At 48.0% G+C, this 133696-nt stretch overlaps 3 protein-coding genes across 8 annotated transcripts; 1 reads left to right on the top strand and 2 right to left on the bottom strand.

Annotated features, from left to right (window-relative positions):
* Window positions 1–15508: 15508 nt before the first annotated feature.
* LOC309873633 (uncharacterized protein) lies at window positions 15509–95153 on the bottom strand. Of its 6 annotated transcripts, none has more exons than XR_014316439.1 (5): window positions 31180–31306; window positions 28348–28490; window positions 28144–28249; window positions 24565–24675; window positions 15509–16023 (listed from the first exon to the last, which is right to left on the bottom strand). XR_014316439.1 is itself a non-coding variant. In XM_082749639.1 (5 exons), exons 2-5 carry the CDS (start codon window positions 90133–90135, stop codon window positions 15846–15848), a joined length of 480 nt encoding a protein of 159 aa, XP_082605765.1. In that variant the 5' UTR covers window positions 90136–90254; window positions 95062–95153; the 3' UTR covers window positions 15509–15845. The 6 variants fall into 6 exon arrangements, 4 of the variants coding, with proteins under 4 accessions (XP_082605765.1, XP_082605766.1, XP_082605763.1 ...); XR_014316440.1 differs by having other exon boundaries at window positions 24565–24660; XM_082749639.1 differs by lacking the exons at window positions 24565–24675; window positions 31180–31306 and adding exons at window positions 90104–90254; window positions 95062–95153 and having other exon boundaries at window positions 28144–28270.
* A 523-nt stretch (window positions 95154–95676) lies between these two features.
* THAP12 (THAP domain containing 12) lies at window positions 95677–118485 on the bottom strand. Its single transcript, XM_082749635.1, has 5 exons — window positions 118118–118485; window positions 108390–108510; window positions 104921–105028; window positions 100794–100830; window positions 95677–98600 (listed from the first exon to the last, which is right to left on the bottom strand). The coding sequence occupies exons 1-5, from the start codon at window positions 118204–118206 to the stop codon at window positions 96667–96669; spliced, it is 2289 nt and encodes a 762-aa protein (XP_082605761.1). The 5' UTR covers window positions 118207–118485; the 3' UTR covers window positions 95677–96666.
* Window positions 118486–118618: 133 nt separating this feature from the next.
* GVQW3 (GVQW motif containing 3) lies at window positions 118619–119844 on the top strand (the record flags this gene model as incomplete). The annotated part of the gene is given in 2 exon segments (XM_082749636.1): window positions 118619–119828; window positions 119831–119844. Coding segments are annotated over 2 exon segments (633 nt in total). The 5' UTR covers window positions 118619–119209.
* Window positions 119845–133696: the final 13852 nt, after the last annotated feature.

The following is a 133696-nucleotide window of genomic DNA, read 5'->3' as shown; positions in this document are numbered from 1 at the left end:
GGAAGTAGGGCAAACCCAGGCAGGAGGTCTCAGACACACAGGCCCCTGCTGAGGGGTTGAGGACAGAACTCTGACTTGCCTCAGGACCCTGCTTGCACACTTCTGACTTGCTGCTAGGTGACCTCAGCTTCTCTCCTCTGCGGAATACCTGCCATTGGGAGATGTGACAAAGGTCACCCCCTGGACCACTGCCCAGCTCGGGCCACACCGTCTCTGCCCAGAATCGTGTCAATGGCCATCTTACCAGCCTCTCGACTTTCAGATAACGTCTTTGGGTACGTGCGGCTAAGTAGCCACCAGTGCCCTTCACTTCAGGTGAAGACAGAGCCTTGAGGCCTGACCTTCGGGTCGCCAGAGCCGGAAGCAGGTTGGGTTTGCACTGTTGCTCACAAGTGAGTTCCAGACAACTGTGCACAAGGCCTGGGCATCAGAGGGTTGTGTGGCCACCAGCCACCCTTCCCTGCCCCCTACTTTCCCCATCCCTCTTGCTGGGAGGAGGAGAGGAAGGGGAAAGGGCAGAGGAGGGTAGGTCCTGCGGCTCTAGGGACTGAGGTCATCTTTCCATGGTCCCTTCCCCCCACCCCAAGATTGTCCCCATGGCAGAGGCTCAGGGATGAAGACACCCAATCTGGGCATCTGGCAGGCTGCACATAGAACCACACATCTGCCCCTCCTTTCAGGACACAGACCGGCAAACAAAAAGCCATAAGTCCTTCCAAGCGGCCAGTTCCTCTGCCGGCTTCTTGCCCCAAGGTGTATATAGGGCTCACCTCCAAAACCCCACTCCCCCCACCATGAACATCCAAGGTTGTTTACTCCTGTGTTTGGGGTGACCTCAGGTAGGACTTGAACACTGGCTGACTTTGAGCTGGGTTCTCAGATTGGGAATGGCTTCCCAAACCTCTGTTGTCAGCTGGGTGACCTTGAGAAGGTTCCCAAGCTCTCCAAGCCACACTTCCCTCCTCCATAAAATGATTCTGAGAGTAGCCGTCCCATGGGGAAGTTTTGGGGCTTGGGTCGGGGGAGGAAACGAAGGAGAAACTGTTTTTGAGGTGTCGGGTAAACCCTGACCATCTTTCCCCAGGCAGCTGGGGCACAGACTTGCTGTCATCAGTTGGTCTTGGTGATCTGGACCTTCCTCTCTCCTCCACCCTTCCTGATACCCAGGAAGGGCACCTGAGCCTGAGGGTCAGTGCTCCACCACCTGCTGGCAGAAGGGCTGCCCTCCAGGGGCTGCCAGGTTGGGGGTTGGTGGGAAAGGCTGAAAACATGCTTGGAAGCTGTCAATCATTGTTAGGGGCTGGGCGGGGTTCATCTGCCCCCCCTCCCCCAGTTTCCCCGTTGTGGGTGTCTACCCAAGTCCTGGCTTCTCCAGGAAGCTTCCTAGACACCCCACACTCCCACACCTCACCTGGACTTATTTCTTAATATTCCAGTAGCCACCTGATGAGACTTTCCTTGCACTATTTATTGTTAATGCTTTTTATTATGTTAATGACATTTGTCTAATTCTCAGGGGCGATCAGGACATCTAATGCACATTATCTCCATCAGCCCTCCCCATGACCTGGGAGGGGAGGATTCTCATCATCCCCAATTCACAGATAAGGAAACGAGGCTCAAGAAACAGAGCTGCTGTCCCCACCCACTGTGTGCTCCATCGCCCCCTTCTATGGTGACCGTGGCCTGGCAGGCAAAGGCATTTACTGAGCCCCTGCTAGGTGCCAACACCCGTCCAGGGACACCCATGCAGCCAGGGATCTCCTCCCGTCCTCCCCTCCGTCCACCCTGTAGGCCTGAGAGGAGACGCTGTCTGAAGAGGCAGAGCTGAGGAGGCGAAGGTGGGGACTGCTCGGAGCTGGTTCTCACGCTCATTTGGGAGGCCAGTCGATCATCCTGCAGCATCCTGCGAAGCCCCACTGAGGCTGAATAGAAGGGCAGGTGCAGAAGAAGAGCAAGGGAGGAGCAGAGCGAGGAGGAGAGGGAAGAAGCAGACTTCCCCAAGGCCTTGGGATGGCCCTTGTTCCCAGGAAGCTCGGGGAGGTCCTTGGGGCCACAGGACAGTCCCTTAGGGCCTCCTCTGCCTGCGGCCCCCCTTGTTCCCCAAGGAGCTCAGGGAGGGGCTTGGGCTCTTAGATGTGGCACCTCTCAGAGAAGTCGAGGTGCCCATGCCAGGACTCCCGGTGTCCTCTGTACATTCCCACCCTTCGGAGTGTCCAATTCCCAGAGTTAGTGGGTTGTATGACAAGAGGGAGAATTTTTGGAAAATTAGCCCTTTATTAAAGCTGCCTTCAGGGTAGGATATAAAGGGTTCTGGGTAGACTTCTTTATCCCCAAATACCACGGCCTTATCATTCTCACACTGCCTGTGTTCCCCCTATTATGTCATTTCTTGTGCTGAAGGCATTCAAGGCTTCTGTTACAACGAAAATGCGCTCTTCTCTAGACTGCCATGAAACATCCGTCAAGGGATGTCTCCATCTGTTAAGGGTTAGGATGGAGGGATCTAGTTGTTCTGAGCTTTTTTTTTTTTTTAAAGCTGTGAACCCTTGTATCAATATATTGAATGGAGCCATGGAGCAGGGCTGGTCAAAAAGGGAGGGAGGCATTTGCTGAAGTCACCAGCATAGGTAGGTGATGGGCTTAGAGGGGCTCCAGAGACATGTGGCCCCTGAGAAGGCTTTAATATTTGGGATTTTGCCAGGGGGAAATGTGGAAACATGGAAAGCACATTCCAGGTAGAGAGACATCCTGGCCAAGAGCATGGGGGGTGGCGGGGGCAGGTGAGCAGATGGGGGAGGCAGGGCAGGAGAGGGGACCTACCAGGAGAGGGAATGGGGCAAGCCTCAGTGGCTCCGACTTCTCACCAGGCTGGCGAGGGTGGGGGTGGGTCAAGTCCCAGACCCTGGGTGGGGCGGGGGTCTCCACTGCCAAAGCATGTCCAGTCTAGCGTGGGGAATAGACTTGTATTTACAAAGCCTGTCAGGGCTCTGATGGGAAGCAGGGTGAAGTATAGGGATTGGAGGACACGGAGCCTTGTGAGGGGGATCCCAACTGGCTGGGGAATCAGGGAAGGCTTCCTGGCTTCCTGGAGGAGTTCTGTCATGCCGTTTGGCACCCTAATGTGGCATCTTGAGGAGGGCCTTCAGCTGGGAGGGGCTAGCATGGGCAGAGACTCTGTGCCCTCCTCAGAGAGGGGTTTGAAGCAGAAAACCACGGCTCCCTACCTGCCCTGTCCTGTCCCAGCTGGGGCTCTGAATGTGGCCAAGCTCCCTCCCTCCACTGCTTCTTCCCTTCCCTGCCTCCAGCCTCACCATTTCCAGTTCATCCTTGACTCCCCTGTGACACTTTTCTGAAACCCAGTTGAGACCCCGGCCCTCCAGGGTTCTGTCCTCCACGGTGCCCCCTGGCCTTCCGGCAAGATCCAGGCTTCTTATGGTTGTCAGGGGCCTGGGAAAGACAGAGGGAAACCTGCAGGATCCCAGCCCTGCCAAGCTCTCCAGCTTCCAAGAGGCGAAAAGGTGAGGCTGGGGGCATGGGGGCCCAGCCACCTTCTCCGGATGGGGCAGGCGGAACTTCCCGAGATAAGGGGAGCAGACAATGGGGGGCTGTGTGGTGCAGCCTGTCTCCCGGCCAGAGGAAATGAGTGGACTCCGCACCATTAACCCGCTGCCGCCCACAGCACCCTCTGGAAGGGTGACCGGGACCGGGGCCGGGGGTGAGGGAGAGATGTTCCCAGCCCCCACCTGCTGTCCCAGCCTGAGGGGCCGTGCCTGCCACTCCAGGCCCATTTTCTTCCAGAACCCATATGTATGAGAAGGAGGCTGGGGACAGGGGCAGACAAAGGGGCCACTCAGGTTGGGAAAGCAGGCCCTGGCTTGGCTCCCCGACAGAGCCCAATGTTCTGTAGGACCCAGGCAAGTGCTTCACCCCTCTGAACCCCTGGACTCTCCCTGATGCCCATGCTCCTTCCTTCCTTCTTGGCTGTTCCAGGAGTCTGAAGATACCACATGCCTATAATTCTTTTTTGTTTTTTAAGATTTTATTTATTTCATTTTTTAAAAGATTTTATTTCTTTATTTGAGAGAGAAAAAGAGAAATTGAGAGAATGAGTGGGAAGAAGGGCAGAGGGAGAAGTAGATTCCCTATGGAGCAGGGAGCTGGACACAGGACTTGATCCTAAGACCCTGGGATCACAACCTGAGCCAAAAGAAGATACTTCACCAAATGAGCCACTTGGGTTCCCCTTGCCTATAATTCTTATCATTCTTCCCTCCTCTGCACACAGACCATAGGACACATGCTTTACCCAAATATGGGGTTTCTGATGGTAGAATTTAAGATGGCAAACAAGGCTGCTAGTAGACATGTTTTGGGTCTTGTGGATTGTCACAGCTAAAGTCAGTGGGGAGAATAGACGAACTTGCGCTGTCTTGGCCCTCAGTTTCCCCCTTCTACATCGTGAGAGGAGGAACTCCATGACTGCCCTGTGAGGGGTGAGCTGCTATGGTCAATGACAAGGGATATGAAGCCATGGAGTTCCCATAGGTCTCCTCCCTTCCCGAGTTCAACCTTAGCCACTGACCAGCTATATGATTGTGCAAATCCTTTCTCATCCAAAAACGGGCTGCCTGGCCAGCTAGTTGGCCAGAATTCTGACAATGGGCATAAATGGGACCTTGTGTGCTACACAGGAAGAAGTAACTGTGTCTGAAGTGGCCTGGGCTGGGGATGCACATCCAGGACCCAATCTCTGGCCTGGGAGTCCAGCCTTCTCTGTCCCTCCCCCTCCCCATTTCCCCGCCTCACTCTTTTTTTTTTTTTTTTTCTTAAAGATTTCATTTATTTATTTGACACAGAGAGATCACAAGTAGGCAGAGAGGCAAACAGAGAGAGAGGGAAGTAGGCTCCCTGCTGAGCAGAGAGCCCGATGCGGGGCTCGATGCAGGGCTCAATCCCAGGACCCCGAGATCATGACCCAAGCTGAAGGCAGAGGCTTTAACCCACTGAGCCACCCAGGCACCCCATCCCCCCTCTAACTCTTACCTCCAAACTCTCAGAGAGTCACCCTCATGGAAAAAGGTAAAGATTCCCAATGCAGGAGACATTCAAAACAATGGACAGGACTATCGAGGCCTTAGATCACCAGGGCCAGCCTACTTGCTGTGCAGCTAGGGAAACTGAGGAAACAGAGGCTGAGAGTCTCCCAAAGCCACATAGCCAGTAGGTGGCAGAGAAAAGCCTAGAACACAGTCTGATTCTCACATGCCCCTAGGCTCTGGAATGTTGGGGCTGGAAGGGCCTTTGAGGCTCAGGTTGTTCAAATTCTCTCACTAGTCAGAGGGGGTAATAAGAAACCAGGAAAGCCTAGCCCAAGGTCACCCCCAAGAGCACTCCGAAACACTGACCCTTCAACTGCAGAACCCCGTGTGGTCTTAGCGCTCCAATAACCCATCTGGGTTGGGGGAGCCCTTCCTGTTGCCCTCACCCCCACCACTGGGCATTATCCAAGCACAGAGCAGCTTGGAGGGAAGAGTATCTTATAGAGGACAAAACAGGAAAGAAAAACCACCAAAACATACTGGTGTGAGCCCTTTCCACACCATCAGGAGGGTTCTGCTCAGGCCAGTGCGCCCCACAGGGCCCCCTTCTCCACCACCCACAGCTCCTGCCGCTCCCTGCCAAGAGTCCTTCCAGAAAGGAAAAATGTTGGCATGAGGAGGAGGAAGGGTGGCTTGCCTCAGTCCTGGCGTCCATGAAACAGACCAGTGTCTCCCCAACAGGTCATTGAGGGTGCCACTGCTCCTCAGGGCAGGGGGTCCTGGGCGTGGCCCCTCTCTCTAAGAGGAAAGAAAGAAAAATGACATTTGCTGAATCCCACACTGTGCATAGTGCTGTTCCCGTGCGTCCCGAAGCATGGTTTCTGTCAATCCTTCGCCCATCCCTAGAGGTGGGAATTACTACTCCTGTTTTACAGAAGAAAACGCTGTTATCCAGAGAGAGATCGTGACTTCCCCAGGGTCACACAGACAGTACATGGCAGAGTCGAGGCTAAGCCTGGCTCCGTGCACTGTACCCCTCGGCCCACTCCCCACCCCACTTTTAGAAGATCAGCCTTATGTGCATGGAGATACTATACTATGCCAGCTCTGCAATCCTCTCTGGTCTGTTAAGAGGGTCGCTGATGAGATGTGTGTGGCCTGGCCACCACTGCTCTTTCCTTTGTTTCTCTCTGTCCGTCCGCATCCCTTCCCTTGCTTGCTGGGTAGGATGAATAAGCTGCGACTCTGGCAGGACAGATGGGTTTCCAGGTGTCAGCCGTGGATCCCCCTGCGCCCTGCTGATCCCCATCAGTGGTAACACCCCACTGTCTCTTCCTGGTACTCAGAAAGCTTCACATATTTTGGATCTGGGTTCATACGGAAGTTTCTTATGTCTTAGGATCTGTGAGTCCGCTCTGGCTTCTCTAGAACCTCCTAGACTGGGCATCCTCTCCCCCAGGCTTCCTGTCCCAGCTGTGACCACCTTGAAGGCTTTTTTTCCGTTTATTTATTTTTTTATTTTAAAGATTTTATTCATTTACAGAGAGAGAGAAAGCACGAGCTGGGGAGAGGGGCAGAGAGAGAAGCAGGATCCCAGCTAAGCAGGAAGTCGGATACAGGGCTCAATCCCAAGACCCCGGGACCATGACCAGAGCTAAAGGCAGACGCTTAACCAACTGAGCCACACAGGTGCCCCCTTTTTTTTCTGTTTGGATGTACTTCTCCACACCTAGCCGTGAGTGATCTTCAGGGACAGTGGGTCTGACAGATCTCTGCGTCCATAGCGCTCAGCATATTGCCAGGCACATAGTCTATCATAGGAAAGTTTGTTGAATGAATGACCGTGATTCCTTGATTTTTATCTTTTACTTTCTCTCTGCTGTTAGCATGAAAAGGGCTTTAAAGTTGGCCCATGAGACTAAGATTTTGCAGTGAGGTGGCACACCTAACCAGAGTAGCAGCCCCGGAACATGCACGTGGCCGGGGACAGCTCACGGCCCTGGCTCTAGCTGCAACTGCCTTTCGGTCAGCTGTTTTGAAATCCTGCCACCCGGCCCACAGTTGAGTTCCTACTCTGATCCTGGCCCCAGGTCAAATGCGTCCCCACAGTGAAGTAAGTGGTGTCCACATTAGACAGGTAAGGAAACCGAGTTCAGAGAGTGGAAGGAACTTTCTCAAGGCCTCTCAGCTCAGAAGAGGTGAAGCAGCATTTCAAACCCATCCCATCCCAGTGTGGCCCTTTGCCTCTGTCTGGGCCTTGGATGGCCTAGAGGACAGCCACAGAGGAGGACTTTCTTCAAGACAGAGATGGGGATTCTCTTGGCATGAGGAAGTGAGCCCCGATCCCATGAAGGAGGCAGGATGGGCAAGATGGATGTCTGGAGAAGACGTAGCAGGGAGAATGGCACACTTCATGAAGGATTTATGGAGCCTTGGGTGTTCATTGGTCTGTCCCAGGCTTCAAACCCTTTGTGAACAGATCTCCCCAGATGCAGGTGAATGGAGCCCAGAGAGTGGGCCTGGCTCAGATGGTCACGTGTGGGTGGGTGCCTGCCTGCTGGACTATAAGGGAAAGTAGGCTAGAGGGGGGACACTCACAGTCTAGGCAGAAGAGGTGGCTCCTGTGGCCCAAGAGGTGGGGGGGAAGACAGGGACAGTGGTGCCTGGGGAGGAACAGCCATGTTCCTCAGGTCATCAGGGTCCATGAGGCAGAGCAGGGATGGTGAGCTAGGCCTGAGGGGAAGGAGCTGGAGTATGTGGGGGGCGGGGCAATGTGAATGTGTCCCCTGAGGAGAGAAACAGCCAGGACAAAGTGGAGAGGTGCGGAATAGAGAAGGGGCCTGCAGGAGGAAAGTGTGGGAACCCAGGGACGGGACACAGGAAGTCTCTTCCTAGGGAAGGCCAGGAGGAGGATGGCAGTGAGAACAGGAAGTTGGGTGACAGGAAATTGGGGCACCTTCCCTGTGAAACCAAGAGGGTCCTGTCTGATGAGGGCCAAGTGCCTTGAAGGGTTGATGGTGATGGACAGGGAGCTGACCAGAGCACACAGAAATGTCACCACCAAGTACCAAGCAGCCCACGATGCTGGTCATAGTTGTGGCGGAGGCAATGGCCCCACAGGGTGGACTTTCTTAAGTGCTACTGATATTTATGGAGAACTCTGGAAGCACAGGGCACGGCACCAAACCCTCTCCAAACGTTAACTTGTTTAAACCTCCTAGTGGCCCCACAAGGCCAGATCGGTGGATGCCACACACAGACACACTCGGAAGCATGAGGACATGCAGATACGCGTAGATGTGCAGACACACACTGGTTCTCACCCAGCCTGCAAAGGAGCATGCGGGGAGGGCTGGGAGCGCGGGTCGGGAGGCCTCTCCTGCCTTCTAGCTGTCTGTCATTCTTTACCTCCCCACCCTCATTCTCCAACAGGCACCACACCCCTCTGGTCTGTGTCTCCCTCAGACTGAAGATCCTTTGTTAATGGTTTTCAGAAGATCCTCCCTTGCCCCCCCAGAGCCCAGACTCATCCTGCTGGGGGAGTTGGGAGAACTGAAAAATCTAAGCCCCAGGCCCATGTGATGGAGGGTACAAGGCCCTCACCTCCAGTGTAGGCTGCTCATTGACGGCACGCCCCCATCTCTCATCTGTGCCCCAAGCACTTCTGGGAGAGACCCCCAGAGTTGGGGTGACTGGTGGAGCAGAGCAAGACCCCTCCCCCATTTGACTGCTATGTAGCTGCCAAGTTCATTGTCCCTGGGCAGTGCCCGACTAGCCAGGAGGGAAAGGGGACTTCTGCAGCAGCTGCCTGACCCCCAGCACCCTCTGCTACCTCAGCCCCCAGAAATCACTGGCTGTCCCCTTCCCTGCCTCCAGTCCACCCAATCACACAGGCTAGAACACTTTCCAGGGGACCCCCGCCCTGGGCTGCAGATCCAACCACATTTCAAATTCTTCCTGCCTGTGTCTGGATCCAGTTGCTTGCCACCCACCCATGCACCCACGTAGCCGTCAGACCACCCTCCCTTCACCCAGTGTTTAGAAGAGGGTGCCCGACGAGATACAACAATGAGTGACAGAGACACGAAATCTCCACCTGGCTGGGGTGAGGTTTGAACAGGCAAACCGTTGTGGATTCCATGCAAATAGTCATGAACACAGAATGGTCTCTGCTTTGGGACAGGCCTATCGCACATCTCTAGGGCAGGGCGGAGCAGGGGGGCCAGTACTCCGCAGACTTGAAGCCACTCGGTGCCTTCTGGGAAGGGAAGGATTCAGTCTGTCTGGAACCCAGAGGTGAATTGAGGCTGGAGGTGAAGACGGGGCCAGGCAGGCAGGGCCTTGCGGATGGGATACAGAGCTCTGACTTTGTCCTGTGGGTGATGGGGAGCAGAGGAAGGGTTTCTAGTGGGGATCTATAGGACCTGATCTACATGACAACTGGTGGGGACAAAGAAGGAGATGTTGTTGGAAGTGAGGACTGAGTCCTATCAGTGGGTGCAGAGGGAATTCTGGTGGCCCTTCAGTGTTGGCATCTGAAGCCATAAGCCAGGAGTTAAGCTGGAAAATTTTAGAAGATCCATAAACTTGGGCATTGTTCTTCCCCCTGCCCATATCCCAGGGAGCATCCTGACACAGGAGGAAAGCCTGGGTTGGTCCTAGAGAGGAAAAAAAGGAGATTGGAGAGAGGGTGTCCCTGCCGGCCACTCTGGGGGAGCCCCAAAGATAGAGTGGGATCCAGCTGGGTGGGGAGTGGAGAGGGGGGCTGGGCAGGTCCCAGCTGTGCAGGGTGTTCAATGCACAAGGTCACCTGGCTGAGGGGGTGCTTAGGAGGTGAAATACTGGCATGGGGCTGCATCTGTGCAAACAGGGCACCTTTTTTTTTTTTTTTTTATAACTTTCACAAAAGCACCATAGAGATTTGGTGGGGCCTTGAGGCCATGGGAGAGCAGAAGGAGCCCTGGAGGGGCGCCTGGGAGCTCAGTCAGTTAAGCGACTGCCTTCGGCTCGGGTCATGATTGCAGAGTACTGGGATCAAGCCCTGCATTGGGCTCTGCTCAGTAGTGAGTCTGCTTCTCCCTCTCCCTCTGCCTCTCCCCTATGACCTCCCCTGCTCATGCTCTCTTTCTCTCAAATAAATAAAATCTTTCAAAAAAAAAAAAAAAAAAAGTGGGGGGTGGGCCGGAACAAATTCAGAAGTTAAGAAAGCAGAAGCTTAGTTTTACCCATCACCATCTCTCTCGACCTCTCAAAACACAACCTGAGGTTCCACTGGGCAAGGAGGGGAGATGATCCTTCGCTGAGAGCCCAGTGTGAGGATATGGGGCTGTGACAGAGGCCCTGGCTCCTTCTGGAGTTCCCAGCTGACACAGGCACAGGGTGGTCCCATGCAGAGCTGTGTGGCTTGGCCAGGAGAGGGGAGGTCTGGCGGCCCTGCCCTCCCACCCCCCGAGTTCTGCCGCCCCCATACTGGGCACTGGCAGGCAGTTCCTAGATGATTCATTCGAAAGGGGAGACATCTGATGAGGCAATGGCCCCCCTCGTGTTTGTCTCCTAGAGGCGGTGTGGGGTGAGGAAGGCCTGCAGGGGGTAGAGCTCAGTGTCTGGCCTGGCCTCAGCTGTCTTTCCAGCAGGGGCTCATCACTGTTCTCCTTTGTAGCTCAGTGTCCCTCGTCTACAATGGAGATGGTGTCTGAGGCTTGGCCCAGGTCTACTCTCAGACCAGAATCCTTAACCTTTTACCCCCATCACCTCATCTGCTTTCATTCCCATCCGAATTAGGCAGAGGGCATTAGCCCTGTTTGACAGGGAGAGAAACTGAGGCCCCAAAACAGAGCCCCAAGACCACACAGTGGGCAGACAATGAATCTGGAATCTGCTCCTGGAGCCTGAGGCTGTTCCCTTGCCCCTTGGTGCCCGGTGGCTGCTGTGAGCAGGACCAGATATCCTCCTTCCCCAGCTGGAAGGATTTGGTAGGAAAGCTTAGCTGGACCAGGACCTGGAACAGGGAAGGGTTCAGGAGGCAAGAAATCCCTCAGAGCTAGTGGGGGCACCTTCTCCCCTGACTTCTGGGGAGCCCTGCCCCCTCCAGGAATCCCCTCAGCACCTCCTGGTTCCCAGCCACCCACCTTCTCCACTCCCCAGATTCCAGAGGCCCAGTCTGGGTGCGGGAGCCAGGCTGCCGTTTTGAGAGCACAGACCACACCAGGGCCGCTACTAAGCACAATATATGCATCATCTCATTTAAGACTTGTAAAAACTGGAGGTAGTTTTATTCCCCGTTTATAGATGTGAAAACAAAAACCCAAAGAGGTTAAGTCACCACCTCAAGCCACACTTGGCCCATGCTGGGTCTAAGAGGACACTGCTCCTCAGAAACATGGCATCCTGCAGGCCAGCATGGCCCACCAGGCAGGCCCAGGCGCCCTACGGGGCTCACACTGCACGGAGCCAACACAGGGCTATCTTCTGTATTCTGGCCCTTCCGGCTAGGAGGGCGCATAGATGCCCACCCAGCTGGCTTGAAGTCTAGGCATTTTTCTGTAGCTCTAAAGACAGAAAGGGAAGCCCTTGCTGGACCTGGCCCAAGGCCTTAGCTTGGAGAGGTTGCAGCCCATGAGCAGCCCCTGAGGACCATAGGGTTTCCAGCCCTTTGTCCTGTCCTGGGGACTCCAGCTGCACAGCCAGACCCCAGCCCTCTGGTGTCCGGGGACGAGTTTTACACACATGGATGAGAACAGCTCCAGTGAGGGAACGTTTCTGCTTCCGCCTGGTCTCACACTCCATAAGGGTAAGTCAGTGCTGGAAGGGACCCGGGCACCCCTGAGTACAACCCCACCACCCGAAGGGGAAACCGAAGCTCTGGGAGGGGCCCAGACTGGCCCAAAGCCACATGGCCTGGGAGTCCTCTTCTCTTTCCCCTCCCTTCTGCCAAGCCCTCCTGCCCCAGCTCAGCCTCCTCTCCCCACCATGGGGCTCCCACTTTCCCTGGCATGTCAGGGTCTGGTCTGCCACCTGATCTAACCAGGTCTCCCCTAACTGCCACCACAACTCCCTTCAAAGCCAGGCTCAAGCCCCTTGCAAACCTTATCTCCCAGCTCCAGCGTCGGCGACCCTACTAGTGTGCGCATCCCAGGTCCAAATTCTCTTGAGTCACATGTCCTCTTAGGTCCCATCACCTATGGCTGTGTTGCACAGTCTGCCATGGTGGCAAGACCACTGGGATATGGGTAAGTTCTCTGAGGAGTGGGAGTGGGCCCCAGGGCTATGATCACAGTGAAGACAGGACCACTGATGGGGCAGGCCAGTAAGCGCTGTCAGAGCTCCCAAGCCCCTGGGCTCACCTAATCCTGACTCTGCCTTGTTGATGTCAGGAGCTGAGTCCAGAGAGGGCCAGGGGCAAGTCTGAGGCCACACAGCACATGTGTGATGAAGTCACATAGCAGGGGCTTCACAATGACTACTGAGGCGGTCCCTGGTATCCCCAATTTCCAGATGGGTAAGCCGGCCTCACATGGCTATGAAGGGGGAGAGCCAGGATCTATCTGAAGGCAGGGTCTTGGGCTCCAATGGTTGCAGACACTGTGGATATAATTAATGTCACTGAATTGTACATTCCACAGTGGTTAAAAGAGCAAATTTGTTGTTATATATATTTTATCAATTAATTTTTATAATTAATAACGTAATATAGCAAAAATCTCTGTATACTTCAAATGGGTGCATTGTGGGACACCTGGGTGGCTCAGTTGTGTAAGTGACCAACTCCTGATTTCAGGTCAGTTCATGATCTCAGGGTTATGGGATCGAACCCCACGTCGGGCTCTGTGCTCAGCACAGTGTCTGCTTGTCCTTCTAACCTCTGCTCCTCCCCCAGCCTGCATGTGTGCTGTCTCTCTCTCTCTCTCTCTCTCTCAAGTAAACAAAAAAATCTTTAAAAAAATAAATGGGTGAGTCCCCCATCGGGCTCTCTGCTCAGCAGGGAGCCTGCTTCCCTCTCTCTCTCTCTCTCTCTCTCTGCCTGCCTCTCTGCCTGCTTGTGATCTCTGTCTGTCAAATAAATAAAAAAATAAAAATAAAAAAATAAATGGGTGAATTGTTTGATATTTGAATTATCTCTCAAATGTAAAACTGTTTATACAAAAGTCTTGGGCTCTTAACCAGGACACTCTGAAGACTGTTGTCTCAAAAGGCTCTCCGTACAGTGAGGGGAACAGACCCCTGAACGGACATTCTCCAAATGAGAAGGAGGGAGCTTCACAAGGGAAGCACAAAGAAGGGTCCACTTGAGTTGGGGTGCTCAGCCCTGGCTGTGAGGCAGGTTCATCTGTGGAGACTTGTAGCTGCTGATTTCACCACACTGAGACCACTGCCCTCCCTCATAGCAGAGGGTACGCTGAGTGGGTTTTGAGGGATGAATAGGAGCTTCAGTCTGGGGAGGTTTGAGGGAGAAAGGGAGGTCCAGATACAGGAAACTGAGGTCTAGGTGTATGAGCACGAGGGCTTGAGTGTGGCAGATATGCTCAGACCCTGCCGGCAAGCCCCAGAGAACCATGTGACCTTCTGCTCTAGAGCCGAAAGCAAGAGGGGCCCAGCAGACTCCCTCCCTGTCACCTTCCCTGCCCACACTGCCACTGTCACCTGAAGCCTTCTCAGCGCATCAACCAATAGCCTACGTATACTGGGTGACTGAGACTGAGCTCTGAACACAGCACCATCTCTCTGGCTTCTCAACTACCAGTAGCACCAAGTCTGCTGGGGGTGGGGGGCAGGGCATCTGCAACAGCCTCCAAAGACACCTGGACACACGGCTCTCAGGTGCTGCTCTGTGGAGGGTGGGGGCACCAAGTTACAGGAGGAGGGGGACCAGATATACCAGCCATGCACACATGCGGTCCTCAGTTTCCCCCTCCAGGGACCTGGGGATCATGTGTCCTGTTTGGCATGTATTAGAATCAACATTAAAAATGCTGTGAGGAGACTTGAGGTTGCCAGGGGCCAGGAGGAGAGGGCAAGGGTACAGGGTTTCCTTCTGGAAATGTTCTGGAACGAGAGGATGGTAATGATTGCACAGCACGGTGAGCGTGCTGAATGTCACTAATGGCAGCGTTTCTGTGTTGTGTATTTTACAATAATAAAATGTTTTAAGTAAATGGAGGGGTGAAAAGAGAGCGGTGAGGACTATCATGATCAGAAGTGGGGGCAGTAATGGTCGCCCCTCATGGAACACCAGGGACTGCTGAGTGCAGGGGGTAGGCGGTGTGGGGTAAGGGAACCCCTGGGGTAGTCCACAAACCTTGAGCCCTTAAGAGAAGGGGGGGGCGGTTTCCTGGACCCAGTGGCAGGGCAGTGAGGCACAAACAGAAGGACCGTCGTCAGGGGTGCCAGCAGCACCGTATTTCTGGGGTACAGAGGGAGCTTATGCTGTTAGCCAAAGAGCTCACCCGCAGGCTCCGTTTCTGTCTGGGGGGAGCCATCTCTGAATGAAGTCTTGGCAGAAGGCTGTGCTCCAGGCCTCCGGCTGCTCCCTCTCCCTTCAGCCTCACCCCTCCTGGTACCCCAGGGGCTGGCTTGGGACCCAGGGCCTGGCTTAGGACCCAGGCTCATCCAAATTAGGGGCCCCGCCAGGGCTTTGCATCATGAGGGGACCTCTGTGCTGCAGAGACAGGGTGGGAGGGGAGAGGGGGCAAGGAAGCAAGAAAGGAGTGAATTTATTCATTCAACACATTTTGACCGAGTGCTTACTACGCGCCGAGGACCGAGTGAACGAGTGAGCGGGACAATCAGTGGGTGGGGGTGTCTCCCAAGACCTCCGGGGCTGGCAGCCAGTGGGGCCAAGGGCCCGACGGGGGACCCTGAAAGGGCATCCTGGCTCAGTCTCTGCTTTCTCACAGGGGTGTCTACCGGTGTTCTCTTTCAGAGGCAGTCAGGGGGTCTGGGCCCTGACAGGCCTCTTGCCCCATAAAGGCCCTGATTTACACCACAGCCGCCTGCCGGCCGCCCCTTGTTTATTTATTTGTGGGAGCAGGCTGGGGTCTGGCTGCTCAGGCCTTCTCGGCACCACGTGTTCTAGCCCCACATGGTGAGGAAGACAGATGCCTTAGAATTATTTCGCATTAAATGGCCGTGGAAAACTATTTGGCCTGCATTTGATTTCACCTCTGGTTACAGTATAATTTGTTATCCTGAAACGGGCAGCAGCTGGAGGCCAGAGGAACAGATGTTCCTGGGGCGGTGGGGGCTCCCCAGGCAGGGGAGGGGGAGTGGCAGGGAGGCCGTGGAACACTGCCTCTGCCCCCAAAGGGCCTGGCCCTGATCTTGCCAAAGCCCTTTCCAACGCAGAAGCTCGCGGAGCCCTATCTGGGCCTCGGTGTCCCCATCTGTATAATGGGGATGAGAACGCCTAACTCCCAGAGTTGTTATAAGGACTGAACGAAGAAAAAAATGAGTAGATGTGGACCAGAAAAAGTGCTATATTTTCCAGCAGAGCGTGAGGGAGGACATGGAGGGGAGAGCCGGAGCTATGGTTTGGGGTAGCCGAAACAGGAAAGAAGGCCAGGACCAGTGATGGGGGGTCGTGGATACCAGGACAATAGGGAGCCATAGAAAAGGTGTGAGCTGGGGAGGGAGCAATCCTAGCCCTGCTTTAGAAAGAACACGTGGGCTGGGAGGAAAGGCAGTGCCGGTCTGCCAGGTCTGAAAGGCCCTATAGGCCCTTGGCAGGGCTGTCACGATTGGGTGGCTTAAAACAGTAGCAGTGTATTCTGTCACCGTTTTGGAGGTTACAAGGCCAAAATCAAGGGGTCAACAGGGCCATATTCTCTCTCTCTCTGAAAGTTCTAGAGAAGAAGCTTTCCTTTCCCCTTCCTTCTTCTGGTGGGCCAACCGTCCTTGGCCCTTCCCGGCTTGCAGGGGCCTTGCTCCAGTCTGGGGCTCTGCTGGCCCATGGCGCTCTTTCCTGACTCCTTGTCCTCTCTTCTTCCTAGAAGGACAACAGTCATACTGGATTTAGGGCCTGCTCCTCTCCAGTATAATTGCAGCTTCTCTGATTAACTGCAAAGACCCTACTTCTCGATGCGGTCATGTTCACAGGTACCTGGGGTTCCATCACCCTAGCTGCTTGGGTCTCCTTGCTCTAGACAGAGAGGGGCCTCTAAAGCTGCCCCATTTAGGACATGGGACAGGGAAGTGGTGCCATCCGTGGGGAGGAAGAATGGGAGGACTGCTTGGGGTGGGGGCTGGTTACTAGAGGTGAGGGCATAAAAATGCCTATGGAATAAAAGGAATGATCACTCTTCCAACCTTGGGCAGGGCTTGTATCCTACAAAATCCAGAATTTCAAGGGTGATGGGAGATGGGGATGTCAGTGGGAGGTGATATTGGAGTTTGGACCCTTCTGGAAGGGTGGGGGTAGATGAAGGTATGTCCGGGCGGAATGGCTTAGGGCAATGGACACAGGTATGTGTGTGTGCGCGTGCATGCGTGCATCTAGAGGACATGGCCCCGTAGGGAGAGAACACTAAGAGAAGGAGGAGGGTTTTATTTGTGGGGCGGTCTTGGAAACTGTGGACAAGGCTAATGGTGGGTAATGTTGCAGTGAACTCGGAGACAGGGCCCAGCGGGATTAAGTTTTCAGATGCAATAAATCCGCTGTTAAGACTCTCATGGCCAGCATGGTTAGTCACCTTGAGGACATGGTGTTCCGCAGACCCCCTGGCCAGGTTGAGGACCAGCATTGGTCTCCTGAGGGCTAGAAAAGCAGCCAAGAACTGAGGAGGGGGTCAGAGTGCTTCTCACCACTGCCTCTCTCTGCAGCAAGCTTCCCGACAGACGCCCCTCAGCCCTCCCTCCATCTCTCCCGTAATATCAGCCAAGCTGCAGACCGAGGGCCAGGCGGCTCTGAACCCCAAACCCCAAATTCAGCAAGAGCGCACGTGACTGGGCCAGTGTGGGTCACACGTGTCCAGCTGCCCCCCCACCAGGAGTCAGGCTCAAAGGTGGGTGAATGCGGCTATCTGTACCCCACACTCAGCCTGAGGCCCAGACCCACCAGAAGGGTTCGGTGTCTCAACAACTACCAAAGATCAGTCAGTGAAGGGGAGAAGACAAGTTCAAAATTATTTTGAACTTGTTCAAATCAAACAAGTTCAAATCAAAATTATTATGTAAAAGTAGTATAAATGACACTTGAGGAGAGAAAAACCCTAGACTGAGAGGGAATGCAAAGATGAAGAAAAAGCATCAGACATGTTCAAAGCTCTCCACAAGGACAGTAAGGCCACAGCTGAGACCTCGACCCAGCTGGCATTTCATGCTGGGTGTGAAGGGGGAAGGAGCAGGGAGCAGAGGCCTTGAGGCATGGCACAGTGGGGACCCCCCCACCCGTGGCTGTGACCCCTGTCCCCCACCCCACTCACCACAGTGGCCCCCTAGCAATCTGCTGTGGTCCCCAAGCAATCTGCCAAGTGGGGGCTCTGGTCAGCCTCTCAGGCTGGGGTCAGGACTACAGGAGAGAATGTTTTCCCAAGAGGCTGGCCCAGGGTCCTGGACACAGTCAGCACTTGGCACTTGCTGGTTTTCTCTGGTCCTTTCCTCCTACACCAGAGTCCCACAGACTTGAAGTACAGAACCTGCCCACTTGGTGAGGCCTGGCCCGAGGTGCTGCTCACCTCATGGTGTGAGTATCAGGACCTGTTTCTCTCAGAAACCAGGAGCACATGGGTGAGCGCCGCCTGTGGGCTGGGGGCGGGGTGGGGGGGGTGGGGAGTGGGTCCCTGAGGGCGCCTCAACTAAGCACCTTAGGAAGTAGTAAGGGCCGCCATGAGTCCAGCTCCCTCAGTGCAGTGAGCCCACAGCCTTCATGTGGCTTGTCTGGAAGCACTGCTGTTGGCCGGGTCCTCCCACCCGTCCCATTCTCTGGTGGCCGCTGGGAGACAGCAAGCCCCCTGTGGATGTTTGTCTGGCTGTTGTAAACACAGCCCCAGCAGCTCTCCCGCACTAGCACTAGCCGACTGCAGGCTCCCAGCGAGGAAATTCCATCTGCCTGGTTCTCTGAGGGAGGGCTGCTCAGCAGAAGCCTGGGAACCACACGCCCCTTGGGGAGCCCTGGTTTCATCCTTTGACCCCCTCCCTATGCCAGCCTAGCCTGGGGCGGCTTGGGACACCCAGTTCCTCCTGGAATCTCTATTTGGGTTTGATTGGGAGTTGGTGTTTGTTTCCATCTCAGGGCAACTTGATCCCAACCCAGCTCCCCACCGTCCCCCATCACCACCCCCCACATTCCTGCCCCTCTGGAGGGGCCTTGACTTTGCTGACATGCTGATGGGGCAGGTCCTCCAGACCTCCCACCATGGGCACGGGAGGCTCAGTTGACTTTGATGTCCTAAAAGGCATCCCCCCTCAGCTTCAACCCCCTCTTCTCTAATATGTAAATAAGTCAGAGACTGGGAGCCAAATGCCACCCAGTGGAGGAAAACAAAAAAAGAAAACAGCCTGAGGGAGACAGAAGACTGGGGTCCAGACCAAGCCTCTTGACCAAGCTCTTGCTCTGTGACTGAGAAGAAGACCACCACCCTCTCTGGGAGGGGGCAGGAATGACAGACCGAGTACCTGACCTGTGAGAAGACACATGTGACAGAGAGACCAGGTGAGCCCTGCTGTCCTTTCTGACGCACGGGGATAGTCTGTCACGTGTGTCAGGGCCTCTGGCCCACGCTGTGTTGTAGGTTAAAAAGTGTGCAAATGTAAGCTTGCCCATGGGAAATTGTAGGCCTGGAAACTGAGTCCTGGATGAGCAAGCTGAGCTCTCTGGACTCCACAGTTGAGGAAACTGAGGCTCAGGCAAGTAAGCGAATGTCCCAGCTCTACTGTCAGGAAGGCTTTGTGGTTGGGAGTAGACGCTCAAGAAAAGCTTAACCAGAGGCCTCATTTGTGTCATTCCCCAGCAGACCTGAGATCAGCGTCCCCAGTGTGAGCCACAGCCTGAGCCCGGCTTTGTCCCCAGGAAGCCGGTTTTCCTGCCCTGCACCTCTGAACCTCATCAGGTCACCAAAGCTTTTCAGAGAGCCTAGCACTGTTCAAAACCCCGAGTGCCTCAAGTCAGGAGAAAGCTTAGAACGATGATAAGACGCGAGCTAAGAGTTTGTGGATCACCTAAAATTCCCCTGTTCTTGCTGCAGTGAAACTGGGGGGGTCAGAGAGCCTCGAGTGCCTTGTCCGCTATTGTATGCCAAAGGCTCATGGAGCTGAGGTCAGCCTCGGGTCCATCCGGCCACCACGGTCTTCCTCCCAGCCCCGAGGATGTGTGGGTCTTGTGTAGGGCAGGGGCCTCCCCTGGGAGGACCACAGCCGTCCCCACCTCTCACCTGCTGTGAGCCCAGGCAGAGGAGTTTTCCCGTAATTCTGGAGAGGTGAGGGCCCACTTCTGATGTGCCGATGGACATCTTCTTGCTGTGTCCTCACTTAATAGAGAGGAAGATCATCTCTCTTGTGTCTCTTCTTACAAGGGCACTAATCCCATCCACAAGGGCTCCACCCTTGTGACCTAATTACCTTCCACAAGCCCCCTCAGAATACCATTCATGCTGGGGATTAGGGCTCCAAGATATGAATGTGGGGGATGGGTAGGGCAAACATTCAGTCCATAGCACATGGATATTGAAGAGGTGGACTCTTGGGTCCAACCCAAAGTTTTTGGCAACAACAGGATGGGATTCAAGGATTCCATAGACAAAGATTCCATGTAAAAGGAAACTCTGGCTTCAATAATACCAAAATATCATTATTGTGGCTTTTTGTGATGCAGTGATTATAGGATTCTAGCATTACATTAGTCTAAGGTTCCATTATCCTGTTATTCCAAGATCCTAGAATTCTACATTCTCTTGAGAGCTTGGGCTCTGAGGAATAGGAAAATCGAGCTGGGGCGGGACCATGGTGGGAGGAGGGAAAGAGGCAGCTTTTCTATCCTACTGACTTTTCTAACAATGACAAGCAATGTGTTATTTGGTTTTCATTGCGTTCAAAAGAAAGCAAGGCTTGGCCAAGCCACATCAGAGTGTGAGTTCACCCACCCCCGGGGCATGACAACCCAGGAGCCAGAGGAGGAGGAGGGGGAGGGCGGGGAGGAGGAGGGGAGGGGGAGAAAGAGGTGGCATCACCTTCCCAAGCTGGAGGTGGCCAGTGCAAGGGTTTGTGTCATGCCTGACACTATGCAGGACCCTGTAGCCTTGTGTCACCCTTCCCAGGTCCCCATAGAGACCCATGCCAGGAGAGGCCAGCTGAGTGCAGGGACAGGCGATGCAGATGAGAACAGTGGGCTGTTTGGATGAGAAAAGGAGTATGGGGTGTAAAGGCAGTCAGGCAGGCCTTCCAAGAGAAGGTGATGTCTACATCGGGAGTTGAGGACAGCAGATCAAGCAAGGGAAGGGTGCCTGTGCGGCTGGGGAGTCATAGCCAGCTGCATGCTACTGTCACCTGAAAGGAGAAGGCGGGCAGAGGTGAGAGTTGGAGATGCTACGCCATCAGTGGTCAGCTCAGGCACGGCCTTGACTGCCGTGCTGAGGAGCTTGAACTCTACTCTGAGGGCAGCTGGGAACCAGGAATGGTTTTTGTTGGTAGAGGGAGGCCACTGGGCACCCTGAGACTGTAACTGAGGAAGGGCCTGAGAATGTGGGGTCCAAACCCTTACTGTACAGTTGAGGAGATGAGTCCTAAAGAGGATTGCTCATAGCTGCCCAGGGCATGAGCTCAGAGCTAGGAGACCTCCCCACACCCCACCCCCTCCCTCACCACCGAAGATTCTGACACAGGCAGTGCTGGCAGAAGAGGGAGTGTCTCTTGGAAACCTCCACTCCTTGGTACCTGGGGCCCAGAACGCAGCATGCCGGCCCTTCCTTTGGTCACAAGATGCTGTCCGTGTCCCCTTGTTTCACACCCAGTGGGCCAGGTAGAGGCTGCCACGGCTGGTGGAGCCAGGCTGCCCAGTCTGAGCCTTGAGAGGAACATCACACCTTCACGACAGAGGCCCTGGCCACACCGGGCCAAGATGGCAGATGGGCACGAGCTGAGCCATCTTTGGTAAAGGGGAAGAGAGAACAGAAATGCAGTCTCACAAGGGCACGGAAGTTGAGTGACAAAAGCAGACAAGAGCCCCGGGATGGTTTGCACAGCTTGGTCCTATTTCATGTTTCATTCTGAGGCTGAAGGACATAGCCACAGTGACCTGCTTGCCTGCCAGGTCCCTGCACTCCCAAGCCCACAAACCCCGCCCCCTCTCCACTCACAGCCCAGATGGGGGGGACCCAGGTAGGGACACCTGGTTCAGAGTCCAGAAAGAGAAGGAAGGTCTGGGAGAAGGAAAAGGACCATGGAACACCTCTCAGCAATAAAGGGAGGAACATGGATGTGCGCAGCAGCATGCGTGATGCTGAGTGAAAAAGCCAGTCTCTAAAGTTCACACACTGTCTGGTTCCATTTATATAACATTCTTGAAATGGTAAAGATTACAGAGATGGAGAAGAGAGTAGTAATTGCTGGGATCAGGGACAGTCAGGCTAGATGGAGGGCATCTGGTGACACAGGTGGGACAGGAGGGGCAGCAGGTGTCCAGAGGCATGGAGACCATGAGGGGTGGGTGAAGGGGGGACCAGGGAAGCAGGGGAGTGCATAGAGCCCATGTGGAGGGCCGGTGGTTGAGACCCACTGCACCCAAGGAGATCTTTGCCGGTGGGGGAGGCAACAGGTCTGTATTTTGACTGTGGTTGCCGTAACACGGGTCTCCACATGAGATGAAAGGACACAGAACAGCACACGTGCATTCTATCAATGTCAGTTTCCTGCTTTTGATATTGGACTACAATGATCTAAGATGTAACCTTCTGTGGAGATCGGGGGAGAGGTACACAGGACCTTTCTGTACTATCTTTACAACTTCCTGTGAATCCATGATGATTTCAAAATAGCTTTGCGGCCCCCCCCCCCCCCCCCCCCCGCCAACAGTCTGATGGCTAGGGGCACCTGGGTGGCTCTGTTGGTTAAAAAGTGTCTGCCTTCGGCTCAGGTAATGATCCCAGAATCCTGGGATGGCGACTCCTCCCCGTTGCTCAGCAGGGAGCCTGCTCCCTCTCCCACTGCCCCCCACTTGTGCTCTATCTCTCACTCTCCCTCCATCTCAAATAAATAAATAAAGGCTTAAAAAAAATCTAATGACTTTATTTGTGAAGGTCTATTTGTGGACTTTATTCAATGATCTATTTATCTGTCAATAGCATGTCGTCTTGGTTACTGTAGCTATATACAAAGTCTTGAAACCAGCTAGGTGATTCTTCCCATTTTATTATCCCTTTCCAAAGTTGCTTTATTCTAATTTCTTTGCCCTTCCTATAAATTTTGAAAAAATCTAGTCTATACCTATTAAAAGAAAAGCCTTGCTGGGAATTTGATAGAAAATGAGTTAAACTTATAGATCAACTCCCTGTGAATTAAGTATTTCAATATAAAAACAAACAAACAAAAAGCCCATTAAAATATTAACACAGAGGATAGTCAGGACTGTGGGAGAGCAGAGAGGAGAGAGTGATGCCTGTTATCTCTGAAGGGTGCCCTGAGGCAGGGGCAAGGGGGCAGGAAAAGAATTATTTTGTGCTGTTCTTCAGCTTTGCAGTGTGTGGAGGCCCATCATCTAATATGTACCTTTTCCTGGCAACGTGGCAATGGACACACATTCCCACACTCCCATCCACGTGAGGTGAAATCAAAGAATCCTGTCTCTGTGCAGAGGTCACCGTGCTGATGGTGTAAGCCATATCAGAGACCTTGAAAGAAACCCTTAACTGTGTTGTGGCCTCCTTGGTCTGCAGAGCCCTTCCCAGAAGCTGGTCTGCCCTGGCCTTCCCAGGGGACTGGACAGAAATCCATTCTTGGAGCAAACCGAGGGTCAGGCAGCAGCTTCCACCGCTTAGCCCTGCACCCTGGCCCTTTGCACCTCCCCCACTGTGGGCCCCACCCTCTGGGTCCTGGCTGCCCCTCTTGGTCTCACCCACGTTGCCAGGTCCCTTCCTACGTCCAGCCCAGGTACCTACTAGTCTCTCCTGGAAATAGAGCTTCTCACAGACCCTGAGCCTGACCTTCCCCACCCAGGTGCCCGTTATGGTTTGGGTCATGGGAACATGACCCAAAACCTTGGCAATGCTACCAAAACCTCCTCATGATAGGATGGAGCCACACCTGGTCCCCCTGGCATATTCCACCAGCAGGAGGAGGGGGCTTCCCCTGTCCTCAGTCCCTTGCCAGATGTCATGCTGATGTAGGAGGCTACCCTTCCCCAAGCCCCCTTGGCTACCCAGGAAGCCCCTAGGGGTGAACTGAATAGAGAGCACGGGAGAATGGCACGGCTAGCTAGCATCTGACATGACAGAAATAAATGGAATGTTGCTGATTTCCATCCCTTAGCTTGACTCTCCTTGAGAAAGGATAGGACACTTGGCAAAACTTGAGGCAATCAGTTTTCCTGCCCTGGGTGCTCTGGCCAATGAAGGGTCCCATATTCCCTTTTCAGCCATTACCTAAAAACTGTCCTTTACAAGATGAAGAACTCTGAAATCTCCTGCCTCACAGATGCCCGCAATATAAATGAAGATCACACATCCGCAGGTACTAAGGCCACAGTATCAGACCTTGTCAGGACATTCCTCACTCCCTTCAGAGGCACAGACATTGCTGGTAGTCACCAAGACACCATTTTTTACTTCTCAAAATACACAATTTTGGCCTCCTGGAAGAGGCATTCAATCAAACGTTCATGTTCCCAACAGATCCCAGAGAGCCAGCTTCCCTGAGGAACATAATTGTTCTCCTCAAACAACTCCTTTTAAAATTCCAGTCTAGCAAATAGATCCCTAAATGAGTCTCCATCTTGCCCTATGCCTTAACCTAACTTTATAAATTTTGGTGTTTTTTTTTTTTTAAGATTTTATTTATTTATTTGAGAAAAAGAGATGGAGAGTATGTGTGTGTGTGTGTGTGTGTGCGTGCGCACGAGTGAGAGAAAGAGCACAAGTCGGGGTAGCTGCAGAGGAGGAAGCAGTCTTCCCACTGAGCAGGGAGTCCTGATGTGGGACTTGATCTCAGGACCCCAGGATCATGACCCACACTGAAGGCATATGCTTAACCAACTGAACCACCCACACACCCCTCTTTATAAATTTTTGAACTTCCTCCTATCCCACAAGGGCCGGAGGCCAAACCTTGGGTACACTCTCCCATGGGACACATTAACCACAGATTGTCCAACAGGCCAGGCAACTGCTCACCTGCCATGGGACCCCTCAGAACCTGAACTTCCACAGAAATTAAAAAAACCCGTCAAGTGTAACCACACACCATTCTGGTGACTGTGGTCTTATTACCATGGGTCTGGCTGTGCTCATGGATTTATAATCTGGAGACCCGAGCCTTCCAAAGAAGTCATCATTGCAAGCAAACATGGAAGGTGTTTGCCAGCATCAGCTCCATGGGGACCCACCTGGAAAGTATCCCTCAGTCCCACGTCCCAGATGACATTGCCCTGGCCTGGAAGCTCACTGCTGAAGATGGCATCGTCTCAGATGCTCAGTCACGTCTGTAAATTAAAGTCCTGCAGGTAATGAGTGAGATGTCCTGCCCCCCATATCCTGCATCTGACCTCACTCTGCCTGTCCATTCTGGCAGGACCCACACCAACTTCTAATCTCAGCACTGTCCCTACTACCTCTGAGCCACTTCGGGCCATCGGGTGGGGCTGTCCATTTTCCCGATGCCTTTTGTCTGGCTAGATTATGATCAGTGAGGCCTCCCACCTCTCTGACTTCCAGACCTCCTCCCCAGACCGCTTCTGCCCTCCGTGGGAAGGGGTACATCTGTCTCTAAGAGGAAGGGATTGAGCTTAGAAAGGACTTCACCCAGATCTAGAGGAACGGCTCATCTTCCCAGACCATTTGCTTTCATGGAAGCCATTGAACTTGACCCAGTCATAGTGTAAGCCTCTACTGCCTGGTGGGTGATTGTGCTCCAAACATACCACTCTGCCGGGGGACTTACTGGGGACAAATCAGACCCTGGAGAGTATCTCTAAGGGTGAATTTTGAGACAGGGGGCAGGCCGGAGGTGATACTTTTAGGCTATGGAGTCACCAATCCTCCTAAAATCACCTAAGAGCAAGGGGTCAATCACTGGCTGAACTTGAAAGCACATCATCTACATCTATGACCTCATTGAAATCTTCCAACACTTTTTAACAAGGGCAGGAATGGATTTTCTCATGTCATGGAAACCGAGGCCTAGGGAGGTGTGGTGACTCACACAGTGTGCTTCAACAAACACAGACCGGTGCCGGGGTCACGGAGAAACCACAGGCTATGGGCAGACAGACCCTGGTCCAAATCAAGATCCTGGGTGACTCTGAACTAGCCACTTCCCTGCTCTGGACCTCAGTCTCTTTATATGTAAATGAGGCTAATAATCCCCGCTTCCCAGGACTTCCCAGGAGATCAAATCAGCAACTGTCTTGGGAAGCCCTGACGCATTTCCTGGTGGCTGGCCTTGTCACTGTTGTCATTCTTAGCACTCGGCTCCCCTCCCAGGATCCACACGTGCTCCTCAGGGAGCAGGCCAGGGGATAGGCCCTGGGACGGCCCTGTTTCTCTCCAGCTCTGCCGATGGGTCCCCCAGCTGCCAGGTGACCAGCAGCCTATCAGTGACATTATGATGGAGGTTGTCAGACACCCTCCTCTCAGGCTCAGAGCGGCTGGGCCACAGGACGTGGTTTTCACAGAGTGCCGCCATCCTCTGCAGGTTGTTGCCTCAATCTCTCTAAGGCTGACCGAAGAGTCCTACTCCAGCTGACACCGTCCTCCAGCTCAAAGTACCTTCAGAATGTGGCATAGACGCTTCCCACTGGCCCCTGCGTACGGATCCTGAACAAGTTGTTAAAACTTCCCCAGCCCTCGTCACCTTGTCATAGAAACATGAAATAAAAAAAACCTATCCATGAGGGGGCACCTGGGTGGCTCAGTGGGTTAAAGCCTCTGCCTTCGGCTCAGGTCATGATCCCAGGGGCCTGGGATCAAGCCCCGCATCGGGATCTCTGCTCAGCAGGGAGCCTGCTTCCCCTTCTCTCTCTCTGCCTGCCTCTCTGCCTATATGTGATCTCTCTTTCTGTTAAATAAATTAAAAAAGCAAAAAACAAAAACCTATCCGTAAGATGGAGATACAAGAACGCACGGACTGTGACTAGCTCAGTGCCTGAAACATGGTAAGCCCTGAATTATTAACTTTGATGACTGGGCACTCATCTGAGTTTTGCGGACTGGATGAGCATCCCTCTGCCCACTTCTCAGAGGAGGAAAACTACGAGGCCGGGCAAGGGAAATGGCTGGCGAACACTAGTGGCTAATATCAAGCATGCTCATAAGCCAAAACTTTGGCCAAATCCTTCCCTGTCTCTCTTCCTTCCAAGGAGGCCCTTTCTGATTGGATTTTGGGGAAACCTTGGTCTCTCTGTCCATCTGGCAAGTCCCCGAACGTCTGGATCCACCCACGCAGCTGCAAGTGGACAGGCCTGGGGAAGGGGAAAGCAGTCCCAAATCCTGCTCTCTCTCCAGCCCGTCCCCAAGGCTGGACATTCCGGAAGCCACACCCTGTCCCCAGGTCCCTCTGGAAACTTTGGCAGCCTTATCTGCCAAGGGGGGAGGGAGGAGAGGGTCTGAGGTCAGCCAAGGATGTCAGAGGGAGGAGGTAGGCAGATCGGAGAGGGACGGAGAACACGCCATGTGACCGCAGCCACAGCTCAAAAGCACTTGCTGTCCTCCCAGATTGTGGACAGCCAGCAAGAGCTGGCCTCTAGCCCTGACTCTGTCCTGAACTTGATGGGTGACCTTGGGTAAACCATTTTGCCTTACTGGGCTTCGGTTTCCTCATCTATGTAATGGGAAATGAACTTGTGCAGGGGTCCTCAGTCCACTGGCAGGAAACAGAGTTTCCAGGACAAGGCCTGTGACCTCTCAGCCCACAGGCCTCACGCCCACCCGCAAGTGTCCAGGAATTTGGCAGTGGTATTTCATTTATCATCCATGCGGTTTACAGGTACCATGGCCGGCAGGCTGATTACTCAACGGGCTTATTACACTCCTTGGTGACTAATAGATTCTTTTTTTGTTGTTTGTGTTTTAAAGCCATAGCAATAATATTGGCTCTCCGTGACACTGCTGAAATCACCATTATTCAGCCTGACCCTACCTACACGATAAACACCAACAGAAACATCCCTTCTTAGAAAAAAGAGGCTCCTGCCTCTCTCACGGTGGGAGCAGGTTTTCTGATAGTGACGCTGCTGTATGTGGGGGGCGGGGTGGATTTATGAACTGCTGAGGCTCGTAGAATTAGGTCATTTCTCTGGTCCCTTCCAGCTCTGACCTACACATTGGACCTCATCAAGGGAGGAGTTGAACAGATACCATCTTCCCTTTGAAAGCTCAAGTGTGGGGCTAAGAGCCCAGTGCGGAGTCAGACAGCCTGGGTTCTGGCTTCACCACTTGCGGTCTGGGTGATCCTGGGCAAGTCATACCCTCAATCTGAGCTTGTCTCCTTATCTGAAAAATAAGAGGACTTCCCATGGGAGGTGAAGGGAGCGGGATAACAGGAAACACGTAGCACAGTGCTTGGCATACAGCAGGGGCTCAAAAGCTGGGTGGTGCTCATATTAGGCAGATGCTGAGTCCTGGGAAGCGGGCTGGAGTGCAACAGGGCGGGGAAGGTTAGGGCTGACCCTAGCGGGCAGCTTGATGGAGGGTCAAAACTCCCAAGAGGCCAAGTCAAGGGCAGGCCGCTATCAAGGCCATCTGGCTTCTCCTTTTCTGACCAGCTTTATGTGTCAAAATAGAGAACAGCACAGGTCAGCCTAGGGAGGGAGCCATGGCTGCCTTTGGTCTGGCTCTGGTCTCCTGGGGGTGGAGATGGGCAGCCCCTCCTGTGGTTGCTTGATACCCCCACCCAGGCCTCCTCCCAGGGACTCAATCTTCTTCTGCAGGAGGGCACTCCTTACCTGCCCTGGGCAGGATGTCCTTACCTATAAGCATCTGTGGCTCTTTTCCCTCCCTCTGTGGTTTTCCATCGATGGGGTCCAATGCCTCCTTTATTAGGCTGAAATGGTCTTCCTAGATAATGTAGTCTGCCTCCAGACACAACGAAGAAAGCTAATGTCACCCGTGGTGGGCTGGTAAAGTTTAACACTCAAATTTCTGAAGGAAAAAAAAAAATCTTTGATTTATACCCTTTGCCAAGTTGCATGCTGTAAATACTTCCACCACGGCTAATTTCAAAACTGCTGACGTGATGACGCTGAACTCCGAGCTGGGGAGAAATACACGCGCTATGCTGTCGTGTGACTTGGCTCCCGCACACCACTGAGTAAAACTGAAATGAAATGAATGGAAAGTAATTTATAACAAAAATACGTATTTCATTATTTTCCTGATCAGGGCCAGCTCCCCTAAGAAGCCACACTAGAAGGGCCTAGATGGAGGCTGGCCGAGTTGTAGGTCACTCCAGAGTCGTGAGAAGGGTTGCCATTTGATGGTGACGTCATTTTTCTGAAACAGTGAATCGGCCTCCAACACATTCTAAAAAAAGGATAATCTTCCTTCAATTTACAAAGTAGTCACATTCCCAGAAAATCTGGGGTATATCAGAATCGTGCAAAAAAATCGTTTGTGGGACGCCTGGGTGGCTCAGTCGGTTAAGCCACTGCCTTCGGCTTAGGTCATGATCCTAGGATCCTGGGATTGAGTCCTGCCTCAGACTCCTTGCTCAGCGGGGGAGCCTGCTTCTCTCTCTGCCTCTGCTTGCCACTCTGCCTGCTTGTGCTCTTTCTCTCTCTCTGACAAATAAATAAATAAAATCTTTGGGAAAAAAAAAAAATCCTTTGTGCTCATACAGAAAATGGAGTTAGGTTTAAGGCCTAGGCTTTTCGTTCACTCAAATGTTCTAAATGATTTTCAGATGTCCCCACTTGGGAGTTACTGGTGGACACCCTCAATCATTGTGACATCCAGAAATCACTCCCTCCGATTTCCAGTACAGCCCCTGGGCTTGGTACTTGGCACCCGTTGAGACCCAGTGCCCCAAATATATACCCCTGCACCCTGGACTGGCCATTCCCCGAGACCCGACCATGCCAGGAGCTTTGCTAACTTGCTCATGCGCTTCCTTGGTATCCTGCCTTCCAGATTCTGAGCTAGAGTTTACCCAGTCATCTCCTCCATGTCAGGCCCAGTACTGGGAGCTAAGGACCCAGGATAAAGCCCACCTGCCTCCCATCCTAAGGGAGCTCCCGAGTAAGCATGGAGACAACCGAACAGAGACATCACAGTGACAATTGTGGCGTGCAGGGTAAGACAACATAGGGGAACACTTTACACCAGTATTGCTTACCTCAGCTTTTGGCTTGAACAGAAGTTTGATCCCTCCCTGTGTGATCTTAGCAGCGTGACCATGATCCCTGGACATCAGCTTTTCTTAGCCATAAAATCATGGCAAGTAAAAAGTCCAATCCTCCATGGCTGGTGTGCAAATAAATTGGGATAAAGATCATAACGGGCCTACAGGCCCTGGCAGCGGCCCCAGAGAATCCGAAATGGCTGGTCACCAGGGCTGCCTAGTAGACCTGTGTGGTTGGCTGCTGGTTCCTGAGGTAAAGTGGCTGTTCTGTGGAGACCAGGGTGGGCAGATTTCCACCGAGGGGCTGATTAGTAGGTGGTCCTGAGCTTCCCACACCAGGAGGCATGGGGACTTAACTTCTAGGGCTGGCCCAACGGCAGCACGGGGCCATATTGTCTGGTGGTGGAATGGTTGGCTGGGTGAGGGCCCACCACTCATCACACCGAGCCCCTGCTCTGGGCCAGCCCTGATGTTTGATGATGCTGGTGATGTCAAGATAAGCCAGACAGTCCCTGAGCCCAGGGCGCCTCCCTGGAGAGAACAAACTCATCGCTGGGTCATTGGCTCCACCCTGCCCTTTTGGCTTGTCCATATCCCTCCCCAGTAGCTTCCTTCTTATTCGATGGCCAAAGGCTACGCTTCCATCCCCATCATCTACAGCCTCTCAGCTGCCTCTGGCCCTGCCGACCTCGCTCCTTCTCGGCCCCTGCAACAGCCCCCACGCTTTCCCAGGCCAGGGCACCTCCCTCAGAGGCAAGCTCCTAACTCTGGCTCTGGTCGTCCTCTGCTGCATGACGCCACCTCAGGGAGGAGGAAATTGCCCTACTTCCCTAACTTCCCCCAGCCCCAATACACTCCCGGCCCCACGGCCTACAAAATAGCAAACAGCTGCTGTGACCATGGGCTGCCCAGACCCCAGGGGCCTTGGGGGAAGCGGGCCAACGGGAACTTGGAGAGAGAGCTCTCTCTCTCTCTTAATAACATACCTTCCCCAAGCTGCTTCCAAAGAAACTTCTCCTCACAAATCATTCCATAAACACTTAGCAGGCTCTCAGGAAAGCGTGCACAGCTCTTACCCAGCTATTAGGAGGCTCCTCACAAGTAAATTGAGACCAGGCAGCACAGGCCTGTGCCAAATCCCCCTTCCTGCCCTCTTCCCACACAGCATCCTCTTCCCCCACCCTGGACCCTTCAGCTCCAAGGGCCGGGGTCTCCTCCTTTGCGGTTTTGGCCTTTCCTCAGGTTCTTGCCCTCCGCCGGCCAGTCAGCGGGTACCCTATCTCCCTGGAAACCAGCCCCCTACCCAGGGTAGCTCCTGGGTTTCCAGGGGGCTCTCCTGGGCTGCTGGGTAGGCTAAATCCTACTGAGACTTCTGAGGGCTACACCATCAGGCTAGGCGTGGACAGGCTGGTCTGGCCCACTCCCCGGCCCTGTCCCAGCCACCCTCAGCCGAAGCTGCTGGAGCCTCTCAGGCTGGGGCTGCTCAATGGGGAAATAACTCCAGGTTCATCCAAGTCACGAGCTGGAAAATCCCTCCCATCCAACAATCCCCCTCCAGGGAGAGTGTTGTGCAACTCGCTCAGCTGGCTGATCTCCAGCCCCTGGCTAATATCCAACATGGATCAGGGAATTTCTTGATTGTTGGTAAGTTGACACATTTGCTTACAGGTTAGCAGCTTGGCTTGTGTAATGACTTCCATTAGGGTCTTTGGGAACAACAGCAGGAGCTGGCATCCCGATATCGTACCCCACCATGACTGGCTGTGGAAAACACTCCAAGAATGCTTGCCCCTTTTTCTAGTTTTGCCCAATAGCATTTTGAGAACAAAAAGCTCTCTAGCCCGGGCGCCTGGGTGGCTTCGTCGGTCGGGCATCCGGCGCTTGATCTCAGCTCAGGTCTTGATCTCAGGGTAGTTGAGTGTGGGCCCCATGCTGAGCAGGGAGCCTACTTTAAAAAGAAAAAAATAAAAGCTCTATTGCAAACAGAAATCACTGGTGAAATAAATAGAACATTCAGATGAAAATAAACAGGCCGATTTGTGGGCACTGAAAATAGCATTAGATGGGCTTCGAGAGATAGGCCCTGGTCGCAGGTCTTGGATCAAGTCCCAGCCCACCACTCACTGAAAAGCTGATCTTGAGCAAGCCTCTGTAAGCTGCAGTTTCTTCAACTCTAAAATGAGGATAAATCCCACCTGTCTGGTAGAGCTGCCAGGAAAAGGTCCCCTCACTCCACCATCCCTTCATGAGTGGCCAGTAGTGGCCTCCCAGGACCTCAGAGGCTGGGGCCTTTGCCCGTGGTCCTGGTGCCACTGTCTGTTCACTCTGAGAGCTCAGAGTGGGTCCTTGGGGTCTCAGGGGTCCCTCATTCGATCTTTCTCTCAGCAAATATTTAGGGAGCCTCATGCATACACCAGGCACTAAGCAGGACGCCGACCAAGACAGATGTGTGCCCATCCTTTGAGAAGTGAACAGAACAGGGGAGATGAATGCGAAAGGACACACACGTGATGCGTCGCAGTTGTGGTAACTTACAACATCCCTGAGTCAAAGGACTGAAGATGTTCTTTTATAGGCTAGGAATCAGACTCCAAGCTCCAAGTTGCAGGCAACAGGCGCTCTGGGCCCAAGAGACACCAGGGAGAGGAATCAGGCCGCTGGTCCATCAGCTGCCCTGGGAGAAAGAATGGGAAGGAGTGGGCCTACTATGATGACGACAACGATGTTGTTGAGGATAATCATACTAACAGCTAGCACTCACGGGGTGTCTGCTCAAGCTAAGATGACAGCAGACCCCTTGCCCCAATCTGAAACAGAGGGGTCCCCTCGGGAAACTGAGCAAAGCGGCATCACCCCACAGTGTGTGATCCGTGGGACCCAGGACAGACCCTACTGCCTCTTCCAAAGTCCATCTCCTCAGACATCAGGGGCCTCAGTTCCCACCAGTGGTGCTTTGCCCTCTGGGCTTAGCTTTGCCCCTTGGGACATCTCAGTCCTTTACATCTCCCTGGGGCGGGGGGCACCAGGCCGGGCCAACCTGCCCTGACCTGTGTGTCCATCCCTCTCTGTCACACCTACCGCCACCTTCTGGTTTCAGCCCACCTGTTTCTTTCCTGACGATGTCCTTCCTGCTTTCTTCTCTAGGAACCCTAGTTGTCAAGGCTCAGTGCAAACTGTACTTCATCCCAGAACTGCTTCTGATCCCTCACTCTCTGGAGCAGTGACACCAGAGGGGAGAAAAAGTGTAAGTTTCATCTTAGGAAACCTGACCCTGGCGTGTAACTAACGCACAGCAATCAGCAAATCAAATCCACTCTCTCGGGCTAAATTTTCTTATCCATGATTTAGGGCTGGTACTCCTTACTTCAGCTCAGCGATTGCTTTCCCCAGAGTCAAGGATATCAGAGTTCTTTGTCTATGATAGAGCATTTGTAAGTAGATCATTTATAACCACAGTCCATTGCCATATAAGTGACCAAAATTGGCTTCCAAAAAAAAAAAAAAATTATTCATGGATCTAAAAAGAAGTCCAAAGGGATGAGAATTTCAGGCATGGCTTCATTCAGGGACTCTAATTCTGTCTCCAGGACCTGTTTGCCCCACTTCTGGATTCTCCTGGTTTCCACGTTGCTTCTTCTCAGGCTCCAGGAGGTGGAAAGAGAACTAGGGGGTATATTCCTGACTCGGGTCCCCAAAAGAGAGAGAAACAGTAGCGCCAGCAACTTATTCCAGTATTTCGCCCTCAAGGTTCTGAGGCTGAGAGTGCCACCATGGTCTGGAATATGGACGCTCTGATGGTTTGGGCTTGTGTCTCACGGCCAGTTCTGGGATGGGGGGTCGGGACCACGCTCTCAGTAATACATGAAGTGGGGTGTGGGAGAGTGCATGAGAGGGACGATCGCCCCAAAGCAAAGGCAGAGTGCTGTCACTGGAATAAAAGGGGAAATGACACTGGTGGCAAAAATAAGGTCTGTCCACCCCCAGTGACATTCACAAATGCCCTTCTTCAAATGCAAGGTAAGACCTTCCCCTCTCATCCCTCTCCCCGGCTGGGAGATGAAGGGAAGACTCATGTATATTAGGTAACTTATATTCTTCTCATTCAGAGTCTGATGTGTCCTGGAGGCCCTGTGCCACGTGGTTCCCCCCTCCCCCAATAACCCTGCACTTGGGAGAAACTGCAAGGTCAACACCCATCTGAAAGAGGAAAGAAAGGAAAACAGCACTGGGGCCGCCAGTCCACCAGTCGGCAGTGCTGATGGGTTCCCACCAAACAGGAGTGGCAACGTTTCCCTTTCCCAAGGCAGGAACGTGGGACAAGGGTGGAGCAACAGGGAGAATGATGTCCCCCATGAAGCTGTTCCCCACCCTTGGAAGCCATAAATAGGTCACATTAAATGGCGAAGGGAAATTAAGACTGTGGATGGAATGGGGGTTGTTAATCAGCCAACCTTAAAGGGAGTTACCATGGATGACCTGGATGAGCCCACAGTCATCACAAGGGTCCTTGGACACGGAAGATGGGGGCCAGAGAAGAGTCTGAGTGGTAGGCTACCAGGCGGACTCAGTGGGCCACCGCTGGAGGGAAAAGAGGCCATGGGTGCAGGAAGGGGGCAGCCTCTGGAAGCTGGAAAAGGCAAGAGAATGGGTCTTCCCCAGTGCCCCCAGAAAGGAACGCAGCCCTGCTGACACCTTCCTGTTAACTCTCTGAGACCCATTTTGGACGTCTGGCCTTCAGAACCGTAAGATAAATTTGTGTCGTTTCCAGCCATGAATCTGTGGTAATTCGTGACAGCAGCCACAAAAACGAATTCAGAGAGCGAGACAAAAAATCCCACTATCACAATATTCCCTTTGATCTTAATTTTATGCCTCTGGTTGGGCACTTGACAGACACGGTCACTTGGGGTCCCCTAGCCATCCTGGGAGATGGTATGATCATCGCTATGGCCCGATGGAGAACACTGAGGCTCCAGGCACAGCTTGCTTTCCAGAGTCAACCAGCTAGTAGAAGAGGGGGCCAAAATTCAAACACTTGTCCATCTGGCCTCGAGTCACACTGGGGTCCTCATTTCACTTCCTTGCCCGGGGACATCCCACCTCTGCTTCAGCCCTGCAGTGCCGGGGGTCATGTCCTGCTGAGGCCACCCGCCCCTTCCTGGATCTGCTCCCTGTGTGGTCCTGACATAAAGACTCCCGAGGAGGGGTAGTTAGAATGTCCTCTGGGCCAGCCAGTGAGGAATAAATGGAGAACAAGTATGCCTGGATAGTGGGGGTGAGACTGAGATCTCCCACTCCCGGGGAACAAATTCCTTTTATCCACATCTAGATTTCTGCTCCCCTCTGCGTCCCCAGCTCCAAACTCTCCCAGCAAGACCAAGTGGGGACTTTGTATCAGATGGAGGAAAAATGCAGTTTTGTCTTTCAGGATTTATTCATCTCTCTTGTCACTTCTACTCTTGTCCGATCCAGGAATGTCCCGGAATTGGCTGAGGTGAGGAAGGGCAAGTCTGGCTCCTCCAGTTTCTCTCTGACAAATGTGAACTGGGTCGGGGACCGCAGGGGAGGTAAACAGATCCCTAAAAGTGTCTTGCACGCAATCTGGGGCTAAGCAGCGACTTCATGCTGAACTAGGGCTCAGCTGGTCCATCCCCAAGGGCAGGCCCAGTTGACTGATAGCCAAAAGCCAGCTGTCTCCCCAACCCCCAACACACACAAGTCACAGAGGCTTAGACCCCCTGACTGAGTAGAAGCAGTCAGGGGCCCCCAACCTCAGACTGCAGAATTTAACAACAGACTCCAAGAGGTCAAATGAGACCCAGGGGAGCATCTAATTTGACTCCTTCTTTGGCCCAGAGAAGGGATGTAACTTTCCTAAGGTCACACAGCAAAGCTAGGGCTCCTGCCTCATCAAGCCTCAGTTTCCCCAGAGGTAAGGTATGGGTCTATTGATGAGGCAGAAATAGCTAAGTGTCAGACTGTGAGAAGGAAATTATAATAGCCCACCATGGGTGGAGTGCACACAGAATGCCGGGCACCATGACAACGCTCAAGGAGGTGTCTGAGCAGCAGAGTCAGGTGAGGGTCTGACTCTTGGCTTTGGCTCGGGTCTTAATATCCGGGTTGTGGGGTCAAGCCCCGTGTTGGGCTCTGTACTACTCATGGAGCCTGCTTAAGATTCTCTCTCTCTTTCTCTCTCTCCCCCTCTGCCCCTCCCCAACTTGTGCTCCTGCTCTCTCTCTCTCTCCCTCTCTCAGAAAAATAAATAAATAAATAAATATACAGAATAAATCCCCGACGAGCTTCCTCTATCTCATCTCCACCACACTCTGTGAGGCTCTTGTTTCTCCTATTTTGCAGATGAAGAAACTGAGACTCATCCAGGGAATTTTCGAGGGGGATGAAAATGGGTATCTTAATTCAGGTGGTGGCTACACAGATGAATACATGTGGAAAAAGCAATTGAGATGTACACTCCAGATTGGTGTACTTAACTCTGTCAATTGCACTTCTGCTTTTTTTAGTATGCTGATAGAAAAAAATAAATAAATAAGCTGAGGCTAAAGGAAGTTAAGTGATTTTGTCAAGCTCACACATCTTATCAGTGGGTAAGCTAGGCTTTGAACTGGATTAGTCTGGGCAGAGCGCCCCCAGTTACTACCCTTGCCATATTGTTATGTCACTTGTTGACATCATAGTAACTCTATCCATATCTCAAGTCTGCAGCCCTCTTTCAATGGCCTGAAGCCAGACTCAAGTGAAGTTTGGGGAGGCCTGGGAGGCTCTGGAGAAAGGTCTAGGTCTGGACAAAGGCTAGGGGCAGGGTTGCTGCTGCCCCATGTGGTGTCTCAGTACAAATAAAACAATCTGCTCCTTTCCCTGGCAGTGCAGCCTCACTCCAGTTTGGACTGCAGCTCCCAGCTCCTCAGGTGGCCCTTTGTGCAGTGCACAACCTGAACACCTGTACACAGCCCTGGCAGGAGTGCCTCAGGAAAGGTAGATTGTATGTCACCCACACTGTGGACTTTGGGCAGGAGAGGGGAACACCTTTCCCAACCCACTGTACTCTCCTACCTGGGCATTTCTGATGTTCTCCTATCTGTCAATCTGCCTGGGGCTTGAGGGACCTCTTGTTGGTTCAGGCCCTCACGGGGTTCTCAGCTGCAGGGCACACCCAGGGAGTTACTCAGGCACTCAGCAAATGCTTGGAAACGTCTTCTCTGTGGCAAGTCCTATCTTGGTGATCAGACCCAGCCCTTGCCTTCTAGTAGTCCCAGGCAGGTACAAAAAGTGCAGTAAAAGAGATGACAAAAAGCAGGGAGTTGGCATCTTTGTACATAGACAAAAGGCACCCCTTCCTCAGAGCAGAAATTTGCCTTCATATACAAATCACAGAACAACTGTAATGGAGAGGGTGGACCCTAGAGTGGCACAGGGCCGACCAGCAGAGCTGTATAGCCCTCCTGTGCCCCCTGTCTCCAAGCCAAAATTTGACCTGAGGTCTCTCTGACTTGCTGTACCTACCCTACTGCCTGACTCCAACCTCTCTCCCTGCAGCACACGCCTGCTGCTTTTCCCCCATCTGCGCCGGGAGCTCCCCATCCATGTCTCTCTGCCTCTGCTGAGTAAGCGGGGGCTGGATGAGGGATCCGCAAGGCCCCTGCCTGCCTGGACAGTCTGGGTTCTCTGCATGGGAGTGTGTGCAGACTGGCCCTCGAGCCAGGGCAATGGTCCTTGAAGCTCACGGGAGCATTCCTCGTCAATGTGACGTGACCACAGGGGTCACTGGGAAAGGGCAGGAGAAATGGGTCATGGGAGAGAGCGCAAGCATAATGGGAGCCCCTCCCATCCACACCGGTTTACCCCGTGCAAAGCCTATTTCCACACCTTGGTTCACTGAACCTGCAAAAGAAGAGGTGAGTCAAGGGGGGCTCAGAGAGCTCAAGTCACTTGCCCAAGGTCACACAGCCACACCGCAACCCAGCTGAGCCAGGACCACCAGCCTGTTCCTTTGTCCCAGGCTTCCTTCACCACCCCTGGTCCCTATCTGACTCACACGGGTGGGCTCAGGGAGGCAGGAGCCTGGGCCCCACCAAGCGCACTGAGGCGTTGGAGCGGGCGATGATGACGGAGCTGCCGTCTGCTGGGAGGAGGTCACGGTCTGCAGATGCCACGGTCTGTTGGCTTTGTGAGCAGGATGAACTGGGAGGCCCACCTGGGGCTAGGCAGGCCGGGGCCCAGGACTCTTACCTTGGGTAGGTCAGGGGGCTCTCTGCAGAGCCAGAGGAGACAAGCAGCACCACCCAGGCCCTCCTGCTTCCCTCTCTTGCTGGAGTGTGAGAGCAAATAGCCCATCAAAGCTTACTTTGCTGGAACAGGTGGATGGGTGGCGAGCCAGGCAGGGGGTGGGGGAAAGTGGACCAGAGGGACCAGGGGGCTATCAGGCTAACCGCAACATTCCCCAGCCCCCCAGTGAAAGGCCAGCAGGCAAACTCTGAGTCGGTTCCAGGAGCAAGAGCAGAAGAGCTTAGCATGGCTATAGACCCGCACAAATGGGTTCAAATCACAGCCACCTCTGTGTGACCTTGGGCAAGCCAGTTCGCCTTTCTGGGTCCCAGCCGATATGCAATATCTTGATAGATGATATCAATGTCTACCTCATAAGGTTGCTCTGACAATGAACCACTAATCCTGACAAAGCAGGGTGTCAGGCCCAATCCTGGGATCAAAGGCTAGGTCTCCTTTCAACAGAGAAGCAGTGTTTGTGGGAGGAGGGTTGCCCTAGAACCATTTCCAACAGCCCTTCCCCTTGCTGGGTCTTAGTCTTTCACCTGCAAAGTGAGTGGGGCAGCCTAGGAAGTGTCCAAGTCCCTGAGGATCTAACCATACTGTGTCCTGTGCCCTCCTCGAGCCCAGCTAGGGGAAGCACTGGCATCCGATTATACAGGTGAACCACAGGCCCTGGAGCTGAGGACAGGTGATCCTTGCCAGAGGCGAGGGAGGAAGGATAGTCTCTTTGAGGTCACTGGGAGAGAGGCAGAGGCAGAGGGGGTTCATGTGAGTGGGTGGGTACTGAGTCCCCTGCCCACATCCCTGAGGCTAGGTCCTTCAGACAATGAGAAAAGGATCAGGATTGGGGCACCCCAAGTGGCACCCAAATCTACCCTTCCAAAAACAAATCTGGAAAAGTCCTCCTCTCCGGGACTGGGTGGATGAGGGCCGTAGTGTGGTTTGGGGCCAAAAAAACGTGGGTTCCCAACCCACCTCTTCTACCTGCATGACATTGGGTAAGACAGTCGACCTTTCTGTCCCCCAGTTCCTCATCTGTAAAATGGGAATAACGGTCCTCCCCTCAACAGGGAGATGACACATGCAAGAGTCCTAACCAGAGTGGATCCTTGGAAGACAATGCTCCTTTCCCTCCTCTAAGTGACCTTGAGGCCACCTAAAATGACCAAGGACCTGGTGTGGGCAGAGGCACCTACATGGACCAGTCTCAGTCCTTGCTCTCCATGAACTCAAGGGTCCCTGGGGAGGTGGATGCGGTGGCCAGAATGCTGGGGTTGAGTGAGAGCTTCATGCCAGAGGTAGAGGTGATCAGATGTGTATCCATCATTGTTGAAGTTGGGAGATCAGTATGGGGGATTTCATGATACCGTTCTATGTACTTTTATACAGGGTTTACATTTTCCACAATTACATTTTCCAAAGTTGGTGAAGTCCCTCATGGATCCGTTAACATTTTGTTAAATACCTCCAACTATATGAAACAGGCTTCCAGAAAGACCAGACAATCTCCAGCTCAAGGCTATTACCCTGGAACCCCGGGGTCGTCTGTCTCCCTCTGTGAGCCGGATCCCGTCTTTTGGCCTGTGTTGGTAAACAGAGATTTACTGGGACCCAGCCCATGCCTTTACTGATTGCCGTTGGCTGCTCTTGCCCCACAGAGACCACATGGACCACAAACCCTAACACCTTTACCATCCGCCCTTTAGAGAGAACGTTTACTGCCCTCTGGGCTGATCTCCCGCCCACCTTCTCATCCTCCACAGTACACCCACAGCTCTGCTCTCAGGATCCAGCTGTCCTGTCCAGCCCTGGCCTTGGGGGGAGGGGGGGTAGGCGGATCCTGGGTGGTGGCTTGGACTTGCCTCTCACTTCCCACTGTCATCTCCACTTCCCTCGGCCCCCAGGCCTGCGGCTTCCCCCCAGCCCTCATCACTGGCCACAACCACCACCTTCAGGATCTCCGGTCCACACCCCACTGCTGCTACAGATACCCCCACCTCGCTTAGTCGGTGCTACTGCTCTCTCTGACTCCTCTGGGAGCTCCCTCTTCTTGGCTTCCACCTTATCCAAAGTCCATCATTCCAGTTAACACTCTTGCTGATACCCCAAACCCGTTGCCTTTTTCCTTTGCACCAAATCTCAAAAGCATCTGGTGGTGGAGGAACCCGATGAAGTGTTCTTCAATGCCTAGACCAGCCTACGCTGTTCAGGGGACAAAGCCACACAGCAGGGCCACTTTGCACTACAGTTTCGTACCACGCCCAGACAGACAGGCCACGCGGATCCAAACTCCAAAGACGCTGACCTAGTTAGCTCACATCTACCCTGTTTCCAGCAGCTCCTTCAAGCCCAGATGATGGAGTTTAACAGGCTGAGGTGGGATGGGGAGAGCATTGCAAGTGAAGGGAGCAGCAAGAAAAGGCTGGGGGGTGGGGGTGGGGCTACGGTCAGAGGCAGTGGGAGTGAGGCTGGAGAGGGAGGCCAGCCCAAGGAGACAGTAGGCTGTCTCCTTGTAGGCTGTAGCCTACAGGTCTGTAAGAATGTTGTGGGCACTGGGCAGCCACAGAAGGTTCTGGAGCAGGCAGTGGCCAGATGGTGGGTGGGGAATCAGACAAGCGGCATGGGAATGGGGTACCCATTCACCTCATGTTCTGTGTTCATCTGACAGGTTGGGACTCCCCTCCAAGGGGAGAGTGCCTTTAGAGGTCTTTAGAGGCACCCCCGGTGCAGGACCCCTGACTCCCGACCTTCCCAGGGAGGCCCAGTCTGTCCACAGTACGTGGCTTCCTCGTCCCTCAGCCAGGCGGTACCAGCAGCTGGGTACTCCTGAGGGGACTCGCGGACAGATCACCAAACTGAAGGGTGCTGTAAAACAGGAGTAATTCCTTCCCATATCCAGCTTGTCTCTATGTGGTAGATGGAAACGGACATTTCCAGAGCACCTACTGTGTGCTGGGCCCCCTCTCACCCACTGTCCCACAGCTCTCAGAGGTGAGCATGAGTGTACCCACATGACAATTAGGAAACTGAGGCTCGGCAGGCCGGGGGACCTAGGTCAGAGCCCACAGTCAAGGACGGCGCCAGACCTGGAGGCCGCGTGTCAAACTCCCTGCCTGGTGCTCTTTCTCCTCACACAGCTGCCTGCTGGGACACACCAACCGTGACCAGTCAACACCGCGGGGCAGGAATTCGCATTTATCACCTCACACACCATCCGTGGAGGGAGCTCACCTTCACGGGGAAGCTCCCTTCCCACGGTGGGCTGGCTCCATCTGGGAGAAAGTCATTTTTCATGGCCTTCCATTCTCCCACTTTTGCCTCTCAGTCGGCCCTTCTCCCGGTGGGCATCCCCATCCTCCCAGCCAGATGTCCCAGGAGGCACTTGAGGACCCAGCCAACTTAGTTTGTCTCCTCTGGACAAGCTCCAGTTTATCTGCAGAGCCCAGAGGGCCCCTGTGCTCCTCAGTGACCCAGGCAGAGACGATCCGGGCATCCTCTGTAGCCTGGAACCTTGGCTCACAGCCACTAACCCCTCTGTTCCTACCCTGGGTGGCCTGCAGGTGGGCTGAAGCAGAGGCGGCAAATATTTGCTGACCGAGGGAATGCATTGTCACTGAAGACCCCTCGGCAGGTGTCTGCGTGCATGGGAGGTGAAACAGGGGGCAGTGGCTGGGGAAGGAATTGAAGGAATTGCCCCAAGCTTCACACCTGTGGGGAGCCTCAGACAGTGGGCAACCCAACCCCAGTCCTGGTCAAGTTCAAAGGCTGAGGGAGAAGGCTGGGGCCAGATGGGACACTTAAACAACGGAGTCCGGGTGAAGATATCATTCAGGGCTGGGACGACAGCTTTGCAGCTGCGTTTAAGTGAGAAAAGTCAGAGTGTAAGATGGTTCCCGAATTGAGCTCCTGGGGAAGCTCCTGTTTCCAGAGAGGGTGCATGGAGGGCTGGGGGCAGAGAAAAGGGTGCCAGGTGAGAGCCTCAGAACTTGGGATCTGGAAGGTGGTCTTGGGCAAGCCCCTTGCCTTCTGAGAGCCTCAGTTTCTGCCTGCTGGCCCTTTGGTTGGTGGAAGTATCCAGCAAGAAGATGTATGTGAACTCCATTGGTGGTGGTGGTGGGAGGGGTCCCCTGTGTATCCTTCCTACTGTTGTCAGTGGTGGTAGGTCACCTCAGGGTACTCATGTGCGGGGCCCCAGGTGGGGGCTAGATGTAGTCTGCTCAGATAAGGGGTCCCCCAGCTCCCTAACAGGATGGCAGGGGCCCGGTCAAGTGATTACTGTCAAGTGATTACTGGGCCATGCGAACAGTAAGGGGAGCCGGGAAATTGTTAATCTGGCTGCTCCTTCCTGCTGTCAGAGACCGCAGATGGACAAGGGCAGGGAGTCCTGGGGAAGACCAATTCCCTTGCGCCTGCCTGCTTGGGGACGCCACGGGAACGTTAACTGGGGGAGCCTGGGTGCAGGACGGGTCTCAGCTAACGGTGCTTCCAGCCTTCCCCTCGGATGGGCCTCTAGGGTGAGGGGAAGTCGCCAGAGCATTGCAGGGGGGTTGGCTGGGCTGGCCTGAACTAGGAAGACCCATGTCTCTGTGATTCTGCTTCTCCAAGATGTGTGACCCTGACCGAGGCTGGGGGTTAATGTTCGGAGAGCTCCATGGCTGAAACAGGCCTAAGAGAGAGCTGGGGCTGCTCTCTTGGGCCTCTGCGTCTCTTTCCTGCCTCACCCCGCTGTGGCCTTTCCTGGGTGTCCCTCAGCTGACCTGTGCCACATCATCCCACAGGCTCCCTGCCCCCCCACCCCACATCTGCCTCCCTCCTGCCAGAGGCTGCAGGCATCACCCCCCACAAACAGAGCTCCTCAAGGGGAGGTCTCTTGTGGGCGCCTGGCATAGAAGAAACCCCCAGGGCGGTGTGCACTGAAGGGATAGAATCCAGGCAGAGAGAACAGCAGGCAAAATGCTCACAGCCCAAAGACACCTGGTCCATTTGGGCCCCGAGTGTCCCTGGTGTGGCTCAAGGACTGCGATGGGGTGGGGACAGAAGTGCCAGAGCACAGGGCTGGAGAGGGCGCTGGGGGCAGATTGAGAGGGCCTTGAATGCCTGGTTGAGGCCTGGTGACGCGAGGCCACAGTACAGGACGCATTTGCTCCTTCAGACCCATCTGCTCCAGGAAGGGGCTGTCTGTTCACAGCGTGGAGGGCACAGCACAAGCCAAGAGAGGTGGCAAAGAGATGGGGGATAGCGGCCCAGGAGAGTAGGACTGGAAGAGGAGGGAGGGTTCCAGAGTCTTTCTAGAAGTGTCAGGATGGCCCAGAGAGTGGGTGCCCACCACTCTGGATAGGGGCTTTGTTGAGCCGCATGGTCTCTCACCACAGGGCAGGCATGGGGACGGGTGTGGTGCTCAGTAGCCTCAGCCCGTGGGGCCCAGGACAGCCTCGGGGGTGGGCTCCACAGTCTAGGAGAGTCCCCTTGTGTGGGGCCCAGAGTAGGAGCCGTCACCACATACCCCAAGACGAGCTTGGCCAGTGTGTATTGGGAAGCCCTCCCTCTCTGCCAGCAGCCCACTGTCTCCCCAGCCTGGGGCTCAGTGTGTCTGCGTCTGCCCTGTCTGTCTGGTCCAACACCCAGGAGTCTCCTGCCAACCAGCCCTCCTCCCCTTAGCTTCCCAGAACTCATCTCCACGCTTAAGACTCAGACTGACCGCCTCTGCTCCAGGCAGCCCCTCTGAGTCTCCCCCCCAGTCCTCTCCTGGGAGTCCCACAGTCCCCGGGCTTCCCAGCTCGGATCATGCTGAGTCCGCACCCGTTACCCGGGGCACTTGGGGTCAGCCTGAGATCTGGGACTCCTGGGTGTGACTCCTCTCTCTCCCCATCACCGGCACTGAGCCTGGAGCCGTGGTGTCCAGCTCAGTGCAGGCCAGCTGGTGGCTGGCTGGCTGGGTGGGGACAAATAAGCATGTGACAGTACTCAGTAGTGTGAGGTCATGAGGGTGAGCCATGAGAAGGAGACACAGGTGTGTGTGGCTCCCAGCACTTTAGAATTCCCAGGAAGCATAAGACAGGCTCTGGGCTCTTGATGGCAGCCATTCGGTGTCAGAGACCATACCAGGGACCCCAGTAGGACCCCCAGCAGATGGCCCCTCAGGGGCAGAGTCTGGAAGCCTGTGCTGGGCTGAGCCTTCCTTCCTTGCCTCAGCTGCCAGACTCTGTTGACTTCTCAGAGGGCAAAAGGGGTAGAGAGGAGGCATGAGGAGGACGCGGAGATGGGGAGAGAGACCACTCCTGTGGTGGGGTCTTTACCAGCGGCATCTAGTGATGTCCTCACAGCAGCCATCAAGGGAGGCAAGAGAGGGGAAGTGATTTTTCAAGGTCACCCAGCAGGAAGTGGCAGAGCTGGGATTTGAACCCATGTGGACTTGACCCTAAACCCACACCCTTTCCATCTTTCTGAACTACTGAGAGACAAGAACACCAGATCACTGGGGTCCCTTACTCTGCAGCCTTGAGAGCAGCCCAAGCAAATGGATGGCCTCAGTAGGTGGGAGGGGAGGGGGAGGCGGAGTTCGCAGGAGGGTGTGGGGGCCCACCGGGCACCTGGCACTCGGACCCTGGGCCAGGGAACCCAACGCACTCTCATGGGGCTGACGGTGCCTACCTTGAGGTGACTGGCCTCTACCCCAGGTTCTGTGGAGTTGAGGTGAGAGCCCAGGAGGAAGAGTGGGCCATGGAGGTGTCCGGAGGGAGGACCTGTGTGATGCCAGCAAATACTGCACCAGGGGTGTGCATCCCAAACACGCTGACAGGCTGTCTGGGGCCTGTGGAGACCGAGGGGCCGGGCACGTGTGGGTGTTCTAAGCATCCCCCACAAGCAGGATAGCAGGACCAGCAGCCTCTGCACCCACTCCAGGAGAAAGGAGGTTACTCCCTGTCTGCTCTGTGGTTTCGTCTGAGCCACCCTACCCTGAGGACCTTGCATAGTCAGTGCCCAGCCCTGCCCCTCCCAGCCCTGCCCCCTACAGTCCCAGAAGCCCCCACACCCAAACCCCCATTGTTCCCAGCCCTGCCCCTGGGATCCCTGGGCCTGGAGCTCAGGAGGCAATGAACATTCCAAGGATTCCATAGACCCCACCCCTGCCCTCAGCCTCCTTCAAAGAAGCCGGCTGGGGTTAGGGTCTGTCTTGACAGAGGTGCCAAGCCACATGGCCCTCCCACTCCCCTCCCAGCTCAGCCCCTCTGAACTTCTTCCAGGTGCGCAGAGGAAGGGCCCTGCGGTGGGCGTTGCAGCTAGGAAGGCCTGGCTGGGATGGTTTGCTCGGCCTGGGCCCCAGGCCGGGCTCTTCCTCGGATAGGCTGGGCACCCTCAGGTAAGCCACTGTGCTCTTGGGACCTCAGTTTCCCCCTCTGTCAAGGGGTGCAGACACAGAAGGATGTGGTAGTCATGATCTTGGGTGTTGGAATCCCTGATACTGGCTTTGACCGAAGCAGGTGGTCAGGCCTCCCCATGTTTCTGTTTTCTCCTCTGTCAAATGGGAATGATGGTAGCACCCACCTCACAGAGGGCTTTGTGGTTTAGAAGAGCCAGGGCAGGGCCCATGCCTGGCCATGGTGAGCTCAGAGGGAACCGGCCATCATTCTGGGGCCTTCCCAGAGTCCCTCTCATCATGTCACTTCCTGGTGTTCTTTGTTCTCCATCCCTGACTCTTCATGGGGTCCTGCCCTTTGTCTTTCCTCAGACTGTTGCCTGCTGGGTGTGCTTCTCTCCCTGATAGCTTTTGTCTCCCCAGAGACTTGCTGGGCCAGCCCAACCCAGCCCATACTGACCTCTCCCAACCCAGACATCCCTGTCTGCTCAGTCTCTAGGTTGAGCACCCACCATGGACCTCGCGTAGTCTACACCCCACTCCCCTATATCCAATCTTCACTCAACAGAGGCATTTCCTGCCGGACGATTCAGCTCCCCTTCTGACCTCCCACTCCATAAGCTGTCCTGAGGTTTCTCCCAGGCTGCTGAGAGGACAGGCGTAGGACACCCTCTGAAACAGTGAGCTGAGCTTGTGGGAGGCCAGGGGCCACCCAGAAGAGTGTGTGTAACTCTGCTGGGAAAGGGGCTGATCAAGGAAGGCTGCTCAGAGGAGGTGTGCTAAATTGGATTTTGAATGATGCGTACATCAATTCTTCAGATAGACACAGGGTGCCAGTGGAAAGCACATTCAAAACCCCAAAGGCTGACACTACCATAGGCGCTGAGGAGAGCACGGTGGAAAGGCTGGAAGAAAGGAGAGGCCTGGAGAGGCGGTTGGGCTGGATCCAAAAGGGATCCACAGTCAAGGTCGGGCACTGGGGAGCTTCTCGACATATGGAATTGGTTGGGGGGACAAGGACCCTCTTGGCTGCTGGCAGGCGATAGATGGGAAGGGGCAAGACTGGAGGCACAGGGGAAAACAGAGGCCAGGGCCTGAGCCCCACTGTGGAGGAACAAGGGGACAAATTCAAGCTCTAGCCTGAGCCTCTTCCCTACGTGCCCGGCGTTTCTCCTCCTGGGCAACTCTTCACCCACCCTCAGCTGGGCCTGGAAATCTCAGGACCCCCCTCCAGGCTGGGGTGCTGAGCCTCACTGAGTCCTTGTGCATGGTTCCCAGAGCCCATCAAGGCCTCCAGGGGCTGAGCAGAGCATGGATGGCCCCCAGTGGGCCTCGTGTGGAGAACCAGGGTACCAGGGAGGACAGAACCCAGGCCAGCCCAGGGATATACCCACAGCCTCCTTCTGCCCTGCCCTTCTCCTCAGAGTTCCCTGAGGCCTGAGGATCTAGGCCTTTCCTCGAACAGTGCCCGAGAGGGTTGTGTCCTCACCTTCCTCTCTGACGTTCTCCTCTTCCCACCAAAACCCAACTTGGATGTTATCTGCTCCCTGAGTCCCTGCTGACTGCCACTCAGGGTACCCCCTTACCATTCCTTAGCTGTCTACCGGGGCACCCCCCCTCCACATTAGGTCTGCAGCCCCTTGATGTCAGGCCCCAAGTCCTGCATCTCCATATCACCCCGTCGCGGCTCAGGGACCTCAGCGGGGTGCACGCCGGCGGGCTGGCTGGCTGGTGCAAGGACGATGAGCGAATGGAGCCACCGAAGGAACACTCCAGCCTCCAAAAGGCCTCCAGCTAATTCCCGGGGCTCTCTGGCATCCCTGCGCTGGCCTCCCAGGCAAGACAACAGTGGGCCTTGCCCTCCCATCACCAGCCCAGATCTGTGGGGTCTGCAAGGTGGTACAAAGAGTCTGGGCACCCTTCCCTTTCTGCTTGGTCCCCCTGCACCTCTGAGAGTCTCCTGGGCAGAGAACCCCCTCAGGAGAGGCATCTCTCAGCAGCGTGGGAAGGGACACGGGGAGCCCATTTGTCAACCTGCTGGTCCACATCTGCCCCCCACTCGCCTCGCAGAGGCGGGGAGCTGCTGGCTCTGGCCCTCACCCGCTGCCCCCCCATCCCATGCCCTGTTTCCCTTGGAACTGTTTCCCATAGCTGTCTGCTCCCCATGAGTAAAATCCACTCATTTCCGTCTGAAAATACAAACCGTTTCCTGGCTTCGCAGAGAGCTGCCTGGGTGAAATGGGCCATGGTCTCAGCGTAATCTGTGTACAACCCCCCCACGGCCCAGGTGCTCGGGACGTGTCCCCCTTCTCGCCTCTCCCCTGCCCACTCCCCCATCCTCCACCCCCCACGCATCTACTTCCCCCAAGACGCACACACTCGGCCCATCCGCAGGCCCAATTCCCGGACTCCTGCGTGGGGAGCCCTGTACGGAGGACTGGGCGCAGGTGCTATCAACTTTTATGCAGTAGACTTCCATCAGACATCTCTTCCATGCCAGGGCCTGAGCGGGGCACTGGGGGGATGGGGAAGCAGGACATGACCCCGTTCTAAGACGTCGCCAGTCTGGATAGGGACACTGAGGTAGGGAGGAAAGTGGAAAAGGAGCGAGAAGACATGCAGAGGTCCAGCATGAAGTCTGGGGGAGCTGAGGAAGGGTTACGGGAGAGCAGCGAGTTGAGGCGTGCAGCACACTCACGCCCAGGCCCTGGACCACGGGCTGGCTGCTGACACACACATCTGGCAACCCCTGGACATCCCACAGGGCCTGCAGACTCAACCCTGCACATCCAAAAGCGTCCCCAATGCCTAACCCTAGTCTCCCCCTATGTTTTCTCTGCCCCCCTGCAGGACCCCAGACAGAGGGTGGGCTTTCTCCAGGGTCCTGGCTCACACTCCCTGCCCTTCATGAGCCTGTCCACGGAGTTGGCAGCCCCACCTCATGACAGCCTGTCCACAGTGAACGCGTGGACCCCCTTAAACTCTCACATGCTCCTGGGGCAGAGGGTGCCAGTTGGCACAAGAGCTTTGGAAAACCACATTGCCTTTAGGGCGGAACATATCCAGGGGGCCAGCAGTCCACTTCTGGGGACGTACCCGGAGGCAGGCAGGTAAATGCTGACCTGCCAGCCTTATTGGGGGAGAAACAAGCTCCCTAATTTGTGGCGTCTGCCAGTTCCCATGGTATAAATAATCCCAGCACGGCCCGTGGCAGACCGTCAGTGTGGCGGCACTGGGCACAGCATTGGGAAGAGATGCACTGAATGGGGTCTTGGAAGCCAGAAAGGGTGGTCTCCTGCCCATTACTGGATAGAGCCCGCACAAAGGGACTAGAACATTCGCAGCAGCAGAATTCCTGCTAGCCACTAAACACCCACCAACAGTGGGAAGAGCTCATGAACCGTGTTCTGGTCACACAGCAGAACGACACGTGGCAACAGACGTGAACAAGGCACTTCGTGACAAGCAGCCCCGATTAACCCTCATGGACACGAGGCTCCACCAAAGCAGCCAGACGCACGTGGGCACATCCTGGACGAAGAAGCCCCAGGCAGGCAAAAGGAGGCCGCAGTGACCACAGATGGGACAGTGCTCACTTCGGGAGGAGGTCCTGACCAGGCAGGCTCGAGGCCCTGGTTTGTTTCTGGATCTACGTGGTGGCTCCTCAGGTGTGTTCACTCTTTTTTTTTTTTTTCTTTTTTAAGATTTTATTTATTTACTTGACAGAGTATAAGCCAGCATAAGCAGGGGAACAGCAACAGAGCGGGAGGGAGAAGCAGGCCCCCCGCTGAGCAGGGAGCCCGATGTGGAGGTTTGATCCCAGGATCCTGGGATCATGACCTTAACTGACTGAGCCACCCAGGCACCCCAGGTATGTTCACTCTTGATAATTTATCAAGCTGTTACAAATTGAGCATTTTCTTGCGTGCGTGTTATGTTTCACGAACGAGTTTTCATTAACCCAAACACTTCCTCGTGGCTGTCCTCTCCTCTCCTCCCACAGCCCCAACCGTCATTCAGGCCCTCATTACCTCCCTCCTGCACCACTGCCGGGCCTTCTCCTCATGGGTCTACCTTCCCATTCCTTCCACCCCTGCTCCAGATTAAGGTTGCCAAGTACACGTCAACAACAACAAGATTTACCGTTTATCTGAAAGTGACATTGAACTTGGTGTCCTATATTTTATCGGAAACTCTACCCCAGCCCATTTCCAGCCCTACCTTCTGTGTGCCCTTTCTCAAAGGCAGATCTGGCCACATCCCTTCCCCGCCCCTTCAGCTCCCCCGTGGCCACAGGGTCCCACCCAAACTCCTTAGTATGGCCTTTAAGACTGTCTCAATCTCTAGCTCCTCTCCAGTTTCTTCCAACCCCCACACACCCCCCAAAACTCCCACACTCTAGCTACACCAAACTTCTTAACACTGATTTATTCAAAAGATATTTTGCTTACTATGAGCCAGGCTCTCTTACTCAACCCCACTGTACCCTCTAAAGGACCGTTATTTTGCAGGTGTGATGCCTTAGATCTTACAGGCTTTCTCATAGCTGAGTTGTTGGATTAACTCATCTTTAAAATTCAGTTCTTGAGGCGCCTGGGTGGCTCAGTTGGTTAAGCCTCAGCCTTCCGCTGGGGTCATGATCCTGGGATCCTGGGATTGAGTCCCGCATCAGGCTCCCTGCTCAGCCGGGAGCCTGTTTCTCCCTCTCCTTCTGCCTGCCGCTCCCCCTGCTTCTGCTCTCTGTCACATAAACAAAATCTTTAAAAAACTAAAATAATTTCACTTCTCCTTCTAGGGAACTCCTCCTGACCGCAGGCTATGCGAGGGGGACCCTCCTCGAGGCTTCCAGAGCCCCTGAGCTTCCCTGGGTCCCAGTACCGAGCACAGCGTGCTGTCATTGCCATTGCCTGGGTCCACACCTGTCTCCCCACCAGACTGTGACTTCATCCTGGATAAAGGCCAGGTCTGACTCATCTTGGGGTCCCCAGCCCCAGCTTGGGGCCTAGAATGGAGCTGCTTTCAGGAAAGGTGTGTGCAGTAAGTGAAGGGACTCAGTGATGAACGAGGGGAGAGAGAGTCCTAGAGTTTTCACAGCGGTTGTGATTTCAAGGTGCTTGTGTTTCTTTCCAGTTTTCTCCCATAAGGACTCAGATACTATCACGCCATGTGTTTCGACTGATGTTTTGGAAAACACCATCTGCATCTAAGGGAGGGCAAGGGCCTGCGGCAGGGATGGAATGCAGGGGGTGCCGTCTCCTCCCCATGCCTCAGTCCCCCGTCCGTGAAAGGAGACTAGCCGGCAAGGGCCACTGCTGTGCAGCCATTTCAGCCCTAGCTCTGTCTTCTCCATGCTGCCCTGGGGCCTCACGCTTCAGCGCCTGCGGCTCTGGGAGGTGAGACCCACGGCAGCGGAGGTGGAGCCCCCCGGTACATTAATGAGGTTCGTGTTTACCCAGGCTGGGCCCATAAAATGCTTCAAGTGGAACCGAGCTCGGCTTGGAGCAATCTGGCATTGTCCGTTCCGGCTCTTCAACCTTGGAATGGGCCACCCGGGTGGGCATCTCATTCCCTAGATATCTTGGAAAACTCCAGAGGGAGGCTTGGCACTACCTTGGAGCAGCGAGTGGACAAGGATGGGTTTGCCAGGCTTCGGGACCTGAGAAGTCAATTTACCTGCACATCCCGCCCCCTGCCCTTGCCTAGCCCATGCAAGACTCCCCTGGGAGCTGCAACGTGGCCGTGGAGGAGGATTTGGGCTTGTCTGTTCACGAAACTCCCAGTAAAAACAATTGGGCACCCAATGCACTAGAGGATAAGGCAGGAATCTGTCCACCCCATCCACCCAACTCTTGACAAGTCCCACCAGCTTCTGGGCGGCAAAGACACCACCAGCACCAGCTCTGGAGTCACGTGGTTCTGAATTCAACACTATTTTCTGTTGTATGACCTTTGGCTTCCCCCTCCATCTCTCTCAGCCTCATCCTTAAAAACCGTATCTCACAGGGGCTTGGGTGGCTCAGTCAGTTGAGCATTTGCCTTTGCTCAGGCATTTGCCTTTGCTCAGGGTCCTGGGATCAAGTCCCAGATCAGGCTCCTTGCTCAGCGGGGAACCTGCTTCTCCCTCTGCCTGCTGCTCCCCCTGCTTGTGATCTGTCTGTCTGTCTGTCTCTCTCTCTCTCTCCCTAGCAAATAAAATCTTAAAAAACAACAATAAAAACCCCTACCTCACAGGGCAGGTATGAGATTTCCCAAGACAACATGTATAAACTGACTAGAACAGTGACTGGCACTGAAGCAGCTTCACCCAGGAGGTAATGAAGTCAGCATTTCAAGGCCCTTTGCTTGCATTTGTCCTTTTTCAAGAAGATACTCTCAAAATGTGATTGCATGGCCAAACATCTTTGGGAAATTTTGTAAAATGGAAGCTATTTTAACCATAAAGTGTTGATAGCACCCTCTCTTTCCACGCCGAATCCCCCTCCCATCTTTCTTCCCTGTTGAGGGCTGTTGTGGGGCTAAGGCCTTTTGGAAATCTAGCTAAAGGGAAGGTGAGGACACATTTACAGTGATTTGGGATTAGTGGTTTATATTTATACGCTTTACAGTCACTTATAGGTATAGTTAGTGCCCGCTGCCCTGGTGTAGAAAGTTTCCAGAACCAAGTTCCCTGCTGCCCACTGAGCCCACTCAGCTAACACCAGGCCTGTGAATGGCCTTGGAGGTCTGTGGGTAGTGGAAGAAAAACAAGGTTCAAAATGTATGGAACTGTAGGTTCATCTGGGGGATATTCTTTTCAGCATCCAGTGTGGCAAATGGCATGCAAATAATTTAGGCCTCATCAAAACAGAAACTCGTCCGTCTGTCCCGTCACTGATGACCAAGCCAATGGAATTAGACATTATAAATACGTCCTTTTTTCCTTGATGGGAATCTTGTGAAACAGAACTTCCCAGAAGTTTTGGATTTGTGGAACACAATCTGTAGCAGGACAACAAACAGCAAGTGTATCTACATGTAAAGTGGCATATTTCATGCATCCCAACTACCCTAACAATGAGTATTCAATAAACATAACCATACAAGAAGGGAGAATCAGTTGTCCTTCTAGTCTTTCCAGAGAAAACACTGTGAAAGTTATTGTACTATGAGGAAGCAAATAAAGAGTATGTAGTCCAAAGTTGTAAGAAAAGAGGTGTCCAAAATACTAGCCAATAGGATCTAACAGTACATTAAAAGGATTATTCACCACGACCAAGTGGGATTTATTCCTGGGCTGCAAGGTTAGTTCAACATCCACAAATCAAAACAGTGTTTGATCAGTATCAAATGTATCATGTATCAAGTACCAAAAGAGTATCAAATGTGATACCAAAGACTATCAAATGTGATACAACACATCAATAAAAAAAGAACAAGAACCATATGATACTCTCCATAGGTGCTGAAAAAACATTTGACAAAGTACAGCATCCTTTCCTGATCAAAACTCTTCAAAGTGTAGGGATAGAGGGCACATACCTCAATATCATCAAAGCCATCTATGGAAAACCCCACCACAAATATCATTCTCAATGGAGAAAAACTGAGAGCTTTTCTGCTAAGGTCAGGAACACGACAATGATGTCCATTATCACCACTGCTATTCAACAAAGTACTAGAAGTCCTAGCCTCAGCAATCAAACAATAAGAAATTAAAGGCATCCAAATCAGCAAAGAAGTCAAACTATCACTCTTTGCTGATGCTATGATACTATATGTGGAAAACCCAAAAGACTCCACTCCAAATCTGCTAGAACTTGTCCAGGGATTCAGTAAAGTGTCAGAATATAAAATCAATGCACAGTAATCAGTTGCATTTCTTTACACTAACAACAACACAGAAGAAAGAGAAATTAAGGAGTCCATCCCATTTACAACTGCACCTAAAACCATAAGATACCTAGGAATAAACCTAACCAAAGAGGCAAAGAATCTATACTCAGAAAACTACAAAGTACTCATGAAAGAAATTAAGGAAGACACAAAGAAATGGAAAAATGTTCCATGCTCACGAATTGGAAGAACAAATATTGTGAAAATGTCTATGCTACCTAAAGCAATCTACACATTTAATGCAATTCCTACCAAAATCCCATCAATTTTTTTCAAAGAAATGGAACAAATAATCCTAAAATTTATATGGAACGAGAAAAGACCTCAAATAGCCAGAGGAATGTTGAAAAAAAAAAAAAACCCAAAGTTGGTGGCATCACAATTCCAGACTTCAAGCTCTATTACAAAGCTGTCATCAGTATGGTACTGGCACAAAAACAGACACATAGATCAATGGAACAGAATAGAGAGCCCAGAAATAGACCCTCAACTCTATGGTCAACCAATCTTCGACAAAGCAGGAAAGAATGTCCAATGGAAAAAAGACAGCCTCTTCAACAAATGGTGTTGGGAAAATTGGACAGCCACATGCAGAAAAATGAAACTGGACCATTTTCTTACACCACACATGAAAATAGACTGAAAATGGATGAAGGACCTCAATGTGAGAAAGGAATCCATCAAAATCCTTGAGGAGAACACAGGCAGCAACCTCTTTGACCTCAATCGCAGCAACTTCTTTCTAGGAACATCACCAAAGGCAAGGGAAGCAAGGGCAAAAATGAACTATTGGGACTTCATCAAGATCAAAAGCTTTTGCAAAGCAAAGGAAACAGTTAACAAAACCAAAAGACAACTGACAGAATGAGAGAAGATATTTGCAAATGACATATCAGATAAAGGGCTAGTATCCAAAATCTATAAAGATCTTAGCAAACTCAACACCCAAAGAACAAATAATCCAATCAAGAAATGGGCAGAGGACGTGAACAGACATTTCTGCAAAGAAGACATCCAGATGGCCAACAGACACATGAAAAAGTGCTCTACATCACTCGGCATCAGGGAAATACAAATCAAAACCACAATGAGATACCACCTCACACCAGTCAGAATGGCTAAAATTAACAAGTCAGCAAAGGAAAGATGCTGGTGAGGATGTGGAGAAAGGGGAACCCTCCTACACTGTTGGTGGGAATGCAAGCTGGTGCAACCACTCTGGAAAACAGCATGGAGGTTCCTCAAAAAGTTGAAAATAGAGCTACCCTATGACCCAGCAATTGCACTACTGGTTATTTACCCTAAAGAAACAAACATAGTGATCCAAAGGGGCACGTGCACCTGAATGTTTATAGCAGCAATGTCCACAATAGCCAAATTATGGAAAGAACCTAGATGTCCATCAACAAATGAATGGATAAAGAAGATGTGATATATATATATACAATGGAATACTATGCAGCCATCAAAAGAAATGAAATCTTGCCATTTGCAATGATGTGGATGGAACTAGAGGGTATTATGCTTAGCGAAATAAGTCAATTGGAGAAAGACAAATATCATATGATCTCCCTGATATGAGGAAGTGGAGATGCAACGTCGGGGGGTTGAGGGATAGGAAAAGAATAAGTGAAACAAGATGGGATCCGGAGGGAGACAAACCCTAAAAGACTCTTCATGTCACAAAACATACTGAGGGTTGCTGGGGGTAGGGGGGTAGGGAGAGGGTGGTGGGGTTATGGACATTGGGGAGGGTGTGTGCTATGGTGAGTGCTGTGAAGTGTGTAAACCTGGCGATTCACAGACCTGTACTCCTGGGGCTAATAATACATTATATGTTTATTTAAAAAAATTTTAATTATAAAAAAAAGAAAAAAAAAAAGAAAAGAAGTGTCCTAGAGGTACTTATGGCACTTAGGAAAAATATAATTTTTCTGAATTTGGTGAAGTTTGTGGTGTTTTTCCACTCTAAAAAATGTGTAATTGATTGTGAATTCTTTTTGCATTTGAAATAAATATTCACTTCTGGGCTTGATTTTGTATTGTTCTTCTTAAAGAGGGCTCCCTAAATTGTGTAAGTTTCAGGTTTCCCAAATCTGGATCTGACCCTGCCTAGCCCACAGTAAGTCTCATAAGTGCTGGAAATTTCTGATTTGGTCCTCCTACCCTAGCCAGGACTCCAGTCAAAGTCTTCCTCCTCCTCCCACCATGGAACTCAACATCTCCTACCCATATTGCAATTATAAATATATAAATGGAGGAAGGTAAAGGGGCAGATGCAAGGTGAATGCTGGCTCAGCCAGCCAATGTCCCTGCCACACACCTGTCTCTTCCACCAGGGAGGAGGCTCCCAGGCAAGGATGGCCTGACTCATCTGGGTCCCCAGTGCCCAGTCCAAGCCTGGCATGGAGGAGGTCCCAGAGGAAGAATCAGTCTTGGGCTCAAGGTCAGCCAAAGTTGGGTCCCCTAGCTTCCTTCACTTTTCAGCTAAAGGACCAAGAAGAGTATGGCTTGGTAGTCTTTTTTTTTTTTTTTTTTTTTAAGGTCTTATTTATTTGTCAGAGAGAGAGAGAGCACAAGAGCATGGGAAGCAGAGAGGCATGGGGGCATGAGAGCACAAGAGCATGGGGGCAGAGAGAGAAGCAGGCCTCCTGCTGAGCAAGGAGCCCAATGTGGGGCTCAATCCCAGGACTCTGGGATCATGACTTGAGCTGAAGACAGACACTTAACTGCCTAAGCCATCCAGGCATCCCTAGCTTGGTGTTCTTAAACTGAGCCCTCAGGATCCTCAGAGGAACAGCCAAGAGGGTTGAGGGAAGGCTAAGGGGTTGGGGCTCCAAGCCCCTTCATCTCCTTCCACCTAGAGTATATGCACTGGGGTTCTGCTTGAGAGTTCATGAGAAAGCAGAATTCATCTGGAGACACAATACTAAAAACTAGATGGAAAACCACTGGTGTCTCTCCTGCCTCATGTGGGCTCCCAGAAGGCCAGAGCTGTGTTCCAGACTTATATCTGATGAGTAGAGAGAACCTCCCACCTGGCCTTTTGTGAGTTGACCTCACTCCCTGTATCCTGATTTTTTTTTCTTTTCTTATTATCCCTTCTTCCTTTAAGAACTGGTTGTTTTCTACATACGTCTGTGGACCGCCTCCCTTTTGCCACAAGATGGGCCCAAAATAAATTAATCTGGAAGTTTAATAAAAGTCTCTTGAATGAAGAGTCCTGAAAACATCTCCTCTCTTCCAGTCCAGCCCTCCTCATGATCTTCTCCCTCTCCCTCCTTTCCAGCCTCCCTCGTGCACTCAGCTTCCTGGCTGTTTTCCCCACTAGATGATGAGCTCCTTGAGGGCAGGGGCCATATGTACCCACCCAACACCCTCCCTGGACGTGTTTACAGAAAGAATGAAGGGGTGGGGGATATCCCACGTCATAACCCATCTCTCACTCATGGTGTAGTAGTGGGAACACACTTGGGACTCTGGAATCACACAAACCCAAGTTCAAGTCCTGGCCCCACAGTCGGCAGACTGGGTAACCCTGTAAGTCACTTCCCTTTTCTGAGCCTCATCTGCAAATTAGGAATGATAACCCCGCCTCGAAGGTCAGTGAGCAGTGAGACTGCATAGCCAGGGCTCGGCGCACAGTCGGTGCTCAGAAAAGGGCTGGAGAATGAGCTGAACCAGCTGGGGAAAGGGAAGAGGCATCTGTGTGCAGAGCCTGGCCTGAGCTGGGGCCTTCCCTCTCCCGTAGGTTCCTCAGCCCCAGGGACTCCACATCCAGTGGGGCAGAACCTTTTAACTGGGCCAGGCCAGGAGGGTGGGTGGAGCTTGCCCAACTTTGGCAGAAGGCCTGGCCCCCTGAGCCTGCCCGTGCTGGCCTCCAGACCTCCGAAAGCGGGGTGTCAGTTTACTACCACCAGCCGGCCACTGGCCACACAGCCTGCTTGGTTGCCCGCCCTATGCAGTCATTGAGGATTGGGAAGGACGGTTAGAAGCCCAGTAGGACAGGCAGGATGCACAGATAAGTTCAATACAATTACATTCTGTAGGCGCATTCGATAGAACACACACTTATTAAAGAAATGCTTGGCCTTATGTGGGAAAAATAAAACAAAATAATATAATAATATAATATTGTATAATATAATTCGATGTAATTTGTTGAATGCCTATAATAAGACGTATTTTTATTATTTAACTCTGCCTCTGAGTATTATTCCCATTTTATATGAAACTGAGACTCAGGGAAGTTAAAAACTTAAAAACTTGCTCAAGTTCACAGAGAAGACCTGTGCTGTGGTCAGGATTCAAGCTCTATCACCCTCCCGCAAAGTGTGCACTGTGACCCTGCCCGGGGCCACCCACCTCTCAGTTCACTCCCATGCTAACTAAACCCTCCTCTGTCCCCAGCCTGGTGTTGGGGCAGGGGTCCAGGACAGACCTTCAGGGCTCTTCCCCGGGCAGGTTTGATTCAGACAGAGACAATACTAAGAAGAGGTAACCATTCCCAGAGAAGGAACTGAAAGACTACAAGCAGGGCCTCGGAGGGCTAGAGGTGGCCTTTGTCCAAGGCTTTGAGGGTCAGGGAAAAAGGATGACCACCTCAATACCATTTGCTTTAAATTCCCCATTATACAGAAGAGACGCATTTATCACAGGGCACCCAGGCAGGCCCCCAGGGAGCAGACACAGAGCTGTCTCAGGCCCAGAGCTAACCCCAGTCCCTTCACACCCCCACCTGGGGCTCTGGGACGGTGTGAGGTCCCAGTGGGTAAAGTGGGGGCCAAGAGAAAAGCAGCACAGGGAAACAATAATTTGAACCAGTGTGTGGGAGGACCTGCTCCCAGGCAGAACAGCCCCACGGGGGTGCAGCCCTGGGAGGAGTGAGCTCCCCGTCAAGGAACAGTGGAAGAGTCACTTTGCAGAGGACACTTGGCTAGAGGATTGCTAGAGCCAGGGTTCCCTCCTAAAGATCTGGTGTCTCTGGTTCTGAGGATTCTTTCCACAGAGCTTCTGGGGTCTAGAGTGAGCTCCCATCCGGAGGAGGAAGAGCTTGTAGGCCAGAGATCAGCCAGCTGAAAGGTGACCTTCCCGGAAGGTCCAGAGGGTGGGGGTGGGGTGGGGTGGGGGCTTGCTGAGAATGACAGGCCTCCACACCAGACGACCCCGGCCCCTCACCCAAATGGCCCTGGCCAGCTTGCCACCAGCTTGCCATGTGGCTTCACATCAGGCAATCCCCTCCATGCCCTCCCCTGCCCCGTCTGCTCTCACAGCTGTTCTGAGGCCAAATCAATTCTTATTATCCACCACGCTGGAGCCTAAAACCTTGTCCACATTATTTCTTTCATATATAGTTGGGGGGGTGGAATAAACTCTGCTTTGAGTACAATTTCATAGGGACGAGAACCCCCTTCTGTAGTGGAGGGTGGGAGGGGCCCCAGGACCGGCCCCCCGGGGCCATTTCATAGTCCCCAGCCACCCTCACTCCTTTCTCAGGATCAGCTTCATCTCCTGTGAAAGGAGGATATAAGATTATTTTACAAAATCGAAACAGACCAAAATGTGTTCTTAGAAACGGAAGGGTCCCTCTGCCCTGAGGGCGCGAGGGCTGAGGTGCCTGGAGGAGGCAGGAAGCCGCCCCCGGGCCCCTGGCAGGCGCTAGCACCGGGAGCCTCCCCGAAGAGGTGCCGCTCCCTGGGGCTTCCTCTCCTCTGGCTTTGGCCTTGGGTCTGAAAGATGTGGAAACTCTGAGGGCCTCAAACTCCATGTGTTTTATGGGCCCAGAGAACACGGCTGCCCCATAAAGTCACTATAGGCGGCTTACAAGCCCTGGGACCTCCCGGGATCCCCTTACGCATGGCACCCCGAGCTCTCTGGGGAGCGACTGCACCCCCTAAACCAAAGGGAAGCTGCCAGAGTCCCTGTGACTGGACCACTGAGGTAAATCCCCCTGCCTGCCCTGCTGTTCTGTGGCCCGGTGGGGAAGGGCTCTCTACCCAGTCTGCTGGAGGAGGTCCTGGAAGACTGCTGGTCTGGGAGCTGGTTGAGCTGAACGACTGGCTGTGTTCCTAAGCAGAATGAGCCCTGGGTGTTCCTCAGGGAGCTGTAATAGGGCAGGAACCAGACGGGCCTCCCTCTGCTTCCTTTCCGTGGGAGGCGATGGTTAAAGATGCAGCCTGACACTTTCTGTGGGGGTCACGTGTCCCTGGCAGGCAGCAGATCCCCAGACTCATCCTTGCTAAATGATTTGTGCCCCCACTCCATTTCAGAGTATCCACCTTGGCACACAGGCAAATTCTTTCTTTGCCTGCCAAACTCTGCCAAAGCAGGGTTCACCATGCAGCCCACTCTCCTCTCCCTCCAGCCTCAAGGCTTCAGATGGTGTTTTAGGGGAGAATCAGACACACGTCTCTCTGCCCCCAGACTCCAGGACTTGCCAAGAGGAGGGGACAGTCTCCTTGCACACCATGCCTCTCTTCCCAGCCCCTGCTGTATCTCATACTTAGGTTGGCAGTAAGTGCCCATCACAGAACTACTTCGGGGACGACCCTTGCTCCATCTCTGCATAGATGCCTTCAAATGTGGGGTACTAGGCATCTACGGGATGCAATTTGGGGCCTCAGCACCCAACACAAAGAAGGTGTCCATAAATAATCCCAGGCCCTTCTCTTTCTAAAACAAGGGAGGAAACAGAAGAGCAGAAAGCAGGGCTACACAGAACATCAGGCAGAACAGAGTCTCCACAGGCTTCCAGAGATGCACAGAAAACCAGGATTGGGAGGGATTCGTATTTAATTAAAAAGCAATTGAGGTCCAGATATAAGGTATCATGACACTAATGGTCTAGGAAATCTGGAACCTTAAATCACAGCAATCTCTCCCTGGAGGCAGGCCTGGGACCCCAGGATGAGATCGGGGTCTTGATGTGTGCCAAGGCAGGAAATGCTGAAGGTGAGTTCAGATTCCTCCCTGCTAAAGCATTCAGATAAGCAGCTGGTGGGAGCCCAAAGGCCCTGGAGTCCAGTTTGGCACCATCCTTTCACAGCTGGGAAACAGGCCCGGCGAGGGGTGGGTCCTGCCCAGAGTCCCATAGAGAGCAGGGGCAAAGCCAGAACCAGCACCTGAACCAACCCTGTGGTTGTACTCCGGATGGATGCTTTCCCACGGTCCCCTGCCAGGCTCCTCCAGCAGGGTCTGGGGCCTGGGACTCTGCCAGGGTCACTGAGCTGAGAGATTTTTTTTAGTTTATGCAGGGTTCTTGGTGGTGGTAGATGGGGGTAGCCTCAAGACCTCAGCAATAGGATGAACCAGATGTCCCCCTGGGTCCAGGGCCACCCACACTTACATCACCAACATGGTCCTCACCACCTACCTGCCAGCACTGTCTTCCATCAGGAACTCGCTGGTTGGTTCTGGGAGACCTTTGCCAGCCTCCCTCTCCTCTGGCCTTGGTTTCACCCTCTATATGAAAAGGAGGTCGAACTGTATCCTCTGTGGAGGCCTGCAGAACTGACAGCCTGTGATTCCTTGAGTCTATTAGTCTTATTAGCCTGTGACTCCATCCCCCAAAGAGGGGCACTGTGAAGACAGAAAGCAACCAGCAGGGTGGGGAGATGATGAATGGGGAGACAGGAAGTGTTCTGAGCTCCCAAGGAAAGACTGCAACATGGCCCCAGCCTAGGATCCTTCTGCGCCCCCTAATTCTCTGGATTTCCTTCCTCAGGGCTGGCCTGAGCCAAAAGTCAGACACTTCATTCATTCATCCCACAAGGATTTATCACTTCCTTGGAATGCTCTGTGCTTCTACAAATCTTGAGATGTCTGAGAGCATTTAGCCGAAGTGGGTGGGTCTCCAGAGCTGCAGCTCAGTGAAAAAAAGGCTGCCAAACAACCATTGGCTTCTTTGGCCACATCAATAGAGGATGTGCCCAAATCCAGGGAGGTGGTTTTCTCAATCTACTCCATGCTGACTGGATTCCTAGAGAGAGGTGACCTGTGTGGGAGTGGAACTGTGTGGTCAGAGGAAGGAACTAGGGAGGTGAGAGTTCTGGAACCCAGAACATGTGGAGAATGTTGAGGTTTCTGGGCCGGGTCACCCTGGAGAAAAGCAAACTTGGGATAAGGGTGCTAGTTCCAGACCTCAATAAGGATGTCTCAGGATAGATGGCCATATATGTTTGGCTGAATTATAGATCTGAGAACTAGAAGACCTTAGAGATTTCTGGTTCAAGATCTCTGTCCATTGCCTCCTAGAGCAGCTTACATACCTCCCGTGACAGGGAACTTACTCCCTCCTTGATAGCTTCTTCCACAGTAAGAAGATTCTGACAGATAGGAAACTATTTGTTGTGCCCCTACTGGTTATATGTGCACTGACCTCTACCAGACATGGAGCTAGTGCTTCCCCTACCTCCTTTCATGTAATTCTCACAACCCTGAGAAGTAAGGATTATAGCCGATTCTCTACAAACTCTGAGCCTCAGAGCAATCAAGCAACCCCCCACCATCCCACAGCTAGTAAGGACAGAGCAGGGATTTGATCTCGTGTCTCTCTGGTTCCAGAGCTGTTTACACCAGAAAACATTCATGTCTTCCCTGCTCCAGCCACACACAACCGTGTGTCCTTCTCCAAACCCACGATGCTCTTTCACGAGTCACTGCCTTTGCCTAGAGCCCCTTTCTGCCTGGAATGTCCTCCCTCCAAGTCTATCTGAAAACTTTTGTTCTTTCTTGGTCATTATTTTACACACACATACAGAATAGCGAGAGTGGCAACACTTAGTGTATTTATGGCATACAGTAGGTGCCCCATGTTTGTCTAATCAATACACGAATGCATCAGCAATTCCAATCCTCCACTCAGCTCTCACCCATGGTGGGCAGTCTTGCTGGCCTCCTTCCTCCGGCCTCCAGAGCAAACAAGTGTGTCCTGGACTTCTTCAGCCCCACTCCCACACACCAGCGGGCCCTGGCATCTCTCTTGACCCTGGCCTTGGCACAAAAGAGCGGCTCAGAAAGGAATGTGGAATGCGGTGGAAAAGGAGACAATCAGTAAAACTTAACAGACGACTTTATCTAACCCCCTGTTGTTGCAGAAGAGGAGATGAGGCCCAGAGAAGACAGAGTTGGAAGGTTGGGATTCTAAGCTCTAAGTCTCCATCCCATGAGCTGTCCTGACCAAGGAAAGACGCAGAGGAGGCCTGTGGAGGTGGAGGGCCCAAGCTGGCTCTGGGCTTTCAAGCCAGCCCTTCCTTAGCTCAGCTAGCAGGGGCTGCCTATGGGGCCCGGGAGGGGTAAGCTGGGGGTCAGGGAGAGTGACAGGCTCCTGCTTCCCCACAGACGCCTTTCATTTTGCAGGCCAAAGGCCTGCTCCTCCTGCGGGCTGGAGGAAGGGCGCCTGGTGGGTGCTGAGTGTGAGGCTGAGGTTCAAAGTCTGCCTGCAGCCGGCCTGGTCCTCCGCTTCCACCGTAAATTTACAACCCCAAAAAGGCCTGGCATCTTGGTGGGGTGGGGGTGGAGTTGGGAGAGTGGTGGGGGATCTTTCCGTGGTTGGAAATGCCTTGTTGGAAAGTCTGAGGAAGACAAAATAGCTCATCTATGCCAGAGGAAAAGATGGGCCTGCCCTGGGGGAAGCAGAGCCCGCCCACAGAGACCCCACGTGGAGGCCGCTCAGGACAGGTTTATCACCCAAGCCCCCGACCAACCAGGGCATTTCCTGCTTTTCAGACACCCACTTTTCTCAGGTGAAGTTCAAACTCCTCAATCTGGATTCAAAAAACAGGGGGTCTAGTCAGCAAAGAGGGGGGATTGACTCCTTATCCCCAGACCCTTTGGGGCTCTCTGGGGCTCAGACCCATGTGGGCCTGGCAGAAGCTCTCAGTCTGCAGAAGGCAGCAAGGGCCCCAAAGTGGGGGTTCCGTGGCAGAGGTGGAGGCAGGACCAGCACACAGGGCACCTGATAAATACTTGTGGAATGAACCCAGTTTGCCAGGGAAAAGACAGCAAGAGAGTCCGAGCTCCCGGGCAAGCCCTCGAGCAGTCTGTAGGTTGAGATTCAGTTCAGAGGGCCCACCTTTGCCCCACCCCCCCACCCCCCACTTCACAGCAGCAGCACCGGCCTCCCCTTGGTGCAGTAAGACCTATGCCAAAGGCTGCCTGAGTCCCTGCGCCCCAGCAAGTCCCACTTTTTGCAGAATGGGAACCTGAAACTGAGGAGAAGCGAGTAACTCATCTCAGGCCAGTGAATGAGACGGGCCACAAACAAGGCACCCGGTTCTTTATATAGGGCAGCCCGCGCCGCTGAATGATGGCTCCGGCCTGGACTAGAGGCCGCGATAGTGTCACGACACTAGTGCTGCAGGGGACACTTGAGATTACCTAATCTCCCCCTCCAGTGCCACCTCTGTGCCAAGCCCTATCACGGCCCTGGGGCCACGGGGGCCATCAGATCTGCCCCTGCCCTCCAGACGGCCATTTTCTGGAGAGACAACAGAACCTGAGACAGACCCCCACATTCGGAATGTTAAGCGCAGGGATAGGGAGAGAATCAGGCACTCTCTAGGAAAAGTGGAGGGAAAGGCCATCCCGGACAGAACAGCAAGTACAAAGGCCCAGGGGAGGGGGTTTGCAGAATGGCAAATAGCACCAGCCAGGAGAACAGCAGGTGGATTCAGGGCAGCTAGAGAGTAGGGGGGCAGGCAGGTAGCACAGAAGGACGAGGGCCAGGAGATGAAGCAGGAGAGGCAGACTGCGGCTGGATTGGGAGGGCTCGGTGATTCCTTCACACAGCAAGTTGCCATGTCCTGGGAACCTGGCCCTCCCTTTTACCCAGCCACTCACCACAAAGAGCCACATGTCCCCTTGCCTGCAATAGTGAGGAACACAGGCCAGGCCACCGGCCAAGGGCGTCCCCAAATGATGCCTTCAAGGACCCTCCCTAGGACCTTGGAAATTGGGCCTCAGCCAGACCTACCAGTCCTTACCTTTGTTTCATGAGGGTCATTTTCTCCCAGCCTGCACATCAGACGGAAAACAAACACAAAACAACAATCCTGGCTTCTTTTCCCTCCCTCCGCCCCCCTGCAGCCCCAGCCCTGCTGTTCCCATCATGGAAGGAGCGGCCTCCGCACCCAACGCCAACCGCTATCCAAAACTCCCAGCGTGGGCTAGGCCCGAGGGCCAAGGTGCGGTGGGTCAGGCCTGCCCCGGCACTGAGGGAGGGGCCCGGAGCACAGAGTCCATATAAATTAATTTAATTGAGCCCTATTATCACTTTGCTCCAAGCCTGCAAGTCTAATCTAGCGTTGAAGTAATTCATTGGGTGTGAATGTCCTGGAGCCAAGACTTCCCTGGGCTCTCTCGGAACACACGCTCCCTGCCTGGCCCAGGCCCCCGGCCACGGCAGCCTGGCTCAGCAGAGGGGCTATGTGGGGAGCGGGGAAGGCCAGGGAGGCCTTAAAATAGCTCTTTACTTTGGCTGCATTGCCTGACTTTCCCAGAATGAGGCCCCAGTCCACACCTCCAAAAAATACACACACACACTCCGGCTACACAGTCACACATCGACGTGACACTTCAGCCCTCACAAACCCCAGAGATAGCCGAAGGGGTCCCAGGAGACCTGGGTGAACCCTGATTGACCACGAGCTGTTGGATAAGTTCATTTCCTCCTTCTGTGCCTCTGTTTCTTTCTCTTCCTGCAGACCTTCCTAGCTTCCCACTTGAGGAGCTATGTCACCTTAGGCAAGGGATTCAGCCCCTCTGAGACTCAGTTTCCTTATCTGCAAAGCAGGGAATCCACTAACGCTTATCTTGCGGGGTTATTAGGAGAATTAAATGAGTTAATAGATGCAACTATGCTTTCCCTATCACAAGTGCTCGGTAAATGGTCGCTCATTGTTATTGCGAGACTCCAGCGGTGTGGGGGGCAGGGAGCCCTTTGTGCAACCGTAATTGCTGAGGCCAAGGTACACACTGCAGTTATAATTTCAGAAAAGTGGGAGGGAGCTGGGCAGCGTGGTTCCCACGGAACTTTCGTCCCAGGATTAGGGCACCTGAGAGCTGAGAGAATGCGGGGTTGCCCAGCGTGGTGCTGTTATGATTAGATTTACATTCTTTATGGTGTAATTATTCAAACCCTGATGCCAAGCTCATTAAGCAATCAGGCACCATGAACAGAATCCTCTGGGTCCAGCCCCATCTGGAGGGTAGAGGTGGCCTTGGAGGCCCTTGGGGCCCTGGTCGGAGGCAGAAGCAGCACACTCATGCATGAAGGCAAGTGTGTGCGCCACACACCCACAGCAGGGGGGTGGGTGGGCAGGTCCTTCTGAGGACCTTGTCAAGAAGAGACAAGGGACACGGGCCCTAAAGGCAGCGCAGAAGCTAAGTATTTACTGGTCTGTCTGCTTCTTTCCTTATCTACCCTGAAATACCAACCAACCTCTGTAAAACCCTCCTGTGCTCCAGGCCCTCTGGCCATGCGTTGAAGGGTGTGGGAGCCCAGGGATGGCACTGAGGCCCGAGTGAGGACAGGGATGAGACTATCAACACCAGCAGGCGGCCTGGGATCTCCCCCTTCCCTCTGTGCCCCAGAGATGACTTCAGCAACGCCTCTCTGAGCACCCGGTGAGACGATGTGATGGCAGGAACACCGCCTCCCTGTCCCTGCGCTGGGACCATTGGATTATTTGAAGTATCCCTAAGGCCCACTGGTGCTCGGCTGCCTCCACAGTGCTCCAAGTGCAAAACGATGTCCGCTTTATGGTACACTTTATGGTAAAACGTCCAGACAGGATGTTTGGGAGCAGACAGATAACTGAGGCTGAGAAACCATAGTCCCAGAGCAATCAGAGGCAAATCTCAGAAGCTCTGTGACCTTGTATCCCCACACACCATGGGCTGTGCTGAGCCAGCCAGGTCCCTCTTCAGGACTGAAGGGCCCAGAGTCCTGCCTCAGATGTCCACCCTTTGGGAGACTAGCTCTGCTGAAGACAACTGTGTTGCCCGAGGTCACACCCCCTCCTAGGGCCAGGCTTTACCAACAACCCATCAACTTGCCCAGCTCCTGGTACCCCAGATTGGGACAATTTAGAGGTTCCTCCTTGTTCTAGAGGCCCCATGGGGTCAACAGAGATCTTCATGAGACTAGACCACAGTCTTGGGGGAAGGAGGCAGTCAGAGAGTACATACAGGAACCTAAGTAGATTCAGGAGGTCGAGTAAGATAGCTCCAGGAAGGCAATGAAAGGAGGAAATTGGCCAGCAGTGGATGCTGTGAGGGGAGCGTAGAGGGGGCAGAAAGGCAAAGGTTTTGAGGCTGGAGTTTGGGGAGGTAGAAGAAGGCCAGGCGTGAAGAGCAAGGGGCACGATACAAGGCTGGAAAGTGGCACAGCCAGGCACCAACCCATAGAACGTGGCGGTTGTGTGTGGGCGATGAGGAGCCTGGAAGAGCTTCTAGCAGACATGGTCAGGTCTAATTTTGGAAAGCTATCCCACTGCCACGTGGAAGATGGGGGAGAGGGACTGGCTGGGCAACTGTCCTGATCACAGGGAAACTTTAGTGATGAGGGTTCAACGAGATTAGTGATGGTAGAACTGGAGAAAACTGGAAATAGTGGACACTTATTTGGAGGGCGTCTCCCCAGAGCTGACTGCGTGTTTGTTGAGGTGTCACAATTGGGGGAGATGGAGAAGGAAGTCTGTAAGGACGCTGAGATGGCAGGGGTCATTCACTGGCCCCAGGGAAAGCTGGAAAAGAAAGAGGCGGGGTGTGGTGGTCCTCAAGTGTTCCTGTAGTGGCCCCTCCATCTCTCCCAGCACCCTCAGGGCTCCTGGGCAAGTTATTTTCCCAAAACAGATAAAGAAATGGGGCCCAGAGGAAATTACCTACTTGCCCAATTTCACACCTTCAGGCGGCACTGAGGAGTGAAATAAACCAATCTGGAGTTTACAACTTGATGTCAGACTCCTGGCCAGGCCACCGGGCACTGAGCACTTGGGGCCAGTCCAGCCCCTCCCTCTGCAGGTTCCATTTTCCTGGGTGACCAGATCTGGCCGCCTGGGCTGTGGAGAGAGTGGCTGGGGAGTGGCGCAGGCTTGGTAACCTGGAGAGCACTGCAGATGCTGTCTGCCCCTGGGGCTGCTTTGCGGAACCTGTCCCCAGCAAGCCCTGGCTGGTGTCTCCGGGTCGGCCGGCTGAGCAGGCTTGCTCAGGGCAGAGAGAGCAGAGCTGAGATAGAGCATTTCAGGGATGAGGCCATATGTAGCAGCGAGGGGCTGAAGTGACTTGGTGAGTCCTTCCACCACCCTTCCTCAGAGGGGCTTAGGACTCAGTGGATGGTGACAGCAGGGCAACTTGAGAATCTGCGGGTGCACTCCACCCTGCCCTCACTCCTGGTTTCTGAGGGACAGCTGGGAAGTTCCATGACCCCAGTGGGGAGATGGGGTGTGTTTGAAACCAAAGTGGAACACGGTTCTGACCAGGGTCCACCAGCCAACTGGTGCAGAATGGAGGCCTCAGGCTTGCCAATTGGGAATATTTGTGCTGCGCCTCTCTTCATCCATTCATTTCTTCATTCATTCATCCCTTCACTGGTTCAGCAACCTTCCTTCCTGGCCTTGTCATGGGAGCTGCCGACAAGCCCTGCCCTCAGGGAACTCCTGGTCCTACAGGGAAACCACCGCATAACTAGTCAATGACAACAGGAGCTTGGGTGGCAATTCCCAAGGCTAAGGGAGCCCGGGGAAGGCCCACCCCAGGCTCTGGTGCAAAGTGGAGTCTGCAGGAAAAGAGGGATTCCTAGGGGTGTACTCCCAGCTGAGCAGGGAGAACAGAGGTAGGAAAGCAAGACACAGGAGCTCGCGGAGGGGACATCGCACTGTTCATTCAGCCTCTGTTCATATCCTGGCCCTCATCCCCTCCTTTGAAGGTGGGGGACAAAGGGAGAGGAAATGACACCCCAGCTAGTTGTGAGGGTCAAGGGTGGCTCTGCCCTCAGGTTCCCAAGGGGCCTTTCCTCTCTGGGCAGCGACCTGAATGCCAGTAAGGACAGGTCCTCATCCAGCACCCCCAACCACTGAGAACACTAGTTCATCTACTCACTCATTCCTTCAACAAATTTTCATTAAGCCCTACTACTACGTGATAGCTGAAATACATGACCATTTGCACCAGTTACAATCACTTGAAGAAAAAACAATAATGATCTTCCCCCCAAACACAAATAGGGACATTCAAGTTCCCATCCCCACCCCCCACCCGCACCCCCGCCACTTAGTAGCCTGGCAGCTTGGGGTCTCAGCTGCTCATCCGGGATGGTGACACCCACGCCACACAGAGAAGCTCCACAGACTGCCAGAGAAGGTAGGGACCCTGGGTACCAGCAGGAGCTCAGCAAATGCTTGTCCCCTCTCCTCCTGACCAGTGGGGTGAGCACCCTCAGTGTGCCCTTCCCTGGAAGGGAGAGGCTGTTTCAGGGGTGAGGCAGAGCCCGAGGAAGAGTGAGGAGGCCAGGAACAGAGGCTCTGTGGCATGTCAAGACCTGCCTGAGTCCCCTGCTTGGGGTGGGATGATGCTTTGCCCCTCAAAAGGCCAGCTGGAGGCAGCTGGGATTTAGTGGCCAGAGGCCCCAGATCCAGGATGGGGTGTCACGAAGAGGCAGTCCCTCTGGACATTGATGACCCAGGAGAAGAGTTACCTTCTAGAAGTGGCTGGACCCCTTTGCTGAGTCAGGCGGAACACTTGACTGGGACCCCATGGGAGCCCCAGGGAGCCCCAGGGAGCAAGCCTCCCAGAGAGAGGATGAGCTCATCCACCAGCAGGCGAGCAGGCGCCGGGCTGAACTGGGTGTTGTCACCAAGCAGACACCCCACTAACCAGCAACTCCTCACACTATCCAGCCCCAAACACATCTCCAAGCAGATGACTGCGGCTAGAGGGACATTCTCCAGTACTACCAGGAATGAATTTCCACCAGTAAGACATTTTGAACCCTCCTTCCTTGGGGGTAAGGTGGTGCTGCCCAGTGGTGGGGTGTACCAAATGACCTCCCTAAGGTCATTCCTCCAAAGAATCAGATCCAAGTCTTGAAACAGCAGGAGAAAGTGCCCTTGGAGTCACCACCAAGTCACACCGGGAACCGGGAGACCTGGATTCTGCCCCTGGCTTACTGTGAGACTGGGCAGACACAGTCCCTCTTTGAGCCTCAGTTTCTCCTTCAGATAAATGAAGGGCTCCAGCTTAAGCACGAGGGCCCTTCTATTTCTGACTTCTGTATAACTTCAAGACTGGACACCCAGACACAGGGGCCTTTGGGGGGACTCCAGGCTAGAATTTTCCTTATGGGCGCCTAGAACACACCAGTGTTGTGCAGCAAGTTGAAGACAGCCCCATTACTGACACTGTGATCCAGAAACCTGAAACATCCTATAGGCCCTTCATTTTGCCCATCCCCAGTCCCTGAGAGTCTCTGCAGCAAATATTTCCAGCTTCTTACCACGTCCTGCCTTCTGTGGGCAGCCTTGCCTCTGGCTTCCCAGCTTCCAGCCTTCTGACCACAGGTGTCCTTGGAAAGTCTTGTTATTTTGGCCCAGCTTGATCCCAGACCATGAGCCACCCGCCGAGCTGGGCCGTGCTTCTCCCTGGATTACCAGGTCAGCCTCTTCCTTGGCTTCCAGCCACTGGTCTCTGCTCATAGTTGCCACATGGACACTTCTGGTACTCAAGTCCCAGGCCCCTGCCTGGCTCAGAAGAGCTGGGGGCTCCCCATGCTATAAGACGGGATGGAAGCCTTATTTATTGAAGGCTTTCTGCCCCAGGCACCCCCAAGTGGCCTCCTGATTGCCCCAGAGTAGCCTTACTCTTATCCTCAGGGACACGTGGCTCCCACAGGCCTGCAACCCCCTTTGGCTGTGGCCTGAGGCCTTACTGTGCCAACAGCCTGATGAGCTAGGTCCAGCTCGCTCATTCATTGGCCACGTGACGACCTGTACTTCCATCTCCCATCTCCTCTTCTGTAAAATGGAGATGACGATTACAGTACCCATCCCTGGCCACAGCAATGTGCAATCATCTAATAACCCTCATCCCAGTGTACCTATCCTCTGTTACTCACCCAAAAAGACTTGAGTTCTAACAGGAGGCCAAACCCTCTGCCAGCCCCCCACCCCACACACACCAGCAAAGGAGACAGGCACAGGACACCCAGTCACACAAAACAGTCACAGTCCTGGGAGCCTAGAGGAGCCCCTGAGCCCCCATATCTCAGAGGCTCACAGAGTGGTAGAGGAAAAGCTGGAATTTGACGGTGAAACAGGGAAGGGAGAATCAGCATGGGCAAAGTGTGAGGGGCTCAGAGCAGATGAGCATGGCTGAGGCCTGGGAAAGGGAGAGGGTCTTGCTCCCAAGGCCTGGACTGTTGGACTAAGGGATCTCCAAGGTGTCCTCCGTGAAATGGGCCAGAAGAGCCCTGGGAAGCCCTCCCTGCTCACAAGTCCTGTGGCTCTGTAAAGCCATGCAAGTGGCTTTCCCGGCTTCTGGAGAAGAGAGAGCAAAGCCCAGCCCAGCCTAGCCCAGCCCTTCTCAGAGCCTCATCAGCAGAAGATGGGGTCCAAAAGCAGTTGGGCCAAGCCTGAGAAGGGGTCTCACCCACCTAGGTGAGGGGCAAGTAGGCCCGCCTGATAAACAGAGCTTTAGCGCCACCTACTGTCCACCTGGGAAGAGGCCACCAGTCCCAGGGGCCTGGCTGTAACCTCAGTCAGTCCCAGTGGAGGTAGGTCGGCTATCCCACAGGGCTCAGTATCTCCTGGGAGCTAGGGAACTCCTCCCGAAACTGACCAAGGACAACAGTGGGATCTCTGGGGCGGTCCAGCCTATTTCCTCTTGTCCAAGGTAGACAAAGGGGTCCTGACTTGCTTAAATAGGAAGTCTTCAGCAGGAAGTCAAGCCTTCCCATCCCTGGCCTCAAAATCTTTCTGTTACCTCACTGTCACTAACCTCTATCCAAAAGGCTCCAGACAAGAAGTTTCAAGAGACACTGTAAAGACCCTCGTTTGTTTTGCAGGTTGACCAGCTCCAGTGGAGGGGGGAAAAAACCTCACCCACTCAGCACATACCATATGCCAGTCATATAGAGTATTAATCCTTCAAGGGAGGGATTATTATCTCCATTGTACAGATGAAAACAAGGCTCGGAGTAATTTTGACTTTCCCAGATCACAGAGCAAAGTCTGCAGGAGAGCCAAGATTCAAATGTGATCCTAACCACCATGCGGGGCTCCCTTGAAGACGGATGGACACAAATTAATTCTAGAACTAATCAAAACAGAAATAACCAAATACTAGCTTTGATGTTCTGAGATCCCTTAGGGAGCAGGGAAAGCTTCCTGGAGGTGGTGAGGTAGGACATGGAGTGAGGCCCTAAATCTAAGCTCAATGGATATGGGAAGGAGGAGGATTTTTCCAGGAGGCACTCACTGTGGGAGGAGGCACCATCCTCCCTCTCGCTTCCTACTGGGGGAAAGCCTGGGTTATCCACCATCACTCACTTTCTGATCCCCACATCCAGTCTATCCTAGTGCAGAGTCCTACCCATTCCACTAAGAAATTCTCCAGTCCATACCTTTTTCTCCACTCCACTGCAGCTACCTTGGCCCAGCTTTCGTGAGCTCTGACTACAGACTTCTCACCCATGTCTCTGCAGCCCCTCAATTTCACCTCCCACACCAAGCCAGAGTGGTCTTTCTTAAAAGTAAATAAATAATCTGGCCAAGTCACATGTTCTGTTAAGAACCCTACAGTACCTTCCTAGCATAATTCAGAAGACCCTGCCTCCTTGGCCCTTGATGGTCTTTGCAGTCCCTGACACTTTGCCTTTGAGCTCAATACTTCAGTGACAAACCATAATGGTAACTTCCTCCAAATGCCAACCTCTTGGGCTTTGCATACTCTGTTCCCTCTGCCCACGTCATATTCTGTCATCTTCCAGAGCCTAGCTTAAATATCTCCAAGAAGCCTTCCCTTACCCCTGGGTCGACTGGGGAGACATCCTGCAGATTCCCGTGGTGGATCTGGTTGCTTTGCTGCCCTCATCCACCGCACCCTGAACAGATGGCGCGCCTACGCCCCTCTCCCCTGGGGCAGTGCGGTAGAGAGGGGTGACTCGTCCAGGCTTCTGCATGCAAGGTTCTATGCGCTGGGGTGGGGGTGGGGGTGGGGGTTTGGAAGAGGTGGGCCAGCGCCAGGAGGCACGCTGGAAAGTTGGTTTCCGTCTTCTCAGGGCCCAGGGAATATTTATGGGCTGCCGGAGGGCAGGCTGGGAGGGAGGCAACCCCTCACCCCAACTCCTCCATCCCGCCCCCCAGCCCTGCAGGCTGGATGCGCCATGCACTCGGGTTCCCTGCGGTCCCTGGCGGGGTGGGGGGGGAGGGGTAGTCGGCGCGTGCGGAAAGCCGCCCAGATTCCCCCAGTCTCAGGACCTGTCCGCAGGCGATTAGGAGGCAACCGCAGCCTGGAAGCGGAGAGTCCCCAGCTGTTTTCCTTTCACTCCGGGGCGGGGCGGGACGGGCGGGATGGAGGTGGGAAGGAGCCTGGGGAGCTCGTTGTGCTACCGGGATGAGCAGGCCATGCGTGATTCGGCCCACTTCACAGGCGGAAAACTGAGGCGGTCCTGCCCCAGAATCATGAAGGGTGGTGCTGCCTCCTGGGTCCGCGCTCTGACTACTGCGCCATTTAGCATCGTAGTAGGCCCAGGGCAACTCACTCAGGTGAGCACAAGAATCACGGGGACAGTTGTTAAAACGCAGGTTTTTAGGACCCCATCTCCCAGAGATTAGGCAGGCCTAGAATGGGGCCCAAAACAAACAGGCAGGCCATACACCACATACTGTGAAATATTGGTGAAGAGGTATTTTAGAATAAGAAGGCTTCCCTCAACTGATGGCCAGGATAAAGCTAGGATGGACAGGGTGGGGGAAGCAGAGAGCCTGAACTTGGAGGAAATGGGTTTGAATTCTGATTTTCCGCTGGGTAACCAGGAGTTGGTGATCAGCCTCTCTGTGCCTTGATTTTCTCTTGTAGAACAAACAAACATGGAGCTAACATTCAGCCTAGATTTCTTTAATATCAAAGAGATTTGTGTAAATGTGCTTTGCAACTAAACCACTACCATCTTTATTATTCTCTGTCACTGCCAATCCTCTAGGCAAGGAGAAAAGCCAGCCTGATGTGATGATGAGCTCAGGGGCTACCTCCTCCATAAAGCCCACCCTGATTCAGTCCCTTGGGATGAAGTCCCCCTTCCTTTGAACTGCACACCACTCAACATCTTTATTCCTATTTCGTCTTCCTATTCTATCCTGGGGCTGTCTGTGCAGTACACCTGACTTGTGTTCCCCCCACCAGAATGCAAGCTCCTCCTTTGGGCCTCCTCAGAATTAATAATAATGTCAAAAGGGGTTCAGTGGTAAAGACAGACCTGAGTTCAAATCTCAGTCCTTTCACTCACTGGCTGTGGGATCTTGGTCTGTGGACTGCCCCCCTCCCCAGATCTTATAGGTATAAAGTGTAAAGGTTTAGATGGGATAATGTCTATAAAGTTCTATATAATGTTTATCACTCAGTAGACCCAAATTGGGTACAACCAGATAGCAGCTTGGGAGACTGAGGAAGACATCACAAAGGATGGCTCTTGGACTGAGCTTTAAGGGCCAGGAAAGGTCTTACCAGGTAAAGAATTAGTGGAGGAGGCACACTGCCACATGCTGGTTTCACGGCTTACTTCTATAAATTGGCAGCAGAGAATTCCTGTTCGAAAATGTGTTGTTTCTACTCATTTAAAATTGAAATAGGATAAGGAGAGCAAGTTGAACACACACTGTGGTCTTTCCTAAAACCAACTAAAACAACAGTGAAGGGATTTATCAAAATATTAGAAACCAGACGCAGCCAACAAAGAATAGGAACTGATTGAATCCTAAACAGGCAACAGCAACAACAAAAAGCTGAAAAGCAGCCCAATTTACACTGTGAAACCTCCAGATGGTTCAGGAGTTGGCTGTACCAGGAACTTCTGGAAATTGGATGGGTGGGGAGGCTTAAAAAGAGGAAGATTACTTGAAAATCTATTTTAGAAGCAATTAGATTGGGCTGCCCAAGTAGCTCAGTCAGTTAAGCGTCTGCCTTTAGCCCTGCATGGGGCTACCTGCTCAGTGGGACGTCTGCTTCTCCCCTGCCCTCTCCCTTCACCCTCGCCCCTGCTCGTGCTCTCTCTCACATTCTTTCTCAAACAAATCTAAAAAAAAAAAAAATCTTTAAGGAAAAAAAAAAAGAAAAAGAAGCAATTAGACTCCCAGACACACTCCTTACCTAGTAGAATACTAAAGGCCCATTCTCAGAAGAGAGTAGCAGAAGATCTCTACTCTGGGGGCATTCTGACAATGGGAATCAAGTAATGACTTGTGGATTCAATGCTGAGGTCTCCAGTCTTTTTTCTCCATTCAGCTACCCAAACTCTGGCCGCCAGGATAGGAGATTGGGTCCCCAGATAGGAGATTGAAGGAGTTTTTTTCTTGACCGGCTCAGCAGAAAAGACAAGGAGTGGCCCAACCAGCTCCATGTACTCAGCTCCAGTTATGACTGTCTGGTATCAGGTCTTTGTTTTAGAGTCCCCTTTTTATTTTTATTTTATTTTTTAATAAAATATTTTATTTATTTGATATGTAATGAGAGTAGGAGAGAGAGAGGGAGCACAAGCTCCGGGAACAGCAGGCAGAGGGAGAAGCAGACTCCCTGCCAAGCAGGGAGCCTGATGCAGGGCTCCATCCCATGACTCCAGAATCATGACCTGAGCCGAAGGCAGACGCTTAACAGACTGAGCAATTCAGGCACCCCGAGAGTCCTATTTTTAAATATGAGCAGACTGCAAAAGATAATAAACATTTGAGGAAATTCTCTAGTAAGAAAGAGGTTAGAAACACATGGGATGGGGGACTTGAAAGATAGCAACTAGGGAGAACAAAGAGAAGATTGCAAAAACTTCCAGGTAGAAGAAGAACAACAACAAAAAGCAGGCTTCATGCAAAGGAGTAAGAAGCATACTGGCATTGGATTTCTTTTCTTTTCTTTTCTTTTAAGATTTTATTTATTTATTTATTTGACAGAGAGAGAGAGATCACAAGTAGGCAGAGAGGCAGGCAGAGAGGGAGCGGGAAGCAGGCTCCCCGCTGAGCAGAGAGCCCAATGTGGGGCTCGATCCCAGGACCCCGAGATCATGACCCAAGCCAAAGGCAGAGGCTTTAACCCACTGAGCCACCCAGGCGCCCGCATTGGATTTCTTAAGAGCAAGATGGGCCCTAGGAGCCAATGGCAAGGTGCCTTGAAAATTCTGAAGGGAATTCCTTCCATCCCAGAATTCTATGCCTAACCTAGTGATTATGGAGAATGAGGACAGGATCAAGACATTAGTCGTGTGAGGTCTCCTTGCCCACTTTCTCAGGAAGCTGCTAGAGGATGTGCCTCAGCAAAAATGAGCAAGGGAGTAAACCAAAGAAGAGGAGCACATGGTATCTAAGGAGAAGATGCCATAAAGGAGGGGACAGAGGAGTCCCCGGGCCAATGGTTGCGCAATAGAAAGCAACTAACCCCTACTGGAACAGGACGGAAGGCTCTGAAAGAGATTTCTTCAAGAAATGAAACTAGTAGGCTATCCAAAACATTTAAACATATTGAGAGATTACATAACTGTAATTGTTACACAGGAAAGGAAAAGTAATCACAGAATATTACACGGCTCACTTGTCAGCAGCATTTATATGCCTAATAATGCAAACAGTGAGTACTCTTCCAGTCAGACTTGTAACATAATTATACTAGACAAGACAGACAGGGGGTGGAGGGGAGACAAAATGGACATGTGAGTATAGAGAGAGCGAAGAAAAAGAAGTCTAAAACTGACACATCGAGGAGGAGTAATGCAAGTAAAACGCAAGTTGCCTCTGTAGGATGGAAAACGCGTGTGCGGGTGCATGTGTTTTAAGCAGAGAGAAGGCTGCTTTCCATTATGAGACTTGTAGGCTTCCTAAACTGAACTGTGTGTGTGTGCAGCTAACTTTTTTTTTGAGCGAAAACAAGCCCCTACGCCCAGGCCACTAGTGGCAGGAGGGCAGTCATTTTTAGCAGAAGGGACCAATACTGAAATGCTAGTGGGAGAGGAACATTCTGGCGGACTCCGGGGAGGTGAGTAGGTGGACTGTAATTCCTGTATTGAGAGCAAATTCAAATGCCATGCCTTCCAGAAGCCTTCCATGGTCCCTGCCACCTCTTGTGACACCTCCTTTCCCCCATCCCTGATCCCATTTTCATCACTGCCATCACTGTCTAGCTTCATCTATAGACATTTTGTCTGCCCTTACTTTTCCACCAGGCTGTGAGTTTCCCAAGGAAGGTGACTGAAGCCAAGTGGCACAGAGAAGTTGCTCAATAAATATTTGCTGAATGCATGAATGGTCAGTAGGCAGTGAGGGCTGGGTACATGCTCATTGAACAGAATAATACTTGATACTTATTGAACAGAAAGGCTCTTTTTCATTATAATTACCTTTTCCTATGTTTTTGGCACAAAGCCGGTCCTTGACAAATGTGCATTACCTTGGTGAGCGGGTGTGGACTCTTGGAACCCTGGCCCGCTGTGTGATTTTAGACAAATTTCTTAAACTTTCAGAAAGGTCCCAGGATTTCCTCCTAGATCAATAAAAAAGTAAAAGAGGTCGAAAATGATCTCTTGGGTCTGGGAAGCGTGACCTGCAAATTGGTTGGGGTAGAAGGGATGGCCACTTTGGGGCACAAAAGAGCCCTTAGGGATTCTTAGGTGTCCAGGAAGGCAGGTGGGTGGAGGGGCAGAGTAATGGCTAATGAAATGGCTGGAGAGAGGTCTGAGTGGGAGAAATGATTCATTACCAACGACATTCCTCTTCACTGTCCCTCGGCTCTGGCTCTCAGCAGCCAGCAGTGCTGAGTTCCACATCTGGAGGGACATTTGGCCAGATTCTCCCTATCCTCTGGCATTGGTTGGGCAGAGTTCCAGGCCAAGCCTACTTCCCTCTGGTTGGTGCAGCTCCAAAGACACTGGCTCCAAGGGCTCAGACAGAACGGCAGAGTGCCCATACTGCATGGGTCATTAGATCATCTAGCCCAGAAGATTCCCAAATGTTAGGTTTTACAGATGGATCCATTTTAAGTAAATAGTGGGAGAACAATGTAAAGTTGCCAACTTCTCATTTTGCTTGGGGAAGAACATTAAAATAAGAACTATCTCTGTGTTCTGTTTCTTGATCTGGGTGGTGAACCCAGTGTGTTCACTTAGTGGAAACACACTAAGCCGGACACATGTGAACAAGACTATTCTATGTATCTGACTTTGTAAAAAATTAACTCAGAGAACTACCATGTACTATCATACCATAATTTTCATCTGAAATTTTTTTTCATCTGAAAAAAAAAAAAAAAAAGACATTCCATGCTATAAATGGCATATAAAATGGGAAAAGCATAATCTCAGTAAAGGACAGTGGTGAGTTCACAACAGCATACTTTATCTGATGATAGTAAAGAAAATGATATGTTAAAAAAGGTAGTAAAAAATATGATAATAGAAAAATAAATGTGATATGATAGTAAAAAATGATATGATAGTGGGAAAAAAATCCCAGGGGAGAAACAGTCAAAGCTTTACTTCACAATTTTATTCACACATTGGTTTGTCAATTTAAGGATTCAGACGGGAAGAGTTCTATATCCAGCTTATTCTTGAGCTTTATTGCAGTTGTGAAGGAAAACCCTGTTTTACTTGATTATCTTGAAGGAAATGGAAACCACACCCAGTGGAGTTCCACTGATTTCAGAATGTTCCATGAGAGCTGAGAGAGGCTGAGGACTGTGGGGTGCAGAGCCAGCCGGCACCCTGACCAACTGGGGCAGAGCAATCAGACCTTTACTTGAAACTGTGTCGGAGCCCTAGGCCAATCCATCCACAAGTTTCTGGGAACTACTCCTCTATCGGACCCCCTTATGAGAAAACTGGGGCCTTGAGAGAGGAAGTGATTTACCCATAGTCACACAGCAGGTTAGTAAAGCATTGGGACTAGAACTCGGGTCTCTGGCCTGTCAGTCCCATCTCCTACCCCCCTCCCCCCTTGCTCTGGCTCTAGGACTCCTGGTAGCTGTTTCTCTTGATCCTGAAAACTGCTCTCAGGTCCTGCCATGTGGCTGTAAACTCTCCAGGGCTCCAGCTCTGGTAGCCAGGGATGGGCTAGGGATGGGCTGCAGAAGATCAAGTTACCTGCTTGGAGAGGGTCCCCTTCTGGAGCCAGACACTCTCCAGTTTGGCAGGAGGACAACTTGGCGAGCTGGGCTTGTGAAAGATGCCAAATGTCTACAACGGAGGGCTTCAGCCATCTAACACCTTCTTTGGGGCTGCACTCACCAAACCCAAGCTGGCACCCTGGCTCTGGACAGAGGATGGCAAGGGTGGGGAGGGGAAGGGAGGTTGTCCAGAAGGCTCTGCCAGGCAGGAGAAGGTGGGGTTCTTGGCCTCTGCAAGACAGCTTCTTTCCCACCTCCAGGGCTTTGCCCAGGCCATGCGTCCTCCCAGCTTCTCTCTCCCCACAGACATGCCTGGTCTCTAACAACTCTGCAAAGACTCTTTTTGTTGTTGTTGTTTTTTAAAGATTTTGTTTATTTATTTGACAGACAAGGATCACAAACAGGCAGAGAGGCAGCAGAGAGAGAGGAGGAAGCAGGTTCCCTGCTGAGCAGAGGACCCGATGTGGGCCCTAATCCCAGGACCCTGGGATCATGACCTGAGCTGAAGGCAGAAGCTTTAACCCACTGAGCCACCCAGGCACCCTTGCAAAGACTCTTTGATTAATGATGTCATGAAGAGACAGCTTCAAGGGACCCATAGCCTGGTCTACTCTTTGGGTCTTTGTCATCTAATCTGTGATGTGGTTGCTTATGAGTGTATGACTATCTCTAAGGTTGCTGTCACCACAGTGAGCTTCTCAGGCCAACTCTGATGGCTAGGCTCCCAGATGAGGAAGTGGACCCCTGGTAGCCCAGGTGGCCAATTTCCATCCTGAGCAGAGGGGAGGGGACCCTTGATTTCTCTACCATATGCCAGAGTGCCTCAAAGTAGGAAGAAAGTCCAATCAACCTTACTTTCCAGGCACCCAGAAGGTCTCAATAAATATTTGTTGAATGGATGAAAGAATACCGAGGTTCAGTTTAAGATTATTTTGAAGAAAAGTACCACAGCTTAAAAGGAAAATCAAAGACCTAGTCCAGCTGCCCTCATCTGACAGAAGAGGAAATAGACCCAGTTAAGGCCCTTTCTTGCTGCAAGTATCCTAGGAAATATACGGGGCCAGGTGGGTGTCCTGAACCCAGCCCCCTGAGCACAGTTCTTTTTTTTTTTTTTCCCTCTCTCTCTTTTCAGATTTATTTATTTATTTGGTGGGGGAAGTGGCAGAGGGAGAGAGAAAATGTCTCAACTTCCACGGGAACCTCTCTCTGCACCAGACACGTGCAGGACACGGCCATTTCCTGCACAAAGACTATAGGGTTTAAGGACGACAGAGTTAAGGTCAAGATTTGCAGGCAGGGCTGACCCGAGTTAGAATTCTAGTCCTGCTGTTGACTCACTATCGTCACTTAGCCTTTCTGGGATTTTCTCTTCTTATGTGTCAAATGGAAATGATGATACCTGCCTTGCTGGGTGGTTGGGAGGATTAAATAGAAACCCTACAAGTGCCCTATATGCTTGGCATAGAGTAGGTGCTCAGGTCAGGGCAGCTTCTATGTGTTTCTCTCCCCATGAAGTGCCCGCTGGACCAGACAGTGCACGTGCATCCCCTCTCCCAGGTCCTCAGGTGAACATGGTCCCCAGCACTGACTACATTTTCAGTGTGAGACTGTGATATTTTACTGGAGTCTAACAGGGAGCACTAAAAGAACGAGGAATGAGGAGGCCCAGGATGGGGAGCTCGGAGTGGGGGTGCTGTGCTGGGCTGGCAGCCAGCAGGCCTGGCCCTGAGCCCTGGGCAACCACCTTTCTGAATCAGATCCTTCCCTCAGAGCAAGCAAGCAGGCAAGCGGGCTCTGGCGGAAGTCCTGGCCAAGACAGGGAATCTTTGTGAGCTCTTGGTTCTCCCCACAGGCGCCCCCCTTCTTCCTTGTCATTGCCTACAAGAGCCCGGGGAGTGGGGCTCCAGGCAGGAAAGCAGCTCCCAGGCCTCCAGGCCCTCATCACCCCTTCATCAACCTCTAGCCACCTTAGCCTGGCATTCCAGGCCTAAGAATCAGCCCTCTCATCAGTTCTCCCTCCTCCCTGCCTCATCTTCCCCTCCGTGGCTGCCACCCTGTCTAGTACACATGGTCTCGCTATCTCTTTGATTCTTCTGCAGAGGTGTGAACCAGGCCAGGACTGTGGATAAGTAGGGAGAGGACTTCACTCCTGGAGAGATCAACATTCTGCTCCCATTGTCTGCTGCTCCTAGGACAACACTTCACCCCCGCTCCAACCAGTCCTAAGCACTCGGACTTTGGTTTCGTCTTTCCTGGCCGTGGCTTAGCCCCGAGAGTAACTTTCCTCCTCTGTACAAAGAGACAAAAGTCCTACCTTGGGCAGGCGCTGATATGGCATTTTTCTGTCCACTCAGGAATTTGAGGAGACTCCCTGGACTCTTGTCCTTGCCTTGCCCCCCAATAGCCTGGTGTCTCATCACCACCCAGATCACCACCCAATGGCTTGGGCTTCAGGAACCTGAACTCTGAAACCACCACCTCTCTGAGGTCTAGCCTTGTAGGAATCATTGCTCAGAACTCTCCTTCTGCCTACTGGACCCCTGGGTGGTCCTCCTCACTCCTCAGTCCAACTGAGGGACGTATCCCTGTGACACTCTTGCTGACCACTATCCTACTCTCCCACCATCACCACCATGCAGAGCCTCTGCCTGTCTTGTTCACTACTGGATTCCCAGTGTCTGCCCAGGATCTTGGAACCAAACGCGGGCTCTGCAAACAAAAACTGCCTGCTTGGGCCAGGTCCTCCCCCCTCCTATACTGTTAGCACTTGAACTCACCTTAACTTCACTGAGAACATTTCTGCATGGAAAAAAAAAACAAACCCATAGGGGCATCTGGGTAGTTCAGTTGGTTAAGCACCGGACTCTTGATTTCAGCTCAGGTCATGATCTCAGAGTCATGAGATCCCGGCAGCCTCAGGCTCCGTGCTCAGCGGGGAGTCTGCCTGAGGAGTTCTCTCCCTCCGCCCTCTCCCCACTGCTCACTCTCTCTCTCTCTCTAAAATAAGCAGATAAATCTTTAAAAAAAAAAAAAAACATAAAGTCAGACAAATGACAAATGAAGGAAACATTTGTATATAAGACAGACAAAATACTAATGTCTTTAATATTTTTATAAAGCAATAAGAAAAGTATCTTTGTTCATGTTCTTTATGCAAGTAGGAAGAAATAAAACTACAAAAAAGAGAAAAATGGACATTTTTGTATCTGTAAAAAGATGCTTGACCTCACTCAAAACAAAAGGAAAATCAACCTAACCATGAGCTATGCCCCTCAGACGGGCCTAGAGCAAACCGGATGTATTTATGAGACATCTGCGTGCACATGCTTGCAGTAACAGGGAAGAATATTCACGACAGCATTGTTCGCAGCTATCAAGGGCCAGACTGTGATGACTTTAGCTAGAGGACCATAGAGTTCACTGCTTAAAAAAAAGAAGAAGAAGAAGAAGAGGAGGAGCTAGTGGGCTGGATTTATCAAGCCATAGTTTACCAGCCCCTAGTTCAGATGAACAAGAGACTAGACGTGATCTTGATGCCTCACTACAGGAATGCCTAAACACTTATCTCATGTCCCTGGGATGAAATACGCCTACGGAGAGGGGGGTGCTTATAGTGGCCTCCATGTACATTTTGAAAGGAAAAGATACACATCCGTCGTGTATACCGTAAGATTCCCTGGAAAGATACAGAAGAGCTACCCTGTGGAAGAAGAAAATTAAGAGTCTAAGGGAGCCAAGGCTGGAAAGAAAACTTTTCATGGCATACCCTATTGCTCTGTTTGAAAGGTATTCACACTGTAAGTACATGTTAACATTAAAAAAAAAAAATAGCTCCTGAACCCCCCAAATAAAGATGTTCCCTGAAACAAAGAGATTCATGGTGAAGTAACTTTGGTCCACGCAGGGTTAAGCAAAGTTAATGTGTTTTTGCTACAGTACTGGTGGGGGTGGGGGAGTGACCTTCAGTATGCTAAGGTCCTCGTGAATCGTGAATCCGTGAGGACACTGTATGCGGCACTTCCCATGTTTATTGCAAGACCACAGAGAACCTCTGTGGGCCAGGATTCTGCGGAAGTGATGCTGAAAATCACCACCTCCAAGAGCAAACACAGATGTCACAGCATTCACTAGTCTATTCTCTGCTATATGCGTGCATACACACACACACTCTTCCTCCCTCTCTCTCTCTCTCTGGGATAGCCTTTCTTGAAGTGCTTTCCTCAGGTCACTCCTCTTGTGAGATGCTCCGTGGTCAAATATTCTTGGGAAACACTGTCTGCCTAAGTGGGTGACAAATTATTGCTCATTATTGCTTCCCCCAGATTTGACTACTTCTCTGTCTTTGTTCCCACCATTCCTTCCATCTGACTGTTGTTTGTTTTAATCCATTTCTACCTGCCAAAGTTCCGACTCATCCATCAAGGCTTGGGTCTTACGCTTCTTGGATCCTGGCAAAATTCTCAAGCTACCTAACAGGTGTCCGCAGACTCTTACTGAAAGAAAGGAGTTACTGAGTGCAGTAGAGGAATGACTGGGGGAGGGATGGAGAGTGGGGATTAAATGACTGGGGTGATTGTGTTTGGGTTAATAGTGAGTGATACAGTAGTGTGTTATGCCTGGGTTGGCAATTCTACTCACTATGGGTGGTGTAGGCTGAACTTCCCCCCCATAAGTCTGACTGAGAGTTCCCAAAGCAGCTTACTGGCCCGATCTTGGGCAGTCCCAAGGATGAGCGAGATGTCCCTCTCTCCTAAGCCACTCCCTCAGGCTCTTATACCCATCCAAAGCCCCACTGAGAAAAATGCCCACCTCTGGTTATGGATCTCCACGTGTCTTGCCACACCGTGTGCCCTTGGCCTTTAGACTGTCTCCACAGGCACTCCAGGGAAGGTGGGCACTCCCCTGAGTTGTTTTTTTTTTTTTTTTTTAAGATTTTATTTATTTATTTGACAGAGAGAAATCACAAGTAGACGGAGAGGCAGGCAGAGAGAGAGAGGGAAGCAGGCTCCCTGCTGAGCAGAGAGCCTGATGTGGGACTCGATCCCAGGACCCTGAGATCACGACCCGAGCGGAAGGCAGCGGCTTAACCCACTGAGCCACCCAGGCGCCCCTCCCCTGAGTTGTTTTGACCAAAGAACCTTGTGTGGGGTCTGCAGAAACTGAGCTGTCCTCCCTTTGTGCCCAGACTCTACAGCATACTGGACACCCCAACAATGGCCCTCTCAGGGACTGTGTGAGGGTGGACCTGCACAGGGATCCAACATGGGAGGAGGCCAGTTGACTGGCTTATCCCTACAAGCAATTTCCTCTGGAACCTTCAGCAAATTGCCTAACCTCTTTGAACTTCATGTCCCCTAACTCTACAATGGGTGCGCCTACCTCGGTGGCTACTTGAGAGGACTAAGTTACATAAAGCAGATGACAGCAGCTGGCAAAGCAGGCACTCTGCGGCCGTTTCCCTCTCCCTTCTTCCTCAGTGTGGATTCTGAAACTGCTAGAGAGACCGTTTCTTCGTTTTCAATTGTACGGTGCGAGGACACTGAAAGGAGGATACACTGGGGTGGATGGGAAGGCAGCTGGGGCCCAATCTATGCCCATATAGGTATGCACATTTCAAAGCAGCCTCACCCCCAGGGAAGGCTTCCCTGAGCCTTTCCCCTTCCAGGGTTCTTTTATCCTTCTGCTTGTAACTAGCTGGTATTCTCATCAGTCTCCCTCTGGCCCCACCGACCTCCCACACATGTGGGCCCCCCTCAGATCAGGTACTAAGGATGACAAAGATCTGTGTTCCCAAGCCCCCCAGGCTTGGCACGGAGTGGGGTCACTGGATGGTATAGTGGGAAAGGCTAGTTTCTGCCGCTGCTACTGAAGGTCCCTGAAAGCACAATTTTACTTACTACCTAGAAGGTGCCAAGCTCTTGACCAAAATGAACAGGTACTGGGATCCCAGGCAAGGACAGGGATGAGGGGACAAGAGGCGGGAATAGGCAGAGCTGGAGAAAGGACAAGCCGCTTTGTGATTTGCCTTTGGGCATTCAGTCATTAAACTCAATGAGCATGTATAAGTGCCTCATGTTTTCCAGGTCCTTTGCACATTCTGGCTTGGGGTACTGCAGCGTGTTAGTGAACAGTGGTGTGGACCTGGCTCTATGCATTCTTAGGTAGGTTACTTAAGGTCTGAGTCCCGGTGCTATCATCAGTAATATGGACATTATACTCAATGTTTCACAAGGTTGTTTTGAGAATCACATGAGTTTGTTTATGTAAATTGCTTGACACAGTTCTGCTAACAAATGGTATGCTGATATAATTGTTAAAGATAATAATCCTCACTCAGTCCTGTATGGTTGGAGTTAGAGTTCTGGCAGACCTTGGGGTCCAGGCTAGCAAGCCAGTTCCTTCGTCTACGTGCCAGAGAAGACACAGGCAGAGCGGGAACAGATCCCTGGCCAAGGGTTTGTGGGACTCTCTTCCCATCTGAGCTGTTGTTTTTCCCTGAGTTCAGAGCCTGCAGCGCAGGCGTGCGTGCTGCTCCGCCAAGCACCCCTCCGGGGAAAGTGGTATGTGGGGCCGGGCGCAGCTTGCACATAACTGTGCAATAAAGGCAACTTCCTGCACTCACAGCTGAGGATGTACTTAAGGTACAGTCCCTTGCTGGGCCTGCAACGTGCCGCTCGGAGCACCTCCTCTCTCTGTTGTTCCTTCTGAGTTACAGCCTGGTCCCCGAGAGTTCACTGCTTCACCCCAGGACATTGTCTTACTAGGGTTTGAGGCAATAATAATGACACAAATGTATTTGTGAAATTTTCCACTGTTCCCAGTACGCTATCATAGTCATGATTTCGTTTGATCTCCATAATTTTTTAACATGTGGAGAAAGTGAGGCACAAGGCATTAACCCGCTTATCTGAGGTCCTAGAACTCGTCACCAGGTATATTCACAGTCTAGTGCCTATTCGATTCCTTAACATCTGACACTCACTGGGTGCTGCCTAGAAGCCGGTCTCTACCCACATTCAGTCCTAGTAATCCTCCCAACCACCCCGTGCGGCAGAAACTGCTATTCTTCTCCCCCAGATGATGGAGAGCAACTAACTGACAAGAGCAGGTAGGTGGCAGAGGCAGGGATCACATTCAGATAGTTGAGCTCCAAAATCAACACTCTGAATCTCTATGTCAGGGTTTCTTGACCTCATGCTATGGACATTTGGGGCCAGAAAGCCCTTTGTTCTGGGGGGGGGGGTCCTATGCACTGATGTTCAGTCGCTTCCCCAGCCTCTGCACACTAGATACTTTGTCCCCCACAGTAGTGACAACCAAAAAGCCTTCAAACGCTGCCAAGTGTCACTTGAGGGTTAAAATCGCCCCCAGTTGAGAATCATCACTCTGTGTTATACTGTCCTAACATGACAATATATAGGTTTTTTTTTTTTAAACTATGGCAACCCCTAATTTTAGACAAAATATGTTTTATAGTCTTCTTTCCAAAATGAGTCAACATTCTGATTCAAATAATCTTAACTGCTCACCTCCTATGCCTGGGCAATTTATAGACCATTTAAAAAATGAATTGATGCTTAGGGAAATCAAGCAACTTGCCCAGAAGGATAAAGCTAGCATGTGGTAGAACAGGAACATGAATATTGGTCTCAAGGTCCACATGACGAAATTTTTTGGGTAGTATTTATTTTGAAGTGACACATTCAGTATTTTCTCATTTCTAAGATACACTTTCTCCCCATAACTTAATGGTTTTGAAACTGAGATGCAACTTAAAACCAGTGTGTGTTTATAGCGGAGATATTTTTTTATTCCCTTAAAAGTCGCAATTTTAATTAAAAGCGTGTCTCATAACTAATAGCCTCTTAGAATTGAGATTTGAGGGCCAGAGCTGTGAATGTGGCAGAAATGCTAAAGAAAAGGGAAAGATGGATGGAAAGGGAAGAGACAGAGCAGTAGCCCTCCCTGTCTGGGAAGACACCTGGTCTCCTGCCCTGGCAGTCCAAAGTCTGCACCCCTCCCTGCACCCCTGTCCAGCTTTTAGGACCTACCTCATACCATACTCCTCCAAGTCTTTCCAGGTCCTTTGGCATGAAGCCCATGAGCCTTTCCTAATTTCATCAAGGAGCTTTTTCTATCAGAGCACTTCAGTGACATGATAACAAATATAGCTGACTAAACATTTTCTTTTTAATCATGGAAGTATTAGTATCCTTGCTTTACAGATGGGAAGACTGAGGCCCAGAGAGGGGCAGCAACTTGCCTAACCTCTCTTTTAAGGGTACAGATGAGACTTGAGTCTCTAGGTTATTCATGTCCTCAGTACTTCCTGCTTGTTCTGGGATAGTCTCCCATAACCAAGAAGTCAGGTTTGCCAAGCCTTCTCTTGGACAAAGTGGCATTCCAAGTCGTGTTGAGGTTTGCCCGTGACTGCACAATCAACAGAGTGACATCTGAAGTCAGGAAGGTGAAATTGTTCACCCAATGCCACATAGCTCCCAAGTAGCAACACCGACTTATTGTCCTCACACCAAACCTCTGCTTCTTACTGGTCTGTCCAACCCTGCCCCTTCCCTCATTTGGATGCTTTCAGGTCCCAGCCAGGCCTGCCTCTGCTCTCATCAGCAGGGAAGGGACAGCAGTCTCATCCAGACCTCCCCAATGAACACCTACATCCCTGCTGTCATTGATGTCACAGGGGTTGTGGTCTGGTCCCTCCAGCATAGCCCACCAATGTTGAACTCTTCTAGAGAGGACCTCAAATCCCTCATTTAGCAGAGTGATCTGCATGGGACCCTTCTGCAAACACCAGACTCTGTGTCAGAGAGCCACAGAGCTAGAGGAGACATGAAGTTGAGTTCCGGTGGTGCTGCATTTTGGCAAGTCAGTTCGGGATGACACCAACATTCTCACAGGCTGTCATGAAGACTGAAATGACATAATGTCTGTGAAGACCCTTGGTACACTCTCCAGTGCTGTGGTAGAGTTGAGGCTAGCTGCATCGTGTTTTGCCAAGACACGGGCTCTGGCTTTGGACAGACATGGACCATGTGACTGCAAGCAAATAATTTCCTTGAAATTCAGTTCTCTCACGGGGATAATGTATCCATCTCATAAAAGTGTGGGTCTTAAATGAGGTTTTATATATAAGGGATCTCATACAGTGCCTGGCATACAGGAGTCACTCAGTAAGTATTAAATTCCTTCCTAAGTATCATTATATGAAGCATAGCAGAAACCATTACCTTAGTTCTATTATTTAAGCAAGCTGATCAATTTCATACTATGGGGTAGAGACAAGAGTGCTTGAATGAGCACTGAGATTGCTAATGATTTTAAAGCACCAGCAGTCATTTTGTGTTCATCATCTATCACCCAGGGAGACTGCGAAGCTGGACAAGGAACTGCATCCCAGAGGAAAATGCCACTACCTAATGGAGGTAATTTAAAAGTGCACATCTCTCCCTCTGTACTGTTCCAGGTCTGCTCCCCTTCTCTATAAAAAGGCTGGAGCCGAGACACAAACAGGTTCTAAAGAGGGCAATGAAAATTATATGGGTTGTGGTTTCAGAAGGGAAGGAAGAGAAGAAAAAACAAGGCAGAAATTACTTGACTTGGAAAGGAAGGGGTAAGACGGGTGATAAATAAGAGGGTATTATATGGCAGGGGAGGTTGGTGAGTCACATGCCAAGGTCATTATTGTGGCAGGGCCTAGGGGAACCAGAGGGATCATGTCTCAAGACCTGGAACGCTTTGGAAGACTATACAAATCACAGACGTTATTAATTATGATTAACAGTGACCAATGTGGAGTTTGCTTTTTTAGTTCAACTGTGTTCTCAAAATTTTCTAAACATGCCCAGAAACTGCAGACTGGAGTCTGCCATTCACATCTATGAGCCTATGAAGGACTCTGTTCCTGTGGCAGTCCACACAAGCAAGAAATCTAGGCTTACCATCTCTTGGAGTATGCCCTGACCAGGGGGTGATTGTTAATTCCTAAGCAGGAATTTCAACAGTTTTCAGAGATTGGACAGCTCCAAATGCCTTTCCATCCTCATCTCCAGTTGCTTTCCCTTCCCCTCAACCCTGAAGCCACTCTGAATTTCCCAGTGGTCCTAAAACACATCATTTGGACATTCCTTCAATACACACAAAGCTCCTATTACATGCCAGGCACTGTTTCAGGCTGTGGGGTACAGCTGTAGTGAACACAAGGTCTTATCCCTTAGAGAACTTATATATGAGTATGCAAAGACCAATAATTTCTAGTAAAGGTAGGCTAGTTTTAAAATGGGAGGCAGAGAAAGGTTTTCTGTAGAGATATTTAAGCAAAGACCTAAATGCTGCAGAAGTGAATTAGCAGCTAACTGGGTTGATAGCTTTCAAGGCATAGCGATTATAAAGGTCTTGAATGAGCTTCTCTGAATGAACTTGGTGAGTGGGAGAAACCAGAAGGAAACCAGAAAACCTGGGCAGGGTGAACAGGAATCAGACTAGGATATGCCAGAGGATGGTATGGATCAGATCATGGAGGTGTGTAGTTCATGTATGGTCAGAGCTTAGATTCTGGTCCAAGACCACTGAAAAGGTCTGAGAAGAGGACGTCCATGATCACTCTGGCTATTGGCTGGAAAATAAACTTGGAGGGAAAGATAAAGAGACATGGCAGTGGTTTTAAATTGCAGTGGGAACAGTAGAGGTGGTTAAGGAGGAACTGGGGGCAAGAGGTGGGGGTGCACTAGTGACAGACAGGACCTGGGTCTTAAGAATTCCCAGCTTAACAACTTGCCACAGTGTCAATGTCTTATCTCTAGCAAAAACACCGGGCGTAATGTCTGGCAGGATGTGTGTTAAATGGAACTGGAAAAGTAGTAACAAATCTTCCGGAAGAAAAACGTCTTCACATAACTGATCTTGAAATTCTAATATTCTATTTCAGAAAGCTATTTAATCTCTTCCAAGATAGGAAAAATATACATATTACAGAAAACATGGAAAATAGAAATGTCAAAGAAGAATTTATAAATCTTCATACTCCCACCACCTGGAGCTAATCATAAGTATTCTGGTGTACTTTCCTTCAAGTCTTTTCACACACATTTTTAAAAAGATGGTTATTTCTACTCTGAGGAGCAAACTGGTTGACCCAAATCAGTTGGTCGGGGTTTGACTCCTACTCCACCACTGAATGGCCCTGAACAAGTCACTTTTGGATCCATAAAATGAGGATAGCAAGAGCCGCTGCACCAGGTTATGGTGAACCTAAAACAACTGACGAATACGAAGTCCCTAAGAGGACACAGGACATAGTAAGTGCTCAACGTATAGCAGCGGCTGTTACTAAAAGGAAGTCCAAATTCCACAAGATACAATTATAAGGAAAGCTTTCAACATCTCATTTTTTTAGGAAAAAGGCTTTGCAAATCCATAATCTAACCACATGTCCTCTTCTGAAGAAAAATAATCACACCAAGAATAGGAATTTGCCAATAAAGATGTAAGCAATATTTTTTAAACATTTTTAAACATTTTTAAATTTTTAAAAACATTTTTAAACATTTTTAAAACCAAAATTTTACAGTAACACAAAACAGAAATGTGCCAGGAACTAACCCCAAGCCCTGGCCCGCTTAATAAATCTCTCTCCTGTAAAGCTGACATACTTATGGGATTACGGTTTACATGAGTAACAGTTTAAAGGGTGGACACTACTCACCTGCCAAGAAAGAATTCTTTCAGGCTTTCCATTTTCAGTTACGTCCATGTGGTACAACAGAACACCACACTATTGGGACCCTTCCGTTCTCCCTTCGGCCTCTGCCACCACCGAATGGTGTCACCCTGAGCAAGATGTCCTGTCCAGTCCTCTGTAAAACGAGAGGTTGCTTACCTAGTTTCCAAAACTCCTTCTGGACCTAACTCTACCATGTAGGTTTTACAGTTTAATATGTGTAAAAGTGGTTGGAAAAAGAAATATCCTCTTAGTCAGAAGGGGGGAAATGAATAACATTATGGTTGATCCTTGCACAACACAGGTTTGAATTGCATGGTTCCAACTACATGTGAATTTTTTTCAGTAAACATACTGGAGAATTTTTTGGAGATTTGAGACAATTTGAAAAAATTCATAGATGAACTGCATAACCTAGAAATAGCATAAAAATTAAGCCAAACTTAGGTACTATTATAAGAATAAAGTATACAATAACATATACAAAATATGTGTGAATCAACTTTTTTTATGCTATCATTAAGGCCTCTAGTCAGCAGTGAGGCTATTAGTTAAGTTTTGAAGAGTCAAAAGTTATTCACGATTTTCAATTGTGCAGGGGAGTCAGTGCTCATAAACCCTGCATTGTTCATGGGCCAACTGCATATAGGTACATTTCTAATATTAAGATGACAAATCACATTTTCATTGAGCATCAAGAGACTAGCTTAAGAACATTTAGGATCATAAAGTCCCACAGACACACAGTTTTCAAAGGTGGATATACTCAGTAAATGTCAATTTCTCGGTGGCTTCAAACCTATTCCAACTGGACTTATTGGCAATTGTTGGTGAATCTAGCTTAGTTTTATATACCATTATCAATTAAATGAAACAATACATGGGAAAAGAAATATTGTTTTTATAGGTTTCTGCAAAGGCTGTTTGTTGCCAACCCCCTACTCTCAGCTGAAACGGAAGACACGTAGAAACCACACGATTCTCACAAGGACTTACATCTATTGAAGAGCCAGGCAAGCCTGGGAGCACATGTAAGGGCTGCTTGACTCAGATTTCAAGGACGGAAAGCCTCCAGAAAAGTGACGACCAAGCTGAGGTCTGGAGGACAGTGAGGGTATTAGGGTAATGATTGGAGACAAGTGTACCTGCGGTATCACCTCAAGTCTGCTCCACTCACACCACAGGTTCTCATCTTGAGAGGGTGACCCTAAGTCCTGGTTTGCTCTGGATAGTCCCAGTTTATGCTACTCTGGCATAACTAGTAAAAGTGCTTCCTTACACTCTCAAAAGTGCCCTGGTCAGGAGGATCTTATACCAATACTCTACCTTTAGCCCAGTTCCTGGAAGATCCTGACTTGCAGATCTGGCTACCCCATGTGACTCAGCTCACTGAAGTATGGGCTCAGTTTTATTTACCCTGGCACCCATGGCATGGGCTCCACCTCACTCTCATCTTTATATCCATGACACTTAGCCTCTTGCTTGGGGCTAAAGAGACTGACCACTACAGGCATTCAAGACAGTATTTGAAATTAGCATGAAAAGCCTCAAATACAAGGGACAACAAATTAGATTCATAAATCTTTACATCATGCTAAAATGCTGGTTCCAGCTTTCACCAGCTGCATGACCTTCTAATTCCTAGGTTTTCACCTGAAAAAAAAAAAAAGCGGAGATGCTATTGTTTTCACAGGGTGGTAAGCTGAAACCAGACAATCCAGGTAAAGTGCTTCAGCACAGCCCCTTGCAGGCAGTGAGCACTCTTAACAGCAGCTACCACAATGATAACCACTCCTCTTGCTACCACAGCCATTTTTGCTGTAGGAAAATCAAACCAACACCTAACAAACATCCAGTAGGGACTCAGTAAGTGTGCTCTAAATGAATGCTTGGTCTCATGCTAGGTGCTGGCTGCAGATTCTTGGACTACAAGATGCATTAATCAAAATTACAGTTTCTAAGTCACAAAGTTTGACTCCCCTGTGACTCCTTGACTCCCTAACACAGTCCAGTTTTAAGAACAATTATAAAAAGCCCACCACATACCCATATGCAGCACAGAACACAGCCACCCTCTCTGGCTGTATCTTAGATATGTTAGCAGCATTTAAACCTTATCCTTGTTGGAACTATGCCCTCTTTTAAAAATTACTCTTCTATAAGCATGCCAACTTAGATATCTGGGTCCATCTCGACTGTTTTTGAACTGTCAGCCTCAAGTTTTAAGTGATTAATGAATATATAGAAAATTAGGAAGGCTTCAGATTGAGCCAATAGTAGTTTTCTTGATCCTCCAATTACAATATCCTCTTTGCAACATATCCTCGTTGAACATTTGGAATGAATTAAGACTTTAAACTTCCAGATGTTTAAACTACTACTGTAAATCCAAACTCATTAAAAAGGGCAGATTTACTACCTCTACTTAGTTTTGAAGTCTGTTGTTCACCCTGTCCACATAATTTATGAAATCAAATACATTGGCAGGTAGTGTACTCTATTTATACAGTATTCACAGTGAGAAATAAAGGACATTTTAAAAAGTCCTTTTTAAAAAGGAAATTAACTGCCATTTTAACCAACCTATAGATCACACTTATTGTTTCTAAGCTAGTAATTGTTTCCTGAAACTGATCTAGTAGAGATTTTTATGCTAATCTGTACTAAAAATTTCTTTGCTTTTTCTGGCCACAAAAAGCTGGCTACAGAGGAGCATTTGATTACAGCAAGAAGACAGCTGCACCCACTCTCATGAAATAAATGGACCTGGATCTACAGTCCTTTGTGGTAGTGTCTTGGCAGCCAAACAAAGGTGGCAGCATTTCTACACCCAGTTTGGGAAGTCTCAGAAGTTTCAGACTAGCCCCCCCACCCCCGCCAAAAGAATCTACATCGACTATAATGAGCACATTCTAGAGATGCCGTGCTGAAAGCTGGCAATGGATAAAGCAGGAACATAAAAGGAGCCTATTCCTAAAGCAAATATTTCTTTTATAAACCATAAGAATGAAGTGGCTTTCATAATTAATTTTAAGATTGAAGGATTGAAGTACACGGCTCTGGCACTTATTAGCTATATAATTTGGGGCAATTCATTTACCTCTCTGAGCTCAATTTCTCAACTGAAAAATGGGGATAATAGTTGCTTGAGTTTTTCAGAGCACTGGAATGATACAGTCAAAGTGCTCTGTAAGCTGTAAAGTATCATATAAATATGAATAAACACTGCAAGTACAACTTTCCTGTTTTATGAATCACTCACTTCAAATAGCACTTTGAAAGTCACTGTCCTGGGGCACCTGGGTGGCTCAGTGGGTTAAAGCCTCTGCCTTTGGCTTAGGTCATGATCCCCGGGTCCTGGGATCGAGCCCTGCATCGAGCCCCGCATCGGGCTCTCTGCTCTGCAGGGAGCCTGCTTCCTCCTCTCTCTCTGCCTGCCTCTCTGCCTACTTGTGATCTCTAATAAATAAATAAAATCTTTAAAAAAAAAAAAAAAGAAAAAAGAAAGTAGTTGTCCCTAAAATGAAATAAAAATCAGATCCAATTAAGTTCCTGCAGAGGAACTCGCCTCAAGAGGGGTCTCTTCAATTCAATCAATTACTATTTACCTCAGGGTTTTTGTTAGGAATTAAATAAACATTACACAAAAATTACTTATAAGCATTTGTTCGCATTTATTCTTCAGGTAACAAATCCTATGTTATGTTTCAACTGTGTAACTTTTTTTTTTCCCCCAAAACTGAAGAGTGGTTAGGTCAAAAGCAAAAATTTCTCCAATTAGATTTGCTATGTCTTAAATCTATTTTCTAGTATATTTCACAAACTGTTTAGATTTAATATAGAATTAAAAAAAACTGAACAGGCTTTTATAGATACCCTCTATGTCTTTTTAATTTTAGTAAATTTGATTCACTTACCTTTGAGTGTGTGTATGTATAGTTACAAATTAGTAAAATTATAGTCCAAGGGCCAACTCAGAACTGTAAGCTCTAGTAAGAAAAGTGCATCTGCTATTGCTAGCACTTAAATCTGGCACACACCAGGCATTCACCTAGAATTTGTGGAATAGTCACAATACCTATCACTTTCTATCTAATCTTGCAAAAGCAACAATGTTTTATATGTGGGGAGACCACCAATGACTCAATCTATTTTCAAATATCAGTTTGTGAACGTGCCTTAAAAAATTAAGATTTGGGGGTTTTCAATAAATTCCCAATTTAGAGAACACATACAGATTATAAAAACAAATGATGGGCATCTTAAAAGCTTACCCAGTGCTAGCTGCAGGACTGTTTTACGTATATTATTATGATGGAGAGCAAACAGGGTTGTATTCTGCAGTTCCTCTCATCAAGACAAGAAGTCTTTTCCTCACCCCTTGGATCTGCGCCAGCCTTATGACTTGCTTTGACCAAAAGAATGTGGTGAAAGCAATGTTTGGTGAGATCTCAAGCTCAGCCTTTGAAGCTATTGCCTCCTTTGCCTTCTTAGTACTCTGACCACTATGCCCTAAGCCCAAGATAAAAGACCACATGGAGAGACCCAGCTGTTCCACCCACTCCCAGCCAATCTGCCAGCTGAAGGCAGAGTGCCCCTAAGACACTAGCAAAAGAACCGTTCAACCAAGCCACAGAGCTGAGAAATAATGAACTGTATTTTGAAGCCACTAAGTTTGGGGATGTTGTTATGCAGTCATAGGTAACTGATGATAAATTATCTACCCTTCACAGCACAACCATAAGTGTGTTTTTTAGAGCTAAGGAAACATACCCAGGCCAAATAATCTACCAAGGACAAACACCACTCCCCCCCCCCCCCCCCCAGTGCAGGCTTTGAGTTCATGACCCTGAGAGATTAAGACCTACCATGAGATCAAGAGTCCCATGCCCAATTCAGACACCCAAAAGACTGAGCCCCAAGTAGGGGCTCCAAGGTCATACCACTCTTAAGTGTCCTAAGAACTCCATAGAAGCAGGTATTTGAAGGCCAGCTGTCTCCGTCCTTGCCATTCTGCCACCATGAACCTGATCAGTTCTTTCTGCCAAAGACAGAGGCTCATCTTAGAACTGGCTATAAGATAAACTCTGTTATCTTTTTCAAAACCTGAATGGGTAATGTGTCCTGATTTAACACATCTGTCATCCTTGTCCCTGACAGGGAAATGCACTGCCAGCTATCATTAAGAACTGTACTCTGCAAATGCTCCGCACTCTGTTTTCTGAAACTCAAGTAACACTAACATATCCCAACATAGAATAATTCAGTGACATCTCGGCATAATTAATTCATTTACATTTTGGCTATCAACAATTACACAAACCCCGAAAATTTGTAACAGGCTCATAGAGCACATAATATTTTTTAAAAAATCAGTTAGATAAATCTTATTATTTAGAAATTACTCAAATAAAATGTCATTTATATACCCCAAGCAGTAAACCATAAACCACACCGCCCCCCAAAACCCCGTCTTCAATTGAAAAGGTGATATTTTTGAAAAAAGAATTTACCACAAGAATTCACTTTGTCCCCCACCAAAAATCACATACTTGAACTTTAAACAAAATTCACATTTTATTTAAGTTGAAATAAACTATACAAAATTGATCTTTTTCACCAAAAATAACAGTAATATTTTCTGTATTATTCCTAGATAAACCACAAAACACTTATTTCTGTAGGTTTTCCAGGTTTTGTTTATAAATCAAGACGAGGCAGTAGATATAGTCATGGAAAAAGACAGAGGAAAACAGACAAATCAGTTGTCAGTATCCATGGCCTCTGATCCTGCCTTGACCATGAACAGAGGTGTTCAACATATACCTGCTAAAAAGCTTATGAAGTTGTAGGTGTTTCAACATACTCGTGCTAAAGACCTTATGAAGATGTAGGCTCAACAAAGGAATGTAAACAGCAACAACCCAATGTGGAACAATGGGAGGCTCTCCCATTCAAACTTTAACTCTAACTTGTTCTGTTAAGTTCATTTGATAAAGACAAAATCTCTACTGCAATCCTTGCTTGGCAAGCTCATATGTTTCTGTCTGGTAACTCCCTGAACTGTTCATTACAGATTTTAACATACTAACACTCCTACTACTCAAGGGTCACTCATGAGCTTCTTGTAACATTTTCTAAAATGTATCCCTTCCCCCCATACCTCTTCAAAATCTTTATCTTCTAAGAAGTGATAACTCAATACCCGACAATTGGATCCAGTGATAATAAATGTTATGTCTAAAATGACTTAACTAAAACAATTCCCAAGTGCCACTAACAGAAATCCCACAGAAGTGTAATGTGGCACTTTCAATGCTATCTTCTGGAAGAACAGGTATATCTCCAAAGCATGAGAGTTTAAACAGGGGCCATTTAAATAGGCAGATTATCAACGGCTAATATACTCAATGAGAGGTCAATACGTCAAGATATTCAGTGATTAAGTGGCCTACATACACCTGACAGCTTTTCTGTAAGATGTTTTCAAATTTCTTACAGATTTTTCCAAATATCAAACATAAGAGAAAGCCTACTTTAAACGTTTCTTAGGTATTTTCAATGGTTTCTGAGTTATCTGTAGGAAGCTCTGACCTAGTTGTATAGAGTTTGATATATGTGTCCACCATTAAATCGAGATCATGTTTTATGTCAAAATTTATGTTAAGCAAAGCCAAGTTACTTGACCGTTGGTCTGTCAAAGTGTTCCTCAGGTATGCTTTGAGACGCTTTCGTCCATTTTCATAGCGTTCATTCTCAACCTTCATCACAGGAAGAATACACAGGACTTTCAGCAATGCATAAACATTGGGAAAAAACTTGATGTCTGGTAGATGGAGGGCTTCATAAATGGTAGATGGAAGCTCTATATCTTTCCCCCTGTGTTTCCATTTGATTCTCCAGCAATGCAGCTCAGCTGAGAGTGTGTCAGGATTGGGCAAGTCACTTCTGTACATGTCAGCATGGTGTTCCTCTGATGTGTTAAATTTGAGCTGTCCCATGACAGAGGGTACAAGAGATAAGCATTTAAGAGCTTTGAGGTGCTGTTCTGAGAATATATCTTTCAGTTCCTGAATAATGTGTTCCACTGTTGGAACACTTAGAGTTTCCTTATAGTAACTCTCAGAGGTGAGCTGAGATTCCAGGTTACCTTGCTGGGCTCTGCGGAATTTCCCGGGGAGTTTCATCTGAATATCAAGTTTAGTTGCCAAATTTGTGGCTTCTTCAAACCAAAATTCATGATAAACTTCAATATTTTCCATCACTTCATTTAGTGAATGCAGCACTGCAGTCAAGCTACTGGCTGCAAAGAAGACATCAGAGGTCTGCCCTTGGAGATTTTTCCCAAAGGCTCTTGTAAAAGATAGAACATTTTTAAGAACAACAATGGTAACGATGAAATCAAAATCTGTTACTGCACTGCAGAGTACAAAAGCTCGACCAGCTATATAGTTATTCCACCTAATATTTGTATCACTATTTATACCATCTAAACATAAAACAAGTGCTTGTAGGAGGTCCACTAAAATTTCAAAAGCATCATGCCTGCCTGTCCACTGAGAATGGCAGATCTCCTTCAGTTCTTTACCCTTTTCCTCATTGTTCTGAAAGAGGACAGAAATTACATTGTCAAGCTCCAAAAGCAGTTGTGGAGATCGATGGAAGAAAGAACAAACTTCCTCAATTGTTCCTAACGCAACAGATACTCCCACAACAGGCACTGATTTTGCCAGCCACATATTTAAGGCACAGGAAGAGCAAAGTGTGTAGACAGCCTGGGGATATTTCTCTAAAAGTCTAGAAGCAACAACTTTCATTTTGGAAGAAAATCCACTGGACACAATGTAAGCCTGTCCACGACAATACTCCATGTTTAACCCCCACTTCTCAGTTATCGTAGTGTGAAATTTCACAGCCAAAATTTCTGCATCAGCTTCATAAGGCAAGAAGCCCACAAATTCTTCTCTCAGGTTATGAGATTCATCAACAAACCTCACCAACACAGGCAAGTGTTCTTCTCCTGCTATGTCCACTACGTCATCAGTGATGATGGAAAAGAAGTGCGAGTCTCTCACTTCCCTGAGAGTTTCTTCCCGAATGCAGCTCTCACAGATCTCTAGCATCTGTTTCTGCTGTGTTTTTGAGCAGAACAATGTGTTAACTGCTGTTGTCTCAAAGCGCTTTCTCAGAACCTCTTCACCAGAATTTATCCGGCACTCCAGCAGCGCTTGAAAGTTATCAGGAGTAAAGAGACCCTCTGGAATTTCATCAGTTTCATGCCCATCCAGAGGTATGTTTTGTTTTCCCATAAGAATCAAAATTTCAAACAGAGATTTTAAGTATTCTTTGTTTTCTTTCTCTTCAAGGGTTAAAGGTAAAATATCTTCATCCTGTTCCTCACCCCCTTCTTCTGCACTAGAATTCTGAGCGTTGCTGTTGTTTATTTCTTTATGTTTTGGTACCTGTTCAGAAGTTTCATCAACTGGAAAAAAAAAAATTAATTTTATAAAAAGGCTCAGGAGGAACCATACAAACAACAAATTGTGTTTTTGACTGGTTAAATACTTAAAATACACAAACTCATCCATTCAACATTCACAAGGCACATACTGGACCACAGACTAGAGTACAGAGATTACAATAAGGCACACTCTAGAGGAGACAAAAACCGTATTACAGATATATTTTAATCCTACAGTAAATGTTGTAAGAGAGAAATGATTTCTTATAAACTTAACAAGGCATGTGACATAAAATATATACAGAGCTCTAACAGTCTGTGCCCTCAGAAAAAAGAAAAGAAAGAGAACTAGTATTTACTGAGGCACTGTGTTGGCATTTTATATGTATCACTTTACTCCTTCTACAGGCAGGTGCTATCAACACCATTTGATAAATGAGGAAAGTAAATAACTGCCCAAGGTCACGATATGGTTAGAAGGATGGAGATAAAATTCAAATCCAAGCCTGTGTGGCTCCAAGATCCAGGCTGATGCGGCTTCTATGAAATTAAGCTACATTTTTATATGGAAGAGGAGAGTGATACAAGCCAATAAAACATAAAGTATATTCAGGCAATTTTTTTAAACTTTATTTATTTATTTATTTTATATTCAGGCCATTTTTAAGGCTAATATTAGACTACTAGAAGTATCTTTGGATTTGGATAGGAAAACCAAGGCTCTGAGGTGAGTGCCCTGCCCACTGTCATAAATATAACCTTGCAAGTCCTGGGCCCTGTGGTCCCATCTAGGCTCATTTTCTGATTGAACATCATGGGACATTAGAAGCTCCAACAACAAAATGAGTATAATCACCCAAATCTGGCACCCAGTTTCAAGCCACTCTACTTCTGTATAGAATATTCTTCACTCCTGGGGCGCCTGGGTGGCTCAGCGGTTTAAAGGCAGAGGCCTTCGGCTCAGGTCATGATCTCAGGGTCTTGGGATTGAGCCCCCTATCGGGCTCTCTGCTCCATGGGGAGCCTGCTTCCTCCTCTCTCTCTGCCTAATTATGATCTCTGTCTGTCATATAAAGAAATAAAATCTTTTAAAAAAATATTAAAAAAAAAAAAAAAAAAAGAATATTCTTCACTCCTTTGCCTGACTCTAGGTCTCCTCTCCCCAGGACTACTGTGAGAATTAAGTCAATTAAGAAAAGCACGTAGATGGGTGCCTGGGTGGCTCAGTGGGTTGGGCCGCTGCCTTCGGCTCAGGTCATGATCTCAGGGTCCTGGGATCGAGTCCCACATCGGGCTCTCTGCTCAGCAGGGAGCCTGCTTCCTCCTGTCTCTCTCTGCCTGCCTCTCTGCCTACTTGTGATCTCTCTCTGTCAAATAAATAAATAAAATCTTAAAAAAAAAAAAAAAAAGAAAAGCACGTAGAATAAAGACTGGGTACACAGTACACATAAAGACTTATATTAATAGTAACAGCAACACAGTAGTAGGAGGAGACAGAGAAAGGAGGAATAATAGCAATCACTGACAAGAACGAAAACAACTTCTGGTCCTCATTTTTTGGTGACAGAGATCATCTATCAGTACCCTGCAGAAAGGCTTCTGACTTCCATTCTCTATTAGGTTAAGTGTTCCCATAGCATTTACTCCTTAAAAATGTATCAAGAACTTATCATGAGGGCGCCTGGGTGGCTCAGTTGTTAGGCATCTGCCTTTCGCTCAGGTCATGATCCCAGAGTCCTGGTATCGGTCTCCCTGCTCAGTGGGGAGCCTGCTTCTCCCTCTGCCTCTGCCTGTCGCTCTACCTGCTTGTGCTCTCTCTCTCTGTTGGATAAATAAATAAAATCTTTAAGGAAAAAAAAAAAAGAGAAAGAACTTATGCACCACACATTGGGTAGACGCAGATTCTGCTCTTGTCCTTCCTGCTGCCTCTCCTTCCCTATTCTGGGACATTCTGACTGTGTGTCTGCCACTCCTACCACACCAAGAGCACAGCCCTAGTGGGGAGAAGGCAAAATGTATGGCACAAAAGCACTCAATCAAGAAACTAAGCTAACACTTTAGTCTCACAGACAATTCCAGACCATGGGAAATGCCTACCATACACTTACATCATTCTCACAGCAGGTTTTGGACATAAAACATAATTATTTGTCCTTACCAGGTCAAGGCCTTTTTAAGACATTCAAAAGTTGAGTCATTAACACTATCACTTACTTTTTTTCTGTTTCAGTGTCCTGATTTCATCTTCACTCTAAATGACAAGAAAAAAGAAAACAACACCTTTAAGAAAACTGAACTCTAGCACATCACTATAGACTCATAAGTAAAAAGCATATCTTGACTCAAATTTAATTCCTTCAAGAGCATAAATTCCTTATAGGAAAACATCCTTCAAACAGAGATGACAGAAAAACCAGAATTGTAATTTACTAATGACTCCAAGCTCATAATAAAATACTAGAGGGGAAATAATACATTGTTTAACTTACTTTATATTTATATCATCATAACTTTGAGTTACAAGTGTTTGCTGGCTAATAAAAGGCATGAAAGTACAGGATGGGCCTTCCAAAGGGTCACAAATCATGTTCCCTACTCAATCCAATCCGAACAATCCCTGGGAAGGAGAGAGTAACACAGCGCAGAATGGAAGAGAAATGGATGCACACAGCACAGAGTGCAAGTGGCACATACATACAGGGGTAGACCGAGGAAGGACTTCCCAGTTGTGTCCTTTTCTCTCCCCCTAACCCCCCATAATGCTGAAATCACAAACCACCCCATTACTATTCTTGGGCAGACAAACAGTAGTACCAGTGGCAGCTAGAGTTAGCAGGGTACCTGCTAGGCAGCATGGAAACATTATACTGCTAACAAGAAATGTCAACAGGCTAGCCAATCTGGAACATTCCCTCATTAACCTGTGAGTTGCAACTGCAAAGATGGCAGGCAGATCTGGAAGACTATGTCTGCAATAAGGTATCTGAGGTTCCCAAGGGATAGAATATGGAGAAATGATAGCTATAGGATGGGAAAGCTGCTGAGCATCTCACCCCTGGTACATATTACTAAGAAGAATGCTGATGTGGAGGACTGTTGTGGAGTGTCAGTGTTCATCTAAGAGAAGTCCCAGAAAAACAAATAAATAAATAGAAAGAAAGAAATGTATGAAGAAATAAAAACTGAGGACTTCTCAGAACTTAAAGATGTAAATCCAGATAATTAAAAAAACCATCGAGACCCTGTTTAGCAAAAATTCAAAATGTCAAATATAAGGAAAAAAAACCTAAAGACTCTGAGGGAGAAAAGCAGATCATCTAAAAAGGAGCAAGAATCAGGCTGGCATCAGACTTCAATAGCTATAACAGATGCAAAAACTAGAAAGAATCAGTATTTCACAGACTGTACATATCCTCTTCTGTATCATTTAATTATAACACTCCAAATAAAAATTACAGTAAGGTTTTAAAAAAATAAACCCTGTAAACCAAAGACAAAAATAATCCTATGTTAATGGAATAGGAGAATTTATAAAACACTTCTGGCTAATCAATGAAAGCACTACATGTCTAAAATTGTGGGATACAACTAAAACACACTTAAGACATTTACAGCTTGAATATACATAAATATGAACTAAACATTCAAGAAGCCAGAAAAAGAGCTAAAAAGTGAATCCCTCAAATCAAGAAGAAACCAATAAAATAGCTCACAAGTGCGGATATCATTGATAAAACTAACCACTATTTTTATGCAGACTATTAAAATAATCTTAGGTTCAGAAAAAAACAAGCATTCCAAAATCCTAGCTGCAGTTCATAAACTCCTGAGAACAAATGAAACACAAGAAGAGAAAACCAATAAATAAATCAAAATGGCAATCAAAATATTCCCCCACCTACCCCAAGCCCTCTGTTTTATGGTTTAACTTTCAAGAGCAGACAGTATATATATATACACCTTACATTAAGTTTCTCTAGAAAAATTAAGAGGAAAAAAAGGAAACCTAACAACTAATTTTATAAGGCTAATAGAGCCTTGACATCATAACTGGGTAAGAGGAGCACAAAACACGAAAATCAGAGGACAACACTTAAAATTATAAATGCAAAATCCTAAATAAAACATTAACTAACTAAATCAAACAAATGAAGAGAGATATACTGCAATCAATTACAGTTCATCACAGGAATGCAAAGATGGTTCAACATTAGAAAATCCATCAATGTTGTTCACTGCTTTAAAAAAAATCGTGAACTTTTCTACTCACCAGATGTAGTGAAATCTTTTGCTAAGTTCAACAAAGGTATGATAAAAATTCTGAACATGAGGACAAAAAGGGAATAAAAGGAATTCCCTTAACTTCATAAAAATTATTTAACAATATCAACAACAAGTGGCACATTTAATGCCACAAATGTACCAGCTGCGATATTCCTGGGATTGTTCAATACAGCACTCTTAGGGGTCTGGACTCAACAGTAACACAGGCAACAGAAAAATTTTAATTATGAGGATAGGAAGAAGAGGCAAATCTGGAGGATGACATACAATCAGTCACACAGAAAGCTTGGTGGATTATTAGGATTAGTAAAAAGGGGTCTTCAAAATTGCTATAAACAGTCTCAACCAGAATACATAATCTATACCAAAAATAACCATAGTGTATTTAGGAAGTAATTTAAGGAAGAATGTACATATTGTTCTCTTTTAAAGAACTGCAGCAAAAACCCTGAGTTTTTTCCATTTTTTTTACTTTGTGTACTCCTAAAAGTATTTTTAAATTTTTTAATTTATTTTAAAGATTTTATTTATTTATCTGAGAATGCACAAGCCAGAGCCAGAGCAGGTGGGAGGGGGTAGAAGGAAACGCAGACTCCTCACTGAACAGGGAGCCTGAATCAGGGCTCAATCCCAGGACCCTAAAATCATGACCTGAGCCAAAAAGAGGCTTAACCAACTGAACTATCCAGGTGCCCCTAAAGTATTCTAATAGTGTTTTCAAAGAACTAGTATTTAGTTTTGTCAATAACTGCTATTACTTGATAGCTGTTTTTTTCTGTTTATAGACAGGACTAATTAATACTGCCAAGATGGTAATTCAAAGCATTCATGATGAAAATCCCCATACAATTTCTATAACCTGACAAAAAGAATTCTCAAATTCATCTGGAGGGATAAAGGTCCACAAATAGCTAAGACAATTTTGAAAAAGAAGAGTTAAGAAATCACTGTATTTGAAAGCAAGATATATTATAAAGCTATGGTAATAAAGACATACAAACTCCAAATCAATGAAAGATATAAATATGAAAGGTAAACATAGAAACAGAAAAAATGAGGAATATTAGATAAATATGTCTTTTAAAAAGCACACAGAAGGCAGAATGAAATGACAAATATTAAATACACTAGCATGGATACCAAAAAGACAGGAAATGAGAATGGTAATACCAGAAGGAGGAAGAAAAAATAAAATAAGGGTCTCGCCAGTGGCAACAAAGACAGAAAGTCATGGACTGAGGAGTCTCAGTAATTTAATGTTGTTCACCTAATGTCAACAAAAAAAAGCCAGATAGATTTCAAGCATTAGAACTAAAGGGTATCAAAGGAATATAAAAACATGCATAAATGATGCCATATAAAGAGATTTAAAAGCTTTTTCTAACTCTGTCAGTACTTAATAGTGACAGAACCTCTACATAAGTATCCATGTCTTAACTTTTACTTTTTACATTTTTATTCTTTTTTGAAGATTTCATTTATTTATTCATGGGGGGGGGGGGCGGGGAGAGGCAGGCAGAGGCACAGGGAGAAGCAAATGCCCCGCTGAGCAGGGAACCGGATACAGGACTCAATCCCAGGACCCTGGGATCATGACCTGAGCCAAAGATAGACACTTAACCAACTGAGCCACCCAGGCACCCCCCCCACCCCCTACGTCCTAACTTTTATACCTTCCCTTTCTTTATCCCTTTGTGCTGAATTCTGGAAATACCCCCCAGCTCCACCTTCCTTACTATAAAAGAAAAGGTAGTATTTCCCCCACACCCCCGCCCCCAGGAAGGGAATGTGCTAGTGGTCTGTAATTGACAGCATATTTTGGCCCAAGGCAATGAGTACCAACAGGCTAAATTTGAAAAGGCTAAATTTGAAAAAGACTTCCCAATTTAAGTATTAAACTAATTGTCTCACATCCATGCTACTTCAATAACCACAGTACTCACTTACCGTGCTACCTTTGAAATAAAGACTAACGGGTTCAATTTTAACATGAATGCATCTATATTTGACCTCATAATATTATGGGGCATGGGAAAGCCAGAACTACATTGACATACCAATTCTTTTATTCGTTTTCTGTGTCTACTATGTGGATTGTTCAAATGACTGGTAAGATCAAATATTGTTGGTATTGCATTATCTCGAAGAACTGTCCTATAAGGACTCTGAAAAAGAAAAATAATGTTAACTCAGAGACAGTCTGTAAGAATGTATTACACATAAAGAAATGCTACGTTAATGACTTCCCCAGTCCTCCTTCAACTCCAGCTCTAAAGTGCAGAGACTTGTAGAATGACAATGTCAGTCCAGAAGAGCTTATTATTTCTAACTCTTTTTGCATCTGCCCTTCTGGCAATCTTACTATTAAAAAAATAGTAATAATAATGGAACTGATGGTATGCATAAAAAAATTAAATGTATTTGCATCTTGCATATATACTTCTAATTCATCCTCCCGGTGACTTCATCTATTCTACCCTTCCATGAGCCCACCAAATCTATAGCAGGAACAAAAGTTTCTCAATCTATCCTTTGTATATTCTTAGTAATTTTTTCCTTCTTTACCTGATGTTCACTCCACTTTCACTACTATTACTGAAAAGCATCAAGGTATAGTGAAATAATATTGGACCGGGTCGGACCCAGGAGACCCAGGAACTAGTCCAAATTCTACCAGTTACTCACTATAAGATCCTGTCAAATACTTTCCCTTTCTGGACCTCAGTTTCTTCAAGTATTAAACTAGACCAATATTTCCTAAAATGAAATTATTCACATACTAATGATAAGGCTTGCATTCCATCATCTGCACTTTTACATAATCCACTCATTTTTAAAGCTAGCATTGTCTTGGGCAATACAAACTATAAAATAATGATTTTGATGAGCTACGTATATTTTTAACACATACGTGAAACTCCTAAAATAAAAATTGACTCATATGCCACTTGAATTCAATCATAACTATGATATACATAATTGGATTTTGCAAACACTACACTAGGTATTTCTAAATTTCTAATTCTAACATTCTTATCACTGGAGGATGACTATTCTCTATTCTAATTCCTGTTAACCTAATCCAACCTGGCTATAACCTGGATGTTGACAGTCTTCAACAGCCAACCCAGAGGTCAGGTAGGGACAAGAAGCTTATTAAAAGGAAGAGTAACAGATGAATAACTGCAGTCTAGTCTAAAAAAACAGTGCCTTTAATTTCTTCACAGGTCTGCACTGATAAAGACACATATTCTTCTTTTCAAAAAGCTTTCTTGCGAGCAGTGATTATTTCAAAGCTAACTATTAAAGCATGCTCAAAGTATATGCCAAAGAAAAATAACAACTGTATTTTTTTTTTCACCAAGGGAAGGAAAGTTAGGATGATATGAAGAAAAAAATACATCACTAAAGGGAACACCCTATCTCCGGTTTTATCTAAAGAGTGTTAAACACATTTGGGAAGTACTTCTATTCAGAGTCAATATTTTCCATTTCAACCCCATGCCTCATGGAAAACACAAAGAAGAAAACCTTTTTTTTTTTTTTTTTTTTAAATCTATTTCTTAATGGTACTCAACTTCTAGTGCTGAGCCAATTATCCTGAGTCTACCAGGAATTTTGAATCGGATTGATGAGGGACACAATCACTGAAGGGAGCAGAAACTATACCATACCCCAAACATTTCACCTTTCCTGCTTAGCAAACATGTCACAACATACAAACATACACAGTCAAATCTGGATATCTTACCAATTATTAAATAAGGAGAGGAGGGATAAAACATTCCTAATGCATTTCTTAAATTTACATCAAATTAATTTGCTATAAAGCAAAGATATTACAGACCAAAAAACAACATGAATTAAAAACACATTACTTTTTATAAATACTGACTTAAAAGTTTACATGCAAAAAGAGGTATATTCAATTTATGTGCATGACAGTTTTAACTCATTATCAAGATTTAATCTTTAACTGCTGAACTAAGGTTTGAGCAAAAAGCAATGCTCTTACTCTAGCATTAAAGATAATATTTGGCTTTGGTTGAAGTAGCCATGAATGTTTAGTGATGAAACCTTCAATGCCAAATTAATCAAACCAAACCTCAAACATTTGGATATCTATGCCATATAAGCCAGTTTTTAATAGCAGTATCTTCTTCTACATGTGTAGAAAGAACTTCTTCTCGTACTTGCATTAACTTATTTAAGACTGAAGAATCATGTGGAAATTTAAAAAGCAAAAATAGCTCATCTTTCTGGTCTATGCTCTGACTAAACAATATGGATGAACTATTAATTTTACATTTCTCACATTAATCTCACTGGAATTGTCTAATAAAGAAACCATATTTATTACTAAAATAAAAATGCATACGGCTTGTATATTTAAAATAATAATTTGGGATATTTTTACTTAATGTCAAGAACATAAAAATGGTTTGCCTTTTAAACATATGAAATCCCTTATTTTGGTTAATCATTATTACCCTCTTAACAAAGCAAGGCAAAAATATCCCTCAAATATTTGTGATTAAACTGTTGAACCGGAATTGGCTCACCTCCCAATGACTTCACAAGTATCTGCTTCAATTAATTTTGAGAAATAAAATAACCCAATCATTCTTTAGTTTTCTGATGCCTCTGCAAAATGTATCTGAAAAAAATATCAAAATAAATTGCTACGCAACAATATATAGTGTATCTTCAAATCAAATTTATGTCTATCCCAATATCTGAGATGATACATTAGTTATACCTAATAAGAATATATTATTTAACAAAACTGTCTTCCTAACTAGTTTTTAAAGTGTTTCAAGTCTGCTTCATTTCAATCAAATCTGCCCTATTTGTGTCTCTAATAATTCATAGCAACAACAGAATCACAGAGGGTTAAAAATGTTAAAATCTCAGGAATTATGTGGTTTAATCTCCTTATTAGATTTTGGGGCCCAGAAAGGGAAAGTGACATGGCCAAATTCACATAGTTAATACTATTAAGGATGAGATATCCGGGTCTTGATATGAAATTGAGAAATACTGATGGAAAAATTTTTCACATTAAATATGTAATTTGCTTCTTATTGTAACTTGAACATAAAAAATAAGGGTGGGTTCTAACAGTACATATGAAAACATGAAAACAAAAAGCTCCATTTCTCATTGAAGATTTCACTCATAAAAAAAGCTCTGGAGAAGATGCTCCAAGTCAAAACACAAACTCTACCTTAAACATACACTTTAATAATTACCAAAAATTTTGTGAAGGCTGCATAAGAAAAGTAAAAGTGGCAACCTCTGGTGAGTAGGAATGGGGCATCAGAAACAGGTGGGGTTAAAAAAAAATCTCAGGTTTCAAAGAACACAATAGATACCAATCAGCTCCGAAATTGTCTTTGACTTTAAAAAAAGAGGTGGGGTGCAAGGATACACCCCAACATTAATAAAGATTTATATTTTTAACCGGATACTGAGTGAGAGAGAGAGAGAGAGAAAACAAACAACCCAAGCCCTTCTATTACTTACAGTTCTACAGATCATAGAGGTCTCAAAGTGTTTGGCACATAATCGATAATGTTTATTTAGTTGATCAGGCGTTTTATCTTCTAAGTCTGCTCTCCTACAATTCTCCACCCACTTCTGGCATCTATAAATAAAACCAAAATACAATTATGAAATATGAGTTCAATGTTTATATTTCAGCATTCAGCTATAAGGCAAAGATATATTATAGACAAGGGATTCCTGCTCCCCTTTCTCTGCAGAACATAATTTGGAGAAGCTGACTGATAACAAAATGAGAGCTAAAAGAAACCTTAGAAATCATTTAGTACATTCAATTATAGACAAGCTTAAGAAGTAACTTGCTCAGAATCCTGTACAAAATCAGCAGTAAAACTAGAACTTAAATCTGAGCCTTTCAATTCCCAGGACATCCTTGCACCAGAGAGGACTTAATTATCAGCAGTTCAACCAAAAACCTGCACAACCACGAGAACCAATGGCCTAACATTTCCCTCAGGATTTCAACTTAAACAAGGATAAGAAACAACACTGTCATTGCAAAAAATTAGCAAATAGATGTTCTATAAATCATTTAGAGTTTCTTCCAGGAGCATGATGGCCTGTGTTTCTTTGCCTTATTATGAACATGATTTATTCTCTACAATATGTACAAGATTAGATTGGCAAGCTCCATGACTACAGAGATTCTACACAATCTAGTACACAGAAGGTGTTGAAGATAGTGAACAAGACAAAGTCCATGCCCTTTTGTTGTTTACAAATCTGCAGAAAAACAAATAATAATAATGACAACAACAATGATTACAATGCACACTAAGCACTTGCTATAAGCCAGACACTGTTTTAAGTCCTTTACAAAAGGGGTACATTATACCCTGTATGTAGATGAAGAAATGAAGGCATAGAAATGTTAAGTAATTTGCTAAAGCTCACAACTAATCTTTCTTTCCTTCATTCCTCAAGTTTCTAGGAATAAAAATGCTGTCATAGTCACAAATTTGAAAACCCAGCATTGGGCTCCCTGCTTGGCAGGGAGCCTGCTTCTCCCTCTCCCACTCTCCCTGCTTGTGTTCCCTCTCTCGCTGTGTCTCTCTCTGTCAAATAAATAAATAAAATCTTAAAAAAAAATTTGAAAACATGGTTTATTTTATAATCACATTATAGTATATTATGTCTTAATATTACAGCTCACCCCTCCACACATACACACTCTGACACTTAATTCCCTCTACTCTCAATATGTAAAACCATAGTGAAATGTTGATTATCTAACTGAAACTAAAACCACACCTAAACTGCACAGCATTTCATTCAGCCAAGAAGTGTTACTGCACAGTAATGATACCTAAGATGTCCATATTTTAATATTTTTACACGGTTGTGCAATATGATTTCATAAACATTTCATGTTTCAACATCTAAATATTTAGCACAGAAACTGCCTCACTAAAAAATAATTTGCCAAACTACTACAGCTGTTTGTTTTTTAATTCTTAGATCTCTGAAGACCTTCCATACAGAATACTACTGTCTGTATTATCTCTGAACTAAGTTGAGACAGACTCCTGAAACGACAAGCATTCAGATTCAGTCAAGGATAGGTCGGGCAGATAGCAGGAAAAGCTACATCTGTGTCTGCCATATCAATACCTAGAAGTAAATCTAGTGAAAGATGTGCAAGACCCTCTAACTGAAAAAGATTTTAAATAACTTCAATGAGGGATATATAAGTTCATGGATTGGTATATGGAATTCTAAAGGTATCAATTCCCCTCAAATTGATTTATGAGTTCAAGCCCCATGTTGGGTATAGAGATTACCTAAATAAACTTAAAAAAATAAAAAAGAGAGAGAGAAATTAGATGTCATAAAAAAATATGCAAAACTCATCTATGGTGATTATGCAGAAAAAAAGTTAATTAATATAGGATATCTGAGATTGCTATCCTTAGGAAAGGCCCGCTCGTAAAGACAGCCTTTTGGCTGGTGCCCGGAAGAAATCTGGTTAATAAATAGTTCCCTACACTGACATAAAACTTTCCCTAACTGGTAAGGTGGCTCATTGTATTTAGGACTGTGGAAACAACATGATTTATTTTTTTTAACAATATTTTTATACTGAACATCTGCCTTCCTTCTGGGACTCTAGAATTTTAATATACCCTTGACAGAGAGTGTCTGTGTGACTACCTTGTAATAAAAACTTTGGGCACCAGGAGCGCCTGGGTGGCTCAGTCGTTAAGTGTCTGCCTTCCTCTGCCTTCCGCTCAGGTCATGATCCCAGGGTCCTGGGATAGAGCCCCACATCAGGCTCCATGCTTGGTAGGAAGCCTGCTTCTCCCTCTTCCACTGCCCCTGCTTGTGTTCTTGCTCTCACTGTCTCTGTCAAATAAATAAATAAAATCTTTTTTTAAAAAGGGGGGGCACTGGATCTCTAATGGGCTTTTCTGGGTGGAAATATGTTCTATATCTCAAACATTACCTGGGTATTCATTTTACAAAAATTCATCAAGTTCTAGACTACTGACTTTATAATCTTTTCTATGTATGTCATGTATCAATAAAAGATTCCCTCACTCTGTCCCTCATTCTCAATAACCAAGTTATCTGATTGTATCCAGTAGGTCAATGACTCTCACTAGGGATAGTGGCATAATGACTGAGAAAGCCTTGAGGGAGTGGGAGTTTGGGATATTAGTAATAGACTATTTTTTTTTCTAAATCTGGGCGAAAGCTTCATGGACAGGTCACCCTGAAAATCCAATAAGCCATGCAACACTTATGATTTGTGATGGTCTTGCATATATACATTTTATATCAATAAAGTCATAAAAATTATATGATAAGCTTTTTACATATGTATGTACATGTATGTATACACACATGTGTGTATATATACTTAAATGCTTTTAAGAATATACATAATTATCTCTCAAATTGACCATTGTCTCCCTTTTCCTAGCTCTCCCTCTCATTATTCTGCACCCTGTACTCCCAGACTCTGTAGCCTTTTCCCTTAGCAGGGTGAAATGATTCTCTGAATCCATGTAACTTCCAAACTGGTCTTTTGCCTTTCCCTAACCCTTTCTCCACACTGCAGAGTAAACGTTTTTGTTTTTTATTTTTTAAGATTTTATTTATGAGAGAGAGAGAGAGAAAAAGAGAGAGCGAGCACACACATGGGAGAACACAAGTTGGGGAAAGAGAAGCAGACTCCCCACTGAGCAGGGAACCCAACATGGGACTCACAGGTCTCAACCCCAGGACCCTGGGACCAATGACCTGAGCTGAAGGCAGACACTTAAAAGACTGAATCACCCAGGTGCCCCTCAAATATCATTTCTTGAAGGAAACTTTTCCTGATTCAGTTGTGTATACATATATGTAGAACTATGTATACGCACACTTAGGAAGTACTCCCCTTTCTCTCTGTATATGGTCTCTCAACATCCTTATCTATATTATTACCATCAGTATAAACGTGCCCTAGTATCTCCCATCTAAAAAATTCCATTAACCTGGATCTTCTGCAAAGCAAAACTAGAGCCCATTTTCATAGTCTCCACTTTGTCTCACATTTTTTCCTCAGTCAATTCCAAGGAGGGTTCTACTTCTTCTCTTTTCCACGGAAATTGCTCAAGTGTATGAATTATTTCAATCCTGCCAAATCCAATGGTCACTCTCTATCCTCATTTTAATCACCCTTTCAATATCATTCAGCCTTTTTGTGTATTTTTCCCTTTGATGGTCTCCTACTTGCAGCATTTCCAAAACATATTTTAAGAAACTCTAGTCAACTGTTCCATTAAAATAAAAAAAGTTTCATGGTCAAATAGGTTTCAGTAATATTACATATTTTATTATATTCTTGGGGTCTCAGATGTTTCTGTGGAACTTTGAACACATGACTTAATTTCTCTGTGCCTCCTTTGGTCATCTGAAAAGCAGGGACTATCTCAAAACCTATTGCAAGGGTTAAATGAAATAATGTACATAAAATACATAGAACACTGCCTGGCACATAGAATATTAAGTATTCTGTAAGAAGTATTATCATTACAACTCACAGCATTTGTTGGAGGATTAAATGAGATATGAAAACACTTTAAGATATTTTATAGATATGATTCTCAAACTTCACAGTCTTTTTACCCTCTTATTGAGGACCCAAAGAGCTTTTGTTTATATTTATCACTATATCAATATTTATCATCTATAAAACCAAATACACTTTAAAAATAGTTATTAATTCATTAAAACTTGCAATCCCATTATATGTTAATATAGGTAGTATTTTAATGAAAAAATAACTGCATTTTCCAAAACAAAAAAATAATTTTATGAAAAGTGGCACTGTTTTCCATCTTCGCAAATCTCGTTAATGCTAGATTCTCACATCTGCATTTATATTTTATCTGTTGCCATATGTGATTTTGGTTAAAGTATATAAAGAAAATCTGGCCTCACACTGCTATGTAGTTAAAAAGGTAATTAAAATATTCCTCTCTTACCCACATTACTATGGATATTCTTTAATACTACACAAAAACTCCACAAGTGGTAGTTTCTTAAAGATGAGTTGTGATATGTAATCTGACACCAGACCAATGAAATTTCTCACTCTATTACACTGAAATCTCTTGGTGTATCTTATACTTTGAATAGGGTTTTATTTTTTTAAGATTTTATTTATTATTTATTTGACAGACAGAGATCACAAGTAGGCAGAGAGGCAGGAACAGAGAGAGGAAGGGAAGCAGGCTCCCTGCTGAGCAGAGAGCCCTTGATGCCAAGTGATGCCAGGGCTAGATCCCAAGACTCTGGGATCATGACCTCAGCCTAAGGCAGAGGCTTTAACCCACTGAGCCACCCAGGCGCCCCTGAATAGGGCTTTTATCTGTGCATATCTTTGTGAAATTATGAATTGACCAATTTGGAAAATATCAGTTCAGCCAGTTATGCAAACCACCCTTATACAATTTATTTTAAAAATCACGTTTTTCAATATCACCATCAATCTCAACAGAAAAGTCTTAGAGAGTTGTCAAGCTCAAAGTGGTGCATTTAAATTTTCCAAAATTCTAATTTTTGCTTGAATGCCCATTGTTTCCCTTGAAGTGGCAGGCTTCTATTCATTTCTGAGAAAATGTCTACCATACACTGGTATTTGTATAATCATACTTAGGAAATTTTAGAAAATATAACAGACAACTTTTCAGAGCAATGATGTTACCATGTTATGGACCTCCTCAGAAACTTCAGTGCACACTCCTGAAAGAATGAGCATGAAAAAGGCAAATAATGTCAGTTTTTACCCTGTGGACTCCTTGAAAGTCTTGGGGGACCCTCATGAGTGCCCAAAAAAACCATGGTTTTGCATTTTACAAGGCAGAGTACATCAATTCTCAATTTACTTTGATTATTGCCAAAAGAACCTTGGAAGACCTCACCACCTTAGGGGTGAGTTAGAACTAATTGCCTGAGAAGGAAGAAGAGGGATTCAGTTGCCCAACTCGCTCTAATAGGAGCAGTTCATTAGCTTTACTTGTACCTTCACCTCATCTGGGTATGAGCTCTACTATGAGCTGCTCCTAGGTTCCTGCCAAGCCTTGGCATTAATCAAGCCATCCTCGGGTGATCCAGTTTTAGGCAGGTTTTTTTTTTTTCTTTTAACTTTAATTTTAGGTAATCTATGATCTCTCTACCATTGTCCTAAAGTAAGTCAATTCAATTATTTTATAGTTTAAAAAAAAAAAGAAAGAATATGTAATGGGGATAAAAGGCACAGCATAGGGAATACAGTCAGGATTACTATAACAGGACTATATGGGGACAGGTGGTAGCTACACTTGTGGTGAAACTGCATAATGTATAGACTTACAGAATCACTATACTGTACATCTGAAACTAATGCTGAACATTGTCAACTATGCTTCAATTAAAAAACACTAAAATTAAAATAAAAAAATAAAAAGCCCATTAATGCCACTTTTTCTGAACCAATAAAAGGTACTGTAATTTGGGAAATTCTGCACTGTGCCCTTTATTAACTACACTTTTGAATTTTAAATTACTTCAAATAGCTCTTTATAAAAGCATCCACGAAATTTACAAATAAAACAAAAAGAAATATACTATTTAATAACATTAAATATACTATATTTTTAGTTAACAATATTAGTTAACTTTTCAAGGACAGGTTGGCAATGTCACCCTTTATCAACCTTTCCTACAACTCATTTACAGAAAAAAAAACCTAATTATAATTAATAACCCTAAAAATACTATCATTAATTCAATGCACACTTCTGAAAACTACTTCTTTATTATAATTAATTCTGGGCACAGGAAAGAAGAAACTGTCAAAAACCGAAGAATCTGGAATCCTTAGTATGAGGAGATTTGGTCTGGATAAAATAGGATCTTGAAGATATTATGTTAACTAAAATAAACCAGACATAAAGGACAACTGTATGATTCCATTTTCATGACGTACACAGAACACACAAATTCATGGAGACTGAAAGCAGATGGAGCAGGGTAGTGGGTAGGGAAAGAGTTACTGCTTGCTTGGGGTAATGAAAAAACTTTTGAAATGGGTAGTGGTAATGGCTGCACAACACTGTGAATGTAATTAATGCCACTGAATTATACCCTTAAAAATAGTTAAAATGACAAATTTTATGTTATATATCTTAATAAAATGTTTAAAAATAATGTATATTAAACAATATACATTAATACTGTATAATGTATATTAAAATGCATTTAATACACATTTTAAATGGGTGAATTGTATGGTATGTGAATTTTATCTCAATAAAAATGTTTTTAAAAAATTAAGAAAAGTTCTTAATTTAGTCTCGAAATATTCAAAGCAGTCTGACGTAGAAAATGGCACAGATTTGCTCAGTGTGACTGTAGGAACATAACTAGGACCTCCAAAGCATAAATTATAGGGAGGCGTATTCCCACTCAATACAAGGAAGAAACAATAGCTAAAGGTGTCCAAAATCTTGAAGCATCCCTTCACAAAGCAGAGAACAGTCCTTGGAGGTGTTTCAGCAAAGGCCCACCTGTCAGGAATGCACAGGGCCCTAAAGGGTCCATAAATACCTTGACAGTGGAATGCAAAATTGTGTCTCTGTCTTTTCTCAAGTAAGGTCCTTATGTTAGATTCTCAAAGGGGATAGAATGCACTAGATCTAAAAATTCCTTCCAAATTTGAGACTGTACACTCCTATAGATCATACTCCCTCCCCTCTAAGGAGTGTAATGAAAAGAGCATTTGCTACAGTATACAGACACAAATTACCTGTGGTCCAGTATCAACTAATGTTGCCCTTATAATGAAAGTGAAATATACTCTCAAGATTGCCCTTCGGCTAAAATTTGGGTAAAAGGAAGATAATGCTTAATGGGGTAAGGCCCAGTCAGATTCAGATATTCCCCTTCTCTGTTCCCTTGGAACCCAACATCTAGATATTCCTCAGTCTTCCAAAGTAGTTCATCCTCAGCACCCTGAACTTTAAAAACCAGGAATGCCCCAGGGCTCAATTCTCAGACCCATTCCACTTTACTTACCCCGAAGCATGACATTAAATACCCTCTATAAACTGAGAACACCCATATTTACAGTATCTAGTCTGAAAGTCTCTAAATTCCAGACTATCTTTTTATGGTTTTAGCTCTAAAATATTTAGGTTACTGATCTTATGGGCCATTTAAGTTCATTTCTGGATATTCCTAAACATTTATTAAGCTCTTCAAACTTCACATGTCCTAGACCAAACTTTGAATGTCTCCACCAAACCTGCTCCCCCCAGGCTTCCATAGCTCAGTAAATACTCATGTTAAAAAAAATCTTAGGATTATTCTTGACTTCCCTTTTTCTCTTACAACCTACATCTAAACCATTAACAAATCCTGTTGGCTTCACCTTCAAAATCTGTCTCAAACGCCAGCAGTTTACCACCTCCTCCTCTACTAACCTGGATTACTGCAATTGCCTTTAACCTGGTCTTCCTGCTCTCACCTTTGCTTCCCTACAATCTAACAAGCAGCCAGTAATCCTATTTAAAATATAGTCTCCGGCGCCTGGGTGGTTCAGTGGGTTAAAGCCTTTGCCTTCGGCTCAGGTCATGATCCCAGAGTCCTGGGATCGAGTCCCGCATCCGGCTCTCTGCTCAGCTGGCAGCCTGTTCCCTTTTCTCTCTCTCTGCCTACTTGTGATCTCTCTCTCTAGTAAATAAATAAAATCTTTAAAGTATAGTCTCCCTTCTCTAAACCCTTGGAGGACTTCCTGTCTCAATCAGAATAAAGACCATAGTGCTTTACATTGCCTATAATGTCTCACACAATTTGCCCCTTCCATACAAACACACACTTCACTGGTCTCATTTTTTCCCCTCTCTCTCCTTCCTTAAACCAGCTCTACTGTCCATGGACTTTTGGCTGTACCTGTTACATGCATGCCCTAACTTTGCATTTACTGTTTCCACAGACCAGAATGCTCTTCCCCTAGATATCTCCATAGCTGGCCTGCTCAGCTACTTCTGGTCTTTCCTCAAATTCACTTTCTTAGTGAGGCCTTCTCTGATCACCTATTTTAAAATAACAATTGTGCCTCCTCTGCTACTCCTTATTCTATGCCCCAACATTTGTCCTTTCTTCAAAGTATTTATCACCATACGACATACTGTACATACATATTTATTTGTCTATGTTCCTCCACTGGAATGTCAACTTCAAGAGAGCAGGGGCTCTGATTAGTTCATCTGTACACTTCCATTGCTCAGAGCAAAGCCTACCACATAGTAGGCCTTCAATAAATATTTTTGGAACTAATAAATAGAATGCTGTATTATAATCGCCTTCTTCTATATCTGTCTCCTTAACAGACTGTGAGGTTTCTGCAGGCAGCAACACTGTCTCACTCACATCTGAATTTCCAACACCTAACACTAGTGCTGGGCACACAGTTAAGTGTTGGTTCGAAATGAACGAATCAAGAAGAGAGGCCAAGGAAAATTCTTCAGACTTTCACAGTCCCTTCTCCATCATTCTTTAAATATAAGTCAGAAAGTGTGAGTTACCTCAAGCAAGACATTTCAATACCCATTCCCACGCCCACAGGCGTACCCCGCCCCCCAACCCTACCCTCCCTTAACCCCAGGATAACCATCCCCAGGATAACCAAAAGAGACAATGAGTAACGGTCAGAGCCAGAATTTGAACCAGGATCAAATCCGCCGGAGGAAATATTTGTGACCTGACAAGATCAAAGAAGGTGACCGGACTCCAAAAAGAAACACTGCTCTCGGGGATAATGGCAAGGAGAAGGGCGGGCCCTGGTGACCCCAACTATAAAATCCAAGTCCCTCTTTTGACAGCTAAGGAAACTAAAGCCTAGAGCGAAAAGCGACCTGCCCGAGGTCACCCAAGCAACCTAACCAGGGCGAGAACCCCGCTCATCCCGCCTGCGCGCGGCCCCGGTAGCCTCTTCCTTCGGGTGGTGCCTGCCGCGCCGAGCCCCCGCAGGCGCACGTGCTCCCAGGTCCCCGGGCGCCCGCCGGCCCGCTGCTCCAGGCCCGTTCCCCACCTGCGGCCGAGGCTGGGGTCGACGACCATGGCCCACTCCCCACGCAGCCTCGGAGCCGGCGGTTGGCAACGCGCAGCGCGCCCCGCGAAGGTGGGCCCGGGCCGCCGGCTCCGCGCCCGCCGCTTACCTGGCCGGATCCCGCGGGAACCTGAAGAAGGCCAGGTCTGACTGCGTGCTCTTCCTCGTGCAGTTGGGGGCAGCACAGAAGTTCGGCATCGTAGCCCACCCGCCGGCCGGCCCAGCCCTCCCCTCCCCGCCTCCTCAGGGCAGCCCGCCCGCCCGTCGGGGCCGGGGAGGGGAGCCAGGCCGGCCGGCCGGCTCGGCAAGGCCTGCGCGCCGGGGGGAGGGGCGGCGGGCGAGAAGCCGCGAGGGGCAGGAGGGGCGCCGCGGTCCGAGGCCGGGCTGGGGACTCGGCTCCACAGTGCTGTGAGTGGCCGGGAGGATTTACCGCCGCCGCCGCCGCTGCCGCTGGTGCACCTCCCGCCCGCCCGGGACGCTGCCGCCTCCTTCCCACAATGCACCCTGGCGCCCGGGGGTGCCCTCTCTTCCTTCAGCCTTCCTCCCCCGCCCCCTCCTTTCCGCCGACTTCTCCGCCGGCGGGCACGCGCAAAGAAGCGCGCCGGCCCGGGTGTGGCGAGGTGCAGGCGAGGCCTGGCGCGGGCTGCCGCAGTGCGCGTGCGCACAATCTACCCCGCCAGGCGATGGCTTTGCGCATGCGGGCATGTCTCCCGGGACTCTCGAGCTGGCGAGCCCCCGGCACCGTCGGTAGGTTTGGCGTGCGGGGGTTTCCGCAGACCTGGGGCGGCGAGCTTGCACGTTATATCTCTCCTTGCTTGCTTACGTTGCCACCACTTAGGTCTCTATTGCAGAAATCGCCATAGACGCTGAAGGGCCGCGGAATCGAAAGACCTTGTTGACTGATTTGCCCACTTTCCGCAGACCTGCGTGCACAAATTGAACGGAGACGTGTAGGAGATTTCATTTTCCCCAGTTTTGCAGCTAATCTTAAGCCCTGTTAGCTTTTCAGGATGGGTTTCCCCGCCTCAACCGGAAGCTGAGGGACGAAAACTCAAGAGAAGCAGTTACTTTTCCCTGGTGAGGCTTCTGGAGGATCGTTACGAGCGACATGATTCCACTTGGAGCCCTATAAAGATTGGTTCCGCTCTCTTCCCCTTACAGCTGTGGTCTTTTCACTTTCGTGTGCTGTTTAAGTGCCAGAATGAGTGACCGCTATCTAGAACAAAGGATTAGTATAAAATTCTGCGTGAAATTGAACAAGTCCGCAAGTGAGACCCACCACCTTTTAAAAGAAGCTTATGGAGATGAAGTCATGTCAAGGGCCCGAGTTTTCGACTGGCACAAAAGGTTTAAAGAAGGGCGGGAAGATGTCCGAGATGACGCCCGAAGTGGTCGTCCAGTCACCCACCGGACGGATGAAAATATCCAGAAGGTCAAGGACTTGGTTTGTTCAAACAGGCGGTTGACGGTGAGGATGATGGCGGAAGAGTTAAATTTAGATAAAGAAACCGTTAGACTCATTTTGAAAGAGAACTTAAATATGAGGAAAATATCTGCAAAAGTTATATCAGGTATTTTGAAGGATGAACCCAAACCTCAGAGATTTGACTTTCAGTCTGATCTTTCAAAGGAAATGAGGAAAAATAAAAATAGCTTGTGTGTAAGGAAAAAGATAAGTTCTGAAACACGGACTCATCTCGAGTGTGAAGCTGGTGGGAAGATACCTCTGCCTGTATCCCATCCCCCAAACCACTACCCTGCCAACCAGCTTCTGCAGGCTTCATCATCAACAAGCCTTCCCACCAGGGCAGCTCAGGACTGGTCACCCCATGGTAAAAGGAATGTGAGGTAGCTGAGCCTGAGCTAGAAAGCTGCCTCACAGTTAGGCACCTTCATTTCCTGCTCATCCATTTTCAGTCTTTATCACTCTTTCCCACGTGTTACCACCCTCTTAGTTACCCTTGTTGGACTACTGGGCCGTCTTCTGGTTTTGAGGAACTTTGCCTGTTGATCTCTGGTACTTGCTTGTTTCTTGATGTCTTTTGCTTGTTAAAGTTTGGATCTCCTCACTGCCCAGGCCTTAGCTTGTTGTGGCTGTTGTGTTCCTGTGTTCTCAACATTCTGCCTTAGGGGATCATACCTGAAAGGTGGGAACAGGACCTCCTGGAGTCCTTCTCTGCCCATGAAGGCATATTATGGGAGGACCTCAAAAGAAAGCCTACAGTCCCAGCCTGCTTCACAGGCAGGACCTGAGGTATGGTACAGAAGGTAGTGGCATGCTGACTTAGTGAGCGTTGCTAAGGGCATATCCAGCCCAAATAACTCAGTGGCAACCACTCAGTACTCAGGGGTTGGCCACCTATACTCACCTATACTCACCTATACTCACTTTATCACACACCTGTCTCTTACAGAAAAGCTGGATTCATTTCATGAGTCCTGTGCTGTGCCCTGGACCCCCCCGCCCCCACTCATTTGTGTATCCCCTCTGCTGGAAAGGGAGGATTTGGTCCCAGAAAATAGAAGCCAGTGGACTTAGTCCCAGGCCGCAGTGTGTGAGGAGAAGACAAGGTGATTCTCTAGACCTTGACTTAAGGTCAAGGTGCTGATTTCCACACAGCGGCCTGTTTTTAGTAACTAATGCCTACCACTATCAGGTGGCTTTTGAGCACATGCAGTTTTTAGAACGCTGCTGGGCATTGACATTGTGAAGGTATAAAACAAAATCATCAAGGGCTGGCTGGGTAGACATCCAGATGAGATGATTCCTGACTGGATCCATAAAGAAGGGTGAGACAGGAGGCTAGGAAATTAGGGAAAGCTTCCCAAAGCAGGTGGAATTGCCTGACTCTTCGAACCGGCATTGGTATGAAAGTGATGGCACTGTTGGCTGAAATAGCAAAGTCTGGAGGAAGGTAATGGTGTTTATTGTACAAGATGAACAATTTCGGATAATTTGCTTCCTCTCCTCCGCCCTAACTATGCCATAAGTTTATAAATTGCTTCCCCTGCATCTGTGGATAGGTTTATAATAACTCACTTACTTGATTATCTAGTTTTCCCATCAACCACGCCCGCCCCCCCCGGAAAAAGTTCTGCAAGTTTAATTTTTTTTTTTTTTTATCTCTTTCTGCCTCTCCGCAAGGATTTATGGAATGGAACTTTTCCCAAGTGGCTTCCAATAAACTGGATACATCTCAGAAATATCTGACAAAGTGCAGTGAAGGGATGGTTAGAGCATTTCACAGGATTAGCCAATGTCTTTGTTTTACCCAAGGATTCTTATGGGTAACAGTCCCTATCATTTAACTAGTAAGTTACTAAAACATATTGCTTGATAGAAGCCCAACGCTTATTTATTCAACATAGTTATATTTAGTTCTGTTCTTTCACCGTCTCTATCTTCTCCAAAAAATGACATTTCCTACTAATACCTGTCAGTTTTGAAGTGCTCTGAAACCTAGACCTTATCCCACAAATAAAAGGTCTTGTGCAAAAGAACTCTTAAACCAAACAACAGCTTATAGATTTCTACATGCTTAGCCATTTGTAGGCATTCCATTTCAGGACCATTACATCTTCCACATCAGGTGAGGCCCTGGTTCCCCACAAGCACTTGCAACCAGGGACCCTGCACTTCTGGAACAAAGCCCCCATAGCTGGCTATTGCAACTTGGTGGCTGAACCTCACATTAATCCTTGGTAGGCTCAGTGGTAATTGTTGGAAAATTGTATGCTCCTTGGTCAAGGCCAGGATCCTACAACAGTATTTCAAGGCCTTATCTCCAACCTGAGAGAACTTATTTCTGGACTTATTCCTGTTCTGTGAACAGGGCTGGAGTGAGCCTTCCAAAAATGCTGGACCAAGACCATGCTGGAGCATAGGGTACGAGAAGCATTGCTGGCCCAGACAGGGTTTGGACACAGCAACCAGAAGCAGGTAATCAAGAATGTGAGTTCAAAATGTTACTAGTATCTAGAATGAAAAGGACTTAATTGTTTACTTTAGATCATGTGCTGTGTACTAGTCAGGTCGAACTATGGCTCTCCCTAAACCAATTACCCGTTTGCAAGGCTTCCCAGGAAATATTCAATGAAATGATAATAGACCCGGGGTGCCTGGGTGGCTCAGTTGGTTAAGTCTCTGCTTTCCCCTCAGGTTGTGATTTCAGGATTCTGGGATCAAGCCCCACATCTGGCTCCGTGCTCAGTGGAGAGTCCGCTTGTCCCTCTCCTTCTGCCTCTCGCCCCAGCTCAGACTCACTCTCTCGCTTTCACTGTCTCCAAAAAATAAATAAATAAAATCTTAAAAAAAAAAATTATAATAGCTCCTAAGATGGCTCAGATTTGGTGAAGTAAAATTTCTGCCAGAACACTCATCACACAGCAAACTATCCATACATGGCTGCCCAGAAACACTAAGCCCCAGGCCAAAGCATAAGCTCCTATGATTATCCCCAGAGAATTCTTGTATGACAGTACCTCTCATGTGCCCACCCACCCACCAAATCTGTTTTTTTAAAGATTTTATTTATTTGGCACACATCACAAGTAGGCAGAGAGACAAAGGGAAGCAGGCTCCCTGCTGAACAGAGCCTGATGCAGGGCTCCATCTCAGGACTCTGGGATCATGACCTGAGCCGAAGGCAGAGGCTTAACCCACTGAGCCACCCAGGCGCCCCCAACCAAATCTGTTTTATCACTGACACAGAATTTACCCTGAACTACATCTTGGACTTCCACCTGCCCCACAGGTTTCCTGAGTCTCAAGAATCTACTTATCATCATCCCCCAGGCTCTTGTCCTTGGCTTTTCTTAACACACTTCTGTTTATTCTCTATCAGTTTGCTCCTTCTCCTCTGTTATACTGGTGCTTTGTTTTCTGGTTCAGGATCACACCTCCCTCCCTCTTGGTCAAGATTTTCCGTTCAACTTACAACTCTTAATTTTTTGTCCTTTTTCCAGCTCCCCACTTCAGCCCTATAGTCTTGAGTAGGGAAATTGCCTGTCCCTAAGTTTCTTTCCTATCTTCAAGAAGCAGGGTGGGGCAACATGAAGGGATGTGTTCTTGTTTTTGTTTTTATCTAAGAGACAGACCAGGAAGAGGAAGTAGCTCTCTCCCACCCTTAGCCACCAGTGGTTCCACTCCCCAGAGGCAATCAGTGTTACACGTTTCTTAAGGAGGCAGTTTGGTTATCTCAGGTATTCAGGAGTCATGAATGTTTTTCAGAAATACAACATCCAAATCCCATTCTCTCAGGGTAAGCTCCCCTAATTGTAGAAGATGAAGCCTGGCTCTCTGTAGGACATCAGGAGGAGAGCTGGCCATCTGCAAACCTTGACTATAATTCTCAAGCTCAGCACATGGTCAGTTAATGAAATCTCTTTGGCTTTCAGACTGATCTCTCTCCTCATCCCATTCTGGTTCAAAATCCATATAGAATGTTAAATTCCACAGCTGGAAGTCCAGGAGAGTAGACACCTTCCAGGGCAGATCATCCCATCAGTGATTTTATCTAATTCTTCCTCCACCTGTCACCGCTCCCTACCTTACTTCCACTTGCCCCACTGTTAATGAGCAAAAACAGAGAGAGTATTCACCAATCTTTAATTTCAAAAAAAAAAAAAACATGGGAAGCTCTGTAGTCTTCTGAATTCTGCCCTTGGCTATGAATCCTCACTGAAATGTTATTGTTTGGGAAGAATGTGTACCTGGGACCTGCTTTTCAGAGCCTTCCTTTCAGATCCATTTCTTAGAGTTCAGATTTGCCCATGGAGATGCCTGGATCAATTTGGGTACCAACTAACTTGAGGACATCTAGTAAAGGAGGAGGTTACTGTTGGGGAACTGTCTGTCTCTGCATCTCATACACTGCTACCCAGCCTGCTATTTGCAGAGCACCTTGTCAGCAAGGCTCACTAGGTTTCTGGGGACTGGGTCTCACCAGGGTCCTGTGTAGCTCAATCAGCAAGATGTTCCTTTGCTACTGGAACTGTATATGCAACCCTGCATTCTCCAACTGCTTCTTGGTTGGATCAGACCTCTCAGATTTTACCGGCCTCTACACAGTACCCCAAGCAATCTGGATGTATTTATCTTCTCTAGTCTCTGCCTTATCAGATCCTTGCAAATACTGTCCCAGTTTCATAACCCTTCTCCCAGTATTAATATCTAGAAATAAAAAATTTATACTGGGAAACTTAAGTACCTCTAAGGACCCTTGGGTCTAGTGAAAGGGTCAACAAATTTTCTCCATAAGGGAAATGCCTTAGGATTTGTAGGCCATACAGTCTGTTTAATAACTGCTCAGCATTTTATTGTTGCAAAAGTTGACCTAGCTAATACAGAAACAGATAAACGTGACTGTGTCCTAATAAACCTTTACTTATGGATACTGAAATTTGAGTTTCATATAATTTTCACATGTTACAAAATACTATTTTGATTTTGTTCGACTGTTTTTAAAAATGTAAAAAGCCATTCTTAGACTTCTTAGCTTACACACAAGAGAAAAACAGATGATGGGCCAGATTTGGCCCATGGACCATAGTTTGCCTACCTGGTCCAATGTATATAAAGTGTATATACAGGGACGCCTGGGTGGCTCAGTTGGTTAAGCAGCTGCCTTCGGCTCAGGTCATGATCCCAGTGTCCTGGGATCGAGTCCCACATCGGGCTCCTTGCTTGGCAGGGAGCCTGCTTCTCCCTCTGCCTGCCACTCTGTCTGCCTGTGCTTGCTCTCGCTTCTCTCTCTATGACAAATAAATAAAATAAAAAATCTTTAAAGTGTATATACAAAATGACAGAAGATTGAGTCTTTTCCATCAATAACATTGTTAATGCCATATTGATCCAGCAGTGTTTGACAGTTTATTATATAAAAATTATGGAATATTGAAGGGAATCTTTACAGTGCCAGCAGAGTGAACTAGAACTGAATGAACTAGTTTATCTCAACCACATTGACTAAAAATGGTATTATGCACACTACTACTTATATTATGCCCTTATAATATCTCAAACAGTTTGGGCAATACTGCAGATAGTTCAGCGTTGCGACTAGTGTGGTAACCGAATGAACTGAAGGTGGGTCCAAAATCACCACGGTCATGGGCAGCACTTGAATGAGTTTACATTCTCACCTGTGGAAGTGACTACTGTGGAGGTAACAACACTCACTGAATCATACACTTCGCTGCGTGCTGGTGCCCAGGGTGTACCTTTCAGATATGTTTACTTGTTTTTCCCCTAAAGAGAGCCTTATGGCGTCACCTTCAGTTAAGCCGATTTTCTAAAACTGAAGTGGAATCTCAGGATCGCACAGATGTTGACAAGGGTATTTATAATCCAACCAGTCAAGTTTCCCTTGAATCCAGGAGTGACTAACTCCTATAGCCGCTGGGGGGAAAAAATGCTTCTGAAAGAACAGTCTGTGTTAATTCAACACATTTCTGTTGTGTGACTGTATGTGCCAGGCACTGTCTTGTGTGCTGGGTGCAGCAATGGATGAAAGAGACCCAGGCCTTAGATTCAACAGTCTGACATCTAATTCCTTTACTCCCCACTTCGGTACAGCTCCTCTTCCATGCCCTATGTGCTCACACGAACGCATTGTTAATTGCATACCCAGCAATAGGTCTGACCTTTGCCATAGGCCTCTGTGCTGTGGTCATGAAGGCTCTCCAGCTGCATGAATAGCTTGAGGACTGTGTGTTCTACTTAAATTTTATTATCCTTTAGACAGATCTGGATTGGTAGAGAAACACGCTGGCAATGTTAGAAGTGTAAATTGGCAACAGCTTTCTAAAAAGCAATTTGGCAGTATCTATCAGGAGCTTTAAAAATGTTTATATCTTCTGATCCTCTAATTCCGCTTCTGGGACTCTGTCCTAAAGAAATAGTCTAAAATGTGGGCAGAATTTATACTTAACAATCCAGAAGTCCAACAGTAGAAAATTGGTTAAATAAATTACCGTATGACTGTACAATAGACTATTATGCAGTCATTATAATTAATGTTTATGAACAGTTAAAATAGCATGGCAAAATGCTTGTAATGTTAAGTGAAAAGACTGGTACACAAAATATTATATATAAATCCGAAAATGTGTTGGTTTTTTTTAATGACTGGAATGGGTGTGCTAACTCCTGGTGGCTCGGTTATGTGTTTTCTTTCTTTTTTTTTTTTTTTAAGATTTTTTTATTTCTTTATTTGACAGACAAAGATCACAAGTAGTCAGAGAGGCAGGCAGAGAGAGAGGAGGAAGCAGGCTCCCCGCCGAGCAGAGAGCCCAATGCGGGACTCGGTTCCCAGGACCCTGGCATCATAACCTGAGCCAAAAGCAGAGGCTTTAACCCACTGAGCCACCCAGGTGCCCCGGTTATGTATTTTCTTAATTTCTCTGTTTCTTCTCTTTCTAAAAATTTCTACAAAATATTACTTACCACCTCTACCATCAGAATAATTCAACAGTAGCACCAAAAGGTGGCAATGGAGACAAGCCAAACCACTAATTTGGTCCTCGAAAGGTTAACAGCCTGGGTGGACATGGAGGTTGTATGATATTCTATCGGTAGTAAGAAGGGAAAAGGGCCTGCCGCAGAGGAGAAGGCAAGTGACCAGAATCCCTACCAAAAAAAAAAAGGCCGAAGTGATATGGGAAGTTACCATGAGTGGCGCGCTCCTGTTATATAATCCTAGATAAATAAAAGAGCATATATGGATCAAGTGTGTTCTGACAATGGGAAAGGATATGGAAATACTCTCCCAAGCAAAAGTAACCTCACTCTCTTGCATTCTTTCATACAAAGTGAGTATTCTCAAGATGGATTTTATTACAGCTGATTCTCTGAAGAATCCTTGAGCCTTCCACATAATTTTGTTAGACTAGGAATGGCTTTTGATGGGCCAGGTCTACCTCCTCCCATACTGGGATGCTCACCCAGCACGGATGTACATGGGAATATTTGGCATCCCACCCTGAGAATTCTGAAGCATATCATTAGTCATCTTACCATTGTAACTTACAAATCTAAAGTTTGCAAATGTGATTTCAATGGAATCTGGAATTGCTGCACTTTTGTTTGTGTCTGAAGAGTAAACATGTCCTGGGATTTTAAAGTGAGAAATGATGTAAATAATGCCTATCCATAGGTGAAAAGGTTGTTATCTTGGGAAAATCTGTCCTTTATTGTTGCTTTAGCAAAATGTTTATCATTAAAATGCCAAATATACCTCTTTGGTAAAATTTCAGACTTTCAAATGAGTATATGTACATATTTTGGGGGCATGTATAGATTTGTCAAGCCGAGATAGTTCTTCAAGATCAAAGTGTAAGTCTCTTGGTTGGTAGAAAGAACAGAAGAGCAAGAACAGGTACTGGCTCCTTAACGACCCATGTGCCTTTCATTTTGCACCCTCGGAGCACTCCAATTTACTCATCTGTAAAAGGAAAATAACAACACTCATCTCGTAGATTTGTTCATTTTGTTGGTTCAACACATATTTATCGACTGCTTACGTGTATCTGACATTGTTCTAAACACGGAAGATACAACAATAAACAGGACAAGAAAACGTTCCTCCTCCTGAGCATACTTGTAAGTGGGGGAGACAGGCAAGAGCAAGAATATAGCATGTTATATAGTGATTATTAGATATGAGGCTTACTTTAACGCAGGTGTCCCCCAGCACAAGACCTGGCACACGGTAAAGGACTCAGTAGATAGCAATTTCCTTTGGTTTTTTTAGTCTTCCTAACGGCTCTTGAATTACTCCACAAAATGGCAATGATCAGCAAAGCCTGACCCATTGCCTTCTAGCTCTTGCCAGTTAATAAAGCTTAAACCTGTTTTTGCTTAAGACAAATAATTCTTAAAGTTATGTTTTGTACCTTCCTGTATAGCAGATTAATCAAGGTGGTGCCTAAACACTGTTGATAGATGGCCTTTTCTGAAACCAATTGGCAGGGGTCTTGGCCTGGGACTAGATGGCAGGTGTTAGGTCCACAAAGACAAGTGGCGTGGTGTCATTGCTGTTTAAACAGAACAGATGCAGAGGCTGTCATGGCTGTTTCTGTTAAAGATGTGTTTCCCATGTCCTGTTTCCAATGCTGGTGAATTGGGCAAAGTTTGCATTATTTGTGGGAGGCCAGGACATTGACGGAAAGCCAGGAAAAGGAGGGTTTAATGCTTGTGGTATGTTTATATTCCTGCCCCATTGTGGAAATTTTGGAAGGTTCAGGAATGTTGGATAATAGCAGCCAAAAGTTTACCCCTAGAGTTCAGGTATTTCACCAGACCCATTTCTTTGCCTCATCTTCCTCCAGGAACATAGTGAGCATTCATTTGGTGAATTCTTTCAGGTCTGGGCCTGCCTGAGGCAAAGAGGGTTGGGCCCTTGCCCTTGGGCTGTGCCCAGCCTTGTGGCATGGGGAAAAGGTTAGAGGTCGAAGGACCACTGAAAATGGGCTCCCACCTTAGATTGTCCATCTCTCCCAGAGGACAGCTGTAAAGAACAAGCTTTTATAAAGAATCCAGGACAGAAAGTTAGAAAGATCACACATAGGATGATTGTGGGAACAAGAAAGTTGAGTTTAAAGAGGAAAAACACAAAACAATGGTTAACTGGCCTGCTGGCTATACCATCCCCAGGATTCAGTGTGAAGTTGTACCTCTCAGAAGAAACTGGATGTTGGGCTGTGGGCCAGTCCCCCTGAATCTTGCTTTAAGAACCTAATAAGTGAAAATTCAGAATTACAGCTCTGCTTAGATGAGGAAATTGGCACAGGGAGGTTGAGTGACTTTTCTTGAATCACACATCTAGCTGGTGGCTGAGCCAGGATAATAATGAAGGACCTTGAATTTCACTCAACCCAGTGAATTTTTTTCCATTACTCCACTGGTAATAATTGCCTTTACTAACATATACATTGTTAAGATATCTTTGAAATAGCAGTCAACATTCCATTTGATAAATATGACTTACTAACAGTTGATTTACGGACAATTTTTTGGGAATTTTTTTTTTTTTAAAGATTTTATTTATTTGACAGAATCACAAGCGGGCAGAGAGACAGGCGGGTGGGGGTGGGGGAAGCAAGCTTCCCGCTGAGCAGAGAACCCCATTCGGGGCTCAATCCCAGGACCTGAGATCATGACCTGAGCTGAAGGCAGAGGTTTAACCCGCTGAGCCACCCAGGTGCCCCTAGGGAATGTATTTAAAGCATCGAAGTAGGACAAAGTTTTTTCCAAGTTTCATTGGTGTGTCCAGGCCCTCTGGTTGTTCCAGAGGTGCTTATTCATAAGTAAATGCTGGCATTCTGTCATTCATTTTTTCCAGATGTCCTTCCCAAGTAGTGTGTTAGGTTTTATGTTTTTAATATTTCTCATATATATTTTTAAAATCTGGGCACATAAATCCTAATAAAGTTCTTAACTATCTCCTCTATGCTGTCTCAAATTTTCGGGTGTGTTTATATTTATGACAGTGTCTATAGGCGTGAATGCTATCACATCATTAGGGTTTATATTCCTAAACCATAGACTTATATTTCTAGATGTTCTGAAAATTCTTTACACTTCACTTGTAAATGCCACTATACAGTGCCATGACATTTCCATAGTAACACATATTTTAAACAGGAAAACAGAGGAAGCCCAAGGAAAAGGGAAGTAGGTTTCAAATGAGAACATACAAGATGGGAAGGAGGGGAGTAAATTCTGGTTGGATGTGCCCTGAGAACAGAATGTCCTGCAGACCCACCTTAGGGACATGCAGTGTTCACCACCCACCAAGTGGCCTAATTTTGGCATCACACTTTCTTGGGCCCTCATGTCCGGTGGGGTCCATGTCATTATCCTTACATTTCTTAGTTATCACCTGCTGAGACCAGATTGAGGTGGTTACCCACCTGTCACCCCACTGTCCTGAAGCCTATCCTTCACACTGCTGCACATGTGCTGTATGGTTTGGTGTTTACTGAAAACTGGTGTCTTTTGGACCCCAGCTTTTTGAACTTCCACAGGTCACACCCTCTGCCTGGAATTCCTTGCTGCTGCCATCCACCCAGCAAACCCCTACTCAGCACTCGAGCCTTAACCTTACCATTGCTGTTCTCTGCAATGGCAAAGCAGCCATCCTGAATGTACATATACACTCTTAATGTCAAAGAAACATTAACACTTAATTGAACTTAATTGTTTGCAGAGTGTTTTTCCTCCCTTACCAGCCCATGAACTCCTCAAAAGACAAGACCATATGTGATTGTTCTCTGTATTCCCTGCATCCAAAATAGAGCTTGTCTGGATAAATGTTTGATGGATGAATAAAAGAATAGACTTTTATGGTAATTGCTTTCTTTATTGTGGCAAAGTTCACATAACAAAATTCATCATTTTAACCATTTTAAAGTGCACATTTCCATGACATTTAGTATGTTCACAGTGTTGTGCAATCACTACCACTGTCTATTTCCAGAACATTTTTACTACTCCAAAAGGAAATCTTGTATCTATTAAGCAGACACTCCCCATCACTCCCTACCCCAAGGCCCTGGCAACCAACCACTAATCCACTTCCTGTCTCTATGGATTTGCTTAGTCTGAAATTTTTATATAAATGTAATCATGCTATATGTGGTCTTTTGTGTCTGGCTTCTTTCATTTAACATGTTTTCAAGACTCATCCATGTGGTAGCATGTATCAGTACTTCCTATGTAACTTTTTAAGGCTGAATAATATTCTGTTGCATTGATAGACCACATTTTCTTTATCCATTCATCCACTGATAAACATCTGCTTTTCTACCTTTTGACTATTATGAATAGTACTGCTATGAATGTATGTATGTACAGACTTTTGTTTGAACACCTATTTTTAATTCTCCTGGGTACATACCTGAGAATGGAAATGCTTGGTTATATGGTAAGCTTATGTTTAACTTATTAAGGAACCACCAGACTGTTTTCTGCAGCAATCACCCATTTTACATTCTCAGCAGCAGTGTATGAACTGACGGTTCCAATTTCCCCACATTCTCATCAATTATGTATATATGACATATATATGACAATTATTATTTTCCATATAGATAGATAGATAGATATAGATATAGATATCTCCATCCATCCTAGTGAATGTGAAGTAGAATCTCATTATGGTTTTGATTTGCATTTCCCTAATAATTAATGATGTCAAGCATGTTTTGGTGAGCTCTCTGGTCATGTGTGTATCTTTGGAGAAATGTCTATTACACAAGCTCTTTGCCCACTTTTTATTTGGGTTGTCTTTTTGTTGTTGAGTTGAAAGCGTTATTTATATATTCTGGATACTAGAACTTTATCTGTATATGATTTGCAAATATCTTCTGCCATTCTGTGGATTGTCTTTTCCCTTTCTTAATAGTGTTCTTTGGTACAAAAGAGTTTTAATTTTGAGAAAGAGTTTTGGTACAAAAGAGTTTTAATTTTGAGAAAGTCCAGTTTATTTATATATATATATATATATATATATATATATATATATATATATATATTTGCTTGCTTTGTGCTAAGAAACCATTGCCGAATCCCAAGTCATGAAGATCTGTCCCTATGTTTTCTCCCAAGGATTTTATAGTTTCAGCTATTATATTTAGGTCTTTGATCCATTTTGAGTTTGTTTTTGTATAAGGCATAAAGTAAGTGTCCAACTTCATTCTTTTGCATGTTAATCTCCAGTTACTCCTGCAACAGTTTATTGAAAAAATTCTTCTTTTCCCATCATCACATCTGTTATTGAAAGATATTTTCACATTATAAGTTGACAGTTTTTTTCTGTGCCTTGAAGACTTTGCTCCAGTGTCTTCTGGCTTGCATTATTTCTGCTGTAATTCTTATCTTTGTTCCTCTATATGTACTGTTTCTTCTTTTGCTGCTCTTCTGTTTTACTGTATTCTGTATTAAGTCTTCTTTTGTATTACTGAGTTTAGTGATTTGATTATATATACTCTGGTACAGTACTTCTTGTGTTTCTTGTGCTTGGGGCTCATGGAGCTTCTTAGATTTGTGGGCCAGAACTTTTCACCAAATTTGGGAAATTTATAGATGTTATTTCTTCAAATATTTTCTCTGCCCCTCCTTTCTTTAGGGGCACCAATTACATGTATACTAGGCCACTTGAATTGTCCGATAACCCACTGATACTTGTTTAATTTTTTTCTTTTTTTTTCTCCCTTTCTTTTAGTTTCTATTGCTGTGTCCCCAAATTTACTAATGCCTTCTTCTGAAATGTCTACTCTAATTTTAATCTCATTTTGTGGATTCCTCATCTCAAATACAGTGATTTCTATCTCAAGAAATTTGACCTGTCTTTTTTTTTTTTTTTAAGATTTTATTTATTTATTTGACAGAGATCACAAGTAGGCAGAGAGGCAGGCAGAGAGAGAGGAGGAAGCAGGCTCCCCACTGAGCAGAGAGCCTGATGTAGGCTCGATCCCAGGACCCTGGGATCACGACCTGAGCCGAAGGCAGACGCTTAATGACTGAGCTACCCAGGCGCCCCTTGACCTGTTTTTTTAAAAATATATTTTTTATTTTGGAATAATTTTAGACTTACAGAAAATTTGCAAAGATGGTACAGGGCATTTCCAAATTGCCCCTCATCCAGTTTTAGTTTCTCCCAATGTTATTATGTTACTGTGGTGCACTTACCCCAAAACTAAGATACCAACATTTGTGCATGACTATTAATGAAACCCCACACTTTATACAGATTTCATCAGCTTTTCCAATAATGATTTTTTTCTATCCCAGTAATCAATAAGAGTTCAGATCTCATTTACTTGTTATATATTGTTAGTCTTTTCAGACCCATGACAGTTTCTCGGCCTTATCTTGTTTTTCATGACATTATCATGTTTTTCAATGACATTTCATGACATTGAATGTTTTATTTATTTTTTTTAAAGATTTTATTTATTTATTTGACAGAGAGAAATCACAAGTAGATGAAGAGGCAGGCAGAGAGAGAGGAAGGGAAGCAGGCTCCCCGCTGAGCAGAGAGCCCGATGCGGGACTCGATCCCAGGACCCTGAGATCATGACCTGAGCCGAAGGCAGCGGCTCAACCCACTGAGCCACCCAGGCGCCCCACATTGAATGTTTTAAAGAGCACTGGTCATGTATGTTATAGCATATCCTTTAATTTGGGTTTGTCTGATGTTTTTCTTATGATTAGCTGGGGTTATAGGTTTTGAGAAAGAATAGCAGCTAAAGTGTTATTTTTATTACATCAAATTAGAGAGCACATGATAGCCACATGACATCATTGGTGACCTTCACTTTAATCACTTGATTAAGGTAGTTTTGATAGATTTTCCTACTGTAAAGACACTATTTTTTCCTTTCCTTTCTGTTCTTTGGAAGCAAGTCACCCAGTTCAGCCCACACCCAAAGGAAGGGGAATGATTATACTCCACCTTCTGCAAAGGGAGAATATCTGCATCTGTTATTTGGAATTTTGTATAGAATAATTATCTTTCTTCCCACTTTATTGATTCGGTCAGTATTTTATCATTTTGGGCTCATGTATATTTATTTGATATTTTGCATTATAATTCAATGCTATGTTATTTATTTTATTGCTCAGATTGTTTCAGTTTGGGCCATTGGATGCCTTTTCGGGTTGGCTTCTGTATCTCTTTGACAT

This window comes from Mustela nivalis (assembly GCF_964662115.1).
Source record: "Mustela nivalis genome assembly, chromosome: 9".
In the NCBI taxonomy this organism is placed as follows: domain Eukaryota; kingdom Metazoa; phylum Chordata; class Mammalia; order Carnivora; family Mustelidae; genus Mustela; species Mustela nivalis.
The sequence above is the reverse complement of the archived record's forward strand: the minus strand, read 5'-3'. Positions and strand labels throughout refer to the sequence as shown.

Excerpts from the sequence above, each read along its gene's own strand:
- LOC309873633 (XM_082749637.1), bottom strand. The coding sequence starts at position 31,268 with ATGGTGGGGTACGATATCGGGATGCCAGCTCCTGCTGTTGTTCCCAAA. Across the intron at positions 28,491-31,179 it reads ACAAGCCAAGCTGCTAACCT|TTTTACTCAGTGGTGTGCGG; the intron begins GTAAGCAAATGT and ends ATTTCATTTCAG. Across the intron at positions 28,271-28,347 it reads AGCATGCAACTTGGCAAAGG|CTTTCTTCGTTGTGTCTGGA; the intron begins GTATAAATCAAA and ends GGGTGACATTAG.
- THAP12 (XM_082749635.1), bottom strand. The coding sequence starts at position 118,206 with ATGCCGAACTTCTGTGCTGCCCCCAACTGCACGAGGAAGAGCACGCAG. Across the intron at positions 108,511-118,117 it reads TTCCCGCGGGATCCGGCCAG|ATGCCAGAAGTGGGTGGAGA; the intron begins GTAAGCGGCGGG and ends TTTTATTTATAG. Across the intron at positions 105,029-108,389 it reads CCTCTATGATCTGTAGAACT|AGTCCTTATAGGACAGTTCT; the intron begins GTAAGTAATAGA and ends TTTCTTTTTCAG.